General features: G+C 40.2%; 11 protein-coding genes and 1 non-coding gene across 20 annotated transcripts in view; 5 read left to right on the top strand and 7 right to left on the bottom strand.

Moving 5' to 3' along the window:
- Nucleotides 1-3,867: 3,867 nt before the first annotated feature.
- sec16a (SEC16 homolog A, endoplasmic reticulum export factor) lies at nucleotides 3,868-21,142 on the top strand. 3 transcript variants are annotated; one of them, XM_015009006.2, is made up of 32 exons: nucleotides 3,868-3,938; nucleotides 5,754-8,088; nucleotides 8,692-9,228; nucleotides 9,319-9,470; nucleotides 10,336-10,424; nucleotides 10,543-10,648; nucleotides 10,776-10,974; nucleotides 11,115-11,298; nucleotides 11,403-11,545; nucleotides 11,786-11,847; nucleotides 12,067-12,205; nucleotides 12,296-12,538; nucleotides 12,626-12,723; nucleotides 12,812-12,893; nucleotides 12,998-13,115; nucleotides 13,235-13,346; nucleotides 13,422-13,527; nucleotides 13,644-13,784; nucleotides 13,874-13,987; nucleotides 14,212-14,413; nucleotides 14,503-14,960; nucleotides 15,717-15,761; nucleotides 16,000-16,164; nucleotides 16,245-16,319; nucleotides 16,411-16,467; nucleotides 16,559-16,679; nucleotides 16,805-16,942; nucleotides 17,260-17,342; nucleotides 17,844-17,915; nucleotides 18,283-18,342; nucleotides 19,815-19,883; nucleotides 20,012-21,142. In XM_015009006.2, exons 2-32 carry the CDS (start codon nucleotides 5,824-5,826, stop codon nucleotides 20,081-20,083), a joined length of 6,507 nt encoding a protein of 2,168 aa, XP_014864492.2. In that variant the 5' UTR covers nucleotides 3,868-3,938; nucleotides 5,754-5,823; the 3' UTR covers nucleotides 20,084-21,142. The 3 variants fall into 3 exon arrangements, with proteins under 3 accessions (XP_014864492.2, XP_014864489.2, XP_014864491.2); XM_015009003.2 differs by having other exon boundaries at nucleotides 5,754-9,228; XM_015009005.2 differs by lacking the exon at nucleotides 18,283-18,342 and having other exon boundaries at nucleotides 5,754-9,228.
- Nucleotides 21,143-21,462: 320 nt separating this feature from the next.
- Nucleotides 21,463-24,625, bottom strand: LOC106931069 (uncharacterized). The gene is made up of 6 exons (XM_015009011.2): nucleotides 24,190-24,625; nucleotides 23,754-23,868; nucleotides 23,528-23,640; nucleotides 22,937-23,036; nucleotides 22,701-22,822; nucleotides 21,463-22,595 (listed from the first exon to the last, which is right to left on the bottom strand). Exons 1-6 carry the CDS (start codon nucleotides 24,278-24,280, stop codon nucleotides 22,486-22,488), a joined length of 651 nt encoding a protein of 216 aa, XP_014864497.1. The 5' UTR covers nucleotides 24,281-24,625; the 3' UTR covers nucleotides 21,463-22,485.
- Nucleotides 24,626-24,840: 215 nt separating this feature from the next.
- Nucleotides 24,841-26,942, top strand: rpl28 (ribosomal protein L28). 2 transcript variants are annotated; one of them, XM_015009013.2, is made up of 5 exons: nucleotides 24,841-24,888; nucleotides 25,371-25,458; nucleotides 26,296-26,419; nucleotides 26,568-26,686; nucleotides 26,808-26,942. In XM_015009013.2, the coding sequence occupies exons 2-5, from the start codon at nucleotides 25,378-25,380 to the stop codon at nucleotides 26,895-26,897; spliced, it is 414 nt and encodes a 137-aa protein (XP_014864499.1). In that variant the 5' UTR covers nucleotides 24,841-24,888; nucleotides 25,371-25,377; the 3' UTR covers nucleotides 26,898-26,942. The 2 variants fall into 2 exon arrangements, with proteins under 2 accessions (XP_014864499.1, XP_014864498.1); XM_015009012.2 differs by having other exon boundaries at nucleotides 24,862-24,919.
- Nucleotides 26,943-27,092: 150 nt separating this feature from the next.
- Nucleotides 27,093-29,949, top strand: LOC148155980 (uncharacterized). The gene is made up of 2 exons (XM_088010872.1): nucleotides 27,093-28,167; nucleotides 28,906-29,949. Exons 1-2 carry the CDS (start codon nucleotides 27,981-27,983, stop codon nucleotides 29,022-29,024), a joined length of 306 nt encoding a protein of 101 aa, XP_087866998.1. The 5' UTR covers nucleotides 27,093-27,980; the 3' UTR covers nucleotides 29,025-29,949.
- A 1,353-nt stretch (nucleotides 29,950-31,302) lies between these two features.
- Nucleotides 31,303-34,256, bottom strand: pdcl (phosducin-like). 3 transcript variants are annotated; one of them, XM_015009009.2, is made up of 5 exons: nucleotides 34,139-34,251; nucleotides 33,484-33,558; nucleotides 33,211-33,400; nucleotides 32,576-32,757; nucleotides 31,303-32,293 (listed from the first exon to the last, which is right to left on the bottom strand). In XM_015009009.2, the coding sequence occupies exons 3-5, from the start codon at nucleotides 33,383-33,385 to the stop codon at nucleotides 31,730-31,732; spliced, it is 921 nt and encodes a 306-aa protein (XP_014864495.2). In that variant the 5' UTR covers nucleotides 33,386-33,400; nucleotides 33,484-33,558; nucleotides 34,139-34,251; the 3' UTR covers nucleotides 31,303-31,729. The 3 variants fall into 3 exon arrangements, with proteins under 3 accessions (XP_014864495.2, XP_087866999.1, XP_014864493.2); XM_088010873.1 differs by having other exon boundaries at nucleotides 33,484-33,619; nucleotides 34,139-34,237; XM_015009007.2 differs by lacking the exon at nucleotides 33,484-33,558 and having other exon boundaries at nucleotides 34,139-34,256.
- A 2,141-nt stretch (nucleotides 34,257-36,397) lies between these two features.
- On the bottom strand, nucleotides 36,398-49,329 carry LOC106931073 (prostaglandin G/H synthase 1). The gene is made up of 11 exons (XM_015009016.2): nucleotides 49,160-49,329; nucleotides 48,902-48,985; nucleotides 44,974-45,090; nucleotides 43,219-43,359; nucleotides 42,993-43,136; nucleotides 41,454-41,635; nucleotides 41,257-41,340; nucleotides 40,720-40,966; nucleotides 39,674-39,960; nucleotides 38,334-38,481; nucleotides 36,398-37,137 (listed from the first exon to the last, which is right to left on the bottom strand). The coding sequence occupies exons 1-11, from the start codon at nucleotides 49,164-49,166 to the stop codon at nucleotides 36,791-36,793; spliced, it is 1,788 nt and encodes a 595-aa protein (XP_014864502.2). The 5' UTR covers nucleotides 49,167-49,329; the 3' UTR covers nucleotides 36,398-36,790.
- A 2,241-nt stretch (nucleotides 49,330-51,570) lies between these two features.
- rpl37 (ribosomal protein L37) lies at nucleotides 51,571-54,379 on the bottom strand. Its single transcript, XM_015009017.2, has 4 exons — nucleotides 54,270-54,379; nucleotides 53,490-53,625; nucleotides 53,269-53,353; nucleotides 51,571-51,681 (listed from the first exon to the last, which is right to left on the bottom strand). The coding sequence occupies exons 1-4, from the start codon at nucleotides 54,270-54,272 to the stop codon at nucleotides 51,612-51,614; spliced, it is 294 nt and encodes a 97-aa protein (XP_014864503.1). The 5' UTR covers nucleotides 54,273-54,379; the 3' UTR covers nucleotides 51,571-51,611.
- Nucleotides 53,703-53,780, bottom strand: LOC148155981 (small nucleolar RNA SNORD72). Its single transcript, XR_015764966.1, has one exon. It is a non-coding gene; the product is annotated as a small nucleolar RNA SNORD72 (small nucleolar RNA).
- A 2,799-nt stretch (nucleotides 54,380-57,178) lies between the features above and the next one.
- Nucleotides 57,179-71,787, top strand: st8sia5 (ST8 alpha-N-acetyl-neuraminide alpha-2,8-sialyltransferase 5). The gene is made up of 9 exons (XM_015008999.2): nucleotides 57,179-57,664; nucleotides 62,059-62,166; nucleotides 62,479-62,574; nucleotides 66,165-66,257; nucleotides 67,576-67,662; nucleotides 68,130-68,274; nucleotides 68,381-68,493; nucleotides 69,012-69,104; nucleotides 69,743-71,787. The coding sequence occupies exons 1-9, from the start codon at nucleotides 57,519-57,521 to the stop codon at nucleotides 70,203-70,205; spliced, it is 1,344 nt and encodes a 447-aa protein (XP_014864485.1). The 5' UTR covers nucleotides 57,179-57,518; the 3' UTR covers nucleotides 70,206-71,787.
- Nucleotides 71,788-74,280: 2,493 nt separating this feature from the next.
- On the top strand, nucleotides 74,281-102,321 carry loxhd1a (lipoxygenase homology PLAT domains 1a). Its single transcript, XM_015009002.2, has 42 exons — nucleotides 74,281-75,378; nucleotides 78,448-78,562; nucleotides 78,726-78,737; nucleotides 80,054-80,134; nucleotides 80,806-80,990; nucleotides 81,562-81,660; nucleotides 82,505-82,653; nucleotides 82,743-82,866; nucleotides 83,005-83,255; nucleotides 83,333-83,468; nucleotides 83,580-83,740; nucleotides 83,864-83,950; nucleotides 84,045-84,180; nucleotides 84,300-84,454; nucleotides 84,552-84,712; nucleotides 86,197-86,273; nucleotides 86,413-86,609; nucleotides 86,702-86,894; nucleotides 86,988-87,148; nucleotides 87,918-88,251; nucleotides 88,364-88,515; nucleotides 89,860-89,993; nucleotides 90,290-90,438; nucleotides 90,815-90,919; nucleotides 90,997-91,125; nucleotides 91,210-91,377; nucleotides 91,474-91,655; nucleotides 91,794-91,910; nucleotides 92,918-93,080; nucleotides 93,237-93,391; nucleotides 93,909-94,118; nucleotides 94,246-94,378; nucleotides 94,457-94,665; nucleotides 94,799-94,984; nucleotides 96,377-96,504; nucleotides 96,606-96,723; nucleotides 97,498-97,675; nucleotides 99,372-99,557; nucleotides 100,168-100,338; nucleotides 100,989-101,121; nucleotides 101,327-101,482; nucleotides 101,592-102,321. Exons 1-42 carry the CDS (start codon nucleotides 74,655-74,657, stop codon nucleotides 102,070-102,072), a joined length of 7,281 nt encoding a protein of 2,426 aa, XP_014864488.2. The 5' UTR covers nucleotides 74,281-74,654; the 3' UTR covers nucleotides 102,073-102,321.
- Nucleotides 102,322-103,377: 1,056 nt separating this feature from the next.
- ark2ca (arkadia (RNF111) C-terminal like ring finger ubiquitin ligase 2Ca) lies at nucleotides 103,378-119,830 on the bottom strand. Of its 2 annotated transcripts, XM_014979449.2 has the most exons (8): nucleotides 119,191-119,830; nucleotides 110,659-110,962; nucleotides 110,456-110,581; nucleotides 110,143-110,269; nucleotides 109,602-109,706; nucleotides 109,357-109,452; nucleotides 109,153-109,256; nucleotides 103,378-107,965 (listed from the first exon to the last, which is right to left on the bottom strand). In XM_014979449.2, exons 1-8 carry the CDS (start codon nucleotides 119,249-119,251, stop codon nucleotides 107,848-107,850), a joined length of 1,041 nt encoding a protein of 346 aa, XP_014834935.1. In that variant the 5' UTR covers nucleotides 119,252-119,830; the 3' UTR covers nucleotides 103,378-107,847. The 2 variants fall into 2 exon arrangements, 1 of the variants encoding a protein (XP_014834935.1); XR_015764849.1 differs by lacking the exons at nucleotides 103,378-107,965; nucleotides 109,153-109,256; nucleotides 109,357-109,452; ... (2 more) ...; nucleotides 110,456-110,581; nucleotides 110,659-110,962 and adding an exon at nucleotides 116,538-117,853.
- Nucleotides 119,831-128,119: 8,289 nt separating this feature from the next.
- ark2n (arkadia (rnf111) N-terminal like PKA signaling regulator 2n) overlaps nucleotides 128,120-139,647 on the bottom strand; it is a 13,241-nt gene continuing 1,713 nt past the window's right edge. The window contains exons 2-5 of one of the 3 annotated variants that reach the window (XM_014979425.2): nucleotides 139,287-139,647; nucleotides 133,156-133,326; nucleotides 132,578-132,689; nucleotides 128,120-132,486 (exon numbers count right to left, since the gene is read on the bottom strand). The exon at nucleotides 139,287-139,647 is cut by the window's right edge and continues 531 nt beyond it. In XM_014979425.2, the coding sequence (XP_014834911.2) occupies nucleotides 132,297-132,486; nucleotides 132,578-132,689; nucleotides 133,156-133,326; nucleotides 139,287-139,647 (834 nt within the window). In that variant the 3' untranslated portion in view covers nucleotides 128,120-132,296. Of the gene's footprint in view, nucleotides 132,487-132,577; nucleotides 132,690-133,155; nucleotides 133,327-133,543; nucleotides 136,993-139,286 lie in introns of those variants that run through there. The other 2 variants (XM_014979440.2, XM_014979437.2) reach the window with 2 other exon arrangements.

Raw genomic sequence — 139,647 nt, forward strand, 5'->3', positions numbered from 1 at the left:
TCGAAGCATCAATACATCACAAAAAAAATTTTTTTCTCCATGCAATATTTTTCACCACATAAGTGGAAATAAGCCACCATGACATCAAGGCTCTAAACCAGTGGTTCATAACCTGGGTTCGATGGAAAATCTGCTCCTTAGTCGTGTTGTACTGGTACTGCCTCTAGTGGTGTGGGGGTGGTAACACAACTAATATAATTACATTACTAAATCAGAATACCGCAAAGTCTTTATTATTTATTATTACTTTTTCATTCTCTTAAGAATGTAGAGCTAATTAAATGATCTAAACAAGACTTTAAAGTGGTTCCAGTTTCTCTCGATGGCCAACTTGTTGAAACTGTGGCAAATTTTAAATACCTTGGGTTGTTCCTGGACAGTCAACTCAACTTTGCTGAAAACACCTACTATATTTTGAAGAACTGTTCTCAGAGACTCTAAGACTTAGTGATCTTGGGGTGACCCAACTAGACTCTAGTTGGGTCAACCCTATGTCTTGAATTTGGGGGGGGGGGGAGAATCATATTAACTTATCACTACAGAAGGGTTCAGTGAATGCGCATATGAAACTGGTGGGTTCGGTACCTCAAAAAAGGTTAAGAACCACTGCTCTAAACCTGTGTTTTTTCAACCACTGTGCCGCGGCACACTAGTGTGCCGTGAGTGATCGACAGGTGTGCCGTGGAAATGATCCAATTTCACCTTCGGTAGTATTTGCCAGACTACAAGCTGCTACTTTTTTCCTAAGCTTTGAACCATGCGGCTTAGCCCTGGGCGGCTTTTCTGTGGATTTTTCTTCAACCACCAGGGGGCTCTTTAGCATGAAGTGAATCATTCGAAGTCAAAATTGTAAATCAAAGAAGAACGCGCTAATTTTCATTTAGAACAAGCACATGCTAGCAACAGGCACGAATGAGAAATGTTTTCAAACTCATATGATGCAGCTTTTAAGTTGAGGAGTATTGATCTGGCATTACAGGATGGAAATAGAGCCGCTGCACGTAAACTCGGGGTGAACGAAATCATGGTTCGGCTTTGGAGAGGAGGACTGCGTCCTTACTACGTCCAGCAGATTTATTAGGACGCAGCCCTCTGCTGCCCTCTGCTGGGTCATTATGGAAAACCGAGAGCAGCAGAGATACCAGCTGCTTATAGCCCGGAGCGGTTTCCAGTTTTTTTTTTGTTTTTTTTTTTTTTGAAGGTGCGGCTCATAGTATGGTGCGATCTATAGTCTGAAAAATACAGTAATTGGTCTTTAAAGATTTTTTGAAAATCGATTAATTATCTGCAAATAATGCAATCTTCGAGTGTCTCTGCTGTAGCAGTGACTAGCGGCGTAATCATGTAATTTTCTTACCAGTAGATGGCAGTAGGTACAGAGCATTTTACATTAAAACAAGAGAATTAGTGATGCATGAACGTTACAGGTAGCGGTGAGAGCATTGTATCTAGCAAGACTGTGACAACAGTGATGGAAAAGACAGTGAAGCTCAGCAGTAGTTGGAAAGAACATGGGTCCATTTCCCACAACATGTCTCTGTGAAGTGAGCTTCTCAAGCCTGGCTACTATAAAAACTAAAAACCGAGAAAGACTGAGAGCTGTTAAGGAAGAGCTTTGTCTTTCTTCAATTTCTGCCAGGAAATCAGCTCTGTTTTCATCCAAACATGCAGAGGTTTCACAGTAAGTGGGTAAAATATACAGATATTGACATTTTGTACATGCAACTCTTCATATTGTAACAGTGAATATGAAGTAAAATCTTTAACAAATATTATTGCTTCTTTCAGAATAAGAATGATTTTCTGTATTCCAGCTTAAAGAATGCTTGTGGATTAGTTTGTAAAACACTTTGATGTTTTCTACAACTTCTGTAAATTTAAGACTACATTGTTAAGGGTAATTTGAAATAAGAAATGTTTACATTTTTGGTTGATGGTGTGCCTCGAGATTTTTTCAATTAAAATAATGTACCTTCACTCAAAAAAAGATGAAAAACACTGCTCTAACCAAACTAAAACGGAAAGTAAACGCTACCAAAAGTTCAGGATTGTTCAGGTTCTAAATGTCATAAGTGGGCATTTTACTCCCCCTAGTGGTTAAATGTGGTTTTCAGAATGCATCACAGAACATGGATACTTGCATTTTAGGTGCGTCATAATAAATTAGAAAGTGATTTAAAGTTTACTTTACTTCAGTAATTCAACTCAAAACATGGAAAGTTAAATTTCATTAATTTATTACACACACTGAAATATTTCAGTCATTTATTATATTAAATTTGACAATTGACTTATAACTAATAGAAACTCAAACTTCACTTTCTCAGAAAACTGAAACATTTCTTAATCAATCAATAAATCAAATTTTATTTGCATAGCACATTTTAGCAACAATGTAAAATGTGCTAATGTGAATGTTTCAAAGTGCTTTCCGTCATAGCTAACACAAAAACACAAAGTCATGCAACATAGAATCAACAATCAAAACATTACAGTAAGTCAAGTGCCATCGTTAAATTCGTAATTGATTACATTTCAAAAGCAACTCTAAACAGGTGGGTTTTTAGTCGAGATTTTAAGGAAGTCAGTGTTTCAGCTGTTTTACAGTTTTCTGGAAGTTTGTTCCAGATTCGTGGTGCATAGAAGCTGAATGCTGCTTCTCCTCGTTTGGTTCTGGTTCTGGGGATGCAGAGCAGACCAGAACCAGAAGACCTGAGGGGTCTGGAAGGTTAGCATCAATATAAAAGATATGTTAATTGCACAAATGCATCATTTGAAAATGTGCCCATGTACTGTATATAGTACTCAACAACTGAAATGGTATCAGTACAATTTTGCATGGAGATTATCAGCCTGTTGAAATGCTGAAACCCCGGTTTTTAATGGTGGCCTTTGGCCATTCACAGAAAGGTCTAGTATCCCTCATATTCACCTTTAAAACCTGTATAGATTCTCTCTTGGGTTCAGGTCAGGTGAGTTTGTTTAAATTATATAAATTATATCACACATTGACCCATGTATTAGCACTTTTGACTATAAAGCCCCAGCAAGTGTAAAGGGAAGTGTAAAGTGCTCTAAAGCTTTCATGTATATAACAATAGCCAGTTTTGGACCTGATGAAACACGATCTGATGACATGGCTTCCCAAATCATCAATGTCATTGAAAACTTTCGGGAATATCAAGCTGTACCGCCTCATTTGTCCTCAAGACTATGGAACTTTGATTTCCAAATAAAATGCAAAACTTACTTTAACCTTAGATGAGGAGTTTGCACCACTGATGAGCAGTTTACTTAATTTTCTCCTCAGCCCAAGCAAGACACTTCTCACATTGCTGCTGGTTCAGGATTGACTTAAGATAAGGAACCTGACAGCTAGCCCATGTCATGGATATGTGTGTGGTAGCCCTTAACGTCCTGACTTTAGCTGCAAATCAAGTCTTGTCTCCCCAATAGTTTTTGCTTCATAATCCTCCTCCCCCTCCCCCGCCAAGGCTGTGCATCCTTTTCTACCATACTTTTTCCTTCCACCTAACTTTCTATTACTATGTTTGGAGACAACACTCATAGTTTCTTTCATAATGAACTTGCTTGTGAGGGGGGTTACTGACTGGATAACTGCCGTGTTAGCAGTTTCTTCCTCATTATTGATAACATATTGATAATCACGACGGTATGAAAAATAAATACATTAATAAATACGTCTCTGAAAGACTTAATTTGTAGTAAATCATTTAAACACACTGGCATGTATAACTCAGTATAATTCATTTATAAATGAGTATTCCTTTTTGCTCATTCACGCAGGAGTCTAACAAGCTCCGCCCCGTTTGGACGTAATTGTTGTTTGGGCCGTGACGGAGCTTGTACACGTAGCCTAGTAGGATGTGTTCATTGAAGATGGTGGCGTTGTGTGAGACTTACAGTCCTGCATATTTGTAAGAACGTACTTTTATATATGAATGTTTTTGACATTGTGTAATATTAGTCATTTAGCGCAGTTAACAAAGTTGTACTACAAGGGTTTTAATGTCGTGTCCCTAAGTGGAATTACACTGTTACCCTTTAGTTAGCATAGGCTAGTTAGCTGGCGGTGCTAACTAAGCAGCGATGCTAAGGCTAGCTGTCCAGGCAGTGAACCTGTTAAATCACCCTAGGATTGTCTAGGGACTCGTAACTTAGCCGTGTGTTATCCTGTCACGGAAGAGTTGGTACGACAACAACACGATGTCCGTCTTCTTGCTCGACGTTGCCCCATATAAGCTAATGTATAATGTTGGTATTTTTGCTGTGTGCCGCTGTGGACATGTAGCGTTTCTGTTAGCTGTTGAGCCAGAGCACTCTCTGGACCCTTCCTCTAAGGCAGCTTTATGTGTAACGGTAACTTAATGTCGAGCCTGACCAAAGAGAGCTAGCCTCGGTTATGTAATAGCTAATTCCAGCTATCGGTGACAAGTTGCAAGTTTGCAGCTAACTTTTGGACTTTTTGGAACTTCGAGTTTTAACATAGCTATCGCTAGCCTACCTGGTTGTTCTTTATAAATTTGTAACCTGATCATCTGAAAAATCTAGGATCGCTCTTCCGACTGACTGAACCTACTTACCTTCCTTGTGAGATGTGGCTGTTATTGATCCTCCTCTCTAGCTTAGCATATTCACGTAGATCTTCTTAGCTTCCATGTGACAGATGCACAATAACAAATGATAGGATTTAAACGAAGTCAAAGTTCATTGCATGTATTATTGTAAGATCACATAGATTTATTAATCTAAGGGCACTTTGTTGTCTAATTGTCAGTGCTTTTTGAGTCAGTGATTGCTTTCGCTTTGTTTATCTGGTGATATGCAGAGCTAATTCCAATTTAATGGATTCATATTAAAAACAATATTGCTGTTCATCCCTATGCAGTACTTAAAATCATTGTACTTTTCTTTTAGATGAATCAGTCTTGGTTAAGATGCAGATTTTACCTAACAATGTGACGTGGTCAGTGTTTATGTGTTTTGCTATGGTGGTGTAATTCATTTACTGAAGCTAAAATTCACCCTCCCAAAAAACACACATACCTCTGATGACATCACATAAGGCATTTGTCATATTGTTTTACTGAAATCTCATAGATTTCTTATTCCCCATTGTTCTTGATCATGCCTGTCAGTCAACTCTATTCTTGTTTAATTAAAAATACAGAAAGCAGAAGTAAGGCTTTTTTCAGCTCACTTTTTAAAACTTTTTTTGTGAAATTCTGTAGGAGGAAATCAGTACTTCATTAACCAGTTTTGTTTTGATTGCAGTTGATAGTATTTTTAAAATGTTGGGGCCATTACAACTACATGATGAGCAACATCAATTGCAAATGTGTCTACTCTACAAGCATATAGTTGCAACTAACTAACAAAATAGTTAGCTGCCATTGTCTTCTTAGCCTCTGAATAGGGATGTGATTTTTCATATTTCTACAAGATTTCTTTGAAGTATGTTTAAATTTTAATATATCAAGGAAAAGTGAAAACTTCCTTCTCTTAAAATCACTGTTTTTGTGCATAGCAGGTTATTTAAGTATGCTTTTCCTTAACATGCATGAGATAAGTTAAAGGGGCGATGCAGAGAGGACGTGTACGTAGCTGAAACACTTTCTGATGTAGAAGCTGCCACGTTGTACTTTTTACACAAATAAAGGTGTGGTAATGTCCCTTCAAAGGAACATGTGCTGCTTTTATTAACCCTGAACTCTTTCCTTTACTTCTTACAGCTACGCCTGACTTCAGTCTCTTCAGTGACATCTTTCAGAGTGACCTGGTCATTGGACTTGCTGTGCAGACATGCAACCAATCCCCCGGGCTGGACCTCCTCGGGCTGGACCACCGCGAGCCTCTATGCCTAATATGACAGGCAGGATAAGGCCTCAGAAGCATGCGACAGCAGTGACAGCTACTATGCCGCCTCCTACACAGCCCATAACGGACCCTTTTGCTTTTGGCAGAGCTCAACCCCCAATGGCTGCAGGTGGTCTTCCTATAATACCTAACAGCAGCCCACCACAAATGCAAACTCCACCTAATGCCATGTATTCTCAGCTTGGTTCTGGACTCCCTCCACAACCGCAGTTGCTTGAAAATGTTCCAGCTGCAGTGGCTGGTCCCCTAGCACAACCTCTGTCAGGGGTAACTTTATTCACCCCTCAGGGTACTCCATCTGCTGGTGTTTTCCCATCTCCAAGTCCCACAGGATATGCATCAGCTAATAGTGAACAGGACTATTTTAATTCAAGAGATCCAACTGCAACTATGTCCACAGATTCATCACATATGTCACCAGCACCTAGTAATACACTTTTTAACCAGGATTTTCAGGCACAACATCTTGGCCATCCTTTGCCTTTTCAACCCCTTCCACTGTCATCTTCATCTACTCAGTGGGCTCCTGATCACTCAAGCCGGCCTCCCTCAGTTCAAAACTATTTCCAACCAACTGTTGATCCACCAGCACGGCCCTCAAATATACCACCACAGACCCAGATGTACCCCTCCCACAGCCAGTCACCCCACCACAATGCCCCCACCCCTCCAGCTTACTCTGGACATCCCCAAATTCACCCCCCTGCTCCTCTCCAGAACCCTGTAGCAGCTGCCAGCTCTTTGTTGCCTGACCCAAATGGACCCCAGCACCTCAACTCACATTTCCAAACCCAGAGTTATTTCAGTCAGAGCTCTGCGCCCCATGACTTGTGGTTCAACCAACCAGTGCAGGACTCCGGCTACCACCAAATGGGTACCGGCTCGAGCCATCCTCAGCCACCTACAGAGTCTGCTGGATCTCCTCATGTTTCCAGTACGGGGCATGGTCCTGTCAGTCAACCTGTTCCAAGTTCTGTTCCTGCCACAGATGCATACGGTCAAGAGTCTGGTACAATCTCGATGTTCTTCAAAGGGAGTGATGTGGAAAACGAGGAAACGCTTGCTGATGAGAGGAATAAAACATTAAATGGTGTTGCTGCATCTTTTCAGCATAACAGCAACCCACCATCTCATAGTAGTCATTCAGATCTGACCGTAGATTACCAAGGAGTGTCTGTTCCCGATCATTCACGCCTTCCCTATATGAATGAAAGCAGTCATCCTTTACAGGGGCACATCCAGAAGCTCCCGGATAATGACTTTGACCACGTGGAAAATTTGGAGTGTGTTCCAAACCAGGAAGTTTTACCCAACGAATCCAGCAGCAGTGCTGCTGCTGCTATTGCTGCATGTAACCCAGTTGACCAGTTTGAAACAGGACCCAACCTGGAAACTCCAGATTCAATCCCAAGACCAATGAGATCTGCGAGTGTGTCATCCAACTACAGCAATTTGAGCCATGGAAGTGGAACCGGCTCCCGACGGCACCAGGGAGTCGAAGGTACCTTTATTCAGCAGGAAAGCCCTCGTCTTGCCGATAATCTTAATGCCTCTTCTGCTGCTGCCGCCGCCGCCGCTGCTGCCGGAGGCTACTTTGAGCAGATAGATACATCTCCAAGTGGCGATGTAGGTGTGCAAGGTACAGTAGAGCATATGTGGCACCCCACGCCTAGCCCACCAAAACCAACTGGGATTTTCCAAGCAAGCGCTAACAGCTCGTTTGAACCCGTACGTTCACATAGTGTTGGAGTGCGTCCTGCTGAAGTCGACAGGGCTAAAATGGTCGCTGAAGGAGGTTCTGATTCCACATCTGGTAACTTGGAGCAGCCGCCAGACAATATGGAGAACATTTTTGGGCCTGGACAAGCTCCATCTTCTGCTCCCGGCGATGGATTATCCAGTCAAACACACTCAGTGGTACATCCTCATTCTCGACCTTCATCTCGTGCTTTTGGGGCCAATCGGCCCTGCGAGAGTCCGGCCACTACTCTGTGGGCTCAGAGCGACCCTACGAGCTTGGGTACCAACATCCTCCTTGCCCCTGCGGCCCTCACAGTTTTGGCCCCATTAAGAGAACCCAGTGCTGACGTCATTCAGCCACCAGAGGATTGTCCGCTGGACCTGCAGGCCTCGCAGAGAGCTCAGACAGCTTCTCAACAGCATTCAGAGAACCTAGAAAACCCTCCAAAGGTGAGTGATGCGGAGCCAGTTGACTCTCAAAGCGGCCTGGGTTACGCATCTCTGCTCGTGTCTAGCTCACTTCATCAGCCCGTTTTAATTGCCCCGCCTGTATCCAATTACAGCGTGATTCCCCCCAGCATTCCTACTCCGTCATCCACTCAGACTAATCATGGAGAAGTTGTGTCCCCCGAAAGACCTCCCACACAAGGGCTTGGTGCCAGTATCTCTCAACCATCAGCCCTACCTTCTAAGCAAAATCCGCTCTTTTCCTCTGGGTCCGCGGCTTTCTGTTCCTCCGCTCCTAATCAGGGTCCGCTCAATCTGACTCGCGACAAAACAGTTGGAGCAACTTCAGAAATCACAACTCCACCACTCTCTCAACCTGTCCACCCTCCTCTTTCAAGGGGCCAATCATTGGGGGCAGAAAGCCATTCTACTGTTAATTCACAGCCCGTTTCTCTCGTGACTGCTTCTGTCTCTAACCATAATCAGACATTAAACTACGAACTGCTTGATTTTTCTATGCACCAATCACACAGCCAGAGCCAGGCATACGGCCAGCCGTTGTCTTTGCATGAGTCGTCACAGTCTAGTAATGGATTTTACCTGCAGGTCACCAAGGATGCTCAGCAGGGAGTAAGAGATGGAGGGACTCTCTCTATCCAGACAGCAGTTTCTACATCCACCTCACAAGCTCCACCAGGACCACCTCCAGCTGCTCCAAACACTCAGCAGACTCAAAGTGAACCTCCTAAGACATCCAATTCTCAAGTTGCATTGCAGGGACAGAGGGATGCTCCTGCTGTTCCTGTCAGTGGAGCCCAGCCTTCTCATGGTCAATATTCAACTCCGGCACAAGGACCTGCTGGAGGGAATGCTCCTCCTCCTGCCGCTCCTGGGGTGTGCCCCCCAGGCACACAGGGGGCCGTACCTCCAGGGGATCCCCAAGCAGTTCCAGCTGAAGCTCCCCGACCACCCTCCTCTGCAGGCAGCCATCAAGACTATGTGCATCCTCCTCCTCCTGGATCTGGACAGATGTACAGCAGCTACTATGGAAACTATGGAGAATACCCAGATAGCAGAGGACAGTATCCTCCAGGCCAGTATCCACCTCCACCTGGAGATCCAAGAGTGCAGCAGTATTATCAAGTAAGTGTTGAGACGATTTTGGACCATCATTAATGAGCAACTGTTGTATGTCCCTCTTTATTAATCAGTATTTTAATGCTTTCCTGTTAGGATGCAAACTACCGAGGCAGAGGAGATCCTTGGTATGGCAGATATGATGGGCAGAACCCAGGTTACCATGATCCAAACTATCAATACAGAGAACCGCAGTCGGAGCGACCCAACTCAAGGGCTAGTCAGTACTCAGACCGGCCTTCATCCAGGTTAGTGAAGCAGTCAGTCTTGCTTCAGCATCTAACATTCACAATCTTCTTCAATTCAATAATTAAAAGTCAGAATTGTTGGAAAAAAATGTCACTACTTTGTTTTTCTGAGGTAGAATGGTGTACCATCATTAAGCCTGTCGCAATGCATTTAATCAATTAATCACATAAGTTGCACAGTAATATCAATTATTCTTAAATGATATTTTCGATAATACAATGCTTATGATTTTTGTTTTCCTGCAACTGAACAACTGGCAAATTAATGTAAATGTTGATATAAAAAATCTTTTAGAAAAACAAATGAATGACTATAATTTATAAAAATAATTTAAAAAGTAAGAAATGTGCAAATATTTCTATATTTACAGTCTATTCAGTCAGATCATATTTGAAGCTGTAATCCATGTAAGCAACAGTCTGCTCTCCACTTTACCTTTGACTCCAATGAATAAATACTTAATAAGGTCTGCACATTTTTAGGAAATTGAAGTTAGAAATTAATGCACACTGTTACCGCTGTGTCAAGTGTGTGAATTTGCTGAAGTGAGACTCCATCCAACAGCCTCAATATCTTATTGCCATCCAAAGTGTGTATTTTAATAACCGCAAATATGAAACGACAAACATTCCATTTCCGGGTGGTCTTTTATGCATTTTTAATGCAAAAACAGAAATTGCATTGATTATTTGTTTTGCATCCTTTCTTTGAAATCATTTATTGTCGGTGTTTAGTCAGCACACACACAAGGCTGCTAATTGCAGCATCACGTTTGGTTTTCCATGTTGAAATAACACTCTGTGCATGTTTCAATTTCATGTGTTGTATTGGTCCTGTGAAATATCACCTTGTGTTGTCCTTCAGGCAAGGTTATTCCGAAGATTACCAACGGCAAAACCGAAGTGCCTACGGTGAATATTATGCAGATTACCCCAAGCGCTATGACTATAGAGGTATGAGCTACACATATTTGCTAATACAATGTCAATTTGACAATGATTTATTAAAGAAAAAATGCCATGTATTTGTCAATTATCTTCTTTTTTTTCCTCCCGTTTTTTGTTTTAAAAGGATACAACTACGGACAATACGACCGACGATACAGAGGATACTATGATCAGTCCTATTGGTCTTATTACAATGAGACGTACAGAAACGGCTACTATAATCAGCCCGGGTATGCGTTATTAAAACTGTGCATTTTAGTAAAAAGTACAATGAAGACAAAAAGATGTAAAGCAGCGTAGCTATGCATGAGTCCTATCAGTTTACTCCTGCTGAGTGTTTTATGGGTTCTCTCACAGGAAAGATGTCTACGACGCCCAATGGATGTACTATCCTGGATATGATCGCAGTTTTGATGACGACAACGTGCGCGGGAGAGATGCTTACGGCGACGACTTTGACAGGCACAGCGTGCACAGCGAGCGGTCGGCACACAGCGTGCACAGCTCCACCAGTCATCACAGCAGACAAAGCAGCTTCAGCTCACGGTCGCAGCAGGTGAACTGTCATGGCTGCTTTTTATTTCATAGGCAATAAAAAAAAAGCTGCTTAGTTTTTTGTTTGTTTCAATTTATGGGACCTGGATCTTCTGCCACCTTGTTCTCAACTCTTTTTTTATTTGTCCACTTCAATTGCAGAGCCAGGTGTACAGGAGCCAGCCTGACTTGGTGTCTGCAGTTTATGACACAACACAATCCACTCTCCCTGTGGACTACTCTTATGGCCAGTATCCAAATCAAACGGACGCTACTCAGAACTACAGCCAGTACATGTATCCCTCAGAGTACACTGCAGACAGTACCTGGATTGCACCAGAGCAACGTAATCTTACAAAACTCAGTTTTTGGAGAATATATATTTTTTAAAGCGTTTTTGTCTTTATTATATCTCACTTAATTACACGGTAGCCATTGTTTCCCTTTCAGCTCCCCCTCGTCCTGCAACCCCAGAAAAGTTTACCATGCCCCATCGTTGTGCTCGCTTTGGACCTGGAGGTCATCTGATCCAAGTCTTGCCCAATCTCCCCTCAGCTGGGCAGCCTGCTCTGGTTGAGATCCACAACATGGAGGTACATTTACTGTAAAAAATTGTAAAAAGCTTTTACTTATTGTTTTGTACAGAGCTTTTAAGGTTTAAATTTCAGCACACATTAAGTTACGTTATATCATTATGCATTAATCATAAAGTAGGCATTCCTAAATTAGTTTCTATCTCCTTTTTGGAGATACAAACATTTTACACTATTGTGAGCAGAAAATAATGTAAAGATTATGTTATGTATTATTTTATCTTCTGCTTCTCCTTTTAGACGATGCTGCAGGACACCGCAGATCAGGCTGAGCTGCGAGGTTTCCCTGGACCTCTGATTAAGTAAGTGTATTTTTCTAGTTTTCTCCATCTCAAATACTTCACAGAATCTTGGTGAAAGTAAACTCCTTAAAGAACCAGACTTCAGTTTTTCAGTGCAAAGTAGTGTAACAAAAAAAGCAGAATGTTGCGTTCAAACAACATTGAAAATTCAACTTTTTTGCTGCAGGTTAGGTTTTTGTAATGAAACATATATCCTAACGTTTTCTGTCCTGCCTACAGGGAGGAGACCCACAAGGTTGATGTGATAAAATTCTCTCAAAACAAAGCAATGGAGTGTTCCCGTGACAACAACTTGCTGGACAGAGACTCTGCCCGCCTGCTCTGGGACTTCATTGTGCTGCTTTGCAGACAGAATGGGGTGAGTCTGTGTTGTCTGCAGCTGTAAATCTACCAGAACAATTATTATTTGATTAAAATTTGGTCTTATTGTTGTTTTCCATTTCCTCAGACTGTGGTCGGCACAGACATCGCTGACCTCCTGCTGAAGGAGCATCGCTCTGTCTGGTTGCCTGGCAAGAGTCCCAACGAAGCCAACTTGATTGATTTCAACAATGAACCTCTTGCACGAGCGGAAGAGGAGCCTGGAGCTGGACCGCTGTCCCTCCTGTCCGACACTTTCATGATCGTCCCGGAGAACGTTGGCAAGGAAACGGAGCGCTTCAGAGAGCTGCTTCTGTTTGGGCGCAAAAAGGTAGGAGATACAGTGATTAGCAAAATGACGTAAGTATTTTAAGCCGAACAGATCTGACACATTTTATTCTTTGTATTGTGAAAAAAGGATGCACTTGAAGCAGCCATGAAAGGAGGTCTCTGGGGTCACGCCCTGCTGTTGGCTAGTAAGATGGACAACAGGACACATGCACGTGTCATGACAAGGTGAAGTAGCGGAAGTTGAAGTTTCTGAACCTATAATTATGGTTTTAAAATGTCATTGAAATCATTAAAATGTTGTTTTCGTCTTCAGGTTTGCCAATAGTTTGCCCATGAATGACCCTCTCCAAACAATGTACCAGCTGATGTCAGGGAGAATGCCTGCTTCAGCTACGGTTCGTCCTTACGGCCTGTTTTTAAACTGGGGCGCTGAAGAAGCTGTTGACAATGATTTTCCAGCTATCTAAATGGAAAGTTTCTTTTTTCCCCACATATGCAGTGCTGTGGAGAGGAGAAGTGGGGTGACTGGCGCCCCCATCTGGCCATGGTCCTCTCAAACCTAACACACAACATGGACTTGGACACTCGCACTATCACCACTATGGGTGACACTCTGGGTACGATTATTTTATTAAGCCTCTATCCAGTGGGAGTTGTTTAAACTTTATTGACATTAATAGCAGCTGGTAGCTTCATTCCTAACATTTTTGACCATTTTTTTTCTGCTTTGGCAAAGCTTCTAAAGGGCTGACTGACGCTGCTCACTTCTGCTACCTGATGGCCCAAGTTGGCCTGGGGGTTTACACCAAGAAGAGCACCAAGTTGGTGTTGATTGGATCCAACCACAGGTTAGCCCAAAACAGCCAAGCCTTTTGACATAAACTGAAACAAGCCAGACATTTAACACTGTCTCTTGCCTTCAGTTTGGCCTTTAATCAGTTTGCCACCAATGAAGCAATCCAGAGGACGGAGGCCTATGAGTACGCTCAGTCCCTGGGCTCCCAGCCTTGTTCACTACCCAACTTCCAGGTGGGTGTTTATTTTTAGAAGCCTGTTCAGTGTATCTCATACGTTTTTACATTCATGATTACATTGTAAATAAAATATCTGAAGACTATATTCTCTCTCTTTCTGTCCTCCATCAGGTGTTCAAATTAATCTATGCATGCCGACTGGCTGAATCAGGCCTGTCTGCCCAAGCTTTTCATTACTGTGAAGTTATCGCAAAGACGGTCCTCATGCATGCCTCCTACTACTCCCCTGTGCTCATCAGCCAGATCATACAGGTTTGTAGTTGTTCCTTGCTTTCCATATCTTTTTATATTTTACTCTTTGCCACATGTGATTTATTTATTTACTTTCTCTTTGCTTAAAGATGTCAGAAAAGTTGCGGTTCTTTGATCCGCAACTAAAGGAAAGACCTGAGCAGGAGCTGTTCATTGAGCCTGAGTGGCTGATCCGCCTCAAACAGCTGGATGGACAGATCAGGGTGAGGAAGAGCAACGGTTCTACGTCACCTTGTGGCATAATATAATTCCAGACATTTCTTGCTAGTTCCAACAGGGAGCTATGTAATGATAAATTTCTTCAAAAAAATTTGATATAAGGTTTTATTTTTCAGAAGTTCAGCAGATTTAGATTGACTTAAACAAACCATGTGAATTTTAAACAATTAACATATTTGATGATTTCTTCTCTCTCTCCTTTTGTAAGACTGGTGTGATTACATACAACAGGGACAGAAGTACTCCTGCACAGTTTGACTGCATCAGCGAAAGTTCAGACTTGGAGCCCCAGAGTCCACATGAGCCTTACAGCTTGCCTCTGGAAGTGGACGGCCAGGCCCCCGACAACCAGCTCATGAGCTCATTGATGCCTGGGCCTCAACCGCTGGCGGTGCAGTTGATGCCTCCAGGTGTGTGTGAATGTGTTCAAACTTTTGCCCTGTATGTGATTAGCTCTTCGTGCTGGCAGATAGATTGAATCTCTTTCACTTCCTTCCAGCTCCCTCCTCCATTCTCCACGAGGGGGCGGCTCCAGCTCAGCTCCCACCCTCAAGCGATGTGCCCCAGTTCTACCCCGTGACCCCCAGTGGACCACCGGGCCAAATCCCCATGCCTGGATTCCCTCCACAGGATCCTGGTGGCGTCGCCCACCCCCCCTTCCACCCTCAACATGAGCAGGCCTATCCCGGGGCACACCAGCATTTTGTGCCCCCACCACAAGAGGGCCAAATGTCGCCTCGCATGCTTCCCTCACAGGTGCCACATTCACCTGTTCAAATGACTCACCCACCTTTTCAGATGCCCCAGCACATGCCTCCCTCTCCTGGACATATGGCCCCCATGGAGCAGCCCCTCCCACCCAACCCGGAGATGCATCCCACACATCCAATATCGTCCTCGCCACCCAGAAGCTCCTTCACACCTCAGATGGACTTGTATGACCACATGGCTATCATGGTCAGTATTTACCAGCCTGCACTTCTGAAACAACCTAAAATAAGTTTTTTTTTTTTTTTTTTGAGACAGGGTTGTCCAAGATCTAAATTAACAGCAGCCTCTGACCCCATTCACAGATGGCTCAATCTTTATACACCAGCACAGGAAAACTGGGGTTGAAACATTTACCAAACATGGCTCAGTACAGCTGGTGTTTTTTTTTTTTATTTTCCAAAAAGGAAATTTGAAACAAAAAATAATTCATTTTAGACAATTTAGGGATCTTTTTTCCATTTTAATTTTTTTTAATAAGGCAAACATGCAAAGCCCTTTTTATGTTTCAAATCTACAATAATTTATAGATCCTTTCCTTACAAAAGTCAGACTTTATTCATTTTATTGAAATACCAGCTCTCTAAATTAGTCAATGATTGGATGCAGTCTTCTGGGTTTCCTTAGTTAGAAACTTTTTAAGCTGCGTTGAATAATTAACTGAGCTTATTTTACTGTTAAGATCAGAGTGAATGTGTATATGATTGGATTGAAATTACGTTTTGCAAAGTGCCTCTAGATGTCATTTGTTGTGAATCGGTGCCGTATAAATTAATAAACTGAATTGAAAATGACAAGTTTCAGTATACAATTATCTTCTCGTTTCGATAAAAATATATATTGAATTTCTGGATCACAAACTTGATTTTGGTCTATGTGGCAAAAATGTTGGAAACCACTAATACAAGAGGAAATGCTTAACTTGTTGTCTGCTTGGTTCCACAGGGTCCGAGGAGATCACGAACAACTTCACAATCTTCAATGCATTTGGTATGTTGGTGCATCCTGGCTGAGGAAACTGAATATAGAAGTAACATTGACATTTAACACCAGAGCTTAATATCTCGAAACATATTAAATTCCACTGAGATGATTATTACTCACTAAAATTACCTGGTTTCACTATTGTGTGGTGAAGCCCTTAGATTTATCTACTAAATACTTCATTTGTTATGTAAATGCAAGAGTGTATCAAAGCGTGTTCTTATCAGAATATCTTGTTTTCCAGCCATCTGGACGCAGCTCTCGCAGGGCCTCTGAATCCTCCACTCACTCCGGTGGAAGAGAGCGGAGCAACTCTGCTGTAAAACAGGCCTCTCCACCTCCGCCCTCGATTCCCGAACAGCCACGCAAAGAGGAGGCCAGGAAAGCCAAGAAGGATTCTCCAGAAAAGGTTCACTTTCACACAATTTCAAAAGCTGCAGACTGCGCTGCTACATTGTTTAACACAGCGCTTCCTTTCCATGCAAACAGAGTAAAGGCTGGTCATTTTGGCCCTTTGGGAAGAGGAAAAATGAGGCTCACTTGCCAGATGATAAAAATCCTTCTGTAAGTTATATGTGCTTATTTTATTTCCTCCAACCTTAACTCTAGAACTGTTCTTTACCAATCTGTGGGTTCATGTGTTTATTGTTGCCAGATTGTTTGGGATGAAAAGAAAAATAGATGGGTTGACCTGAATGAGCCTGAAGAAGAGGTCAGTGGTTAACAAATGGATATTTTAAAAATACAAATCTTAAACAAGCCTTTTTTTTTTTTTTTTGATGGCTTTGTTTTTATTCTGTTAGAGTAAGCCTCCTCCTCCACCTCCAACCGGTTTTCCCAAGATGCCTCAGATGCCTGGTCCTGGGGGGCCCACTGCTCCTCCAGGTGCTGGGTCTACCGTCAACATGTTTTCCAGAAAAGCAGGTAAGATGCACAGTAGAGAGTGGAAATTTGACTCAGCCTCATACTTTTCAGGGCAGATATTTATGGATACCATGTATCTTTTAAATCCTTAGTTGCAATTTGTTTGACTGTTTGTGTCTTCTCAGGCACTAGGAGCAGATATGTGGACGTTCTGAACCCGAGCGGAACAGCTAAGCCAAGCGGAGTGGCCCCGGCTCCTGTGGACCTATTTGCTCCTTTGGCCCCCATGCCCATGCCTGCCAACCTGTTTGTGCCTAGCTCAGGTGTGTGTCATGAAAGTACAATGAGCGAACCAAGAACATTTAAAAACATCTCAGACTTTAACATAAGTAAAAACTTTTTTTTTTGCTGTTTTTTAACATTGTAGCTTAACTTTTATTTGAAGAGTTCAAAATTCTTCAAATGTAACTAGATGACAGATGAGATGTGTCGCTCCTTCAAGCTTTTTTTGTTTTGCCCAAATTCAAGACCACAGTGAAACTTAAGAATCTTTTCTTCTCAGTTTTTTGTTGATAAGCTGAAAAAAGCTAATAAAACTAATACAAAATGAAATATTTTCTGTTTCTCTCTTTATGTGAAGCTCCCAGTGACCAGCAGCCTCTAGAAGGCAGTGAAGGTGGAAATCAAGAGCAGAATTCACCAAGCAGCAGCGCTGCCCCACAGGTTCCTTTGGCTTTTAAACATTTGCACAACATCCTGCGTTCATATGCAGTCTGGGAGTGGATGAAAATTTCAATTATTTTCCATGTCTGGATCAGGATGGAGTAGGGGGAAACTTTTGTATTTCTAGACATTATTCTCATCAGTGAGTCAACCAATGTGTTTTTTTTTGTTTTGGTTTTTTTTTTGTGTCTATTTCAGTGTTTAAGGCCTAACGTACTTTGGAATATCTGCTGTGTATCAGAAAGTGAACTATTGTATTTGTACTTTAAAAGTAGATGAAAAAATGGAATAAGTTTTCTGGAAAAGTATGGAGTTGTAACATTAAAATGTGCATAGCCACCTGGAATTATACTTTAATAATGTAGATATTTCACTATCTTATCTCAATAGTTATTTAGACTGCAGTAAAACTTGAAATCCTTCTAAATATCACGATGGAAATCCAAGTTTTAAGGTTCAGAGTTGCAGTTTTACTCATCCTGAATCTTTTGACCGGCTCAGGTGTTCAACCCCACGCTGTTACCACCAGCCCCAGAAGGTCCTCCTGTTCCAGATGGGTCACAGTCAGGAGAGGTAAGATCCATCTGTCCATGTAATGGACTTTATGCTTTATGGCACAATGACATAAGGCCTGTCTGCATAGTTTGCTTTTTTTAAGTTCTTGTAAGAGAAGACTCGAGGATGCATGCACACCAACCTTAACTCTCATCTTTCTCATGCTCTGAATGCCTGGTTAATTACTATAATTTCTATTCCATGTGTCTCTGTAATATAATTCCATCAATGTGGTGTTTTCTAAGAACTACAGTTGTTTAATGCTCGTTTACTTAGTTTTAACTTGATTGTGGAAATTGATCTAATCAAGTGCATGAAAGATGATTAATACGGGGTGATGGGATTTTTTTTCTCTTTTTGTTCCCTTCCTACTTGTTTTCTTTAGCTGTCACGTTCTAGCTCAATGAGTTCTTTATCACGCGAAGTGAGTCAGCATTTAAACCAGGTACTTCTAGTCTGTACTTAAACAATGCCCTGCCAGCATCTTCCTGTTTCTGTTCTGTAGCATCTCATCGTTAAAACTTCACCATTTACATCCAACGCTTTGCTGAGCATCAGCCCCAGAACGTCTGCCTGTTTGTTACCGCCTGCTGTCTCCAGCATTACCACCTCCGCTCTGTCTATTTAAGAAAGCATGCTAAAGGAAGAAAGTTATTGCAATAGTAGCTGGCAGCTGCTATGAAATTTGATTCACAGCACATTCTTATGGGGTCAAAAAAATGTTCTGACAGCTGTAGTGGGGCTGAAACACGTATATATTTTCGTATTCCCACATTACAACGTCAAACCTGTCCAATTGAATCTTATGGGTTACGTGTAATAGGAAAAAATAGTAAATGAGATGCGGAAGAATAGTAAAATGTATCAGAATAAGCTATAAATAACAAATCTGAAAAGCGCTGTGTGCATCTCCATTCATCTCTCCTCAGGAAAAACTTTGTAGAAACATCCTTCACTGCAGTTGCAGCTAGAAGTTGTTTGCTTTTAGGATGTTTTCCAGTTTTGCACATATAGAGTGATTTTATTTATTTATTTTTTTATTCTTCTTAGCGACATAGCTCCAGCTTAGTCAGATTGACAGAGAGCATCTGTGAGCAGTAACTTTCAAGTCTCACGTCTTTGTCTCTTCGATGTAGATTGTCATGTGTGCATATACTTTCTCTTTGACTGGATGTTTCGGATTGCTGTTCTGTTCAGACTCAAGACTTTTGTAGCCCAAAACAGCTTCACTTGCAGCATCTTCCTTTATTTACCTCTGTCCATCCTCGTTAAACTCTGCCATACAGCTATAAGATAAATGAAACTGTGCTGTATTGTCTTATACATTGATGAAACTTTAAACTTCCTGACCTGTTTGAGCTTCTCGGTGCTGTTTCTTCACACGTTGTCTGTGATTCCTTCATAGAACAACTGAATTCATACCAAGATTCAGTAAATGTTGAAGAACTTCCTCAGAATTCCCTCTGTTTCACTGATATTCACTACTTTTTTAATTTATCACACAAAAACCCCTACTAAAATACATAAAAGTTTGACGTTGTAATGCGAAAAATAAAATGCAAACGGTGGGAATACTTTTTAAGCCAACGTGCTCACTACACAATGTTAGCGGGACCCTATTCAATATCCTCAGTTTGCTTGAAAGAAAAAAAAAAAGTCCATTAAATGATCAGAGTCAGTGATGCTGGAGATTGATGCAGTGGTTTAAATGTAACGTTTAAAGTTGTCCTAGGAGAGTTGCTCTAACCCTAGCATCTAGTTTGCATGGCTACTGAAATACGCATTAACAGTGGTTTGTGAAGGTGCCTCACCGTGGATCCAGTCTGCATCGTCTTTCCACTTTCCCCCCTGGCAATTTGTTGTGAATCAATGTGTCAACATCGAAGTACCAAAGTACCTCTGCTTTTTCCTGGACAGAGTCATCCCAACCAGGGGACTGCACCCGCAGGAGGCGTCACTTTTTATAACCCTACGCAGTTTTCACAGGTGTGGTTTTTAACAGCATCTTTTATTTGGTCTGTCTGCCATGTTGTTGTTTGTTTTTTTTTTTTTGTTTTTTTTTCCCCGTTTGTTCACATGATGTCCCATCTGAATGTCTTCTCTCTCTTTCCCAGACAAGTGCACCATCGGGAGGGGGACAGCGACCTAGCCGGTTGGGCCAGCGCCAGTACCCAGTGTACAAGTAAACATCCCCCTCAACGGAGAAATGAAATTAATAGACTAAATGGACAAAAATGAGATTCTACCTGGAAGTAAACGAAGCACATGGACATACTGCTCTATGTCTTAAGAACTCCTCCTTTGGCCTTCATTTGAAAAGCTTGATCCCATCATGTGGGTTTTCATCCAAACAGCTTAACCACTGTTTTTTTTTTTTTTTTTTTTTTTTTTCCCCCTTATACCTTCATCAGCCCAGTAGGTGTCGCTGGTGTGTGTTTGTAACAAGCACAGCGTTTCCTTGAAGGGCTTATTCCTGAAACCAAACAGGGGGTCGAAAAACGATTTGCATCATGGGTACATTCACTCACACACACACACACACAAACAAACAAACTGTGTGTTCATGTCGGCATAATTTGTGTCCACGTCTTGCTCCACTAAAGCTGCCAGATAAAAACACTGATCACCCAGCGTCCCGTTGTGCTCTAGATGTCTGGGCGGATGTGTGAAGGATACATGAAGGCATCTTTTTAATTTCATACTGGAGATTTCTATAAGCAGCCTTCATGCTAGAGGTGGCAACTTATGTGATGATTTGCTTGTTTGGTCTTGATGTGCGAAGCATGTTGGATGATTTAAGAAAGAGAAGTATGCAGGGATTGATCGCTGCTTCCTTCAGGTATTTATTTAACCCTTCGCCCCCCAAGCCCCCAACTTACTTGTTCGCCTTCAAAGATCTCAGAGGGTGTTTTTTTTTTTTGTCCACGGTTATCTCAAAGTTCTGAGCTGACGGCTTCAAACGGAGGGAAGTTTGTTGAACTAACAGGAACCAGAATTCAAGAGGAATTTTAAATATTGCAGAAAATGAATCTATCCAAATATTTGTATATCAGATTGATTGTATTTATGACATGTAGACATAAAAGGTGTGCGTGCGCGTGTGAGAAGATTTAACAAATTTTTTTTGTTTGTTTTTTTCCAAATAGGCTTTGACCAGATGCATTATTGATTGAAAAAATTACAATCACAATCTAATCGTTTGTATCACCTGCTTCTGCATACCAATAAATCTTTAAAATTGTGAACCGTGAGCTAGCCGTACTCTTAAATACGTTGTCATTTTAGTTTGCGCATGTTCCTCTGTCGTTCATTCTGCAGACGTCAGTCGGATTGTTAACCAGCAGAGGCTGCTGTTCTCTGTTGTTTCAGAATTTCTGTTGTGAAATCATTGACAGAGAATCATCAGTACAAATAATGGAGACAAATGGCAATAATAATAGTTATTTTTGCGCTCTGTAGCACTTTGATAGAGATGTCTAGCGGTTTTATTTACTGCATAAAAAGAGGCATTTTGAAATGACTTGGCTGTCCTTTATTTCCGCGAAAAGAAAGTTGAGGTCAGCTCTGTGAGGTGAATGAAATGTGGCAGAGTTTTATTTGAATTTAGAAGAAAATGACAATCAATACCAACATGTAGATACTGTACTGATAACATTGATTGGGTTTTAAACTATTTATTTTGAAAATATGGAAATCAGTACAGCAATAATTTCATCACAAACTCACGTGATATATATATAATATTTTAACATCTGTTTTCAGTCAGGAATAAAGACAGATCTTTCTTTAGTACTATTGTATTTTTAAAAACTCCTTTTCCATTTAAAGCTCTCTATTCTGAATGAATCACTTGGTGCGCTCCTTTCCCAAAGAATCTGTTTTTGGAGGATGAAGAAATGTGATTGGTCCAACATAATTGGCTACTTTAAGAAAATGGCTGCAGATCACTATTTTGTGTCACTAATGGCCATTTTGAGCTCAAAACAGCCGTCGTCACTCCTTCCTTGATAGTGAGTCATATTCTACATTATTAAAATGTAAACTTAAAAATAAATCGGCACATCAAACCTTACATATTTACATAAATCCAGCCACACTAGCTCAGTCATTCATTTTCCTCCTCCCTTTGTATGCTACAGCTGCACACAGGACTTAGAAACAGTCAAGATAAATATCTTTATAATCAGTATTTGGAGACAGTTATGTCACTATTACATAAGCAACCTTAATGTATTTGAAAATCGGCTATATTTCCTAGCAGCTGAACATTTTTTTTTTTTACAATAATGCAAAATGAAAAGCAGCATCTTGATCCAAATTTCTGAGTTCTCTACAGAAGAAAATTCATTCTTATGCATTCATGTAAACAATTTTATCAAGAAAAACCGTAAAGATTCGGCACTAAAGTGAAGCAGAACGGATTTGTCTTCCATTAGATGCCGACACTGCAAACAGAGGACTCAGAAACGAGCCTTCATTTCAGCAGAATGACGTCTTTCAGACTCCTCAGTCATCTTGCGTTCATACCCAGCTCACATTTTAGGCTAAAATTACAAAGTTTTCATTATCTGGGTTTATCAAACCCATCTTAGCTCTCAGTATCCAGCACTGCCTGTGCTTTCTGAACTGCAACCTGCAGCTTTGTGTGGTCACTGAGCAGCTGTTGGAGAGAAGCGGCGTCCATCTCCAGGAGCATACCTAGAAAAACACGATGCGGATGTCTTTATGAGAACACATCAGGGCCTGGGAAGACTCTCGCAGCCAAGAGATGGTCCACGTTGAATGGTAAATAAATCAGTTCACCTGTGATGTCATTCGCGTGCAGTGAATCCATCTGCTCAACCAATGAGAAGAGCTTCTCTCCCAGCCTGTCTGTCTCGTCAGCTTCTGAAGTGTCGCTGAGGTCCGTCTCCTCTATGTTCTGCCTGAAAAAGAAAGGCAGAAACTTTATTAAACTGTGCAGTTAAAAAAAAAATTTCAAATGTAAAGTGCGTCTCTTGATTATGAAATAAATTGAATGTGAGTAAAAGGCTACAAACTCTTTCAGCGTCTTCAGGGCAAGATTCACGTGTTCCTCCAGCAGTTTGGGATCTGACAAGAGCTGTAAAACCGCATCTCTCTGCTGCTCCAAAAGCATTCCTGTGCACAAGGCAAAACACTTTCATTGCATAAGAAAAGTACATCTTGAGCAATGATGCTAAAAGTTAGCATAGGAATGTCCTGATATTCACACTGTCATTGGATTGTTTAACTTTTACAATTTCTGTTTAGCAAAAGGGCATTGGACTTTAAATTTTGGAAAAGAAAAAAACAGCCCTTACAAGTAATGTATCAATATACTGGCTATGAATGCCGTCTGTGCTATCACTGTAACGCTGTATAAATGACTTGTAGATGTTTGTATGCTCAACTGATAAGTGTAGATAAACTGAATGTGGGTTTGATTACGTATGACGTGCAGCCCTTTGACTATTTAATTTACCACTACAAAGACAATAACGCTAAGGAGAGCTATTAACATATCAAAAATTGCAGGCCAAATGGATCAACAAATAAATGAGATTAATTAGAAAATGTATAATGAATGGTAATCTCTCTGTGTTTATGAAGAGCGAGGATATTTTACTCACCTGTGATTTTCTGTGAGTGACCAGTGTTGTAAACATCCACTAACTCAAACAGCTGCTCCCCGAGAGAGTCGGAAGACTGGGACACGTCATCCTCATCTTTCTGTGCCACCTCACTGTAAGGAATCACAAAAACAATGGGAGGTTTATTTTTCAGAAGCTTATTCATTAGTCTTCACCAGCGTTACAAACCAACATCGCTGCTGCAGTCTCCGCTTGATGATTATACCTGGCCTTCGGTGATAACTGCAGAGCTCTGAGAGCTTTCTCCACAGCTGCAGTCAGCATGGCCTCATCCTGCAGCATCTGGCTCAAAACGGCAGCTGGAAGCTCCAGTAACATACCTGGAACACACAACCGGGATCAAATAAGATTTTACTTGAGCATTTATGCATTTTATTTCCACCTTCAAACCCTCATCTCTAAAGTCCTCAGCCCTTTAATCTAATATATATATATATATACACACACACACACACACACACACACACACACACACACACACACACACACACACACACACAAAACTTAAAAACTATTAAATTGCATTTAGAGGACAAGGTAGGTAAAATGGATGGATGGATTTATACAACGGGACAGAGAATATTAAAGCTGTTTTTGTTACGGGAAATTAAAAATAAAATGCATCATACAGGTGAGCTCACCTGTGAGTTTTGCAGCATCCTCCCTGTGTTTGGGGTAGATCAGAGAGTACAGCTCTTCACCAAGTATCTCCAAATCTTCTTCTTTATCCATGCTCGTCCTTTCTCATTCAGATACAGCTTTTACCTACTACATCAAACCAGAGTGAAACCTTGAGATAAATGGTTCCCCAAGTAACTTTTTAACTTCAACAACTTAGTTTCACATCCTCGAATAAGGCTTATTCGACATATCTGCCAAGAAATGATCAGAAACAAAGTCAAACAATGCGATATCTCCGATAATCAGCGTCCTCTCTTTAGTCCGTATTTACCACTTTTACCAGCGCGCTTTAATATAAAATGACACACTATCATAACGCTTTAAAATAAATTGTAATCAGGAGTTCATTTATAACTGTATACATGCGACGCACATTAATGACGTCATGCCAGATGGACCATTCATTAAACGTGTCCCTCCGCTGTTGTCATTGAGAACTAGTTTTTCATAAAATACCAATAATTGGTTCGTGTAGGGGCAAAGTGCTAAATATTCACTTATGAGTGTAATATATAAGCCAGATTTATTATTTCAATGTTCACATCCCTGGATCATCTCACAAAATATTTACAGAACAGCGTTTTTCAATGCGTAAGGATTTCTGAAAAGGTTCCGTGAAGCGGTTTCCGGTCTCTCTGGTCCTTTTCCTCCGCTAAAAGGTAACGTGGTCGCTTTGGCTGCTAATAGCCGGTAAATAAAATAGATTAGTTTTCTGTTCGCGATTGTATTTACACAAATAAAACTTGACAGCTTTGCATAGTGTATTATTACACACTTTTTGTCACAGTAAACGATCTTGTTCTATTTATGAAGTTAAGGATAAACGTGTCAGTATGTTGGCTAACTTAGGCCTCACCGTGTACTGATGAGTGGTGAAGCTAACGTTAGCTGGTTGAGCTGAACTTTAATGAAATAAACTGAAGGTTAATGCAAATATAGCACATGGACTGTAAGCTTTAACTTTATCTAACTAGAGCCTAACATCCGAGTTTAACTAGTCCGCGTCTTGTAACAAGGCTTTTTGCTTTATTACCGTAGTAAATAATAATAGCACAGTGCCTCCTCTCATTTCAGAGCATTTGTAGTTAAAAACGATCAATTGGCGTTTAATGTTTCTTAAACAGCTCCGCTTATTTTTCAGGTTCATCATGTCGTCCCATTTGCAGTGGATGGTCATCAGGAACTGCTCCAGCTTCCTCATCAAGAGGAATGGACAGACCTACAGCACTGTAAGTACTTACAAGAATCGACTCCAAAGTGTTTGCCAGTACGATTGTTGTGGTGAAGTTGAAAACAAAATGACCTTGAGTTGTTGTAGATATTGTAAGTTAACAGAAAAATTATATATACTGCTTAGATGACCTGGGGGGAAGTGCCTTTATATGATCTTTTCTCAAAATAATTTAAATTTATCTGGCAATCCCTGAGTTTGTAAAGGTTCGACTTGCCATTTTACTTCTATTTTAAAGAATCCTAAGCTAAGTTAAATGTATTTTTTCTAACCTTTTTGCAATGAGTGTGGTCATAATTTTGCGATAGAAACAGAGGCACAGTGTGAGGCAGTCACTTTAAGATGTGGTTTTACTATTATTATGGAAATACTAGGTTAATCATCAAGCATAACATAAATAATCAGTGTAGCTATTGCTATAAATAGCCTCTATCCACATGTTTTACCTTACTTATCTGCCTAAACATGTTTTTTTTTTCTCACTTTATCTCAAAGGGGACTCTATTTGAGTTTTCTCACATCAGCACAACCTTTTAGTTCTTAAAGCATTGACTGATCACTAAAAGACGGTATTTTTGAGGTTCTGGTCTCCAGTGAAGATAGATCAATCTCAAAATCTACCAATTCCAGTTTTTTATTGCATCTTTATTCAATTTGAATGTCTTGGGGTTTTTTTTTTTTCTTTTTAATTCTGTGTTTCATAAAATCTACAGAGACACATGCACAGGTTCAAAAACAGATTTTGTCATTTAGAAGTTGTAGTTAACATCATTTGAGCGTAAATAGTTCATCGTAAGACAGAGAAATAGATTTCTGAGTCATTTTTCCGTCGCAGGAGCCCAACAACCTGAAGTCCAGGAACTCTTTCCGCTTCAACGGCTTGGTGCACAAGAAGACCGTCGGTGTGCAGCCTGCAGCTGATGGCAAGGGTGTCGTGGTGGTGCTGAAGAGACGTGCAGGTAAAAAAAAAAAAAAAACGCTACGCATCTTACTGACTTAAAGAAACTCGCTTTCTAATGACGGCTCGTTTGTCGCAGATTTATTGTATTATGATTTGTTAGAGCTCTGTGGTGACCGTGATGTGAAACAACTTTTGTCGTTGCTCAGGCCAGCACAAGCCTGCCACGTCCTACGTTAAGGTCACCATCAACAAGAACTCCCGTGCCACCCTCAACAGCCTGAGGCACATCATTCGCAAGAACAACTACAGGAAGGACCTGCGCATGGTGAGATCACTAACTAACTGTGTTTTTCAAGGAAAAAACTAAGTTTAATACTGGTTTGATTCGTAAGTTGTCATAATGTTTTTAAGATTGTAACGGTGGTTTTATTTGTTCCCCCTTCCAGGCGGCCCTGCGTCGTGCCAGTGCTATTCTGAAGAGCCAGAAGCCTGTTGTGGTGAAAAAGAAGCGCACCAGGGCTGTCAAGACGGCATAAACTAATACACATGAAAAATAAATAAAGGCTTTTTGTTTGAAGAAACGCTCTATGTTGTCTTGAGTCTTCAGTAGTTTTAGATCTTACATGGAAGACTTCACTGAAGCTTGAATGTCATTTCAGAGATAATTCCTTTGTAGAAATGTACACGCATAGATTCTTGTCACAATCTGTTGCTTTGAAATGACCAGGTTTGTTATACGCTGCAGAAAATCTGACCCACCCTTTCCATCGACCTTAATTATGTTAACTACATATCATATGAACCTGTATGAAATTCTCATACTAATTATTCTTCAGTAAAGCTGTCATTTATGTGAAAACACAAGCTCTACAATCTGATTCCTTTTATTGAAAAATAAGACACTTGGAGGAAACGTAAGGACTAAATCATAGGAACAGAATGGCAGATATTTTCTGTTATTTTGTCATTTCCTTCTGTACACCTCACAGTAATGTGACTGGTTTTGCAGCGCGACTACAAATGGGTCAGCGAGAACACGATTGGTTTTACTGACCTACTTCCAGCCAGAGTTTTAAAGGCAGAAAGTTCCTTACATCACTGTTTGCGACTCATTAAACCACCTCCAGCTTGCATTGTGCCCGTCTGATCACTTAGAGACTTTAAGATGGCAGGTTTTATTTTAGCTAACCTGCCATGTGGCAGATGAGGCAAATGTGAGCAGCAGCTGATCAAATAATGCCGGCTGTATTGATCTGCGCAGTCAAAACAACACATTGGGAGAATATTGCCAATAATTTCCATCATTGAAAGTCCTGAAAGTGCTGAGTTTACTTACAGTATTTAATCATATACATTTCATGTAAATGAGATCGTGCTGCAAACAGGCTTTGTGCTGCTGTGTTCACTGATGGAGAATGATTCGATAGATTTTAAAGCGGCCCCGCTGGCAGCTTTCCACTCACGGCTTTGGAATTAAAGATCCCCCCCTCCACCCCACCCACCTTTTGTAAGCTCATAAAACCTCCCTCACCAATCACCAGGGGACACAGATGCACAAAATGAAGGCAATGAGCAGCTGTTGGTGAAGAAATGACAAAGCCTCTGTGTGCTCGGTCATTATGAGTGGACTGAGACTGGCGCTTTTCTTCCTGCCCCTGACCCTGCTAATGCTGGAAGGTCAAGGCTTCGAGCTCCAGGACACGATCCACGCCCTGATAGAGGAGAACATTCACCTCCACGACCAGCTGGAAAACCTCACCCAGGCCCTCAGGGAGCTGAAGCGGATGCTGTGGCATCACACGAATGGTACGCTGCTGTTTTCCCCCTCTAAACTGCAAATATGACGAAGTAAACACAAGGATGACTAAATCAGAACTTAATTTGCTTTACATTTTAATTTTAGTGGTCAAAAATGTGCCTCATATTTGGGTTTCTTTCATACGACAGATTTTTCTTTTTTTTTTGACAGAACTGTCTGAAAGCATGAAACTATTGTTTGTTATACTAACAATATCTGTTTTCCATATGAACTTGATTCTCTCATTCCTTTTCTTCCTCTTTACTCATTCACAATCACAGCATGTGTGTATGCAACAATGCAACTTTAGCTTAAAGTAAAAGTATTCAGACTCCTTCAACAATTTGTTCCTTCACCAATGTGTTTTATGTAGCAGATAAACACAAAGTAGTGCATAATTGTGAAGCAGTAGAAAAACTGCACGTTTTTAACATTTTCTACCAATAAAAACCCAAACGGTGTGGTGTGCTTTTGTATTCAGCCAGTTTTTGAGTTATTCCACTTTTTCTGAGCTAGTTTTAAGTCTAGACTTTGACTAGGTCATTCTGACATACGAACATGATTTAATCTCTGTTTGTATGTTTATTACGCTGCAGTCTCCAGTCTTAAATTTCTTTTTTTCCCCTATGGATCGTTTTTGCTCTGGATCTCTGCAGCTCCTCCAGAGTTAGCCTGACTGCTTCCATTCTTTCTTTATTCATTCATTTATTTATTTTTAACTGCAGCTTGCTGTGTTTCTCATGCAGACCCGGATCATTACGACCACCACGGGCATCACAACGAGGATGTCCAGCACCTGTGGGAGGAATGGTCCCAACACGGTGCGCATGTCTCCAAGGTCTACCGAAATTTTACCGTGAATTGAGAGAGTTGTGTAGCAGTTCTGCTCGCTGCTCTGAGTGTGTCAGCTGCAGCCTTCATTGGCATTGATTTCACGACCACGCAGGCAGCAGAGAGACAATGAAACGTGTTTAGAATCAACTCGACGCACAAAACGAGCATCGCATTATCATATCATATCCCCACTTAGATCCGGTTCCCGGATAATGACAGTGTGCTTCTCCTCCCCTGCACCAGGCATCAGCGCAGAGACCCATCTGCTGCTGGAGCACGCCTTCTGCGGACACGACGTGAACAGCTCAGCTGCTCCGTTCTACGAGGAAGCGGCCCCCCTGCTGCTGGTGCTGCCCTGCCTCACAGTGCTGTACAGCTGCTTGTAGTCATCAGTTGGCCTTTCTTTTTTTTTTTCCCCCTTCCCACTCATTTTTTTTTTTTTTTTTTTTACTTTTAATGTCAACTCAGCATCTCCTGGCATTGTGGGATTAATCTGGAAACCATACAGTGATTTAATTTGCTGCCTCTGGGGATAATCGTTCCCCAGATCCACCCCGATCAGAGCGATTATTCAAAGTACGGATGAGTCGACCTTCAGGATGCATCACCTTCGGATAGCTTTTGTCGACTGCGAAGCTCATTCAGATGTATCATAGCTGCAAGCCTAATTATGCTATTTGAAAAGGGGCGTAACAGTGTCTTGCACAATTACGACGTTGTGTGATAAATTGACTTATGCATAAACAGTCCAACAAACATTGAAAATTGCAGTTGTAATATGAAAAAAAAGTTTAGCAAAGCACTTTAGCTATTAATTAAATGGACAGTGTTATGTATTTTTCAGGTGCATTGTGCTATTTTACAGCACAATCAAGTAGCTGTTACCTTCAGTTGTAAAAATGCTGCATATGTCAAATATAACTAAAAAAATCTGACTTCACAATTTAAGGCCTTGAAATTGGGCCTTTGTCTCTTTAAGGAGCTCCCACTCTTTCTGCCACTCCTCCATTATGCCTTTTACATCATTCTTAGGAGCTTTACCCTGACAACTAGTTCACATGATGAAGTCAGCAGATGAAGTCAGTGTTTACTGATTGCTGCTGCCGCTAGTCTTAAGGAGCTGAGTTGTATGCGTTGCAGGGGACGGGGTGCTCTGTGAGGCAGAAGCTTGCCATGGAGACTGCAACTCTGAGGTGGTTGGAAAGATGGCAGTTGGTGAGAGTAAAGCTCGAAAAAGTCGACTTTACGTCATTCGTAAAAGCTTTTTACGAATTACGAATTTTACGTAAAAGCTTATAGATAACCCCTCCATCCATTTTCTGTACACCTTTGTCCCTTTGTGGGGTCGTGAGGGGTGCTGGTGTCCATCTCCAGCAAACATTTTGGGCGAGAGGCAGGTTACACCCTGGACGGGTCGCCAGTCTATTGCATAGACCAATTGACCTGACGGTCATGTTTTTAGACTGTGGGAGGAAGCTGGAGTATCTGGAGAGAACCCACGCATGCACGGGGAGAACATGCAAACTCCATGCAAAAAGACCCCGGGCCAGGAATTGAACCCTAAACTATAAATTGTATTTTAAAAATATTTTTGGTTAACTGCATTTAAAAAAACCCCATTAAAGCTACGTTGTCTAATTTGTGTGTTGCTTTATGATTATTTCAGCCTGGGAAAATGCTTTGTATTGTTAGATTTTATTTTTTTAATCTAACATGATTATATTTGCTGGTGTAAGAATAAGACAACAAATAAGTTACACTTTTTTCAATCAAAACACCACTCTGTAGGCATACATTTATTTTAAGCCAAAATTGCTAGAGCAACAAAAATGTTAATCAGATTCAGATGCTGTGATGCTCCAGGAGCGACTCCTGGAGCATCACAGCAAGAAAATAATTTGCCAATGGAGCTGAAAGACACAGAGGATCCACAGAATCCACAGACAGCGCAGAGGAATTTTTGACGGGATTTTACCCGTATTTTACGGCATCCCACTCCCAACTGGTTCTTTTTTGCTTGACTTTGTAGCCAGACGAGGGCCATTTCGGCCTTCCACAGTCCAGCCATTAGCAGAGCTTATTCCTGTTACTTATAACAGGAAACGGCAACAATGCTACTTTTCTAATGTTCCCCTTCTCTAGTAGGATGGTTTCTATAGAGCTGCAAGCACATCTGGGTTTCTGTTTCAGGCTGTCACCACACATCAGTTTACTAATTAATGCAACTTTCAACTTGCACTTTCCTTCAACAACTTTGTGGTCTTAGCCACTTGTAAAAAAATAAAAATAAAAAAAAAAGGAGGGGGAGGTGGTTTGAAACACGCTGCAGTTTATTTGAGGGTACAGCACATATAAAAGTTACAAAACTAATAAGGTCAGTCCAGAGGCGAAGGTTTGATATTCACAACAGTGAAACATGGATGATAAAACAATGGAATGTGTTGAACACAAGTAGTGGACAGAGCTTGAAGAAAGAAACGAACCGTATGTACAGCAACAGCAGAACTCCTGCTGTGTTTTAAACAGTGATCATAAGTGACATTTACCCTCATCCAAATATTCAGAATGGAATGACGTGAAGTGAATGACTTCTCCTGCCTTTTTTTTTTTTTCTAGCTTTGGTGCTGTGAGGTCAGGGCAGAATCTCTAAACAAGGGCTTCACATAAATAAATATACATGGTCCATGCAGACTGGGTGTGCAGCTTTACCAAGCGGAGCATCAGATATTTACAGGCCTAGTCTATGTCGAGGTCCGAGTCCTCGTCGCTCGCGTTGCTCTGAATGATGGCTCCGTTGCGCAGCGTCTTCGAGACCATGGCGGGCTTGTCCGGCAGCAGGCCGTACTCCTGCAGGAGCGCCTCCAGGTCCACGGCGAAGAAGTCCTCCCCGAGCTGATCGGTGAGCCGCACGAAGTTACCGATCAGGTCCCCTCCTTTGTAGACGAGCAGCGCGGGCAGAGCGCTCTCCCGGAACAGCGCGCTGATGCTGATGGCCGAGCTGCGCACGCAGCAGAACTTCACCAGCGGGTACTCGTGCGCCAGGCACAGCAGGCTGCCCCTCATGGCGTCGCAGCCCGGGATCTCCGGCTCGTAGATGTGGATCATGATGAGCGTGCTCTTGTCCTCCTTGTCCAGCGCCTCCAGGAACTCCTCGCCGCCGCCGAGCTCCTGCACCCGCTCGAAGCGCTTCCCGCGGCAGAGCTGGCGGCGCATCTCTTCGATGCGCTGCATGCGGTACTGCCGGAGGAAGTCTTCGTCGTCCTCGTCCTCCTGCAGCATGTTGTACTCCTGCATGGTCATCTGCGGAGCGAGACAAAGCCGAGAAGAGGACAGTTCATCATTTTTCGTCGAATAAAAGTAAATAAAAGATCCGTAGCGGTGTGTGTTTTGTTTGGTTAATTGTGTCAACCACAGAGACGTAAGGAAAAAAATAAATAAAAATACGATCAAATCCAAACTTTATTAAGCAGGTTAGCTTACCTTAATGATTTCCTTGCACTTTAACTATTCCAGCTACATTCAGGAGTCACATTTACGTCAATGATTTGAGAAATAAACCAAATCCAGCTCTTTCCTGCTTACTTTGCTTTTAATTTTGTCCTGCAGCTTCTTCTCCTCCTCTTTGTCTTTTTTTAGGTCCAGATCGGAGCGGCACGTCATCGACAGCTTCTTTATCAGTCTCTCCATCTCTTTCTTCTGCTCCTGTTTCTGTTCCACCTCCAGCTGCTTGTACTTCCTCCAGTCGTTGATGACTCCCTTCGGCCCTGAAACAGAACGTTAGAAAATATAAAATAAAATCAATAAATCCATGTTGTCATTTATTTATTTTTTTTAATGTTCAAAAGGCACAGAGCTTACAAAAGTATCCGGAACCTCTTGAACTGTTTTCACATTTTGTCGAGGTACAACCACACACTGCAATGCATTTTATTGGGATTTTAAAATCTTTTTTTTTTTTACACATAAAAATCTGAAAAGTGTGGCAGTATTGCATCCTCCAACATACAATAGACTGAGTGCTTTCAAAAGCCTTTTTATTCTTGGTTTGCAGAGAAAATTAAAAGTGATATTTTGAGGTGGGTTGAGTAAAAGTGAAAAAGTTCAGACGTATGTACGAACACTTTTGCAATGCTTATCCAAATGAGACTCTCACACATGTTAAAGTCTACTGATAAAGCAGGACAACGAATAAGACAACAATCCCATCAATCTGTTACCTGTGTTGACAGCACTTCCGTCTGCACTGTAGTCTATGTCGGGCTCAGTGGCGCCCGCGTCCCGGATGGTCTTCCCCTCCCCATCTTCATCGTCGTTGTCACTGCCCTCATCCTCGCTGCTGCTGTAGTAGTACTGCAGCTTCTCACCCAGCAACTTGTCATCCAGAGTAGTCATGGCAGCGGCTCAGCTCTGAAAACACGCCACATATGAAGATCAGGCCCTGGTGGACCTATTCCTGTCCTAATTGACAACACGTTTCATAAAAAGTTTACCTAAACGCGTCGTTTATACTCTACTGCAATCCAGACCAACAGACACACAAGCGTTCCGACGACAACAAAAGGTGCCTATTTGGAAAATAGGACATCAGCAGCTCATTAAACTTAAGCTGAAAGGTCTGTTGTGGTGCTGTGATCCGTGTAAAATCCAGTCGGGGAAACAGATGGAGAGAAAATAAGGAAGTCATTGTTGACAAATCCCTCTCACCTATCAATTTTTTTAACGCTTACTACATTTAGCCAAACCAAGAACAATACATAATTTGTTTTATTTACTATAGTGATAGTACATCTCCAGATTTCTATGGACTATGTGCGATACATATAAATAGTAGCTTGGCGGCCTTAAACAAACCTGCCGATGTCGAGATAATAGCCAACCAATAGTTCAGTCCACTTCTCTTTAATATAATAGTATAACCCTCTATAAAGAATATATATTAAATTGTTTTATTTCTACTATTCTACATTGGAAACAGGCCGAACACACTGTTCTTCGGAGAAAAGTGAACTTAGCTTTATTAGCACTGGAAGCTAGCTAGCTTTCATTTGTTGGGCTCAAACGAAACAACCAGCTGAATTTCTTTCATGTAACTGAAATTGTATATGTTTACAAAACTGGTGAAACTGCTTACTTACAACAACTTACCTGAAAATACCACCAGAAACCGCTTTAAAATAGCGCCGCTTATTCTGTTCACTCTTTAATCTGTTTAGTTTAGCTCCCACAGGCCACGCCCCTTCCGATGATGCATTTAGGGAGACTTGGTGAATAAGGAATATTGAGTTCAAACACAAAACAGACATACTTTTTTTGTAATTGTGTAATCATGGCCAATAGTTTGAGACTGGACGAGTATTAGTTTTCCCAAACTTTGCTATTTCCTCGATGTGGGTTATTTTTTTTGTCCGTTATTTCTTCTGCAGTTCAATATTATTTATTTCAAAAGCTTTTAATATGAAATCATAACTAAGAAACACACACTTGCTTGAAGTAATTCCTGCCCAAGCTCTGCACTGACGGCAAGCAAAGCTGTAGTGGAAACCTACGTAGGCAATGCGTCTGGTCCTACCTGTAATAGATTGTTTCTTTGCAACATCATTAGAAAAAAAATATATGCTCATTAATTTTACAAACAAATAAAGGACGCAAATACACAATGAAATTATGGAGTCTGAAAAGAGACAGATTTCAAGTTTGCGTGATTAGAAGCTCAGAGAATATTTCACTGCCAGTCAGAAAGCTGCTTACTTTTCTCCACATTAGGATTAGGGCTGCAACAAAACATCAGTCAAAATTTATTACTTCCAGAAATACACGTCATTTTTATGAAGAGTCATATTCAACTTTTTAGCAAACAGATTTATGTCAATGGAAGTAGATTTAATATTTATCAGAACTGAGCTAACAGACAATAACACCCAAAATGTTCCACTTTCATTTGGTTTTCAAAAATGTTGGATCCTGCTTTGGGTTGGATTGGGAGGATGGGGGGTGATGTCTACAATTTTTATGTCTATCTTTGTTTTGGTTGAACTAGCAATGTATTGTTGTCTTGTTCCAAAGGTCATTAATCGTGAAAGACAATGCTGCCAATGTCAGGCGTTTCTTCAAGAAAGAATTAGATTCATAGACATAAATCGGGTCACATGGGACGATTCTAACAGCTTTTTTTCCTGACATGTTTTATTCAAAGTTCATTTTACTCTCAAATGTCCTCAAAAGTTTACTCCTGAACAGTTTTCAGTAACTTTCCACAGAACATTTGAGATAGTCTCTAATAGATGCCCCACTATAGTAAAGCAAAACTGCAAAAACTGTTTAATTGCATGTAATTTAGACTTTACTGGAAGCACTTGAAGGCAACACGGTTGACGTTGTGGGATGAGAATTTGCTGCAACCTTTACATGTAGTTAGAGCTTTCACCCCTAGAGGGCAATGTGACCATAAACCCCTCTACGTGGATATTTTCTTACTACTCTTATGCTAAAAGTAAAAATACAAAGGATAGAATGAATTTATGACACATATTTCTAAAGTGTCCCGGCTATAAAAGAAAAATACATGGGAAAATAGAAATGAAAAATAAAAACAGATGGACAGAAGAAAGGAATAAATGAATAAAGGAAGAGGGTGAGGAAAGGCAGAAAGAAAAAGGAAACAGGGCAGAACAAAGGAAGAAAGGGATAAAAAATAAAAAAGGAATGAAGAAGATAAGCAGACGATAAAGAAAGAAAGTAAGTAAAAAGGAAGGAGTGAATGAAGGATAGAAAAATAAAGAGGAGAAAAAAGAATGAACAAAGGAAAAAGGGAAACAAGAAAGGAAGTAAGGAGACAAGACAGAAAAGAAGGAAGATGGATGGGAGAATACGTTGAAAGACGAATTTTTGACAATGTCTTGAATACAAATATTTTTCTTCTCCCTCTCTCTATTTATATATTTTTCTTTATCTTCACTTCTCCAGACTTGGAAACGCTTAAATCAAACTCCAGACTTCAATCGTCTGCGTAGGAGCTACTTGCAACCAAGTCACACATCCAGATCTTTCCTTTATATGTTCTTACAAAAGGCGCATGGTGCCAGTAACAAGATTTGTGTTGACTCAGCTCCGCTCTAAGACAAAACAAAACAGTTTCAGCCATGGTAGAGAAACATCCTATAAAAATGAGCATGTGTTGTCTTAAGATTTCAATAGATCACTTTGTCTCTAAAGACCTTTATCTATCGCAAATGGTTTCCTAAAGTGTTTTCCATCCTTTAATGTAACGTTGGTGTTTAATGTGACCAATCATTAAACCCACACCCACGGTTATTGTGAGAGGCTTCCGTTCCCATCACGACTCCAGGCCAGAATAAATACTGATTCAGTGCTTTCAGTAAATGGAAGTTGAGGGAACAATAGATGTCACCTTCCAATCTTTATTCATGGATAACAGCACATCAAGTGGCTATAGTTTTTATTCCAAAATAAACCATGTACCAACAAATACATATCTATTTTATTGGACGGTCCAAACTTCAACAACTTTTCAGTCTGTAGGCAGAAAGCATTTAATAAAAAACACATGTTCGGCTCCTCATTGATGTGATCGTTCAAGTGTGGGACGCGCTGCAAGCGAGTTTAGTAACAGGAGAGTTGGATTTCACACAGAGCACTGGGCTCTGTAAAGATCTGTAGTGCTGCTAAAACAAGCACTGCTGTTTTCTCCAAACTGATATCTTTGCTTGCTTTGTGCAGCCAACTGGTGTAAAAAAAACAAACAAAAAAAACTCCCCCTCCCCGGGGATCTGCACATGGTCATAGCTCAGTGCTTGGTTCTTTCCTGACTGGTTTCTCCTCTGCTGGAACACTGAACGCCACGTAGGGACACGTCCGGGAGTTCAGGCACACCAGTTTCTTCAGAGTGGCCGAGTTCACGATGTCGAAGCCGACCTTGCCTCCGAATGTGCTGGGCTTCCAGTATTCTGGGGAGCATATGGGGTTACCCAGGAGGCCTTTGAGGGAAAAGGGAGCGCCCATTTCCACCATGCTTTCTCCGAATATCGTCCCTGGTCGAGTCTTCTCCAGCAGTAACCCGGGGTAAAATTCAAGAGCGTCGATATCCCCATAGAACTCCTCGAGGGCGCTGGCTATCTCCTCGTTATCTGCAAAAAAGGGAAAAAAAAGGACCAGAAGTAACACTTAAAATGTACACTGATAGTACGGTAGGAGGAAGATGAGTAAATATGTCAATCTGACAGATGTGTGAATGTTAAGGTGCCAGATCAGTATAATATGTAACGCTTCAGAAGGCTACAGAAGAAGATGCTCTAAAATAGTTTAGCTTAAAAGACAATCATGTGCTAGAATGCCCTAGTCAAAGTCCAGACCCAAATCGAATTGAAAAGCTATCAAGAAAAAAAAACAGAGTTGCTCTTCATTCAATTTGACTGAACTTGAGCAACTATGAAAAGAAGAAAGAGCAAAGATTGAGGTGTGGAAAGCTGATGCTTACATAAAAAAAAAAAGTCAGCTTTCCTTTATTTGCATAAGATTTTAAAAATAAAGCATAATTTTCCTTCTACTTTACAAGTTAGCATCACTTTGAACTGCTGGTTTTAGTTCCATTAAAACAAGCTGGGACTTGTAATGTGACAGAAAGTGTTTGAGGAGTACAATAAAAAGCTGTCAGAGCAACACAATCATAGAAAAACTCCTTTGCACAGGTCAAATCCCAAACCCGGCCATTGACATTAAATGAAGACTGATTTTCTTCAATCCTTCCCCAAATATGACGCATGAAAGAAACTCAAACCTGGTTTTTTATTTGTTGCCAGGCTATAATATTACCGGAGCATTTAGCAGCAAGGCAGATGCTCCATTGCACTTGTTTTATGTGCTTTTCCTGGCTTTTCCCCATGAACAAAGTTTCAAAGCTGCATGTGTGGCGTTGGTGCTCTGAGCATTGCAGCACCACACACACACTCTTTCAGACATGAAATCAAGGGAGCTGCTGCTCTGAGTCTGACCTTTTCTGGCCTCTCAAAGAGAGCACTGTCATATTATGCACCCTCAAATATTTTGGACCCTGACTATGGTGGCCAGAGTTTTTTTTTTTTTTTATTCAGCCATAAATCTTCCTCGTTTCTGGAACTATTTGAAACAAAGACAAAATGTCTCCAAATGATTTTTTCATCAAATCTTAACATAAAATCCTAACGGTTCATCTCTCCTATTGCTACGGTTTGTAGGTCAACAGCCTTTTGCGCGTGTTTTCACAGACTCGCAGAAAGCTGCAAGGCTAGTTCCAGGTAGTTTGCACTTGGAGTTGCATGGGTTTCACAACAGCCGTCTGTCTTACCGGTGAAGTCTCTGAATGATGTGTATGGCTCGAGGTTAAAACGCTTCCTGTACTCGTTGAAAGGCTGGATCCGGAGCTCGCGGGACTCCTTTATCGTTCTCACGGCGACTTTGGAGACAATAGCGTTCATGTTGTGGCCTCCACCAATCTGCAGATTAAAAATATTAGAAATGTGTACAATTGTAAATGAATTGCTTAGTTACTTCTTGCAAGTCTTTTATTCCGCATTATTTTTCCCTAAAAAAACAAGCAAACAAAAAAGTATAAGAACAAAATCTGAACTATTTGTCAGTGAAATTTTAGTTTTATCCTGTTCTATTGTTTATTATGCAAGTCAAGTATTTGGTTTACATTAAAACCAAAATACTTTTAAATGTATAGCTTATATTTACATACTAACCATTGGTAGAACGGTATCAGTGCCTTTAACATTCAAATCATATTTGGATACCATGAGATTTTATTGATAGCGTCAGAGGGGTGGTGCAATAAACTGTGGGGTATTTTTCTTGGCACACCGGAGTATCAGCATTGTTTATAGCCTGCAGCCAACACTGTGTCTATGGATCTGCCGATTGCTGCTTCCAGTTGGATAATTCATCATGCCACAAGATAAAAACGACCTCCAACTGATTTCCTTATGAGTTTCCACAGTTGCCAGATCTCCATCCAACAGAGCATATTTACGGTGTGATGGAATGGAAGATGTCTGTGCAGATGACAAATCTGCTGCAGCCACTCCAAAAATCTCCAAAGGGATTTTTTAATTTTAGACACCTTGTTGAACAAAGGCTTAAGACAGTCCTGAAGACTGGCCCAACTTGTCATTATCTGTGCCTAATAAATTATTCAGTGAGATGCAGAGATGCATATCATACAAAAACCGTCGTTCTAGTTTTGTTGTTCTTGAGCAGAGGAAAACATTCCAGGATCCACTCGTATGAGATCTGGCATCCTCTTGAGGCTTACTTTGGGAAATGTCCAACAAAGTAAAACAACTTTTTCAACACCCATTTTTTTTTTTTTACACATCATGTCAACATATTATTAGTAATAATGCAGCAAAACAGGAAACAATGAATTAACGTCCAACAGCATCTCAGTTGCTTGCAAGACTTGCTGTCACACAAAAGCAGACAAACTAAAATGTTACACGTTGTGTACAACCACTACAAACAACCTAAGAATGTTTTACAGTCTGCAGAAAAAAAGGAGCTTAGAAACATGATGCAAACAAGAAAAAAAAACATTTTTAAAAATTTTTATTCTTATGCAATGTGGTCAAGAGTTAAGGAAACCAGTCGGAAGTCGTTTCGACGTTTCCTTCAGATCGCCGTTACCTGGCCGGCAACCTGCCGAGAGAAGGCATCCACCAGTTTCTCCACGCCGTAGTGTGTCAGGACAGACGTGTTGAAGAGGAACTGCGCGTACGTCAGCTCGTCTCCGTCGATGTGGAAGGTGTCGGGCATCAGCGGGTGCCAGTGGTAGAGCTGGCTGAATTCCAGCGCGATGCGGTTCCCGTACTGGAAGTGGGAGTGGAAGAGCAGGGTGGGATCGAACTTGAGCTGCAGCAGGTAGCCGCTCAGGTGCTGCACGTACTCCTCTATCACGATCCGTATGGTCTCGCCTGGAAATCAGACGGACGGTGATGGGCACCGCAAGTTCTGCACTCTGGATTTAATATAGTAGCTTTATGTGTTTGAAATCTTCTGCTTAATTTTGTACATTCACTGTGAAAACTGACAACAAAAGCACATAAAATGAAAAAACAAAAACAAAAAAAACAATACTCTAAAGTAGTGCTTCCCCACCCTGGTCCTCAGGGCACGCTGCCCCACATGTTTTAAATATTTCCTGCTTTAACACACCCGATTCAGATGACTGGAGTTCAGGGAAAACATGTTAATCAGACTTAAATTGAAATTAGGTGTGCTGGAGGAGGAAAACGCATAAAACATGCAGGCCTTGACAACCAGGGTTGGAGAAAAAAAACAAACTGCTGAACAAGCACATCCTGCTCGCTGCTTGGTTCTCACCCAGGAGCAGGAAAGGTGGTTCAGTCTCTGCTAACTGCACAGAAAGCTGCCTCCAGGCAAGAACTGATGCATTTAAAGGCTGTGAATGAAAGGTGGGCAAGTCTCTTCCCAGCAACAGAGTCTGAAAATGAATGTTTTACACCTAACACCGGCGTGCACATGGTGAAATCCTGCAAACAAAATCCACAGTCTGTGTTTCTTACTGACCATTCTGAGCTAATCACACCAACAATAAATAATTATCAAAAGAGTTCACGTCCGTGCCATTCGAGGAATAAGGAGCAATTTCTATACGTGAATAATTCATGTAGACTCTAGAATAAACATGTCTTCAAAAGTGTCGAGCTCACCGATGACGATAAGGCGGGTCGTTTGGAAGAGCTGCTCATCGTCCCAGGTCGGATGCTCTGCTTTCAGGACGTCACAGACTCTGTTGTGCTCCCTGAGCCACAGTGTGGCGTACAAACCCAAACCAGGAAGGAGCCCGAACACCTCCTGACCAATGGCCATCTGTCTCTCCGCCGGCACCCCGGGAGGGTAGCTCATCCTGATGGGAGCATCAACTACAGACGGAGGGTACATTTCTCCATCGACCAACTGATGGAGAAAAACAGGAATTAATTATGACACGGTCCATGTCTGGTAATTAGCTTCCCTGTTTCTGGCGACATGACCGTTGTTCGGCTTTTTTTTTTAGATCAATTGTACTTGGCTAAGAATCAGGAAAAAATAATTTTGACAAATAGAAAGTGAAAACACTGCCCTGAATGTGTTAAAAGACACGACATTATCTTATTGGTTCGATGCAAAAGCAACTGGAGAACTGAAACTATTATTTTCTGTTCTGATCTTGTTCCATGTGTTAAAGCCAACGCCGCACGTCTCACCTGATATTTCAGTTTTCCGTCTTTGAAAAGCCGGAGGTTGTGCTGACGTTCCAGGTTGTCTCCATAAATGTGGCCCGCATCCACCTGCACAAGTAACAAGATGAAACACGGATTAAGAGGAGGGAAATTTAACACACAGCTGACCAAGATCGGATTAAAATACTTTCTAAAAGGTTTGTTATTTTTCGCGGACTGACCCCGTGTGACAGAGCCTTGGTGAAGCCCAGACCCATGCGGTTGTAGGTCTTGAAGAACTGGTGGGTGAAGTGCTGAGCAAAGAAAGCAAACATCATATTGGAGCCCTGAGGGTCGGGCCTGAATGTCCTTCTTTTCAGCAGCTTCTCAACCAAAACCTCCGGGTCCGGGAGGCCTTTTTTGCCTGAATGAATTGAGAGAGAAAAAAAAAAAACACAAAACGTCACACACAAACATACATTTATTGGTAACATTTAAAGTTCTTCAAATAGGTGAGATTGTGAAAACATCTTTCATTCAGAGACTTCTATACACGAGCCTTTAATTTTTCTCTTGTCAGCTATGTTTTTGTTCTAGATTTGGATGTATGCTTGGTTTTTCAGGCACACATCCGAACGGAAACTTGTGAAATCTGCTTCCTGTAGGTTTAGGATCAATCTGACTGACATTTGGAGAAATTCATAACTTCATCCACCTTAAAAAAATCTCTCAATTTCACCTGAAGAGAAGTAACCCCGGTTTCACCTTGGATGTGATGTTTTTAAGGTGATGTTCACTGTAGTTTTTGGAATTGTGTCCCATAACTTCAAGGTGAGCCAACACATTTTCTCACAAGGTGCTGGGAGATTTTAGTCAGGCCTGGATTTATTTTTTTTTCTTTCTTTTTTTGAGCAATATGTTTCGTTCTCATAACCCCTGGCAAGTCCATAGAAAATATGGACATTTTTTTTTTTTTATCACATGTCCAACACAAATAGTCCTTTATGTAAAATCCTGCAGCTCTTTCCTTGTTGATGTTGGCATCTTGAAAGCCTCCCTGACCAGTTTCCTGCTTTCCTTTTCAAAAAAATCTCGGAAAAGTATCCAGTTTCTGTTACGTCACCGTTGGCCCACTTTTTCTCCAAATCTCGATGTCCAACTTTGCTGAAAACAATTGTTCAGATTTGTTAAATTTCTGCAAAAGGCTGCAAACAGGGTAATATATATATATATATATATATATATTTAAAATCCAACGAGAACAGCTGAGTTTTATTTCGAATTAGTCAGATTTAAAATAATAAAAACTCAAGGTGACTGAATGCTGAAAACGAACTGAATGATTATTCAGCAAAGTGTTAGTTCAATAGTGAGCATATCAAGACACCCTGGCCTTTCCCCTCACACATTTATCTGTTTTCCAGTTGAATTGTTACAACCCCTCACTTTGTGTGATGTCAAGTTTAAAACCAGTTGTTTTAAACTTCTTAAATATCGCTCCAATTCTTGATATGTACAAGTTTAGACCAGCAGAAACTTTTATATGGCAATTTCCTGATCACAAATCTGCTGTACTCGAATGCCTTGTCCTCTTTTCTTCACCACCTGAAGAAAGAAAGGTGAGAAATTTTCCAACATGTCATATCACACAATTACTAATTAAAAGTTGCTCGACAGTCCGATCAACTCAAACTCAGAGAGCATGTGTAACAACTTAACAGCGTGCATGAACAATTAAAAATAAAACTCCTGCTGACAGTCCTCAGCGCCTCAGACCTCACCTTTGACCCCTAGGGGCGTGGGGCAGTCCTCAGGCACAGGCGGCAGGATCCTAGTGTAGTAGCTGAGGTTGTAGTAGGACTCCCAGCTGATGTAGTTATATTTTGAATTGAACGTGGGAGGACTGGGGATCAGGTTGGACCTCACTGTTGACAAAAGGAAGAGAGCTAGCATAAATAAATGCTGTGCTCCGTGACCCCAGCGAATCTGTCTAAACGATCATCTGACCCGTCAGAACCAGCCGCATCAGGACGTTCCGTAAGAACGTGTTGTTGATGATGTCCCACAGCCAGTGGAAATGGGTGAGAATGTAGTGCACCACTTCTGGACTGGGCCTGAGGAACCGACGCACCCGCGTCCAAAGTTCAGCTATGATGAGGGGGCAAAAAAGGGAGGCGGGGGGGGGAAAGAGGAAGTAAACCCACTTTTTATTATTTTTTTATTTCAGTGTAAATGAGAACAACTGGGAATGTGGAGAGGAAATGTGCTTTACGTAGCTGAGTCATTATGTCATAGTCCATCAGGGGCCTTTGTAAGCCTTAACAGCTGAGGCCACCCACATCTCTGCATTCACCGACTTCATAAACTGGGTCTAACAACATGGTAACTCATTCTCATTATTGAGCTACAAATCCTGAATCCAGGATTTCCCTGTCAAAAAGATAAAACGCCTTCAAACCACAAGATCAACATTGGGCATGTTTTCCCAAGGGCTCTTAAGCACCAAAATGTAACTTATGGGAATCCTGCCCTTCATGAGGAGATTACTTTGTTACAAGAATTAAACTTATCTACCATCTTGGACCCCAGGGAACATGAATCAAAGGATTTTATTTTAGCATTGTGCGTCGGGCGGCACAGAGCGTCTGCTGAGGTGCTCTCCTTATTAAAAAGCATCAGTGTGGAGTCTGTCTCTGCTCTACAAATAATAATGAAATAATGACCTAAGTCAGACACTTACAAAATGTGACATACGAAAAAAAACAACAAAAAACCAAAACGTTATTTCCTACATGTCTGCTGCGGTCCCTTTGATCATGTGCCGAGATTTGTAACATACTGCAGCTGAAATGAGGTATTTCCATTCACTGTATGAAATGCCACATCATAGTTTCTCCTTTTTGAAGTCAGACTGAAGTCTTCCTGTCTGACATCAGTTAGCATTGCGTGCTCCGCCATAATGACAGCCGCTACATCTGGAGGAAAAAGAGGGAAGCTCCTAGCCCTCCCTTGTCAAATACAAAGTGAGGGGTGTGACGGCATCCGTTCTCCATTGTGTGTGTGTGTGTGTGTGTGTGTGTGTGATGCTCTTCATAAAAGAAATCACATCATAAAGGATGTGATTTCTTTTATGATAAAGGATACTGTATGAAAATATGGCTGTAAAAATGGTATATGCAACCAGTGACTCCTGCAAACACGACTCCACCGGTTTTCTGAGGGAGAATGGGCCAGGATTCCCGGAAACATTAAGGGAAAGTCATCCGAAAAGTCAGATCATAAAAAAACTATGTAGACGTTCACACCCAGCCCCTCTCCTCCGGCTCCTTTAACTCTGCTGGTCTTTTCCTTCCTCACTTTCCTCTCATTCCCCCCCCCCGCATCACCATTAAAAGTAATTGTTGCACTTTAAATGTCTGTCAGACTCAGAGTTTGCATAACCCCTGACTGCAAACCACAGCAGGGTGACTGTTTCGTGGAAATGAGAAGCAGACCAGTTCAGGCCTCTGCAGAAGAAATCAACAGATTAACTTCTGATCCAGCTGCTCTCCTGCTGGCACTTTCACCAGATTTTCCCCAAATATTTGGTCTAGACAAGGACGGCTTCGACTCCGTGAGCCAGGGAGCTTTGTTGCAATATAACAAGAATCCATCTTGATCCGTAAGCGACTCTTTGGAGAAAACACGGGTCTTGAATTCCTGAGCAGTGTAATAACGACGGAGGAAATGAGAGGAGGCCCTTTTGAAGATGAGTCGACTCACGGACGGTGCAGTTTTCTCCGTAGTATCCGGTGTGAGTGCAGTCACACTCATACTTGTCCTCGCCGTAGCGCACGCAGACGCTCCAGTGCTGACACGGGAGGTAACAGCATGGGTTCACTGTGGAAAACAGGAGGAAAACCTGAGTTACAAACTCTCCCATCTGGTCATAAAAAAGAAGGTGACTCATTCAGTGGTTATAAGCAGTCCCTGGCACACACTGCTGCCAAAAAGGCCAAGTTTTTGTAACATAATTAACCAAAATAAATTATTTCAAAAATCTTTCCGTTCTGAGACAAACACGCTGCATTAATGAACAAAAAAACACATTTTTAAAAGCTGCAGTAAACTGATTACATAAGTAAAACTTTGTTGGACCACCCTTTGAGTCCTTTCCAGGATTCATTCTTGCGTGCATGCCGTCAACTTTACATAGTGTAATTAAGGGTAAATAAAGTCCAGCTGTTCTAGTGGGATTTTCCTGATATTTGCTCATTTGCAGCTTTAGGTAAAGTCCAGTTTGTAGACAGGTTTGTTTGTACAGCTATATTCCCTCAAAAGACAAGATCATCTTTTGAAAACTACATTTTGCATTTGCTCAAGTTATAGAAATAACCTACTTAACAACACACCACATCACTAAAAAACCCACTAAATCCATGGTAAAGCAAGGTGGCGGTACCATCATGCTCTGGGATCACTTTTCTTCACTAACTAAACTTTTTGTCATGTTTAGTGAAGTGGAAGTGATATGCAAGTTAAAGAACAACACACAGAAAAAAAGGTTACACCAGAATTAAAGGAAATGTCAGTCTATCAACACCAATCGCTGGAAAATCTGTAGCGTCACCTGAAGAGGGCAGTGGTAGAGAGAAATCAACCCTGGAAAAAAAAAAAAAAGTGGGAAGCCTAATGTTGCCAAGTCAAGCTGTGGAATGCTGATACTCCAAACCAAATAACACAGAATGCCGAGGTTGGAGCGCACTTGACACAATACAGGTGGGAATTATTTTTGAAAAGATTCATCATGGTCAATTTCTTTTTTCCGTCACAAAAATAAGGCAACATGATAAACACACAAACCTTTTCGAACCATCACATAAAGCCAAAGGGTGGGGAACAGAAATCAGGCACTGTTGTTGCTGCCTCTCTCCATGTGAGCAGTTCTCGTTACTTGACACTAACTTACTTCCTACAGCACCATCTGTTCGGGTCAAGCCTGCCATAACGCTCCCAACTTCACACACAGCAGATATGTTTCGGAGACAGATGTGAAGTCTTATGAGCTTCAGGGATTTGTCTTTTAACCCTCAACAGGATCGCACTCTGACTTTCCTTTTGTCCCCTAGTTTAATTAAATTACATTTTTGTTCGTAATCTAGTAAGACAATCTCGACCGTGCGGGAAAACAGAACAATAACTGTGTGCAAAATCAGATAAAAGTACGGTTAAAATCGGTGTTTAAAAGGAATTGGATGGCTTCTTTAACATACTTGTGCAAACATGAACGCCTTCATTTAAAGCCAAGACTATTTCAAGGGAAAACTTCATTAATTTCTAATGAATAAACGATATCAAAGAAGAGTACAAGATGAAAACTGGACACAGCGATGTCAGAAGTTAGTTTGATTTAAAACGTATTTATTTGGTTTTGGGGTTTGTAGACCATTTCTTACACATCATGTCTGACAACTGCAAACAGAGAAGAAAATGATAAACTGTGACAAACCAACTACAGTACGTCTGCTAAACAATGTTATAAAACGATGTGATTTATTCTCCTGTTGTTTATTTAAGCCAAACTGTAAACTCGCCAAGTTAATCATGACTGGGTCTCATGTAACATTAACTCAGATTCAAATCGGTTGTAATTTATAGACCTCTAAACCAAAGTTCTGCCATTCAGACGGCGAGAAAACGTTTTTACCGTGAGAAATGTGCAGAGGTTCATGGCTGAAAATCTTCCCTCAGCCTGCAGGTAGACGACAGCCTTACGACTATTACTTTACAACCACAAACCTCTGGGGGTTGAGAGTATGCGTGAAACTGAATGAAAATGGTTTACTGGTTTTCAAGTTTTTTTATGTAAAAATCTGAAACATGTGGCATACATTTGTAATCTAGTAAAAAAAAAAAAGTTTAAGGGGTATAAACACTTCATCCCACCGTAAGTTTCAATGTTTCTTTCTGTTTTTTACTTGGTTTATGTGAAGCACAAACTCAACAGCTATGCCGCAGCCAAACATTTGCCCACTCACGCTCATCTTTGCACAACTGCCTTGGAACAGTACACAACATTCCCACACATGAAACAAAATTTATTTATTTTTTCCCCCCACTTTAGTTTTCTTTCGAATCAAACAATATCAACACAATGAGTTGATTAGTTCGCTGCAGTGGCGCCGGCACCCAGACTGCGTTACCTAACAGCTTCCTACTGTTACCAGTCGGTGCATTCAGACAAGCTGCAGATTGATGGAGGATTTAATGTAGCGGAAGATAACACACACTTAGAAATAATCATTAACTTTCCTTTTTACAAGTCAAGTGAAGCAGGCGGCGCATAACACAACCCACATGAAAAGCGCATTGTTTGTCCGTGGAGAGAAGAAAGGCGAGAAACAAAGAGGAGGGGATCGAGTTTCTGTGGCATAAATTAACTGGTTCACACAGGCTTTTTGTGGGATGACGGAGACTTTTGTAAATCATTGCCTAAGGCTCTGCATCACACTGCATGACTCTGTAGGTACGCTCACAGTGAGAGATGGGTGGTGAACCATGAAATATCCAAACACTTCCTACGTTCTGTGAAGGTGGTTTTATGCAGTTCACTGTTCATGCAAAGATACGCCGCCACCATAACCCCTCTCTCTGAGCCTTATCAGAACCAGGAATCACACCTGACAGCTATATAAACTCGACCGAAGACCATCTGATTTCTCGGGTCAAAACGGATTCGAATCTTGTTTTAGCTTGACCTGAAATGAACCACAAACACGAATGAACCACAAACTTCTGAGATGAGTTGTTCCAGGTAAAACGATCCAGAGCGAGATGGCACAGGAGGCGTGAGAGGGGGATGTGTCCGTGCAAGACGGACTGGAAAAGTCTGACTAAGATGAACAAATACTTGGAATTTCCCCCCAATACCGAGTATTTGCTAAAAGCTGAAATTGTGCTTGTATTGTGATTGGATGAATGACATTCAGATTTATGACTATTTGGCCTGAGGTATTTTATTGATTTATTTGTTTATTTAGAAGATTTTAAGAGAATGCGCTGTCAGAGTTTTGCATGTGATTGATTTGCTTGGCAGTAACTTTCATTTAAACATTCCATAATTCCTAATGCAGTGATTCTGTTTACAGATTGGATCACATCAGATTAAGTCAGGGCAAAACAAATGACGATAAGTAGATGATGAAAAAGATTTTCCTTTTGTTTTTGATTTCAACTTTCAAAAGAAAATTAAACTATTCATGAAACCAACATTTTCTCAGCGACAATCTCAGTGATGTTTTTAAATAGCACCAGAATCATGTTTGCTTTAATTTCAGAATTATCCACTTAGTTGGTTTTTGAACAGATATCCTTCTGTGACGACAATCATAACATCAGAACCTTCCCCCCTTTGGTTTTCATCTTTCTTAAAAGCTTAAAAAGAAAATTGCGTCAAACTTCCACATGCAACTGCATCTGATGCTCGCTAAAACAGCAGGACTCTCTACCTGCCAAGACATGCCTTTGTTTTCTTGGCTCCAGGAATGTCTGATACCCCCACACCAACCTAACCTGCCATGTTCAGATTAAGAACTGACAAAACCAAGAGGGATCACGAAAACAAGAGCTCCGCTTTAAACTCCACGTGTGTTTTCCGAAGCTCCTCTGAGACTAACATCGTGGGTTTATAACCCACTAACCTCCTACCCACCTGTGCTGGTCGTAACCTCATCTCCCCGGCATCCGGGCTCCCGCAGGAGCAAGAGAAGAGCACAAACTGATCCAAGGATAGAGGCTTTGGAGAGAGAGAGAGGGAGGTAGAGAGAGAGAAAAGAAAGGATTAAATCAGTTTTAACAACTCAACACATGGCGAAAATAGAGGTAATAACTACACTGACCATAGCTTGAGATCCTAATGCATGCTGATACAAGAGGGGCACAAACGGGGGCTGCAGCTGCATACGCTTACCTCTCATTACAGCAGCCTCAGTTCAGGAGGATGTCATTCCAATTTATAAAAACAGCAGGAGAGGTGCAATAATACAGCAGGCAGGATGAGAGTCAGAGGAAGGAGACTCAGCAGCTGAAGGACAGAGTGAGAGCAACTGGACTAGCTGTCCAACAGGTCGCCTCCCATTTCTGAGAACTGCTGTCCCACCACCTCCCATCAGATGGGAAGAGACAGAAAGGTGGCCGCTCTTTATTGCCTCCTGCTGGTGGAATGTAATGAGTCTCACCCCTTCTTCCTGGAAAATTATTTATTGCCCAATAAACCAATAAAGTTTTGGGGTTTTTTTTAGATTCCCATTTACTGCACTTTTACAAACATTTTCTCAATTATTCACTAACCTTACATCAACTAAGTGCATGTGAAAACCAAAAACATAAGGCAATCTGACATGTCCTTCAGGAAACCAAACTCCTACCTTAAAGTCTGGCAACTGCAATCATTGCAGCAATCTATCACCACCCAGCAAGACAGTAAAATAGATTGTAGTCTAAGTAATGGGAACAACTCGAAACTAGAGGCTGGCCAGCAGCACCGCTTTGCCAGAGGTGGAGGAGTGTGCTGGTTGTGTAAAACAGAGAAACCAGGCACCAGTTTGCAGAAGAATGTTGGGAAATGCTGCTGGGCTTATCTGTGACCGAAACCAGACCAACGTTATGGGTTAGAGGTCAGCGTGCCAGATCTCAATAGATAAAATATTTACATTTGTTGGAAAACCATTAGCATCTTTATGTGTAATCTGTTGGTTCCTCGTTTGAAGTAACACATCTGGGTTTTTTTTTTTACTTGACTTAACGTTAGGTCACTTTGGAGGTAATTTGCTTTTCTTTATATGGATGCCTCCGCTGACATTTTCCAGCCTTACTCATAAAATTTAATCATTTGACTCACTTGTAAACAGACGGTCATCTTCGGAGAAGTTTCAGCATTGTTTGGTGCTTTATAAATATTTACTTGTTTCATAGACTCCCACCCCGCCCCCAAAAAATTCATCTCCCAGCTGGATTTTTCCAGATTGCATAAACATGGCTGCTGCCTCAACCTGAAGGAAATTCATCCCTGGCAGATATGCAAGAGCAAAATGCAGACTCAAAGTCCTCAGCTCAGCAGAGCAGGGATGTTTTCTCTGCCTGTTGAAGCAATTTCTGCCCAAAAGCTGCTGCTGGCTGCATGAACTGTTAGTGTTGCGCAAAACAAATTCTGTGTCCAGCATCCAAATGGAAACGGCTCAAATCATAAATGGATGACTTTACTCAAGAGATCCAAAGTCAAAAACTCAATTACAGAAACCTTTCAAGGATCAGTAAACTGTTAACATGCTTTATTTTTGCCAGATGAGATTTAAATTCAGGTTTAGAGCTTTACTATAATTGTACATCACCAACTATTTCAATTTGACAGTTTCTCAAACTCAAAAGATGTAAATAATTATGCTGCATGTCAAACTTTAATTGTACATCTACAATTATAGTAAAGATGGAGTACAAAGGCCTCATTACAAATGCTATTTTGCTCAACTTTAAAGTATTAACAGATAAGCCTTTATTTGTACTTTTAGCAGACATTTTAGATTTTTACTGAGACCACTTATATTTTCAATTTAAAAAAAGATACATTTCATTAGCTAATGATAATTAGATGTGACCCATATAAAGATGGGACCAATGAAAGTGTGTTCTGCACTTTCATTGAGATTCTCAGGAGTGAATCTGTCTTAAATGGATAATCAGATTCCCCTTTCCACAAACAGTATGTGGCACTTCTAAGACAGAAGGAACACATTAAGAATTCAGACCTTAAAATTTAATTTATCTCTTAATTAAAGACAATAATTTATATTTACTTTGAAAAACATACTAAATGCAGCAGTCTAACATCAGACCTCAGATTCATCCCCTATGGCAGTGTTTCCCAACCCTGGTCCTCAAGGCACACTGACCTGCATGTTTTAGATGTTCCCCTGCTTCAACACACCTCATTCAGATGATTGCAGTTCAGCAAACACCTCCTAATTGAAATCACCTGTGCTGAAGCAAGGAAGCACCTAAAACATGCAGGGTAGTGTGCCTTGAGGACCAGGGTTGGGAAACACTGCCCTATGGAAAGCATTTGGGCTCAATCTCCCTCTACAACATGTAATCCATGGAATGATAACTGGACAGCACTGAAAAAGCAAGTTATCTTCAAACCACCAGCAGTCTCCTGGAGACATACTTTGTAAACAAATCCAAATAAAGTTAGACTAAATCATAATCTGAAAATCAGATACAACTTGGCCACCCAGAAGCGAACACAAAGTTCTGGCCTCAAACTGGTCCACCCCATGCTCATCGGCCCCCAGATAAAAGTGGAAAAAGACACGACGCCGAAACTCCAATTTATCATCACATTTATTAAACCAAAAATGTGTCATTTAGGATGAGCTGGAGGCAGCCACTGCAGCACGTCTGGGCTTGGGGGTAGTGCCTTCCCGGAAACCATTCCTGCAAAAAAATAATAAAAAAAAGTTAAAGCCATTTAACATTAACTTAAACTCATGATACTGGTTAAATGTATCAGTTTGTAACAGTTGATAATTAAGGACATTAAGGATATTTGTTATTCCTATTTCAAAAAAATAATAAAAACACCAGGCACCCTTTCCTATAAAAAAGGAGTGATCTTGCTGCAAAACAGCCAACAAGACTGATAAAACATGCTTAAGGTAAATTAACATCTATTTAAAGATGGAACAGAGATCACCAGGATCTAATGTCACAAACTGTCAGGTTAGCCCCGCCCCCATCAGGACAATTAGGTAATGAACAATGAAAATTCAAATAGCTTCATTTCCTTGCAAAAAACAATAATCCTCAATTTTTTGTCAAAAGTATAAAACCATGAATAACTAGTGACATGATTTACACTTAGAAATGTTCCCTCCTAATTTCCTGTTTTGCCAGACAGCTGAAATATGTAGTCAATCTTCTAAAGTTCAAATAGCAGCAAATAAGATTTTTAACTAAATTCATAAATTACCAACATTTTAAATGAACCAATATACATTTTTAAAAACCTGCAAGATATTTAAAGCAACTAACAATTGTGCATATGAAAATAAAATCTTCTCTAAAGGGAATCCAAAGAAAATAAATGTTCCTGATCTAAATATTGTTTATTTCTCCATCAAAGGTCATGAAGTTCAGCATCAGGTTTTCCCAGTAGTGAATCTTTTTGTCTTAAATGGATAATCAGATTCCCCTTTCCACAAACATTTCTAAGAGTGGAGAGAAAAAACTAAATTATGCTGCTTGTCAAACTATAAATGGAAGTGGGGCTTCTAGATGAAAGGCTGATGTTTTCCATTTATGACTAAAGTAAATAAAATAGATAAATCCTCCTTACAGTCTACCTGTATGATCATTTCCCCTTGGATATTTAGTTTAGAGCCATCTCCAGGTAAACTAAGAAAAACTCGTACATCCACTTAAGGAAACAAATTTGTTTGGTCAAAACCACTTATATCAAAGTTTTTGCTTAGAACGTTTTCACTAAAACCAAACTCGAAAGACGTAAACAATGTGGTTAGAAATTCTGCCTAATTTCCCAAAATTCTGGTTTAACATTTATAACGAATAAAACCATGCAAACAGTGTCTATTTGTATACAAGTCTTAACCGTTCTGTGGATTAAAAGTTAGCGGGAGGAATCTTGCTTATATTTCCTGCAGGGAATATCAACAACCCCCAGTGTTTGCAATTGGTTACGATTTGACAGTGTTTCTCTAACCCAACAATTTGTGATGTTAACACAGTCAGTGAAGCTTTTCCTAATATCCAAGTCTCATTGGGCCAACTTTTTTTTTTAATCATCATTCATCTTTTTTGTGCATTTCCACACATTCATTAAGATACTTTAACTCCAACTTAAGTGAGGAACACAGAGGAAACTACAGGCACAATGTGTTTAAACACAGGAAACTATGTTTTAACCTGACATTTGTTACTTTTTTTTTCAATAACAAAATCACTTTTGTTTTTTACTGTGATCTAAACTGAACAAGCATTTTTCCTCCCACGTGCACTCCTCACCTGAATCTGCGGTAGACAACCTTCAGGTGCCTCAGACGGCCGGTTCCAGTGGTGTTCCTCCTCTTAGCCTTAGCGCTCCAGTTGTCTAGAATCAAAATAAGATCCTACTTTGTTAAAAAAATAAAATAAAATCCTCGAGATATACAGGAAATACCTATCAAGTGAAGTTTAAGCTAAAACATCCCCAACACGGGACATACAATATATCCTACACAACTTACATTTTCTCTTGCGCTTCTCGGGGTAGCCACACTTGCCGCAGGAAGACTTCTGCAGATGATAGGCCTTGGCTCCACAACGACGGCACAGGGTGTGCGTCTTGTTTCGGCGCTTACCGAATGACGATGTTCCCTTGGTCTGAGGAGGGAGAAGAGATCAGGGAGGTCAGAGTCGTACTCTTTAAAAACTTTAAAGTCACGTTAAAATCGAGTAATGTCTTGTCTCAGTACAAATAAATGAATCACAGAAAGTCATTGGTTCAGACATTTGTTTGGTAGCATCATTGACAAGACTTTACCACGCACACATAGTTGGTTGTGATTCAACACCAACCTCAAATGGCTTATTTATAATAATAGCAAGCGTCAGTCTCAGTATCCAATTTTCACAAACTTGTACGGGCAATGAATTAAGGGCTTACTAAAGTAAACACTCGACACAAATGAATAGCCACGCCATAGGTTAGTTTAACACATGCTTAGTATTTATACAAAACTCTTTAAACTGAATTAAGATCCGCAAAGTAAGTTATTCCACGTCATTCTTCTTAACTTAATCTCATTTCAGGTACTGCAGACTTGACGCTAACGCTAGCGAACAATGCTACTAAGATGCTGCGGAAACGTATTATAATTTCATAAAACGATTAGATTTTTCTTATAAATACTTTAACTAAAAGGTGCCGCTACTTATAAGCCATCAGAAAAGTGTCAGTTTGTCTCAAATAAACGTTTGATTAAGCAGATGTTAAAAGATTTCTCTTTGTCAGCGTTGCTTCTCACCATTTTCGCCCAGTGGCTGTGGGAAAAGAGACCGGAAGAGAACCCGGTACGGCATCAAATCACATCCGTGCTACGTCCGGGGGTAGCAGAGAAATGAGTCCGTCTTGCTACTTGGAGGGAGAAAAAAAATCCTCCATAAGTAATCAAAAATAGGGTTTTAACCCTTGTGTTTAGAAATGGGGTCCAACCGACCCTACACACGTAAAACATGTATCATTTGCCACAGTCCTCTTCGTTTGCCTCAGTCCTCGCACGCACAAGGGTTAATTAAACAACAACGTTGTTTATGTGTTGTAAAGCCTTTTGCAGGAGCCAATGAAGATCTACATGTATTTATTTGCATAATCCATGTGTGTGCTATAAAACACGTACAATAAATACAGAAAATTGGCTAATTCACGTTTTACACCACAGAAAATGCAATATCAAATCCTATTTGTGGATCTACAATAAAGTTTTGTTTAAAAAATAAAATAAAGAAAAAACCACACACTACATAGACGTCGTAGCAACTTCTTTTATTAAACAAATGTCTTAAACTCAAGTAACTTCTATGACATTATATAATGTTAACAGTAACAGTAAAGATAAATATAGAGAAATAAATACATAAAATACATTTTTGAAAATTTGAGTAAATGAAATATGTTTCTAAGTGGCTCAAATTAGATATCGACCAGATCTTTGTAACTTAACCCCACAAAATATACATACATACATACATACATACATACATACATACATACATACATACATACATACATACATACATACATACATACATACATCAGATATGGAACATAGCCTGGATATATACTTTTGTTGTACATTTTAGTTTTTTGAGTGTGTATGAATGTTTAACATATACTTACTTTAAAAACATGAGTAAGCTTTTGCCCCTCAATACTAAGGCCAAATATAGCGACATTGTAGGTTTCATTTATGCTTTTCAAAAAATCTCTGTTCCTATCATATTGTTGGTTGTTTATTTTGTGATATTTGTGTGTTTGTTTCAAGGTGTGTGTGTGTGTAGGTGTGTGTAGGTGTGTGTGTGTGTGTGTGTGTGTGTGTGTGTGTGTGTGTGTGTGTGTGTGTGTGTGTGTGTGTGTGTGTGGAGGGGTATAGGGTCGGGAAGTGAGCTCAAGATATTGAAAAACAATTGTTTGGAGAATTTTTCAAAAATTCTGTGATATACTGACTTTCACTTAACTAACAGTTTATCTTTTTTATAAATCAGCAACCTCACAGTCTACTTCATGAATGCCCTTTGCTACTTCATGCTTATATTATAAATCACTGGCAACATTTTCAAAGAACTTTTGAGTGAATAAAATAAGATATGACAGACAAGATTTGAAATAGTTTGCATTGCTGTGGGGATTGCTTATTTATTGATCAGATCAGATAATTTCTTGATCACGGTAAGGTTGAACTTTGTTTTGGTCTGGATTTTAAAGGTGTTTGACTCACTAACCATAATGCTTTTAGTCAAAACTGATCAAGCATAATTTTTTTAGAGCAAAGTTTAGAGTGATGTAAATTCTATCTTTTGAAATGTGAACAATATGTTGTCATAAGTGGCAATAAATCATTGTAAATAAAAAAATTACAGGTGTACTTGTAAGGTTCAAGTCTTAGTCCACTTATTTTTAACTTATATGAAAATTAATTATAATTTTTAATATCTTAATCCAGGTTTTTGAATGTATTTTGAGAACAGGAGGGACATTGCACCAGTTTTAACACAACTGAATTTGCTGGGGCACGGTTTGAAAGACATGCCTCTCAGTAACTGCAAGTAAAAATGTTAATTTATTTCCCTTCCATGGTCACACCTTGTAAAACAATAAAATGCAAATAAAATCCAAAGGACAATGAGGAATTATCACACAAATCTAAAAATATTGAGCCAGTCAGTCAATCAATTAATCCGGCTTTACTTACAAAGCAATTCTATAACACGGGAAAAAGGCAACTCACAATGATTTACAGACGAGGTATGTCTTACAATCATGTTGGATTCTCATTTAAATTTGACAAACATATCAGGATGTTAAGCAGTCGCAAAAGTGAACGTGCATACTTTTAGACTAATTAAAGAGTCTAGCATTTCATGCCTTCACTGTTTTCTTATTTAATTTACGTTGTTAATGTCCGTAGAAAATGCTCCTGATTGTGATTTCAAAAGCAGAATGAAGGTTTGATGTACATCCACAGTCTTTTAAAGAACATGGGATCAGTGTAGAACCGTTGAAATCACTGAATATTGTTCTACACTACATTGTTTAGATTCTGAACAGCAGCTGACCTGACACCATTCAGTCCACAGGAGTGTAGCATGGCTTGTAATTGGGGCAGCACAAATTGATTTTTATGCTGCCCCCTGTCACAATGGCATCCTGGGCAGTGAGCCATTGCCGGTGGAGGAAGGAGGCTGTAAAATCTTTATATTTAGCATCATCCCTGGTGCCCTTTATAGCTTGCAATCAAGCTCACATCGTACCAGGACAGTTTGGGAGCAGCCTCTCCACAATTCCCTGCACCCGTGTGACCTAGATAGTCGAAGATGTTGTGAGTGCGCCGGTGCATCCTTGAATAGCAGTCCATGACCTTGGGCTTTCGCTGAGTAAGGACCATGTGAGAGGAGCGCGGCGCGCTCCCGTCAGCCTGGCTGAGAAAAGGCGCATCCTCCCTTTTTTCATTGCAGTCACGTCTCCTTGCACAGATTTGAGATGAGGCACAAAGGGATGTGAATTTATCCTGTCAATATTATGTCAGCAGATTAGTGTTGGCCAACAGGAGGGTGAAGCCTCACATCGTATTTTGCGTATCCCTCCAAATTTAACCCTTCGGGGGGGTTTCTCCGCTATTCTCCACAACCTGCGATGCCTACATCGGACCGAGCGACTGCACCTCGTTGAGATCAAGAACCAGGCGCACCTTCAGAACCCTTTGATGATTCTTCATCTGACCACCTTTGCGTAACGAGTGAAACCACAGATTTTTTGGGGGGTGGAGGGGAAAGGAGTGGGGAAATCGGATGTGTTTGCAGAAACCATCAGATCTGTTAGTGAATTAGATGATGCTTTCCATCCATCAACAATGATGCTCTGGATTGAGAGCGGACAAACGGCGTAGAAAGGTGGCGGACAATGTCCAGCTCAGCTCAGCGGGTATTGAGGCACCTGTGATCCTGGTTCTGGATGCGGCGCAGAGAGACACCTACCCGGGTGTCACCGTCAGCTCTGGATGCTGCGCCGAAGGATGGCATACACCGACCCGTCGTCGGGCAAAGATATACTCGGCAGTAGATCCCTGTGTTTCATATTTATTTGCGCATTTGGACTCGTCACGCTTTTACAACAGATTCTTTATGGGAAAAACTACATCAAGAGGTAAGTATTGATCTCCTCCTCCAATTAGTATCTCGCTTGTAATACAAGGATAAAATAATCAGCTCTAAAAAAAAAGCATGCTTTCATAGTCATTTTCATACTGGTGAATAGTTTAGTAATGATAGACATAATATGCATGATAAAATAAAGAAAATTACTCATTCTAAATGCAAGTGTTTTGAACTGAACTACACATTGAGAAGCAGGGGTAAACAAGCATTAGATGGCCTATTAGAACAATAGCAACTAACCATCCATCTTTTTTTTCCCAGCAGCATAGAATTTATTTTTTGGTGTTTTCTGAATATTAAGCATCATGAATCATACCATAAACAGCGCTTCAGCTGTATATGGTAATGTTTTCCCTTTGTTTTTGTTACTTTTTGTTTCTTTTTTTTCCCCCAAAAGCCTTTATTTTTCTGTTTCAGCCTTCTTGACTGGTCATAGCCTACATCTTTTAGAGGCATCCGATTCCGACAGTGTAAAAATGAAAGCTACTACGACGGCTGCAGATAGCAGCATGTTAAAAAGATGATGTGTATTTCTGATTGGTCCACACACAGTCACTGCAGAGCTGTGTCTTTTGCAGCTTTGCAAGATAATGTGAGGAGTCCTCTTTCACGCCCCTTTTATTTATTTATTTTTTCTTTTAAAACCCATTCAACGAGCCATCTTTCCCAAACTCTCAGGAGGTTTCACGCTTTCTGAAAGAATCAGCGTGAGATGAGCAGATGCAGAGAAGCTGGGATGTTAGATCTCTATGCCATTTGCAAAAAAAACAACTCACGAGGAACACCCATTTTTCAGTTCAAGAACAGGACATCTAAATACTTTTCTTCTTGCAGAGAGAGCACATATATGCTTCCTTCAACGCAAACATACATGTGCTGCAGGATGAGCTAAGCCCACCCCTCTCTGTCACCCTGCTGGGCCCAGTCTGATAAAACTCAGTTTGGATTCATGCATCCTGACTCCTCCCAAGAGAGATCCATGAATTCAGAGCCGATGCTCACGCACCTCTCTCCGTCTGTGCCCCCCTCCCCACCAACCACCTAGCCCACCCCCGACTTTACTCCTTGCTTTTTCCACCAAGCCCATATGGGAAAGAGGTGGGAACGAGCTTCACAACGGATTCCAGTGGGATCAGCGGCAGCCATTTTGCTACAGTCTGTCAGCACAAATGGGGAGACGGTGGGGGAGAGACTGCGAAAGGGTGTGATGAAATGAATGTGATTGCATGAGTGTGCGAAATGCGGAGCGAGGGAGACAAAAGAGAAGCTGCCATCTTAACAGTGTAAACAACAAGGAGGTCTTCCACATGGGTCTGACCACACCCAGCTTCCTCGCTTCACAAAGAGGATGTCAAATAATCCTGCAAACTGGGCATGTATGCATGCGACACAGAAAGCAATTGGGTGCCTGCAATGCATATCTCAGATGTGTTGTTGCTCTTTGTGCACATCAATCCCAGAGATTTCAAAAGGGCTACTCGGTAACTATACGAGGTCAACCATTAAAGTCAGAGATGAGGCGTGAACATTGTTACACTCAATAAATCTGGCCCTGTAGTTTCTGCAGCGCTGTGTCCCCATGAATCAGCTCTCCGCCCGCATTCCCCAACATCAGGTTATGAGGAAAGACGGACTGTGAAAACAGCAGAGCTACAGGTAGCTTGTTCTGATCCCTGCGAGTGACATACTTCTGCAAAGGAAGACAGTGGTGACATCTAAAAATACTCTGTCAGGGGGATTAGAGCAAACGCCACAGGTTGGGAAGAGGCCGGTGTGAAACCGTCCAAACACGACGAGTGGGTGTAAGCAGATTTGACTGCTTCTAGAGATGATCCATTTTAAAGAGTTTATTGTGTCAGAATTCATTCAGTCTATTCTGTCTGAAAGAAGAGTTTGTGGTTAGAAATGTGAGTCGGACTATCGGCTAAAAACTTTCAGCTTCAGTGAATATAAAACAACAAGCATTGGGGTGGATAAGTTTGAATTTATTGTAGGTTGTCTTAAATTAACTGAAAGTCATTCGTAATAGCTTAAATATATAAATACATCTATTTGGATTAATGTCAAAGTGCAGCTCTTTTTAGGAATGAACGCAGCTTATCGATTCATATGCAGATGTTTTATCATCATTGGAGATGCTGCAATTTTGTTCTCATTTGACCAAATCTTTCTCCGAGACTTTTGGGTTGTTTTTACATTCAGCTCCAAATTTTAGTCACCCTTGAAGAGCTTTGGAGTAGGATATGTTTGGTTTAAAAAATGTGTGTGGTTGGGGTCCATGCAACAAATATCAGTGAGGGCGTATGTCTACGGTGGAGCTTGTTAATATAATTAGAGACAATCTAAAATAAATTCAAAGTTGTGCACCCATTTCTTGTTTTTAAAAATCCTTAAAGTTGTTCGCTGGATAAGCAGTCCATCCTGAAAAGGAAGGATCCAAATCTAGTTCAACACCCCAAATGTTTTTGGAATCTAATTTTACTATGCCACAATGGCTACAAAACTAACAAAAACATTGAATCTTTATATTTCAAGAAAGGGATCTACTGAATTTGTGGCCCTGTTTCTTGCGAAACAAAACATTTAATGATACAGCCAATAAATAATTAAGATTTTGTCTGACTCTGTTTTGATGTATTGCCCAGGCAGAATGTGTGCTGTGGTAAGACATTCTGTCTTGACTCGTTTGTAAGGTGATATAGACCAGCTGCAGCAAAGAAAGAGACTATGTGCAAACAGAGGGTACATGCATGACTGTTTGGGATTTGAAACATTTGGGACCACTTGAACAGTTTTGCTGTTTCTCTTGTTGACCTCAGTCCCCACTGCATGAAACTGGAGTTATCCTTAATCTTTTGGTTGCGATTCTCTTGAAAGTTACTGCACCTCGACGCTCTCCCAAGGTTTATTCTGGATGATCACAATGCCAGAATTGTGCCTTTTGGGGCTTTACAATAAGAAATTAAAACTCAAGCTAGGAAGGAATTGAATCAATGTTAGCAGATGTTTATTTATAGGGAACATTCATCAAGCAGGTTTAAAGTCCTTCAGAATCTCAGTTTCTTTGCCTGCAGGCTCCTCGGGGTGGAATCAGAGGATGACAAGTGGACAGATCTGTGCTTGTTTGTCTCTTGACACTTGGATTACTGTCTGAACTGAGCACATAATTAAGTGAGCGGCAGCAGATAAATGGTCTAGTCGCCACTTAGATGGGATCTGGTCCAGCTCCCACTGTGGTAAACAGGGTAAATAAAGTTCTCCTCATCGTTGGATTCAAGATATTAGACTAAGAGATTTATGTAATCAGCTTTCAGTAGGCAGGCTTTAGGGGCCTTAATCGTTCTGCTTTGATTAGCTTATGCTCCATTTTATGCACGTTCCTGGCCCCCCCATCAAAAACTCCTCTGATTTGAGGATCTTCACTCCTACCGCTGCTTCACAGAGTGGGACGGAGATGCTGGAGAGGCACTCAGCGAGGCTAAAAGCGCCTGCAGAATGGCATTGACACAAGTCCCCCATGATGAACGCTCACTCACATAATGCATCCAGAGAGGCTCTTAGGGTTCACTCTCCCCCTCTGAAATTAGCTCAGCGCCCACGGGGCACTCACAGAAATGACTCACATGTACACTTGCATGACTGTCAGTCGCATATTAAAAGTTTTACACCCCGTCGTGCTTGGACAGGTGGAATGTGTTTGTTCAAAAATGCTGGGTTTCAACTAGAATCTCTCCCTAAAATCTAATACTTTTAAACTAGAAACCAAATTTTTAGTCACAAAAAAATATATAAAAAATTAGCACCAATAGTTAAACTGATGTTCTCTTTACATCCTCTTTACAAGTAACAGGCTGTGAATGTGGTCTAAATTGGCATCTTTATGTTGTTGGCTTTAAATTGGCAAGGGACTTGGCAAATCTGTTGGCATCAGTCCCTCAGATGCAATTTGACATTAGCAGTAACTTGACGCTGATTATTGTTTCTCGCTTTAAAGCACATTGCCTTTTAGTACATCCGCCTACGAGTCTAACCCTCCTGCAAGTCCACGTTGAACAGCAAAATTTCTAAGTCTCTCTCAGATTTAGGGAAACAGCCCAGCAGAGCATGAACTAATCGTGGTGTCGTCAGCAAAAAGTATCATTTTAAGCCATGTTTGGTGTCATACTCTGTTTTCTTAAACCTGTGCATGACTGAGGGTGTGAATGTTCGATTTTGAGATTCATGAGTGGATACGTGGAGTTGGTTGTCTGTGTGTGTGTGTGTGTGTGTGTGTGTGTGTGTGTGTGTGTGTGTGTGTGTTTGTCTGTATGTATGTACGTATGTATGTATGCACAGAACAAGGACTAAATAAATACCAAATAAACTGACTGATTTTTTTACTAGTGCACAACAGTTTAGCCGAGTCAAAGGGGACGAGACCGGAAATTGGACCGGCCCCGTTAATTTCTTCGATGACGGATCTCTGAAGCCTGCCAGAAATGGAAGGAAAAGGTACCTTTCCATCCCGACTAACTACACAACATCTCTATAAAAAATAAATAAATAAAAAGAATGAGTATGTGTGTGTGAGAAAGAGAAAGATAGAACTGATTATAGAGACGACCCAGGCCAGCATGTGTGGACTGGGAGATGCCCGTGAGTCTCCTCAGAGACTGTAGAAAGAGCACAAGCATCAGCAGCAGCAGCAGCACTTTTTTTTTTTCTTACTTTTGTTGAAAATCTGCAGGTTGAGGAAGTTGGCAGGGGGTGGTGATGGTACAGGACAACATTTAACTCTAACTTGACCTGTCTGCATGTTGACAGATGTTTCCGTCAGAATATTCAGCCAGATTCACAGATCTCCGTAATAGTCACACCCTGCCTAGCTGATATTAAGAAGAAAAAAAAACGCTCTCAAAGGTAGGCCTGTCTGAAGGCATTTTCTAGTCTTTTTTTCACAGAAACCCAAGAATGCTTCTTTCTTTGTCATTAGTTTGAAAGGTATAAACTCTCATATTTTTCAGTGGTGGTTGCACTTAAGATTTGCTCTTGCATGCCGTCTAACCCCGTCGACCACCCACCTCCCTCTCTCTCCCCCAAACCTCCTTCCACCCTCCGACGCTGGCTGAGCCACCGTCTCCTGTTGATGTTCTGGCTTCTCCTTGTCCCTTTGTGTCCCCATCAAGCACCCATCTCCAAATGCCTCCTCCTTCCCCCAAACCTGTGTGTCATGTGTTTCTGCACAGCTTTCTGTGTGTATGCCATGTAACGTATAGCGTGGACACTCTGCTCCTTCTATCTCCCCTTCTCACATCTGCATTGTCTCTCTCTGCGACCTGGACTTACTCCTTCCTATTATACTTTCCTGCTGTTACAAGAAGACAGGAAGTCCCTCCCACCCCCCTCCACCCTTTCAAATATCCAAGTCTTCATAACCGTTGTCAATATCTGAGGTAAAATGCTGGATTGGTCAATCCTAGACGCCTTACGAGATGAAGTTCATCTCGTCAAATTAATTACTTGATGTCTTGCTTTTAGACATGAACGGAGCACACTTGCAAAGGTTTCCATCATCTTAGCTAAAACAAAACAACCAAAAGAAATTGATAGCTGGGTTTACTACGTCAAGTCTGTTACACATACCCGGAATAACCTCAGAAATACACTGCATCATCAGGTGGATGTAGACAACCAGTTTTATCACTCCTTTTTTGTTCAGCTCCATCCCAGCATCTTGTTCCTTTTATGCATCACTTTCGTTGTATTGCTTGTTGTATTTTGTTTGTTTCATATCCTTTAAATCGCTCAACTCAATTACTTCCAAAGGCACAGGTAATATGTTTACTTTTCCATCTTTCAAAATCCATTGTCCCATTTAGTATTTAACAAATGCCATCACTTATTTGAACAAACTGACGTTGTTGCTGCTAAATCCCGCCTATCCCCAACTGCTTTGCATGTAGTAACAGCATATAGTAATTGATCATTGTAAAATGCATTCTGTGCATTGACTTATGAAGGGAACATTTCCTATGAAATGATTCAAATCTTATACTAACCTTTTATCTTTGGTTCATGATTAATAACCATTAGCAAGACAGTTATGCAAGCCTTGGCTTATTTTTTCTTCTGCCTTTAGATTATATTTATGTCTCTGTCTAATATCAGTGCAGCTTTTTAATTTATTGGAACTGTTTTGAATATGCATGCAAGTTGAAAGAAACCAATCAAATTTTATTCTTAGCCTTGTTTTTATGAATAAGCAGGTCAGTCTCGTAATTATTTTGGATACTAAAGGCTTAGCAATTCTCCAAGGAATAAAATTGTCTGCAGGCATTTTGTATATTGACAATTTGGTTGTGGAAACAAGTTTTCTTATTGAAGATAAAGGACATTAAAATAATTTATTTTAACCCTGCGACTACCAACCAACCCACGCTGCCTCCAAAACATGCACAACACTCAAAATAACAATATATTTCAACACATTTGAGAAATTAATACATGCAATACCGCTTAACATTGCAAAGTGAAATAATAATGACACAGCCAATATCAAACATAATGATTATAGATTAAGTGGGACACCCACAGGAATTGGCATGATGGAAGAAATTTTATTTATTGATTTATTTGGTAGGAGAAAACCCTCCTCCAAATCAAATCAAATCAAATTTTATTTGTATAGCACATTTCACCAGCAAGGCATTTCAAAGTGCTTTACATCATTAAACACAAAAACACAGAGTCATGCAACATTGTCTACTATGACTTGACTGAAGTCTTCCTGGAGAGCTTTCTATCACAGAGTGCGTTTTGCACTGCGCCCGTAATCTAAAGCCACAACCACAAATTTTGACATCACTGGCTTTCCATATAGTACCATTCATGAAAGCACTGGATCTCTGTCTCCAGGCTTGCAATAAAAAATGCAGACACTTACTTCTGCATGCACATTAACACCCTTGGAAAGTTCCATCATGTTATTATGCAAAAACTTTTTTGGGTGTTAGAAGTTAGGAACTTTCAGCACCTTTTTCATATCTCTGGAAGACAGCGCCTCTTCTCCACTGGTGGCTTTATTGCAGGTGTTGCAGATTACTGAGAAAAAAAAACAACTAAACAACAAAAACGGTAAAAGACAACACGTGCATGTAGTTTCACCATATAGGGCCTATATTGGTGAGTCCAAGCCAGTATGCAATTTGTATGCAGTGGAAATGTTTGTACAGGGCATGCATGCTTTCATTTGTATTTAGAAAAAAAAATTTAGATGTGTTCTTATTTTTAGTGTATTTTAGACAAAATATGTGGAATTGTAGAGGTGGCAAAAATAGGCACAAAATTTCAAAATTTCCTTCAAAATTGTAGGATAAAAGAAATCTGTAACACTGCCAGACTTTAAAGATAATGAATAATCAAGCTGATTTAAGAGTACAGAATAGACATGTAGGAAAACAATTACAAATTGAAATAATTGCTTGACATGCAACACACTTTAGAGACTTTAGCAAGATGCAGTTTAGAAATTTTTATTTATTTTTTCAGGACAAATTTCTATTAGCTGAATAAAAATGCCAAAAGCACTCTAAACACAGTAGAGACGGTTCATACCTCCTCCTGTTTTCCCTCTCTGACTCCAGACACAGTCATATAATTTCAGGCTGACTTATACTTATCACATATTCAAAAATACTCAGCCTGTTGATTTTTAATTAAATCAGTTTGAAGTCCACAACTAAGCTAAATTATTCAGATTTTTAATGCATAAAAAGGATGACAATTTTTTTGTTGCAAATGTTCTGGTTATTGTAAGCATCTCAGTGCAGTGATTTATGTATTTCTGAAGTAATTTGCCAGCTTATAGTGTGTCATATTATGATCCCTTGTTTGCATGACCAGTTGTTTCTGTGTATATGTCTCCAGTGGTATATAATCATGAATTATAGTTAAAATTCCCTCTTATTTTCAGTGTTAGTTACTGTGTATTGTGATAAAAAAACAAAACAAAAAAAAACACACAAACACTCATGCTCATATTCACCAGACATTACAGTGTAACCATTCCCAACACCTTTTTCTTTTCAAATGCTCTTTTATATGAGGAAAAAAACACATTAGAACCCCAAAATACCAGTTTAACGCCGTGCTAGTGTCATTATACCTAGTTTGACAAGTGAAAATATAAGAGGTTTTTCGTATCGCATTGGTTTAGTCTAAGATGTTACAGAATCTGGTGCAAGTGTCCATTAACCAGAATACTCCTGTCCTGTTTGTGATGCCAGAAAAATCAGTTGCATCACTTCTCTCATTATTTCATCCCAAAGTGCTACCTGTACTCTTATATTTCATAAGCTCAAACCATAGACATGCTGTGGCAAGTAATAGAGTGTTTATTTTACTGCTCATTTGTGCACATTGTAGCTAACTAAAACAGTTTGCTATCAATCTGTTGATTCTCTTGTGTGCCAGCTGCTGCGGGCAGAGGATGACTGTGTTTATCCCTCCAGGTATCTGGAAAATTATGACGGCTCTTTTGAATTCAACTCCACGGCTTGCAGGGAGCTCAGACAGGAGATTATGGATGTCAAAGTCCTGACGATGTGAGTGATTGTTCATGACGCCGCCGATGTTCACACTGGACTATTATCACTCATCTGCCAGGAAGGTTTACAGTGACTGGCCTTGATTGTAAAGATGTTGATTTGACTGTAGAATTGTGCATGGCTACTTCCTAACTATTTAAGATCAATACAGCTCTGCCTTATTGTATGTTTGCCTGTTTTCACCTTCTGAAGAGAAGCAAAACGCAATAAAACTCACTGTTATGTTAGGCTTTTATACAAGTATTACCAGGAGTTTCAGTAAGTGGGGATTGTACTTTGAATGTGCTTGGTGTGAGAAATTAAATGCAACAAAGGTCTTAGTTTGATCCCTGAGCTGAGGAAAGGAATGGATTAAAAGATATATGCTGAGACAGTGAATGAAAAACATAACTGTGTCCCAACTTTTGGATTATTGATAGCAATGACCCCAAGCATAGTGTGCTGAGCCTTCAGAATTACTTCTGTGAAATTGTGAAGTTGTCGCTAAATTAATTTTTTCTAGGCCATGCCAATCAGATTTGGTGTGTCTTGTGTTCACTTTTATTGTTATGTTTTTATATACTATCATTTGGTAATGAGACAAAAATACTGCAACAACTCAGAAGGAGCTCTTTCTTGCAAGTATTTCCCTATAATAAATGGAAATAGTTGGAGATGAAAAATAAACCCAGAAGGGTTTGAGTTTACACTTCCAAACATTTTGAGCTTTCTAGCTTTAAAGTAAGCGGATGAATTGCCCTTTTAATTTGTGACTCACCACCAGTCACTCAGCTCTGCAGAGGCCTTGTAACGAGTCATTCATTTGATTCTGGTGTATTGGAAAAAAGGATGCATCTAAAAGTTGTCGGATGGTAGCTCTCGAGGACCAAACTAGCTCACCCCTGCTCTCCAGGATGCTATAAATAACATTTACATAATGCATTTGCTTATTGCTCATTCAGCTTCAATGCACGTCTTAATGAGCCCGAAGTGCCAGTTGCAATCTCAGCAGTTTCTTCTCTCTAAAATGAATAGGATTATTATCCACTGACATTTGATGCCAGGCTGTCAAAAGTGTTATCATAGTTATTCTGACTAAAGGCCTTTTCAGCTTCCCTGCTTTCATTCTTATAACGACATGAGTCAGATTCTTCAATAATCACAACAAAGAGGGTGCCTGGAAAAAAAAAATTGTCTGAAATAGTTTTATCAGTGGCAAATTACCAAGGCAGATTTTTTTTTTCCTCTTTGTTTGGGTATTGTCATTTTTAGACTCCCATGCTTAATTGTTGAATATAAACAACCTGCTCCTAAATCTGTGATTTTTGTCCACCAGGGTTAAAACCTCAGAGCTGTTTGAAAGATGGCGAAACCTACAAATCTGCAAGTGGGAGCAAAACAAAGAGGAGGCCAGCAACTTTAAGTAAGCGCCATTCATTTCACTGCAAGAACTGCATTATGAAAATTAATCTTTTCCTTTTCTAATGACATTTGAGTATTTTGGGATTTTGTTCAGCACAAGATGGGTTGTTTTGATAATGTTTTTAAATATTTTCTACTGTTACTTCGAAATAAGATCAGAAAAAAGTATTCAGCTATTTGTGAGCTCTGAACGAGGAAATTATAGACAAAAAAAATGCTAATAAAGCACACAGGCTATTCTGCTTTTATACCTCCATTCCATCATTGCATATGTGGTTTTATTTTGAAAGATGCATGAAGATACATGGTTAAAGAAAACAATGTGCCAAAATTGGAAAAATAGTGAAAACACTTTTCATTTCTTCACTTGGAGTCCTGCATAAAGCATTTTTAAATGTGCATGGAAAGATGAAGCACAGTCATCATAGCTGATGTATGTTTACTGATTTCATGTTTTTCCATCCTTAGGATGTCTCTGTCCCGCTGCTGTAACGCTCCATCCTTTTTGTTCACCACCAAGAGAAACACTCCTTCAGGCTCTAAGCTAAGGTACGAGGTGGACACCAGCGGCATCCTTCCCATTACCACAGAGATTTTCAAGATGTTCCCAGATGTGAGTTCACGTTCTCTTCAAGTAGTTTTTGTACCATATGAGATCTTTATTATTATTATTATTACTATTTATGAAGCTCTTCTATTGTGATTTTTCTGAAATCTAGGATATGCCATTTTCCAAATCCCAGTTCAAAAAATGTGCTGTCATTGGGAATGGTGGCATCATCAAGAACAGCAAATGCGGAAAGGAAATCGATTCAGCCGATTTTGTTTTCAGGTACGCCGGAAATTATGTTTTGGTCTTTTGTTATTTCCGACAGATTAAGATGAATAGCTAGAAACATTTCTGGAGAGACTGAAATAAATTGTTTTACAGGCTAGTATCCTTTTAATCAATCCTTGTTTTCATATGAAAAAAAAAAAAAAAAAGTATCCTGAACCATATGCTCTAACTCAAGCTATTTAGTTATCCTGTCATTTTTACCCTGGGTATGTTTTAAAAAAACATAAATATAATGCACAATTTTCATGATTTTAAACCTGCTTACCTTCTATATTAGTTTATTACACCATTTGAACTCGACTGGACATCAGAACAAGACGCCATCAGAGTGAAAATTATATATTTTGATTAGAATTTCTCTTGGTATTTCACATCCTAAAATTTCAGTTCCAGAGAAAGGAAAACATCAGGAAACATCAGTACTGTACAGCTCTTATGAATTCAAAGTAATAATAATAAAAAAAGATAGAAAGCTAAAAGGAAATTCTTTATTTCCCGTCTGTCTCTTACAGATGCAATGTCCCCCCCATCAATGAGAAATACTCAGCAGATGTGGGCACCAAGACAGACCTGGTGACCATAAATCCAAGTATTATTACAGAGAGGTACTGTGAATATTTATGCTAGAAAGACATTAGAGATTTTTTTTTTTTACAACCACCAATGTCAATGTATTTCTATTGGGATTTTATAGAATATATTTTTAATTGCATGTAATTATAAGTCTGAAGTCAAACATTGCATTGATTTAAACTTTACTTATCAATATCTTTACTTATTAACTTTACTTATCAATGAAAAGGGAAACATACCAGTATGTTTGTTTTTTTTAGTATTACAAGGAGAATATTGATCATAGAAGCAGCTAAGAGCCTCGTGGTTTCTTTAGATCAGTGATGTTAAACTGCAGTCTTGCAGCTTTTAGATGCGACCCTTTCCCTACACGCTTGGATTATATGACTTCCTCACTAGCATGCACAGAACTCTGCTAATGAGCTAATATTGGAGCCAGCTGTGCTGAAAAGTTGCCGACCCTTGATTCGTATTCGAGACCTCTACTGAGCACATTTTTGCCTCAAAATTAGTTTCTACTCTGTGTTGGTTGTTCGCATAAAAACCTAATAAAAGACATCAGAACTTTGTTCACAAAATGTGAAAAAGTTCAAATTGCCTGAAAGCACCTTTGCAGTGCATTGTTTATCTTCTTAGCATCCTTTTTTTTTCTGTTGGATTTCCTGTCCAGATTTCAGAAGCTGGAGAAATGGCGGCGGCCATTTTACGAAGTCCTCCAGAACTACGAGAACTCATCGGTGGTGCTACCTGCCTTTTACAACACCCGCAACACTGACGTGTCTTTCCGAGTCAAGTACATGCTGGACGATTTCGACTCCCAGAGAGGCGTGTTCTTCTTCCACCCGCAGTATCTCCTGAGCGTGCAGCGTTTCTGGGCGGTGCAGGGCGTCCGGGCCAAGCGCCTGAGCAGCGGCCTGATGCTCGTGACGGCCGCCATGGAGCTCTGCGAGGAGGTGCACCTCTACGGTTTCTGGGCGTTCCCCATGAATCCAGCCGGCATCTTTATTACTCACCACTACTACGACAACGTGAAGCCACGGCCAGGCTTCCACGCTATGCCTCATGAAATTTTTAACTTCATCCACATGCACACGCGAGGGATCATCCATGTACATACGGGTCGCTGCACATGATCTTTTGTTTTTTTTTCTTTCTGGTTTTTAAATTAATGTGTTTTGTTTTTGTTAGGATTATGCACTTGGCAATTGGAGTGCACACTTATTCGCTCCGATTAGTTCAACGGTGTGGTGAAGATTTGCTCGCTAGAACACGTTTCTCTTTTTAAAGAGCCTCTGCAGCTGTCATGTCACTGTGGCGATCTCCGAGTCTCTGTCCATAGGATGCTCATGTTCAATATAAAAAGTGATCTTCATAATAGTGTTGTTTCTGTGAAGTTTTTGAAGTGGCCCCGCTGTACAGAGATGTTGTTTTCTACCGGGTTGCACAGGTGTTTGAGCTGAAACGGGGCTCCAGTGGGAGTGGCTTCATGCCCCGTCTTTTAACTTTCTCTTGGACAGTCCGTGGGTGTGGCAGCTTAACGTTTGTGTCAAACAAGCCTATATTAGACTATACAGCAGTAACATCTTCTTGTCTACTTTTGTAACCTCTTTCCTATTCAGCTGTGTGAGTACTTTCAGACTCAGCTAAAAAGGCCTGTTTTCACTGGCCTAGTTGCTCTCTAAGAAAAGAAAAACACCCCCTTACCCCCAATATTTAAGATGAGACACCAATGTGTTTAATTATTTTTGGTTTGGGGCAAGAACTTTTACAAAACGAAGCAGCGTGCTGCTACAAAACAACCCAGCTGTCAATCTTGTCTTAAGCCATTTTTGCCTTATAGAATATCAAATCCCTCTGGACAATGTGCAACACACCCGCGTGTCCGGCTTATGTACAAATACCTTACAGTGGAATGAAATGTTGGTTTGGCTCTTGAATGAAAGGAAATGTAAGGCTTGATGTAAAAAAAAAAAAAAAAACAAACAAAAAAAAAACAACGTATGTGCCCTTTCTGGCTCATGTTCTGCTGGAATCGTTCTCTGTAAGTTGCATTCATTGCCATGAAATGCTCTGCATGAATTTACTCTATACTTGGCTTTGTGTGTGCCTGCTTTAACGATCACTGGAATATGTTTACACTTAAGCCTCTTCACAGTGCATTGGGAGCTGAAGACAGGAAACACAGAAAGACCAAGTCGGCTGTAGAATATAGTAATAACTGATTAGTCGTGCAAGAATGATGACGGTTGCTGCCCCTGTTTGTTGTAGCACAAAACAATTTCATTTAATGTTATTTTATCTTACTTTGAACTGCATAGATTTGATTGCATTTGTAAAAAAAAAAAAAAAATCACACATTTCACTACTGGAAAGCTGTGCTGATTCACACTGGATCTGTTTTGTACTTTTTAAAGATTAGACAAACGTAAATTATTATTTTTGCTTCTCTATTTATGCTCAGCAACTTGTTAGTTTATTTTGAGTTTCAACATGTTTATAATTTTCATAGGTTCTTTATGTGCTTAATTCTCACAGATAGCATCAAATATAGACGCCAAAACAAGTCTGACAACAATAAGTGATTGACTCAAGACTGGGGGGAAAAAAAGGTTACGTTTTGGAAGGAGGTGTATGTTGGTCTATGCGGTACTTCTTAACTCTTGATCATTCTTTATATTGAGTGTTTGTAAATAAACCTGTTTCGAATTTCTCAAATGGCTATTAGTGAATGTGTGTATGAGTTGCCATTCAAAATGACTTAACTATTTCTAGTTTATAGTGTGCCGAGGGTTCACATGTTCTCTAGCACTTAATATTTCTACATGTAAAATTTGTTGTCTTGGTCAAAGAATGAAGCCCATAGATTCAAGGATGTTCAGGATGTTTATGAAATTATTTTTCTATATTTCTATTCTATTCTTTTCCCTTCGAAGTTATGCTTGTGTTAGTTTGTCATAAAATCCCAATGAAATGGATGTCATTTTGGGGGTTTTAAAATGAAAAAAAGGAAATGTGATAAAGAAGATAGATCATTTGTTGAAGGGACAAAAAAAATAAATTTAACTCAAGGTTATTGAGAAATTATAGATATAATTATTTACTAGATATAAGAGAATTACACCTTAAGGTAGGACTCTGCAACTCCAGTCCTCGAGTGCCACTGTCCTGCAACTTTTGGATGCATCCCTGCTCCAACACACCTCAATCAATGGGCTGAATTACCTAGTTGGCATGTCGACAAGTTTTACAAAGGCCTGGTTATTAACCATTCATTTGATTCAGGAGTGCTGGACCTGGAGGGCATCCAAAGAACAGTGGAACATGAGGGCTGGAGTTGCAAAGCCCTTTTTAAGATCGTCCTAACAAAAAAAAAAGTAAATAGCCTTTTTTCAGAAATATATACAAGTCAGTAGAATACAGATACATGCAAGATCTTCTATCAAAAATATAGAAAGATACAATAAGTGTGGATCAATCAACGTAATGGAACAATAAAAAAAAAACAGATGAAAAATAAGAATGTGTAAAAGTTTAAATGACTCTAGAGTCTAAGATGTTTTGGTTTAAGACCAACTCTGGGAAGTTATAGGTACGTTTTTACACATAGTAGTTTAATACAGTAATGCAATCTGACCAATCACCCACTTGCTTTGTCCATCCATCTTCTTTACACCCTTGTCCCTTAGTGGGGTCGGGAGGGTTGCTGGTGCCCATCTCCAGCTATCGTTCCAGGTGAGAGGCGGGGGTCACCCTGGACAGGTCACCAGTCTGTCGCAGGGCAACACAGAGACACACTCACACCTAGGGGCAATTTGGAGAGGCCAATTAACCTGATAGTCATATTTTTGGACTGTGGGAGGAAACCGGAGTACCCAGAGAAAACCCACCATGCACAGGGAGAACATGCAAACTCCATGCAGAAAGACTGGGGCCGGGAATCGAACCCAGAACCTTCTTGCTGCAAGGCAACAGCTCTACCAACTGCGCCACTGTGCAGCCCTTCCACTTGCTTTGTGTTTCAGGAATAACATGTTTGCTATGGGTTTTTCAGTGTAACTCATCTAAATGTTCTCATCTATTTATATAGTGAAATATAAGACGACAGTAAACAAAATCAAAGTTAAAAATTTCCTGTCTGAGTTTTAATAGTTTCTGCACTAACAAAAAATAAAAATGTTTTAACAGTTTCACTGAACTGCACTGTTTGGCGAAGGTTTTTAAAAGCTTCAAAATACATCTCCGAAGGAACATCTTGGGTCCAAACTGTTTGTCAGCATGAAACTAAAAATAGACATCATACTTGCTAAGCCGTGCTTTAAATTTTTGATAGGATGAAAGAGCATTCTGTCTCGGAGCGTAGGGGAGTGATGCTTCCCCGAGGTAAACGAGGTCTGCTGTCTTCCACTTGGTAGGGTAATTTGATGTTGACAGATCAATATGACCATGCTCTGCCCTTCCCCTTGATGCTATAGTCCATCAGGTGTCAGATGGCAGCAATAAGACTAATGGGATGATATGGCTCATAGTCAGGGGCACATGTGGGTGCCAGCAGGATAGGAGTGCAATGAAGATATGTAGTTGTTTTTTTTTGTTGTTGTTTTTTTACCATCATGAAACATTAAATAGGACGTTGTTTTTTTTCTGTTTGTAGAAAATACGACCTTACATTTTCAGTGTTGGATTTATTAACACTTTTTCTTGCCCAAAATAGATAAAAACACTGATGACTATTGTCTTAGATTTTCTTTATTTTCCATAATTTTGCTACATTTTTTTACTATCAATATTAGAACAGTTCAAGGTTTAGCAAGCACACTGATTAATAAACAGTCCACTGAACCCAGGCTGCATGTTATTTAACTAAAGACAATCCAGTCCAGTTGAGATTAAGCTCCATATAACTAAAATATTAGATTTAATTTGTGAGCTCAGTCAGATTGATTTTTTTTTCAAGACAATCAGTTTCTTTCTCTAAAGTTACACATGCAACTCTTAGAAGAGAAATAAAACTAATTGCTTCTGAATATAAACCGAGATAGTAATTTTCAGCCTGTTGTAACGATCATTCACTCAGATTTTGCTTCTCTATGCAAGAACAGAGAGGCAGTTACAAAGAAGTGTGTATACGTGTGTGTGTGTGTGTGTGTGTGTGTGTGTGTGTGTGTGTGTGTGTGTTTGTCCGCAGGTAAAAGCGAGACGCCCCCGGCTCGTAAAGCGATCCTGACACCATAAATAATGGAGGATGCTGTGGCAGAGAAGATAAGTTCTCTGGGCAAGGCTCCTTTTTCACAGGGCTTTCTCCCTGTGGCTCACGTGATCGCTGAGGTGCCAGTAATTTTTCATGAGAGGTGTTTGTGTGGTTTATGTTCATATACCACCCAAGTAGCACACCATCAAGGGGGAGATTCCCCCGTTTCAGTGCCTGGAGACCAAACATCTTCAGCTTTACATCCCCGGCGTCCTGCAGATTTCACAGTTCCAGAATCTAACCGTAGCCAAGGGTCAAATGAATTGTCTTACACCATTAGAAACTCAAGGCAGCACTTACGAAACTAAAGGCCAGGGAAGTGGATGAATAAAAGATGCCGTCGAAACAGAAAAAATCCGCAGCTTCGGAAGAAACCGAAGAGGTTGATGACGAAGTGGAGGAAACGGAGCCAAATTTAAAGGAGAGTGGCCAGGGTTTGACCCATGGAGACGCCACGAAAAGAGGAAAGAGTCGGAGGAAACACAAGAGCACAGAACGCTCTGAGACCCAGGAGCCGCCAGAGAAAGAGAAGAGGGAGAAAAAAGGAGATAAGGTGAAAAAGAAGAAAAAGAAACCAAACGATGATGCCGAGGCTGAAGCTGATGCTGCGGTTTCAAGTAAGGATGCTGAGGGTGAGCAGAACAACAACGAGGCCACAATCAAACCCAGAAAGGACAAATCTGAGCGGCTTAAAGAGGAAGTGACTGAGGGGAAGAAGAGGCAGAAAAAGAAGTCGTCCGTAGAGAATCCAGAGGGAGAGGAGGAGATGGGGTCCAAGGACAAAAAGTCCAAAACTGGCAAGAAGAAGAAGAAGTCTCACGATGATGACGGTGAGGAGCCCTTGATCGAGGAAGACGAAGAGGAAGAGGAAGACACGAAGAAAAAGAAAAAGAAGAAGGCCAAGAAGAGCTCCGGAGACAGCGATGATGATAAAAAGAAAAAAGGGAAGAAATCCAAAAGCAAACAGGTGGACTACGCCTTGATCTACCAGAACGAGCTGCTCAACTACCACACAGACTCTTCAGATGGATATGAAGACGAGTACTACAAAAAGAAAGGTAAGGGTCACACAATGCCAAAAAAAAAAGAGAAATCCCTGATATTCTTCTTTGGAAGTGAATAAATCTGGCCTTGTTGAAGGTTCTTGCCAGCCACATTCAGTTCCAACCATTGTCCAGAAGGGGAATCCCCTCTGTGATTGTTCTGGATGAAAGCTCAGTTATGTTCCACATGAATGGAGCCAAACAGAGGAGCTGGGTGCTGTCCCAGTCTGAGGGACTGGGACTGGGGCCACTGAGGGTCAGAACAATATTCAGGAGGGAGCGTTGTATTCTGAACATATACGTTTGGTCGTAAATAGATTTTATTTCCAACACAGTCTAAGTATGTATTTCTTGAATCCGTGAGGTTATTTTAGAGTTTCAAAACTGAAAGTGATAAATGAGAAAATGGGAAGACGGTTCCCTCCACATTAATTGGCACCTCTGGTGAAGATGCCTTCAGGACTTGTGATGCGTAAACATTTAGATGACACATCTGTCTGGGAGTTTTTAATTAGTAATTCACAACTTCTTCCTCAGTTTTCACTATAATGTGGTCCATTTGCTCACTCTTCAGAAATGAGAGACAGAATAAAATGTACAGTGTGCAGTCACAACACAAATTAAAGCAATTTATTGGTACGATCAAATTTCGTTAACTTTGACTTGCTTTAAAGTTTTTGAACACATTTTTACCTTAATGTGGAGCGTGCTCAAGCTATGTATATATCTTTGCTATCTGACTGGCTCGCCCAGGTGGCTTACACCCTGAGAAGTTTAACAAAGCTCAGTTTTACCAGGCCACTGTTCATCTGATTTTATCAGGTGTCTCCCTTTCTCTTTAATTGGATCTTAATAGCTCCGATTGCTGTTAATTAGGAATCCCTGTTCTTGTTGGATCAATCTCATCCTTCTGTTCGTCTGTTGCCAGCAGGTGATTTTTTGTTGTTGCTTTTTTTTCCTTCTCTATTTCTTTTTTAACGTCCTTCCTTACATCTATCTTGGCTTTGTTGTATTATTCATTAATCTACAGCATCCACGGATAAGTATTTTAGAGGAACCTGATCCCTCTGAGTGAAATAACTTCACCCTTACATAATGCAGGGTGAAGAAAATCCTACTTTTGAAGTTTCAGGTTTAGGATTCCTATAAAGAACACGAAGGATTATTGCAACAACCAATTCTGACAAATTTTCTTGGTATTGTTGCACCTGAACTCTTTCCTTGTGAAACCTTGTTGATTAGTCTTGAAAGAGCTATTTACATCTTAACCATGTGGCGTACACGCTGACTGGCAGAGAAAGCTGGTGCCTATGCAGGATCACAGGGCATATGTGGAGCAGAGGGTATCTTGTCATAATGTGTGTGTGTGTGTTTTTTTTTTTATTTTATTTTTATGCCATGATCTTTGGGATACAGTGGTTCCCAAATTTTTTCTCCTGCCCCCCCCCAGCGGTTTCCAAACATTTTCTGGGCCGCCCCTATGGATTACAAATAGCTGTCTGGTTGAACGACAAGTGTGTGTGTGTACGTGTGTGTGTGCGTGTGTGTGTGTGTGTGTGTGGTGGGGGGCAGGGGGGAGAGAAGAGGATTCTTAGAGACTCCCTGTCTCTAACTTTTTTTGGGGGGGGAAATGAATGTACGTAGCTGGACATAGACAACAACATCGGTAGCCTACAAGGTACTTGTTAAGCTAAAGGTTCTGTATTGATATTAGCTAGCTAGTCATCTTTTAGCTAACATTACCTGCATCCAACAGCTTTGCTCAACTCAGTCGGTTAGTTTGGGGGAAAAACTGAAAAGTTATTTGCGTTTTGCTGGTTTGCTGCCATGATTCTAACACAAACCTGCGTAGCTCTGCACAGTGGCGCAACTACACATTATTCAGGTGTATGCGAAAACATAAATCGGCGGGAAGGAACGTCAGGGTGAAGGAGCGACGCTGACCAACCTCCCCCGCCGAGGCGATGATACGTGAAGTGTAAAAATCGCTACATTTACCTCGTTATGTGCGAGAGGTGAAGGAGCGTGAGGCGCGCTGAAGTGTATGGGAAAACATAATCGGAGAGTCGCCCCCTCCAGACGGGGTTTTGGCGCCCCCTCTGGTGCTGCGCCCCTATGCGTTGCATACGCTGCATACCCACTTTTTGCGCCTCTGGCTCTGCACAGCAGCAGCAGGTCTCCTTCACTGCGAACAGCGCGAGCTTCGTAGCGCTCATGTTGCGTTTAAAAGCGGCTCGGAAAAATAGGTTACCACATGTTAACAACAGATTAAACAGTTTTAACTGCTGATAAAAGTGACAGAGGACACAGATATGGGAAGTGTAGCCCCTACTGTATCAAACCGACATAGAAATAACAGAGAGTTGGGCATTCTAAGGTAAAAACCCAGCGCACACAGCGTTCATGTTTTTTGTTTGTTTTTTTCCATCCAGACGGCTTCCCGCGCCCCCCCTGCAATTACACGGCGCCCCGCCTCGGGGGCGCCCCCCACAGTTTGGGAATCTGCACTAGAGTGTGGGGCTAGATATGGTACTTAACTAGAAAAGTGATTGTTGCCCCCTCCAGGCTGGTGTACATTTTCTTCCTCAAGTGGAAACATTAAAGTTTTATGGTGCCTTTATTTGTAAAAATGGATTGGAACATCGTTGGAAACAATACAAGATCTAGCCCAGTTTGTTATGGTGAAGTCAAACACCAAATATTTACTGGTTCTACATTTGAACTCGAATCTATGGAGTAAAGGATGATGAACATAAGAGCAAAATCTCAAACAAAGCTGCTGAATGAACTTCCTCTGCATAGTGCCTCCATCATCAGGAGAGAGACGATCACATATTTCTATAAATTTATCCTATACAGTGCTTTGGGATAACATTTTTGTCGTGAATTGGTGCTGTAAAACTAAACTAACTTAAATTCAGTTTTAACTAAAGTAAAACTACTGCTCCAGCTAAGTAACTTGGGGTGATTGAGACCTTCAGTCAGGGATTCTCATAAATACAAGAGGGAGTGTTTTTTTTTTTTTTTTTTTTTTTTTTTTTTTTTTGTCATTATATTTAATGTCCTGTCTCCTCTTTCTTACAGTATATGAGGTGGTTACAGTCACAGGGGATGTAAAGGGAGCTGGGACTGATGCCAATGTTTTTGTTACCCTCTTTGGAGACTTTGGCGTCTCACCCAAGGTTCACTTGGCAAGCAAGTAAGTATAATTATGGTGCTAAATAAAAATGTTTCCCCAACAATTCCACCTTCTGATTTAAGACCATGCTTAATGTACATAACTACTGATGTTTACAGGTCTCACATATTTTCACAGTGAATCATTAACTTTTAATGTTTTCTGTTTTTCCCTAATTCCTCAGCACAGAAAAGAGGTACTTGCTAACTGGTCTACAAAAGGAGATGGTTAACATTCTGTACCTTTGTTTGCTTGTATTGTGAATATGAGACTGTATGGGAGAGAATTCCTATTCAACTTTCCACTGGTCACTCTAAAAACTTTGACATTTGAAAATAGACTAAATGGTTTCCTCGTGAAGCAGGAATCTCTCCTTCATACAGATGTAAAAAGAAAAACAACAACAACAACCAAAAACAACTATTGGACTCAGAATATCTGGAGTAAGGAGGAACTATGTGACATGGCTAGTCTTCGTTTCCATTCTCAAAGGAATGAAAGAAGACCACGATGTCATTTATGCAGATGATCAAATGACTTCCAGGGGATCTTATCAGCAGCAGGCTGCTTTTATCTCCACTCACGCTGACTGACAGACAGAGTTACCTTGGCAGCGTACAGGACACACACAGCTTATTGTCAACCACTCTGGATCATGTCATCCACACCTTGTGGTGGTCCCATTCATTCATTTCAGTATGCATCAACGTGTCTTGTATTCAGTATGTCCACACTGTGTGACAGCTAATTTGATAAAATACTGGACAAAGATGCCTTTGATTCCTCTGGTATTTACACAATAAACTTCTGACTTAGTTAGCAGTTTCACCTTACTCCGATATGCGTCTGGTCCTGCCTGTATTGTGTCGTGACAGGTTTACACTTTGCAGCACAATACAGGTAAGGGAGATGCTTATCTCTTCAAGCCTCCAAGGCACATTAAGAATGTACTTCTTTGGAAATTCAGTGTGATTACAGCAGATTTAAAATTGCATGAATTCCAAAGTTTGCAGTGTCTCCTTTTCATCTCCGCGGGCAACTTGAAATGGAGTATGAGGGCACAAGTTCACCTGTTGACAGTTTATGACCTTAATCCTTGGCCTTACCGGGGTAACATTAAAAGCAAAAAAATAAAAGACAGATGTGGGTCTGTCAGGGAATCTGTCAACAGATATAAGAGGCCATCTGATGCGCAGTCTTGGGTAAGAGGGGGATTTCATGTGCTCACACACTCTGTTTCCTCTCTGCGAGGGGCAAAAGTACAACACATGAACAAGGAGAGAGGGGTGAAGCGTGAGAGCCTGAGGAAGGTTTCAGATCATACCACCATCAGTCCACAGGCGTCCCTTAAGCCAGATCAGCCGGGGTGATGCCCTTTACAGATTCTGAGATTAGTTCCTTTATCTGTCTGTTATAATCTCACTGGATTAAATAATGGAAGTTGCTCATGCCAGATTTCTCACAAATTTTAATACTTTCTCACTTTTTTTTATTTTTTATTTTTATTTACAGAAGCCGGAATGCATTTGAGAAGAATAAGACGGATGTTTTCCGCATCAAAACACAAAACATTGGCCCAATTAAAAAGCTAAGGTACTGTATCATATGAAAATGCAAGTCACTGTAAAACCTCTCTTCATTGCTACACTAGAGTTGTTTCCATCATTGGATCAAATGTTTAAAATTTCCAAGTTATAGGCAGCTCAATGAACGTAAGCTTCGTGGTTAAATAAACCATGCAGAATGTAAGCATGTGTTTATCTGTTGGACATGAAGAGATTTTGTCCAGTGACAAAAGGTTAAATCCCATCTGTTGTTATGAGTGGATGAAGAGGAAGCAGAGCTACGTCACAGCCAGCCCACACGAGTTACTGAATCAGGCAAGGATTTATGAAACCCAAATTTCTAAACATGCAAAATCACCACCTCTACAAGTTCAAGAGCAATCACATCGAACACTTTTCATCTCATCTCACCGAGCAGAGCTATCACTGTTGCCGTGGAGACCACTCGGCTAACAATTGGATGCATTTTATATGAAGGAATTGTGACCAGCTGCAACTGGTACTTCTTAGAGGTCTCTCTCAACAACAGTATTTTTCCTCCCAATTTTCCAGAAAGACCAGATTTGTAGCTTAGCAACTGGGTTTGTATGAAATTAATAGCCTTGTTTAGTATTAAACTGTAAAATTTTATCTCATGTGATGAGACGATTAGAGTGTGCAAATCAAATAATGTGAAACTCGGACTTTTGTTTTCTCTAGAATTGAACATGACAACACGGGAATGAGCGCCAGCTGGTTCTTGGACAGGGTGGTGGTGACCGACATGATCCGGCCCCATCTGCGCTTCTATTTCCCCTGCAACAACTGGCTGAGCCGGGAGGAGGGTGACAACCTGTTCGTCAGGGATCTCCTGGGCAGTCTAAACCCCATGGATGTCCCAAAATGTAGGCCACAAACTCCTCTTACAAAACCACAAAACAAGCGATTACAATTGGAAAGACGTTGTTTGGAAAAGTTGTGGATCGTAGTAGTGATTTGTAAATGTAAACCGAGGCCTCACAAAGGGCACAATACATTTTTAAAGATGAGGCAACCTTCCACAAAAACTGAGTAGTAATTGGATGTGTTTGACAAGGAAGACACTACTCTGCCTGAAAGTCTGCAGGCCGTCCTATAGTTTCAGGTTGTAACTGAATGCTATCCCAGTGTAGTCCTCGGGTAAAACTGGTCCCTGTGACCCCTGCCGTAATGCGATCTAACATCTTAGCACCTAATGACAATCAAGTCCAGCATTGCAAAGAGACAGTCGTAGCAACACAGCTGTTTGTCAAATACACACCCAGAGTTATAAATATTTAATTTGGAAACCATTTCAGAGGTGATATTTGAGGAACCTTAAGAAAGGGAATAGAGCAATTTAGTATTCTCCACTGTGGATTGGAAACTGCATTTGAGGCTTTTCCAGTGATTTTCACAAGCCATTTCTGGCCTGATGTGTTATTTTTTGTCTTGCAGTAAATAAGTATCTTGTGAGTGTTTTCACTGCTGATATGAAAGGAAGTGGGACTGATGCCGATGTCTTCCTGAATATCTTTGGAGAACATGGTGACACAGGTAATGTAGAATACACAGGACGGTTGGGTCTTCAAATGCACTCACTGGTAATAAAAGGTAAACACAAAGGAATAGTGGTGGAAATTAAAAGATAGCACACATGAATCTGTATTACAGTCATTGAAATTCCAGATCCACTGGGTCATAGAGATGGCGGCATGCTCCATGTCAGAAGAGTGTGGCTCCCCTTCTGGCCTGGATACAAGCCACAGTTTGCTGTGGAATGGAGTCTTACAGCTGTTGTCTCCAGTGTTTTCCCACTGTGTTGATCCTAGAGATCAGAACTGGGATGAAATTGATGTCTCAGCTGATGCCACACAGGTTTGATTGGGGAAAGATGACAGAAGCTGGGTAGCCATGGACCTTCAGATGCCTTCATGTACACATTGGCTTCAACACTGGGCCAGCTGTGCATCTGTATACCCCGTATGCCAAGCGACACAATAGCCCCAGACTCATGTGAACCCACAATGCAACTCCACTTAATCCTGACAAGTTGGTTTAATGCTGTATAATGCTTTTGCAAGGAATGTTGGATGGTTGGATAGTTTAGCAGCTACCTTAGAGCACTTCCTCTCCAAGTGCCACCAATTCTGTTATTCTATGAACCTTGCAAATTTAAGGACATAGAACCTTCTCTCCCCAGTTGCACTAGTTAACATCTAGATTGAACTGTTGCTTCTTGGTGTTTCACCTCTTGAATCAAACTTATGTAGATTCAACATCAGTCCAATATAAGGCTCAAAATCATATCTATTCAGCAGTTCACTTTCAATAACTGCAACTTCTTGGGCGTCTTGAAGTTTCACTCTATAATTCTTAATCATATTTTGTAATGTGAAAGGGGAAAGAAGACTGGATAGTGACAAAGACAACTTTGAACGTGGTTCAGAGGACAAGTTTACAATAGAGGCTCCAAACCTGGGAAGGCTTAGAAAAATCACCATCGGCCACAACAACAGAGGTTCCTCAGCCGGATGGTTTCTAGACAAGGCATGTAGATGGATGAAGTTGTGGTTTTAAAGACGTGCACTTCAAAAAACAAAAACTGCTAATTGTGCTTGATGTTCCTTACATCGCAGGTTGTCATAGATGATATGGGGAATAAAGAAATATATGAATTTCCGGTGAATCGCTGGTTTGCCATGGATGAAGATGACGGCAAAATACAGAGAGACGTCTTGGTTGGATCAATGCAACCAATGGGTGTGATAATAAGTGCCATCAACTTGTGTTTGCTACACTTTAAGCATGAACCATCAAATAAATTCCTATTTAAATCCATTTAAAGAGTATGTTTTCAATCCAAAAAAGGTAATTTTATATTTTTATCTGCCTATTCAGGGATTATATACAATGTTCAAGTAATGACTGGTGACATCAGGGGAGCAGGAACCAACTCCAAGATCCACATGGTCATGCATGGCTCCAAGGGCTTAAAGAACAGTGGCAAAATTTTCCTAGAAGGTGGTGCCTTTGAGCGAGCTCTCATTGACATCTTCAATGTAGAGATCTGTGAACTGATCAGCCCTCTCAGCAGGGTCACCATCGGTCATGACAACGGTGCCGTTGGTGCAGGGTGGTACTGTGAAAAGGTACTACACATTTCTAATTGGTAACAGATTGATTGTAGCAGCGTGGTTTATCCATTAAGCAGCCATTTTGCTTGCAGGTGGTGATATACTGTCCGTTCACTGGCATTGAGCAAACATTTCCATGTGGGATGTGGCTGGATGAGGACGAAGGAGACGGACTTATTGAGAGGGAACTGTATGAGATGGTCTCGCTCAGACAGAAAAAACAGAAAAGTGAGTTAAAAAATAAATCATAGTGTTTACTGCGTAGAAAAAAAATTAATTTATCTTTTTTTTTTTTTTACAATTTTTGTGTTGGAATAATACTCTTTTTATTCACGCCAGAGTACCCATGGTCCTTGTGGATTTGGACCTCAGACATAAAAGGCGCCGGCACAGATGCCCAAGTATTTCTGCAGATTTATGGAGAGAAAGGAAAGTCAGATGAGATCAAACTGGAAAACAATTCAGATAGCTTTGAACAAGGACAGACTGACAAATTCATGGTAAATCTGGGATCGTCTCATTTTTTATTTGGTTTATTTGTGATGTTGATCCATAAAATGTTCCTAGGAGGCGATTTTAATGTTTTTGTTTATACCTAACTTTTTTGGGGGGGATTTCTGTAGATCGAAATGCCGGACATGGGACGATTGTTAAAATTGCGGATCTGGCATGAGAAGAGAAATCCATTTGCTGGCTGGCATTTAGCGAAGGTGAGCCACGACTATTCTTTCTGTTGTATGAAGGAAGTTCACAAACCAGAGTGCAGTAAAAGGTGAGCTTGATGACAGACGAGACTTTTTGCAGGTCACTTTGCTCAAGACTCTAACCATGGACAAGTACTCTTTTGAATGTGGCCGCTGGCTGGACATCAATGAAGATGACAATGAGATTGTCCGAGAACTTCCCGCCACAGGAGCACTCATTGATGAGCCGCTGCCCCGTAAGATATCAAGATATTCCCCAGTTATTAAAATATATAGTGTTTAAGTACGGTGTGGCAGGAACGGTGTGAATTGTTCCTAGAGCAACACCAGCTCTTTCCTGATACTTTCATTTCAGTGATAAAGTATCGGGTCACAATCTGCACTGGCAACGTCAGTGGTAGTGGCACCGATGCCAGCGTGTTCCTCAATGTTATTGGAGACTTGGGTGACACAGGAGAGCGTCTCATGTTTATGAGCAAAAACAACGTCAACAAATTTGAAAAGGGAAACGTGAGTAAACGATTAAACTAAATTTCACCTAAATTTACATTCTTGTTCTTTGTGAAACATATTTTAAGTCTCTATTTTCTCCTTGTTTTGCCCGCAGCACGACGAGTTCCTCATCGAGTCAGTCTTCCTGGGCCAGGTGCGGAGAGTCAGAGTAGGTCACGACGGCCGCGGTGGAGGCTGTGGTTGGTATCTTGATAAGGTGTTGGTCAGAGAGGAGGGACAGCCTGAGTCCTCTGCCACTGAGTTCCCATGTTTCAGGCAAGACGATACTCTCAACAAGAAGCATCTTGAGCTGTAAACTGAAAATCTTAGCATGTATGCTACATCTGTCTCAGGTCCTGTTTAAGGTCTTTGCTGGATTTACTTCAGTTTACTTAAACTCAGGTACAAGGATCAGAAAAAAGAGGGAGCAAAGGAGCCACAGTTCATGCACAGGCATTCACACTACACACTAGTTTAGAATGGATCTAACCTGATATACAGGGTTATGAAACAAAATCTTTACCCGTTATAGATTTCGTCTGCAATTTATTATCAAGTTTGATATCAGACAAAGATAGTTTTATTAAATAAAAAATAAAAGAGTGCTGAACTTTGCCAGGAGCGGCTGGCCGACCAACGTTAGAACAAGATGACTCACCCAAGAGGTCACAAAAGAGCCCAGAACTGCCTCTAAGGCCCTGCGGACCTCACTGGCCTCAGCTAGCCCTTTAATGGCTATAGTCATGTCATCTTGATGATCTCCAAGACCATTGGGAAACATTTCTGAGCACTGTTGAGATGAAAGTTACATCTGGCTTAAAACTAACGGACCCTTTTAGAAAAACAATAACATTCAAACACGGTGTGGTGATGTTACGGTCTGCGGCTGCTTGGGTTTCCTAAGACCTGGGAGATTTTTGCCTTAATGCATTTATATTTCGGACTGTTAGAAAATAAGCAGCGAATTGTTGATGTTTTTTTAATCTTTATATTCAGTAAAATGTAAAAATGATTTTACATGTAGGAAAGTGATAAAATATTTTTTTAATAATTCACATGTTTACATCCTAATTGTTCTGTGCGAAGACCACCTAAGCCAGCTGTCAGACGGCTAAAATCCTTCCGGCATTTTTAGAAGTCTTCTTACTGATGCAAATTGCCCATGTTTGGGGTCAGTAGGTTTCCAGTGGCATGTGTTTAAGTAGTTAGGTAAGAGCTGGATGGCTTTGCCATTACAAATGGACACTAAATGCATGCAGCCAGCCAGCTCTCTCGTTCTGTAACTGGAGTGCAACCGCAAAGCTGGGTGCAGTGTTACTTCCCGAGGAAAAAAGTGTTCTTCCTGCCTGTCTGTGTTGCTCATTAGAGACGGCTTGGGAGACTTAAGACGAAGTAATGAGACAGAAGAGCCATGTTCGTGATTCTTCTGGAGTTCCTTTTATGCGGCCAATTATTTTATCCAGTCAAACTCACATTATCACAATTGACTACAAACTTTGGTTGTAATAAATATTTATTTTTTTATGTTGAAATTGTGCCTTAAGTTTAAAGCTGGGTAAGTATTACTTCCATAAGACAAAGATATACATTTTGTTGCATGTATACATTTCATGTTAAGTTTTATATTACCTTGATTTTGTGTTTGTCTTGTTATATAATTTTTTTCTTTAATATTAGTGATTTATTTCAAGTCATTCTCATGACAACAATGTACTAACAAATATATTTCTCAGATAAATATAACATGGTTTTTATTCTAGGTGGCTTGATCGCAATGAAGATGACGGGCAGATTATCCGTGAGTTGGTTCCAGCTGGAGACGGGGTGCGTCTCTTTAGTAAGTCACTACAGAACTTTTTTTTTTCCAAACCCATTCATTGAAAAAAAAAAAAAAAAAAAAAAAAAAAAAAACACCAAACAAATAATTTAACATTTGTGTTAAAATTTGAATAAACAATGAAACATTTTGCGTGCAGATGTCGGCTACCACATCGCAATCAAGACAGGCAGCGTGAACGGTGCCAGTTCTGACTCCAAGGTGTTCGTGAAGCTGTACGGTGAGAAGGGCGACACTGACAAAGTGATCCTGGCCGTCTCAGACAATGACCTCAGGAATTACTTTGAGACGGCAAGAACTGACATCTTCACCCTTGATACGTATGACATTGGAAAGGCAAGTGTGTTGTATCTCGGAGAAAAATCACGTTCGGGCACTTTATTTGAGGCTAATCCCTGTATTTCATCAATTTTACTCTGTACGTGCAGATCAACCGTCTTCTGATTGGTCACACAAACGAAGGCTTACGAGCCGGATGGTTTCTGGACAGTGTGCAGATTTCCGTGCCGGTTCACGGGATGCAGTATATGTTCCCGAGCCACCGCTGGCTCTGCAAAGATGAAGCAGACGGCAAAGTGGAGGTTGAAATCTATCCCAGCGAGGTCTTGGAAATTGAAAAATGTAAATGAAAAATAAAACAAAGTATGTCCCTCTTGTTTACATGTTTTTTTTTTCTAAACTTGTCATGGTGAACTCACACCTTTTCTTTAACAGTGATCAACTATGAAATAACAGTGGTCACTGGTGACATGCGATCAGCCGGGACCAACGCCGACGTCTTCTGTCAGATATATGGAGATGAAGGGAAAACTGAAATCCTCGCCCTGAAAAGCCGCTCCAACAATTTTGAACGTGGCACCACTGAAATCTTCAAGGTCTCTGCTAAACCTCAAGATATGTTAATGTTCACTGTGTATTTTTCTTATGAATGTCCTCAAAAGGCCGGTTGTGGCAAAATGTACTGATAAAACCCATTAACAAACTTCTGAAATTTGAATAAATAGCCACCTCTGCACTCAACGAGTACTTCTTAAGATTCAGTAATACTGAACATCATTTCAGATTGATGTAATTTGGCAGCATATATATGAAAACTACAGAAAAAGATTGTGGCCACTGGAAAAAAAATAATGATTCTGGCTTTAGTTTTCTGAGATAAAGTCAAAATTCTGAGAAAAAGGTTCAAATTTTCACATTTTTTTCTCAGAATTTTGATCTTATTTTCCTCAGAATTTTGATTTTGCTTCTCAGAATTCTGACTTTTGACCTTAGAAGATTAAAGTCAGAATAATTCTGAAAAAAGTCAAAATTCCGAAAAAAAAGTCAAAATTCTAAGAAAATTATTGTTATTTTTTTCTGTGGTCTTAATCTTCTTTCGTTGAAAACTGCTGTTATTTAATTGACAAAATATTGTTTAAACAGACAACAGTTATTTTCAAGGTTTATGTGTCTCTGGGCCACATAAAACTTTATAATGGGCCAAATTGCAAAAAAAGAATGAGAAAAAAAAAACCTTCAGTCTCTAGATGCAGTTTCTTACAATCACAGCAAAAGGTGCATTTAGACTGAAAAAAACAAACAAACAAAAAACATTTCAGACACATACATGCATACTTCAAATACTGCTGTTTCCCTAAAATGCAGATTGAAGCTCTGGATGTCGGGAAAATCTATAAAATCCGAATCTTCCACGACGGTAAGGGCATCGGAGACGGATGGTTTCTGGAGATGGTGGACATCAAGAGGCTAACGATGGCCATGGTGCAGATTGAGGTGAAGAAAGAAGAGGCGACTAAAAAGGACAAGAAGAAGGACAAGAAAAAGAAAAAGAAAGAAGAGGAGGAGGTGGAGATAATTGAGGAGCTGCAGGAAGTGGTGGAGACATTTACTTTCGCTTGTGGCCGCTGGCTGGCCCGGGACGAAGAGGACGGGGAGATTGTGGTTGAACTGCTGACTGACTCCAACGAGGAATTGGAGAGTAAGTGGAGCATGACTGTAATCTGCACACTCACTAATATGTCAAGCCTGACAGGCAGTGTTTTAATTAGCCACTGCATTCCATTAAAGACTTACTTATGTTTTCCTTTCAGTGAACTCTTATGAGGTTTATGTATACACTGGGACAATGTGGGGTGCCGGGACCGATGCCAAAGTCTACATCACCATTTACGGAGAGACTGGTGACACAGGGGAGCGATGGCTCAGGAAATCCAATCACCTGAATAAATTCGAGAAAGGACAGGTATGTTTTGTTCGGTGGAACTCGATTTTAAAATGAAGTTTAATTCAACTTTTGTTGTCAAGGAAAACGGTCACCACTTCTAGTGGATTAATGTATTTCCTGTACTTATGATCCAGTTGAGATAAAAGATATCTTCTCTCAAAATTGTAGCCTGTATTTAAAATGTTTTTAAAAAATTGTACTTCTTCTATAACACTTTAAAAGCTTTAGCACACAGAGAGCAATCCTTCATTATTCTGCTCTATAGAATATTAAAAGATTTATATTTGTTTGTGTTTGTGGACAAGAAACTGTTTTTTTTTCCAAACTTGCCTTCCAACAAACTGGTTAGCATGTAGATAGAGGCCACTACACTGAAAAAGCACAAAATCTTACCAAGTATTTTTGTCTGATTTCCAGTGCAAATATCTTACTACACTTAAACTTAAAATAAGACAAAAAAAAAAAACATAAACAATGCAAGTAACTTTTCAGCAAGAAATAGGAACTTGTTTTATGTCAATAATTCTTTCATATTAATGAAAAAAAAGTTCTAGTTCCACTTAAGGACAGGTTCACTTAAAGCAACCTCCCATATATTGCAAAAAAAGTTATTTGTAAGTTGGTTTTGTGTTGTTTCAAGTGTACCCAAGTGTCTGTTTCATACCCATGTTTTGAGATATTTCCACTCAAAACCTGGACCAAAAATACTTGGTAAGGATTTGTGTTTTTACAGTGCGGCCGTTTTTGACATTTGATGACCTTAAGATGACACTTTTTGCTGCAGTCCTCCAACTGAGCTTCAAAGATTTTTACCTCCTTCACCATATTCCTCACTGGTCTGGTTTCCTCATTCCCTTTTTGAATGGAGGCCAAGAGGAATGTGCTTCTGTTTCAAGTGATGTTTATGCCTCAGGGCCACAGGAAGAAGTCATGGATTACTAATTGAAAGTTCATGTATGCTTTGAGGAGTATAAATTAAAAAAAAACTTTCAAGTACACATACTTCTATTAACTAAAGAGTACAGAATGCCAACAAAAACTTTCATACCCATGTTATATTTAGGTTTAAAGTGATCTTTTAATTTTACCAACATGCTTCGTCTAACTAGTAGTAACATTTGCCCCAGCCAGAGTGGTGACAGGGAGGCTTTCCAAACCCAAATACATCAAGTTTATCACCGAAGATGAATCATCAAAACATCAGCAGAAGCATGATCAACAATTAGGAAGGTTTTAATTCCAGTAAAGATTTATCTTTTGCTTATTGAGAAGGGTATAAATATTTGTTAACATGCCATTTTCTGATCAAATGTAAATAAAAAGTCTCTTTTTTCATATTTCTACTGCTTGTGTGTGACCCAGGAGGATGTTTTCAGCCTGACAGCAGTTGATCTCGGGGTCCTGAAGAAACTCAGGATCCGTCATGACAACAGCCAGGCCAGCGCCGGCTGGTTTTTGGACAGAGTGGAAATCGTGGACACCAAAGATGACACAACGTGAGTCACTGGGATAACAGGAAGAGGGCAGCTGACTGCTCAGCTATTCAGATCAGAGTTATCTGATCTGAGACCACAATATTGAAAAATGGTGTTGATTTAGGATATTTCACTCAGATGTGATAAAACAGTATTAATTCAGCCAACTCATAAAACATATTATGTCAGTAGAGCTCCACTGTGTGGTATGAAACGGTACTTGACTTTGAAAAAAAAAGATCACAAGTGTTATGTGGAGACTTTGAATCTGAACAAATCTAGAGAATATTTGGAGTAAATCACGTACTTGGACGCAGGTATTTTTTCCCATGTAAACGGTGGCTTGCTGTTGATGAAGACGATTGCCAGCTTGCCAGAGAGCTGGTCCCTGTGGATGAAGCCTTCATGAAGAAGGGGGATGAAGATGAAGACGACTCTGAAGCGACCCTTGGCTTGGAACAGAAGGGTGAGAACAACTATTGAGAAGCAAAAGTATGATGGTTCAACCAAAACCGTAATAAAATTTAATATCGCAGGATCTTCATCTCATATTTATTACTGTATTTTTTGTCACCTTTTGTTTTTATGTATCTTTAATACTTTACAGTTGCATAGCTTCCATCTCTATTTTTATGATTATTTATTTATTTCTAATTTGCGTCTCTATTTGCCTACCACTTTGCTGTTGACGCATATAAATCTTACCAGATTCGATTCTATTCTATTCTATTCTATTCTATTCTATTCTATTCTATTCTGAACCAATAAGACCCATTAAAAGGGAAATAACTTGCCTATTTAGTAACTTTTGTCTTGTTTTTTGGGTTTTTTTGTTTTTACAGCCATGTCAACAACATACACAGTGAGGATAAAAACCGGCGACAAGAAATATGCAGGAACAGATGCGAACGTCTTCATGACCCTTTTTGGTACCAAGGATGACACAGGTGACGCTTTAAGCTATTATATTGTGTTTGATTTGCATGCATCGTAATGTATTAAGCTCCTCTGTGCATATCTGCAGGTATAATTACTCTAAAGGCCTCAAAGACGCATAGAAACAAGTTTGAGCGAGGCATGATTGATGAATTTACAGTGGAAGCTGTTGACCTGGGACCCTTGAGGAAGCTGCGCATTGGACATGACAACTGCGGTACATTAAGATATATATATTTTTTTTCTTTTTTTAAACATTGCCAAATAACTCAAAGTTCATTCACATTGATGAATTTTTAAGGAGGAGGATCTGCAGGGTGGTTCCTCGATTGGGTAGAGATCGACGCTCAGTCTGTAGGGCAGAAGTTACGCTTTCCGTGCGGCCGCTGGTTGGACAAAGGAGAAGATGATGGGGAGATTGTCAGGGATCTCTTTCCTAACCCTCTTCAAACAGAGTTTTACACACCATGTAATACTCACTGTTTTATGTTGCACTCGTATGAAATTTGTTTCTTTTGGATGTGCCAAAAATACGTTTGATTTGTTTTATTTTTATTGTTCCTAGTTGTTCCGTACGAGATTAAAACCTTCACCAGCGACGTTTTCGGAGCCGGGACAGACGCCGACGTCTTTCTTGTTCTGTATGGAAGAGACGCAGTGTGCACTCAGCAGAAGTCCCTCTGTGTCAACAAGAGGGAAAGGAGAATGTACTTCGAAAGAGGAGCTGAAGACATGTTTATTGTTGAAGTACATTAAAATATGAGAAGCTACAAATTAATACATGCAGAATTTTTATTTTATTTTATTTTTATCTTTTGGAAAGCAGATGGTTGCCTATGGCAAATTTTTCCTTTAAAAGAGCATTTTGTATTGTTGTTCTTGCAGTTAGAAGATGTAGGGGACGTAATTGAGAAGATCCGCATCGGCCATGACAACCGGGGGGTCAACCCGGGCTGGCACCTGGACAGAGTGGAGATCAGACGCCTGCTCAGGAAGGGAAAGGTATGTCTGTAGCGTGACTGCAACAATAGAGTAAACTCTATATTGACCAGTAAACTCTTTAGCATTCAAATCATCTGGTGAAAAATACTATTTCTTTTAATTATTGTTGCGTCAAGCAGGTATGCATGATTATAAATGAATGAATGTAGCATTTTTCATTAAAAATTTTTAAAATTATGTGTTTCACCTTGTAGAATTTGACTTTTCATAGTGTATCTGTGTAATCGTCATTGTGAAGGTAACGTTGAAGGTAATCAACGTTTAAAATATCTATTTTTAAAATAATTAGATGTAAAAATTAATTATTAGATAATAACCTAAAAAATACATTATATCCACAGATTAACCTAAATTAATGATAGCAAACATAAAATAGTGCAACACTTCAAACTAAACATTTATCAGGTTATCAGCCCATTAGAAATATGTTAATGTAGAAAATATTTAAATTTATGAATATATTGGCAAAGGTTCCTCTCAATCATTTATTCCAAGACTGACTCTGGAAAACTTTCTGTTTTAGGGCTGCAAAGTCATTTCTCTTAGCAGTTCCCCTTTCACAGAAACATTTTGGACATCCTACCCCATTCGAAGCCTGAGGTCAAGGGTTAACATTAGGCTATAAAAGAGGATTCAGTCATAACCTGATGTTGTTTGTTGGACAAATAGCCAGATGGCAGTTCTTGTAAATGTACAGCACATGTACAGATCCAGGATCGATGAAGAACAACCCCAGTGTGAACACTGGCTGATCTACTGACAACACAATTCAACCCTGATGCTTATTTTCTGTTTAAAGTCGCAGTAGACTCACATTTCCCATCTATTTACCACTTACCAGCATTTTCTTCTTCTGTTTCTAGTCAGCAGGTGGTGATGTTCTTCACCTGGAAAACTGACACTGCTCCAACAGTGTGGTTTTACTATCATCACGAATACACATTTGAAAACACAGACAGAAAATACTAAGATAAATTCTTGGTGGTAATAATGTTCATTCTGTTTAGGGCTCAGAGACCGTCATCTTCCCCTGTGAACGATGGCTCGCCAAGTCAGAAGACGACGGAGAAACAGTGCGAGAGCTGCAGCCCTCTGACATCATCACCGAGAAGCTTTCCAGAGACGGCAGCCTGAAAGTGACTGAGGTCGAAGTGGAAGATGCCCTGGAGAGTATGTTGTGTCTTGTTTTTTTTTCCTTTGCCTCTTTCCCTTAATAAATCTGTCATGACAGCATTGTCAAAAGATGGTAAATTGCCTCTTTGTTCTGTACATTGTCTTGAAAATAGCCAAAACCGATGTGCTCTGTTGCTGTTATTCCCACCACAGCGCACACATACAACGTGTCAGTGATGACAGGTGATGTAAGCGGCTCTGGTACGGACGCGAACGTCTTCCTCACGATTTATGGAGACCTGGGGGACACTGGGGAGAGAAAACTGAGCAAGTCGGAAACGAACAGTAACAAGTTTGAACGGGGATCTGTAAGAAAACGTTTTCTTAGCTACAACACTTGAAGAGAAGACACACAGTGCTCGTACACCTTGAGCTTTTCCACATTTTGTCATGTTACCACCACAAGCATCAGTGCAAAAATCATACAAGACTAATAATCTGAACCCTTTTTCCTAATATCGAAGGTGCAACTCTTCTCCCTATACAGACTGATTTTCATGGCCTCAGTCAAAATGGGATGGGTGAATGTCAAAGTCTTGCCACTAATTTTCTGTTAGATTTAGTTCTGGACTCAGCCTGGGTCATTCTAAGTCATATATCTGTACATATGCTTTAAATTAAAACCATTCCATTGTGGCTATTTATATTTTTATTTGCAAATAAACTTGAAACTTGCAACTTCACACTTCATCATCGTGCATAGTGTCGCTCTGTTCCATCAAATCTTAATGATGTGGAAAAGGTCAAGTGATAGGAATGCTGTACTTTCGTGAGGCGCTGTATATGTTATACATGCTTGTAATTCATCATCATCTTTTCTCCAAGGTGGATAAGTTCACGATTGAAGCAGTGGACCTCGGGCAGGTTTTTAAGATAAAAATCCGCCATGATAACAGCATGGTGAGTCCTGACTGGTACTTGGACCAGGTGGAGGTGTTCGATCTGGACACAGAAGAAGTCTACCTGTTCTTATGCGAGCGCTGGCTCTCCAGGAAGAGGGAGGACAGACTCATCGAAAGAGTCTTTTATGTCAAGGTAACAGACGCAGCCATAGGACTCGATAGTTATAGATAAAAAATATTTCTCTCTTATCTCTGTTATTTTCTATTTCTAAGCAGCTGCATCTGTCTGTGCCTGTATTTCTTAATCTCTTGTGTTTTAGGATTATGACGGTGTCAGAGAGAGCCTAAAGAGTAAAAAGACCTCAGCCTTGACAGTGAACAGTGTTGATAGTAACATGAACAAAAAGAAGAAGAAGAAGAGGGAGGACGACGAAGAAGAAGAAGATCTACCGAGTAAGAAATATTCACACATTCATCATGATCTCATTTTGAGGTCAGTCACATCCTCAAGGTATTATACCCGCCTTGCAGTCATACCGTACCACGTCTCCATCTGCACTGGGCCGGAGAGGGATGCCAGCACCACCAGCAGGGCATATGTAATCATCGCTGGGGTCAATCACGCCCAAACGGAGAGGCTGTGGCTCGATCTCCCTGACAGGAGGAAGGGCTTTCAGGCTGGCTCCTTGGAGAGCTTCGAGGCCCACGGTTCAGATGTGGGGGAGATTAAAAAGGTGGAGGTGAGTAGCGGGGGTGAAGCTTTTAGAGTTTCACCGAGGAACGGGCACTCCCATGCACACCCACACATGAGTCAAAGTGCTGGAAAAATACAGCCTTGTTGTGTGAAGTGATTGTCCTTTCCCCTCCCCGCAGCTCGGCCATGATGGGGCCACTCCGGAGAGCTGCTGGCTAGTTGATGAGCTGGCCGTTGCTGTGCCAACCAAAGGGGTCAAATATATCTTTGCTTGCAAGTGCTGGCTGGCCAAAGATCGAGGGGACGGCTTGACTGCCAGAGTGTTCAATGTGTTAGATGCAGAGGCCATTGCCATCACCCAGAAGGTTCGTAAACGGACAAGAGAAATGACTCAATCTGTTGTACTTTCACATATCAAAAACTGTGAAATCTTTAACATGTTTGTTTATTTTCAGCATTATTTATAGCTAGGAATAACTAGTTTCTAATCAATAGGGACATCTTAAAAAACAGCTAAAAATAAACACCCATTCTAAAAAATCTAATGTACTACGTGATATTACAGTCAGACTTCCTCAAGCACATAATTTCATCCCTTGGAGATCCTTTTTGTCATGTAGCCTCTAATTATGAGGACTTTACAGAAATGCGTTTGTACAGCAGTGTGAGTAGATTATATAATGTAATAACTCAATAAATGTTCAGGTTGTCCATGTGTTATTGTATCTAAAGCACTGTTCTGATTTTTATCACCCTTAAAGACTTTATCTGTCTTAGATATATTAATATAATTAGTTTATGAATCCTATAAGAGCGATAAGACAAGTTTATTATAAATTTTTGGTACAGGGCTGTACGTTACAGTTAAATGACATATTTATGACTATTAAAGTCATTGGGCTCATAAATTAACCACTGGGTGTAAGATTTTTTTTTTTTGACAGATCATCTCTTTGGCTGACATTATCTCTTTCAAGAAAGAAATGACTGTTAGTCTTACCATATTGCCTGTGTTTATTTGTTTTCCTGTTAGACAGAAAAAAAAATCGCAAATATGTTTTCGTTTAATAGCTAAAACGCTCAAAGAATCTCTACAAAACAGTAGTCACTTAGTTTCCCTTTTAGAGCTAGATTATAAGATGTAAAAGCAACTTTTATAATCATGTTGTTTTATAAGGACTCCGTGACTACAGGGTTGCCATTTTAAGCTGTTTTTATTTGTGATTAGCACAGTTAGAGTAGGTAGCATTATTACCAAGAGTCTGAATTAGCTTCCCGTGAGAGTGTGTCTTAGCGACTAGATTTCAATATTGCCAAATCTAGCATGTTCTGCAGCAGACAGAAGATGAACTCTGAACGGGAAAACAGATAATTTTGCTGTATTACATTTAACCTTCCTGTTATCTTTTGAAAGCCTTGCGCTCTCATGATGTAAAGATGTAAAACACTTTCTTTTACATCGTCGAGCCACATTTGAGTTCTATTCTTATTTTATACTGATACTGAAGATATCTAACTAAAGAGTGTTGTTAGTACAACCTGGTAGCACATATTGTATGTTCAAAGATCTTATTTTGAAATTCCAAACCCGTGAGTCTCTGATCAGGGTCAATCAATATGAAAATCATCCGATTTCCATGCCACAGATGATTTCTTAGTTCTCTAAATGAGGAAAAACAAAATATCCTGATTCAAATGGACTACCTTGTATCGGGTTGTTTTCTTATCTGATTTGTGAAACACTACGATTCTTTCAGGTTATCTATGAGTTGACGGTAGTAACCGGAGATGTGCAGAATGCAGGAACGGACACCAAGATCTTCATGTCTGTGTTCGGTGCCAACGGCAGCACAGAAGAGATTCTGCTGCAGAAAAACGAGGACAGGTAGCCTAAATATATACATATATATTCTTTTCATATCTTTACACCCGTTTTCTACTCTGAAATATGAAAAAACACTCTGAGTTGCTTATTGTGGGGGACAGGTTTGAGCGCGGTCAGGAAGACACTTTCAACATGGAGATCGATGACATAGCCCCACTCAAGAAAATGAGGCTCCGTATTGACGGCTCCGGCAGCCGACCCGACTGGTTCCTCGACAAGGTCAGCTCACGGTGCAAAGCCCTGCATCTGGATACGCACACGTACATGTCAACAGGTTCTGTGCATTAGCACACGAGTAGAAAAAAAAAAATAAAAAGGTTTCTCACTACAATACCCTGACAAAACACCATCAGAGGTCACTTCTACCATCTACATGAAGTTTCAGCTTTAAAGGTTGGAATGTCTCTCTCCCTGCTAACACTGCCTCTGCGGGGCAGCAGAGCAGCCGGGAGAAATCCCATGCCCTGTCGATCTGCGCCAGGAACTGCAGTGTGACTGTGAGCATCTCCTTGACTCGCCCCGTTCACAGAGCCTGGTGTGTTCAGCATCACAAGCAGATGTTCTGCCTTTACGGATAGCTGGGACCGCGCATTGGAATGAACTCGACAGCTGACCGGGCGAACATCCAGAATAGCAATCAGCCCAAATAAACGTGCATACAGCTGAGCTAATAAGAGAGAGGTTGTGTGGGCAAAGCACTTCCACTAACAATAAAATATTTAGAGGACATTGCAACGATACATTTCATCATCCATGCATGGAGCACTCTAGTAATAGCTTATCCCTGATTAAACACTGATGCATTACCAATAACCAGGTGTTGGTTATTAATCTTTATTTATTATAAAGATTAATTAATTATATTTTATTTTATTTTTTTTCTAGTGCCATCACAAAATCCGGTGTCACGTCCTCTGACGTCATTAATTTTTATTGTCACCTCTCCTGCTTTGCATCGAGATTATTTTTAAAACCCAGCTGTTGTGAATCCAGGTGATCATGCGCGACCCGAGCACAGAGGAGGTGTACGTGTTTACCTACGAGGAGTGGCTGTCCAGGACACGCGGACCCAAGAGGACTGTGATCTGTGAGATGCCTGCTGTGGTGGACGATGAGGTGATGGTGGAGCTCACCACCTACATCATCCAGGTCAAGACGAGCGACGTTTCAGGTGAACTCCACAATCAGAGATTAAGAAAAGCAGGAGGAGTGGCAGGTTTCCCTGAAGTTCTCTGTCATTACTGATATTTTTTTCAAAGGAAACTTTACCAATGTAAGGAAATTGTAGGAAATTTGAGTGGCATTAAAAGCAAGCACAAGGCACCCAAGCAATTAGCCAAAAGTTGCCAAATAGTGATTACTCGCTGGTTAAAAGGTCTATGTTGACAAAGAAACTGTTTCCTGTTTTCGTGTTTGGTTCCAAATAAGACCTATGGTAATACTTTTGTTTCAAGTAGGGTGTCAGAAAAAAATTGATAAATGTACCTATTTGCTCAAAAAGGCTGTTTGTGATTGATTAACTTTTGATACTTTTGTGATTTTCATGTTTTATGACTCTTTTGTGATATGAAACTGGCCCTTTTAAATTGGACTTTTCTAATTGTGGTGACTTGAATCAAACATAATCTTTGTTGAATAAATATCGAACTATGAATAAATAATTGAGCTGTTAATTTAACAAACTTCATCCTTAAATCCACTAAGCTGCAAGTCGTAAGTCGCTGATCTGAAGGTCTCAGCATTTTAATCAAGCCACAGACGAATCTGTTTGGAGATTTCTTTATTTTAATATTTCGAGCACGCGTGAGAGAGAGGGGGTTGGAAGAAGAACTGATTTGATTCAGAGGCAGACAGCGCATGAGGCCATTTCAGGTCTACCTATCAGGCATGCAGTCATCCATCCAGCCAGCCTTTCATCTCAGGGTCAGTGCCAGGTTAAGTCCCGGGGTGTTCAAACTCAGGAGAGCGGCTCAGGCAAACTCTTTCATCACCAGCATCCCCCGAGCTCTGCCAGAAAGATCCCAAGGGACTCTGTAGTTAACACGGACGTTTCATCTGTCAAGTGTGTCAATTTGTTTTCACGCCACTTTCAAAGGGATCCATCTGTCAGCGGTTGGATTTTGAGCCCCCTTTCATCCGCAGACATAACATATTCTGATTGTAAATGAGATCACTGCTAACAAATCGCTAAATACATCTCATCCTGTCCCCTTTAGTTCCAATCAGAAGTCGGGGTTAAGTTGGGTGTTCGTGCTTCTTGTCCTCGTCCAGAAGGTTTTCCGGCAGGAAAAGGGATGTTATTCATTTGATTGGCACACGGTGATGAAATAAATCCTGTTTAGTAGTCGTGCACACTCCTGCGCCACGTTTTCTGGCTGCAGTATTTTCACAGTTGCACTGCTGATCAATGTGATAGCGTAGCGAGAGGTCTGAGCCGACTTCAAAAGACCCCGCTTTGCCTCTGGCAGTTACTAGAAACTAGGATGCAGCCCTGCACCAAATGCTGAGGCTCTGGGAAGAGAAAGCTGCCAGTGTGATGGAGACACGGCCACATGCATGCAAATGACATGACAAGAGGTGGAATGGAGCATGCATGCAGAAAATGTTTTCTGATTGCCTGTGGGACTTGGGATGTGACATTTGCACATGAACTATGAAAACAAGATCCTAACTTATTTAAAATAAGTTCATATAATCAACTTTATGGCAGTATTATGGCATTCTCAGCACGTTGCAGAAAGAGAGAGAAAATATATTGAAAGCAAGCAGCAAAGCTTAAATGCCATAAAACTTGTAACAAAATCACTCCACTCTGCAGTTTTATAACAGTTATTACAATTGTGTGATTTTCTTTTCTGTCTGCACAGGAGCGGGCACCGACGCCAACGTGTGGGTCATCGTTTTTGGAGAGAACGGTGACACGGGGACTCTGGCGCTGAAGGATTCCACCAAGTCCAACAAGTTTGAGCGCAAGCAGGTGGACATGTTTCGCTTCCCCGATATCCTCAGCCTGGGAGACCTCTCCAAAGTCAGAGTTTGGCATGACAACACAGGTCAGCTGCTTGGATAAATGGTCACTTTGCATAATGGGGAGATTAAATTAGGAATGATGACACTGATTTAGCTGAAATCTTTAGTGAACATCTGATTGTTCTGACTTTGATCTTGTTTCGTTTGAGTGATTTCTGTTGTTTCTAATTCATGTTTCTTTTCTCTCTTTTTTGCGAAACACTATAAGCTTTATTTTATGAGGCCTTACTTTATGAACAGGTTACAATTTAATAAATAGCTAAAATATACATAATTTATTAAATGTCATACATTATTAAAATTCTTGTGAATATGATATGTAATTCCACAGTTTATTTAATTGTATTGGGGGGGGAGTTTGTTCCTCCTTTAAAAAAGTGGATCTGTTGTCCAAAAATACCTTTGTAGGATAAAAATCTCAGATCAACAAAGGTTTATAAACCAGTAAGATTGTATATTTGATGTGGTTTTTATTTAAGAAATGAAGGGAAAATGGAGAAAAGAAAAGAACCCTTATTATAATTTAAGAAAAAAAAAACTTATTTCAATGTTTACCTCAGAACAGGTCAATTAATTTCCTGTTAATCAGACGAATTGCTGTCTCTCACTTATTCTTTTTCACTCGTTTTGCAGGTATTGCTCCAGGTTGGCACTTGGAGCACATTGACGTGAAGGATGAGTTCATGGACAAAACTTTCCGTTTTCCTTGTGACCGCTGGCTTTCCAAGAAAGACGATGATGGACAGATAATGAGAGAGCTGGCCTGTGCAAACAATGATTATTTAGACCTCAACGAGAAAACAAGTAAGCTATTATACACCCTTTATGCTTTATGATACCCCCGGTAAGGATGAGTAAAAAGTTACTTTTTGCATCTCTTGCTTAGGATGCACATCTAAAAAAATGTACTTTTCTGTTCTGCCATCACAAGTTTAAACAGCTCAATAAACTCTTCAACTGTGTGCTTTGCCCAAATAGTTGGAGTTTATAGCAACAGCCACTGGGTCTAATGTGATTAACATAGAAAAATAGAAATGTGATGAACATAGATTAATATAGAAAAGCATTTCCCACTGTCAAGTACTTGAAGTACCAAGATATTTGTCTTACAAAATTTGATGCTTTGATCTGAAAATGGGTCACCATCAAGTCTATCAGCAGGGTAATGTTTGAAAACATAATGTGCATCAACATAGAAATAATGCAATAATTCCCTCAGTGCCAAAACCTAAATCCTTTAGAAAACCTGAAGGAAAAACTGCACAGAAGAGAGCATAAAATAAAATCTCAGACTCTGGTTGATCTGGACCAGAGTATGATTGTGTTTCACATCTTTATCCAGGGAATAAATAAGGGTGAGGTGTGTTGTTTCTTAAAGCTAAATAATGAAGTTTCTGTTGGGAGATGCCGGAAAGATTGTACCGTGACTCTGTTCTGGACTTTGTCTCTGAAAGAGTATGAAATTTGTGTCACAACTGGAGACACAGACGAAACCAAGGAGAATGCCTGGATTGTACTGGAGGGGAAGAAGTGCAGATCAAAAGAACTTGTAATGGAGAACTCTTCAAAGAAGAAGAGGTTTTTGAGGTAAGTATTTCCCGTCTGGTTTGGACATTTTTCCTGGTAAAGTTGTTTCCATTATGCTGCTTGCACTTAGGTTAATCCTCCCTGCAAAAATGACTTGAACAACAAACCATTTACTATAATAACATCATAGTACAATGTCAAAACTGAATCATTAACATAAATGATCAGATTTCAATCAATTTCAGGCATTTTTCTTCCTTTTCAGGGGAAATGTTGACAGATTTGAGTTTTCCTCAAAGAATGTGGGTGATATTGCTGCCATCTGCCTGGGCCACACGCCCAAAGATGGGAAGAAAGTGAAAGGAGAGACTTACTGGCATGTCGAGGAGGTAGTTGTGACTGAAAAGGAGCTTGGAAACAAGTAAGAGAACTCTTACAACTCCTGTAGGAGTCATTTGATTTCTACTAACACTCGTAGGTTGGTTTGTTTGTAAGCTAAAAACTTCCCGTTTTCTTCCTTTCCTGTCCAGGTACATCTTCCGCTGCAATGCCCTTATCCCGCTCTCTTCGAAGAGGGACGATTACCTGACCTTTGAGTGCACAAAGACCGTTGAGAGCTTCGCAAGCAAAGCTCGAAGCCTGGTGCCCGTCAAGTATGAGATCATCATCATCACAAGCGTCGAGAAGGGAGCGGGAACAGATGCCAACGTTTTCATCACAATCTACGGCTCCAACGGAGACTCAGGCAGTCGCCAACTGCGGCAGAGGCTACGTAACCTCTTTGAACGGGGGCAGACTGATCGCTTTGTGGTGGAAATGCTGGACATGGGTGATCTGCAGAGAGTTCGAGTGGAGCACGATAACTCAGGACTCTGCCCTGGCTGGTTGCTCGACAGGGTGGAAATCACCAACACAGCCAATGGCGTCACCACAATTTTCCTCTGTGGGAAGTGGCTGGACACGAACAGAGCGGACGGACAGATTGCCAGGGTGCTCTATCCAAAGTACTGACTCTGAATTAATTTCTGGAAGGGCCAAAAGCAGAAGGATCTACCTTAAAAATTAAGTTACCAAAACCATTCGGGTGCATTTTATATCTCAGGAACGAATGATGTTTTCATTTGTAGATTTGACTAAACTGGGGGAATGTAAAAGCTCTGCTTTCTTTGGCCAGGGAAAATCGGAATGTGCCATTTTTATATCCTGCTGTGAATTTTGTAAATGTATGTTTTATAAAAGATTAAAATGTTTTGTATTCACCTCAAGCACATTTTCAATTTTGTTTAGATCTCTTGCTGATCCATAAACCCCAGCTGTACACATTTTATAGCCACTACAAATGAATAAAATATAACGTTAGGTTCTTGTGAGAGTATTTTAGCATCTTACAGGTAAATTTCTTTGATGGTTTTGCTCATTTTCCTAGATGTAGTGTCAAGCAGCTGTTGCAGAGTCTACAGTCACATTCTACTCAATGTTCAAAACACTTTCAGGCATTTATGTGAGATGTTTCTGCATAGGCCAGGCTTTAAATATGGAAATTAATCAGAGGATGGATGGACAGGTGGATGAATGGAGCAGTAGAACAGGGGGAAAAAAAGTTTGAAAACACTTTGTTTTTATATTTACAGTGAAGTCTGGGTTTTCACATTATTTAGGGATTCCAACATTACAAGAATAAATAAAACACTTAAGGTAAGGCAAGGTAATTTATTTAAATAGCACATTTTCAGCCACAAGGCAGTTCAAAGTGCTAATCTTAGCATTAGCGCACAAGCTAACGTCCAGACTCTACTCATATTTCTGTTCTTGGGGTTACCACCAATCAGTACCAAGGAAAATAAACAGTGCTTCAGGATTGGCTGCTTTGCAAACGCCAGCCAATAGCGTGTCAGGTAGCGTTGCATTAAGGTGTTCATGTCCCATTTTTGTTCAAATGTTTTAGATATGATGTTTTAAAAATGTTTACCAATGAACAAAACTGCAAATACTGCACCACAATTAGTTTGGGATCCACTCTATTTAGTTTTTCTCTTCTTAAAAATATTGAAACTCCGCTCTACTCCCACAGCATAAAACAGTTAGAAACAAGCAGCTGGAGCAGTAAGCCACTGAGCTAAAAGCAGAATGTCAAATCTTCCATCAACACCTTATTGAATTTAGAAGCAGATTGTATGTCAAGCTTCTCCTCCAGTCAAAAGTACATGGACGGTGTTGTGCTGAAGATTTGTATTTTCATGTCAGAGAGACGCAATAAATGACTCAGATTCTGATATTTACTTCAGCTTTGAAAGAACTTTGCACAAAACAAAAACATTTCAGTTTAATCCAGTTTATTACAAAAAGAGCACATAAAAAAGGATAATATACAAGCCATGAAATGAAATTAAACAATAATAAAAAAAAAAGAAAATAAGAGAGTTTGGGCTTAGCAATGCAAACCTTAAAATCATTATGTCATTATTAGTAGTAATAATAAATAAAGTACAAAATCCCACCACATGTGAATCTAACATTTACCTCTAATATTCTCACTCGTTTCTTCATCAGCACACTCATTACTGTTAATGCGCTATTGCTTTAATATTAATGATAAATACTTCTATTTTCAGATAAAATATTCCATACTGGAAACACTGCGCAGTCACAGCTAAACAGCAGATCTTCACACGAGGATGGCGGCAGCCCTTTCACTGGCACATTTTGGCTTATTTTCTCTTTGCGTTTGGTCTTCAGAATCAAGCAACAAAATGAAAAGAAAAGAAAAGAAAGGAGAAAAGAAAATCTAATTTTTTTTTTCTTTCTATTCTTTGTATATAGTTACACAATATACTATTAAATCATCGCGACTGTACTGGCACCTGAGAAAACATGCATTTTTAGAAAAAAGTTGTGCTTTGTAATCCATGTCTGTTCGCTTAGACTGTGAGAAGAAAGGGAGCAGATTGAGCAAAAGAGGGACGGAAAGTGAAAAGGAACAAGAGGAGTGAAAACATACAGGAAGGGAAAATTAACTAAAAAAAAAAAAAGAAAACACTGCGGCCTTTAGAAAACCCAACAGTGCCTCTTCTTAGTCCAAATAATTTTTCAAAGTAATGCTGTATTACAAATTTTGATTACAAATTTTTAAAGAGAGTTTTGATATTTCTTTTCGAAGTGGAGTTCTTTGGAGAGGTTATGATTCATCGTGGTGTGTCAAGGTTTCAGAAAGTCTTTCAAATGAGATATTAGAAAAGGTCCCTAAATGAGTAAAGATTTTCTCTCTTATTTGCAGCCAGACAGTGTTGCATCTTTTACTGGCTTACAACTAAAACAAATTTGTGCCTTTGAAGACTTTCCAAGTTGTGAAAGTCAACCATGATGTGCCAAATAAAGGAGCGCTGCCTCCTGTCACTCATCGAAAGGTAATACTGTTTAGTTGGCAAACCAGGAGTGGCATGTCTGCTAGGCAGCTGGCTGCAGGAAAGGTATTTGTGCAGCAATTAATAAATAAGTAAATAGTTACTCATCATATTTGTGTTAACCTATAGAGGTTAGCATTAGGCAAAACATTATGTGCTAGTTAAGCTAAGGTTAAGATCTGCTCTGAATCTCTCCACAGAACCCCAAAAATCAAAATCTGAACCGTCTCTTTAATTAGAATGGCTTTCACGTGTCTTTGCTCCACTCCTTCAACTATTTATACAACCAATAAGGCAGGGGGCTTCATGGGCTGATTGTTGTTGGTGGTTTCAGTGTCATGGAAATATCTCAGTACACCTAAAGCGAGGCACTTGTTATGCTTATGTCTTCAAAGTTTTTTTTTTTTTTTTTTTTTTCTTTTTTTGGAAAAAGAATCCAAGACTGCTAGAATCAAAGACAAAGACAAATACAAAAGTGGCCAAAAAGGAGCATGCTTCAATAAGACGTTAAGACAGTGCGCCGTAAGAAGCAGAGCATACAAAATAAAAGCCGGTTAATTCATCTAAGCAAAATTTATTTATTTATTTTTTGCTTGCTTGTTTTTGCCAGTGAGAGGGTTCCCATGTATATCAAACAGGTGAGTGCAAAACAGAACACAAACTGAAAGACTAGTTCACTTCACTGCAGTTTGTCCACGTCACAGCATGGGGGATCAGAGAGATTGCATTGAATGGAATGTAACTAAGATCCACAGCACCACATGGGAGACAGACAGACAGAGAGCAGGCTCAGTAGCTCAGTCTGGGACCGTAAACATCGCATAGCCAGCTTGTGGAGATCAAACAGCAGGGCTATTTTTTTCCTTTTTTTTTTTTAATATACTTTTAAGTGTTCAAAAAGTACAACTGCATGCAAAGCATTCCCATTTCCAACAATGCAAAAATGAGGTAATCGTTTTTTTTCATAGCGTTTTTTTTTCGTTATTTCTAAATAAATAAATTATGATTCATTCGCTCTCTCTTTCTCTCTCTCTCAAAAAAAACCTCTATAAAATTAAATACATCCCCACAATATCCACAATTAGTAATAAATTATGATTGTTAAATACTTAAGGCATTTCAGCTGACAACACCCTGTGTAAACTATGAAAACTTCATCACAGATGTCTCCACTATGGGAGGAGGCAGTGTCAACACTCGCAGTGCACAAGACGGGAACTGGAAGGTCTAATAATCCTTTGCTATCACAGTGCATAGGACGGTGCGGGTCCTAAAGGTGATCCTTAAAACATGGCTCTGTGGGACTGAAGTGAAACAAGGGAAAAAAAAAAAAAAAGAAGTGATATTTTTGTTTATTTCCTGCTGTGGCGTCGGCTTGTGTCTGTGTGCACTGCAAGAGCGAGGCTGCCTTCGTCGCCTCACGCCCTATGTGTTCTAGGAGTACAGCGTAGCAACCAGCAAAGCAACCACGAAGGGAGGCCTGTCACACAAACACATGGGATCAGCATATAGAAAAACAAACAAATGCTCCTCTCCCATCTAAAACACTGCATGGATCTACATCTAATGCAAGTTCAAGGAAAACAGCTTGTTGCTATAACTATTGTCATATGTGCTTGCTCTTCTTTAGGCAATAAGGTAAACATCAAGAGGGTCCCGTCATCATCGAAGGGGGACAGGACGAACACGAGCTACGAGTCAGGGGGGCAGCCGCTGACTGACTTTTTTTTAATTTTTTTTTTAATTTTTTTATTTTTGTTAGTGTTGAGAAGATAGTCAGAGCTCAGATTAACTAAGTCATGCGCAGGAATCTTTTCACCCCTTCCAGTTAAGGTGATGCTGCCCAAGCTGACAGTTAAAATCCTCAATGAAACATGCATGTCAGTAGTACACTTTGTTTTGCTGTTTGGGTCAATTCCAGGTGAAAAACAATGCAGGCAGAAGGAAAACTACATCCTCCCACCTACCTCTGCAGTGCATGAGAGGCATGGGCCAGTCTCTGGTATCAAGGTTTTTTTTATTATTTTATTTTCAGTTTTAAAACTGCTGAACATTAAATCCTTTCATTGAGATGCCCAAAAGTGTGTACAATTGAGCAAAAGGAAGCCCAGTGCTTCAAAAGGTGAAATAACTAAAATAATTGTCATACATAAAATTATGCCTAATTTTAAATGTAACGTTTTAGCAGCATTTGGAATAACTGTTTATTTTCTGTCTTAAAACAGTTAATTCTTTACATTCTTATTATAATTTTCTGGGTAAATACAATGGTACCATGACCCTCTGGTGTATTTACTCAAAGTTATCGTAACTTAAGAATCTCGTACCAGCCCATGCCTAGTGCATAAGAACTTTTAATTTCATCCCTTTTTTTTTTTTTTTTTTTTTTTTTGGCTTTGTTTCTTGTAGAGGTTCTGGCGGCAGCAGTATTTAACCTCTTAACTCTTAAAGCAAACTCAACATGCCACTGACACATATTCGTTTAGTTACACACACACACGCACACACACAAAAAACTTGTGTGCAGACTCAAGCTAACTCAATAAAACGCATTTTGGTAAAAAAAACAAACAAAAAAAAAAACAAAAAACACTTTCTGCCTATTTTTTAACAATTTAGACACAATACCACTCAGTCACCAGGGTTCTGGTTGCACAAGTGGGCAACCAGATGACACCGCCCAGAGTAAAAAGTACGACTGTATTGCAAAAAGTCAAAGCTGTATGACGGAATCAAAACACTCAGCTAGCTAGTGCTTCGACCCAAGAAGGCGAGAGTCCACCAAGTATCACTTATTGGTTACTGCTACTCTACTACGACCACAGAGATCTTTAGGTAAACATGGCATCAGAGCGGTTAGTAGCTGTTAAGCTTATGTTCATGTCAGAGTAAGAAAAAGACAGAGAAACTAGAGAAGGTAGAGAGTTCGGTGGGTTACGTGTTTACCGCTCTGCAGACATAAAGTCATGGCTTTGAGGACATGCTACACAGCCCGTGGCTACCTACAGTACAACACCACAACTGCAACAACACCCCACTCACAACCAGCAAGCTACAAGTAAACCCTGTGTACATGAGAAAGTGTGTGGTTTTGTGTTCCAGTGTCGTTTGCGTCCCAAGAGGATGTGCTTCTATATAAAGAGAGTCTTTCGTGGCCTCTCGTGCAGTCCTGGCTTGGCTCAATAAAGCATTAATTAGAGGGGGGGGGGGGGGGTTCGTGTCGCGTGAAGTCTGGAGACATTTGGCAAAGCACCCACCAAGCGGAGAAGGAGGCTTCAGGGTCGGGGCGCACGGACTGTGGCATGTGGGGGAAGGCCGCTGAGCCGAGATGGAAGAGAGAGAGGAATCTCACAAGACTGAGTGAATCACAAGGAGTCAAATCTCATCAGCTGTCGGGGTTCAGCTGTGTTTCGATGTCAACCCGGCATATTGGACACTTCCTGCTGGTAGCCAACCACTGGTCCACGCAACCCTGGTGGAAGAGGTGCATGCATGGCAATCGCCTGGAAGACAAAGAGACAACATTATAGAGTCACACAGACCCTCCTAAAAAGCACCTTTATGTGGATGTTAGAAATATTTAAAACCAACGGAGAAGCATTTGTTTATCCAGGCACATATGCAGCTTATGTTGAGTCATCTTTCCCCACTCACTTATCAGACAGCTGAGACTCCACATGCTGTAAACCAACACTCTTCCATCCCCCCCTATGGGGTTCTGCTTTCATTCCCCCATAAGACTCTGTTCCTGAACTGGTTCTTAAAGGAGTAGATACACACGCTACTTAAATGTTGCTTGTAGGACTGTAAAGTTTACAGTTTTCATTGCGTGTGTCATTTAAATTACAAAAAGTAATTTCACTTCCACTTAAACACAAAGGAGCTCCTGGTGGGCTCAATGACTGCAAGGGGAACAGTTCCTCTGGTTACAAAACAAGCCCAAGTCATGAGTCTTCCACCACCGTGCATGACGACGGCAAATAAGCACAAGTGCTTGATAACACACTTTTGCTTCTTTTTAAAATTTTGAATAGCCAAAAAATCTGTTGAAAATGAAATTGAACGAATCTACTTGTGATTAATCTTTTGCCTGCCATACCGAAAATCAACCTGATTTAAATTGTCCTTTTTACGATGAAGAGAAGCTACAACATACTTTCTAAGAAATAAATACTTATGCTTACCCTGGATGTTTCAGAGCAGCAAACCGCCAAAACAGACATCGGAAAGTTGATTTCATAGCAGCGAGCCCCTAATTTCATCAGCAGTTGGTCATCTGTGGCTGTATTTACCTCAATTTAAGGTGCAGTCAGAAAAAGCTAATATTATTCCTGATATATCCAGCCTGATATGAAATAAAGTGTAATTGATTTTTGCTGTGAGTGTAAATTGAGGGATGTGAGGTGGATCACTTCTTGGCCATCATCAGCAACATCAATATCTACTACTGTAGTTGCCTAGCAACTGCTCAGAGCAAAGCATCATCCCGTGAAAACTGAGCAAACTGACATTTTTACACTTGTACCCACTGCATGCATCATCCAGCCCAGATTCTAAGATTAATGAACCAGTTGCTAAAGGGACTACAATCCCACTGATATCTTTGTTTAATTCAAGAGGGACAAACCAAATAAATAAATAAATAAATAAAAATATTGCATCGATTTTGCAGCTATGGAGCATCACCCACCTGACATCCTCTCCATCCTCCAGCATGGACAAACAGATGGTGCACTTCTCATCCACATCTGTTTCCTCCTCCTCCTCCCCAATCTTTAGCTGCAGAGGCTTCCTCTGTTAGCATATCAGACGGCAAAAAGTAAAACCTATCTGAAAACAATAAAAATCTTAAATGCTTAAAGTGTGTCTGTGTAACTCTCGTCATCTGCGGTACCTTCTTGTATTTATGTGGAAAGGTGAATCTCTCTATGGTTGTTTGGACAGCTCCTCTGCTGACACTTCCCAGTCGATCCTCGAGCTGCAGCAGCTCCTGTTCAAACGGCAGACGTTCACGAGAATGACGGCACGCTCGGAGAAAACACTTAAAGGACACTGAGGTGAGAATTGTTTTGTCGTTGAAGTGAAGACAGCAGTTAATGATTTGTTGACTGACATATCTACGCGCTTAAGAGGATTTACCTCGTAACTTTCTCGCACAGCGGTGGCGTGCCTCGAGGGATTCAGACTTTGCAGCGCTAACAGATGCAGCTGGGGATATGGATAATTTCTGATTTCATGAACAACCTGGTCGAAGAACAATGTTTACAGAGTTAGAAAAGCTAGAATTTGCGGTTTCCTAATAACGAGACATGAAATTTCGAAAGTCATGGATACCCCTGGCAGACATGACATGCCATGGCAGAAAAAAAAAAATATATCTCCAAATAATCATTAAAAAAATCTTTATCGTGAATGGCTATCAAACCATATTCACCCTGGTTTTCACTATTTATGATAGGGTAAAAAAAAACAAACAGTATTAGCTTTTGCAGCTTCTTATCTTTCGCTTTCATTGCGTGATTTGTTTCTGTATCCCCAATTGTTCAAACAGTTCAATATTGATCATTATTCTTGGTCTTTTGCTGTTGTGTCTTGGATTGTGGGGCTACTGCTCATTCTTTACATGCATCCAGAACCTAGAACATCAAAAAAGTGATCAACAGAGAACAACACAGCATACCACTTGGGCAGACGACGTGTTCCTGGGGAAGTGGTGCATTCGAGGGGAGGCCAGGTAATGCTGATAGTGCTGCGGAAGCTGCTGGAGTTGGTACTGATGAGGGAGGCCAGCATCAACACTGAGATCCCTGCAGAGACAGACAGGCATGGGGCTAAATCAGCATTATTACTCTTGCCAGCCAATGTGACAGACAGACAGACAGACAGACAGACAGACAGACAGAGAGACAGACAGACAGATGAGTACAGGGAGGAATAGCTGGGACAATTTCTCAACTCTACAGGATTCCTGTTAATGTCAGATGGGGACTCACCAGTCGGTGCCTTCAGCCAGGTACCGTGGCTGCTGCGTTATTGGCTGAGGGACGTGGATGGGAGGCGAGTACTCATAACCCGAACGCAACCGGTGAGGATTCAGAGGAATGCGCTCCTGGGTTCTTCTGCAATGCAATTCAGAGGGTTTGGATTCAAATCTCTGAGCGTACGCATGTGCGCTTGCATGCGGCGTCTTCACTACCTGGAGGAGTGGGGAAGGATCCTGCGGTGCTGCGCTTCGATGAGCTGCTGCTGGATGAGGTATTGCTGGTGTAAGGCCTGAGGTAGGAATGAAGGCCCCGGCACGTCCTGAAACTGAGGGGGTGCGGGCAGGGCAGTGAGAGTCGGGTGGTGCGTAGGGGGCAGGTGGGCGGCCAGGCCCGCCTGCGGGAGCTGGCCGGCATGTCCGAGAGGGAATTCTGCTGAGATGGGAGCCTGGGTAGCGCCCAGGTGAAAATGTCGGCAGGAGGTAGCATGGCTGTGCTGATGCCTGCTGAAGTGCGCGCCTATGTGACATAAAGGCAAGCGATGAGAGCGTATCGGCCTGTGATCCTTTAAACAGAGAGAGAAACCTCATAATGGACATCTAGGCAAAAACGAATCTGAAACGTCAGGCCTCAGAAGACTCACTTCCACACTCCTCAGGGCCTGCATACCATTTATTCAAAGAATAATTTTAAGATGGCACTCATCTGCAGTCCGGGGCTTCTTAACCCAAAGAATCTGAGCTCTATATTGTGCTAGCTGTTTGAAGGAACATGAAACTCCTTACTTCTTGTAATGAACCTTATAACAAAAAGGCACCGCAGAAGATACAGCTAAGCACGCTGGAAAAAAAATAAAATAAAATGACGTGCCTCCATTTCCACTTAATATGAGAGACAGAAAAGCCATTAGATGGCATCAAAGACAATCAATACAAATCACTCTCTACTCAGACAAATTGGGGATGGAGAGAGCTTAGAGTGGGAACAAAAAGAAAACGCTATTTCAACTTCCTGTTACAGCTCTGAGGCTTTCTGGACCAGCAGGATTTGGAGGGTGGACTGTTCATGATGTCGTACTTCAACACCAACTGGATTTTCACTGCTTCATGCTCAACTAGCCAATTATAATCTGCTGAACAGTAATATAGAGTGACACTCTGTGTCTAAGATGGAGGATCGGCTTATGAGTTATTTTTCTAATGACTGTTTCCAAACTAATTTGAAACTAGAAGGTTGTTCAATGTTTATAGCAAAAGTTAGACATTGTTTAGGACAAGCTAATAGCCAATACAGAAGTAAGGCTGTCAATAAATAATGTGTACTCTTCTTTCCACCTAGACCATTAAATACCATGTTTTTTCTCACTTGTTAGGCATTTTTTCACGTGTTATTGGTTTTATGTCCATGACCTAACACAAGAATACATATATCTCACTTTAATTTCTAAGTTATTTATGGATTTTTTTAATTTTAGAAACTGTTTTCATTCATGGTGGTTCTGACCACCGCGTGGACCAGTTTGCTCTTCTGAATTGCAGAAGATTATGATCACTGATTAAAAACAAATAACCAGCAACCTCCTGTTGGCTGATACTATTATTGAAATCAAATTATCACATTTGATTTCATAACTCATACATTTTCACAAGGAGTGAAACTTGGCACCTTCTTTTGGCCAAATTCATATTGCACACAATGTGCGACATTTCCTTTGCAGTACAATTATTTTTAGAGAACTAGAACAAGTGACTAGAAGCTTTTTCCAGAAATTTAACTCGATCATGTATTTTTGTAGCCACAGACCATACAGCAGGTCTGAAACCTCAGCTACTGAGAAACGATTATTTGCTGGATGAGTAGACTCTATTAAAATTTTAAATGTTACCCAATGGCAAACATTTGCCCGTGATGAATATAATGCACCAGTTCAACGCTATGAAGCTTACCAGAAATTGCCTGCGCTGTAACCAACCATCCTCCACTGCAAAGAGAGAGCTGACGAGCCAAATGAGGAGGCTGTTAATGTTAATATAATATTTGGAAGCATAACCATTTGGATGTCAAATAAGGTATGAAACGTCTTAATGTGAGGACTTTCCAGTTTGGTTGCTGCTCTTTATAGTTTTCTTGTTACATTTAATCACTTTTAGTAAATTCTGTCATTTTGACCATTTTAGGCTAACACTCTAGTTTTAATAATTAGTGTGGCACTTTTCAGGATTTGTCTTTGGGAAAAAAAAAATAAAAGCCTAGAAAACATGACGTTACTTTAATCTATAGATTATAAAACCACGAGAATCGCAGGAGAAATTATTATTCAATGAATGCTTTTTGCAAAGTGCCAAACCTTTTAGCTAACATGCTCTCAAGTTATATTTAACATACTTTACCCACGGCATTTTGACAAAGCTACGCTAATTAGCTGCTGTTAATTAACATAAACCATATATAGCATTGCTGTCTTTTTTTATTTATTTATTTTACACGTTTTCACTTAGCTGAATTTAGCCCCAGGACAGGAGAAGCCAGTGAACCCAGAAAGGCACGGCTAAACATTTGGCTGAGGAAGTAGAGCAGAAATGGCACACTGATATTTCACATTTGTTTCTGGTTGCTGTACATAAGTTGTGGTGTGCAGGGGGCCTCTGACCTTGTAAAAGTGGACCCACTGTCTGAAACCTATTATAAACATCAGATTTTCACACCCTGACTTGCTGATATTTGAAACTGACGTAATGCAGAGCTGCAAGGACAAACTGCTCTGATGTGAAATTTCTGACTTTCAGACAAAAAATCCCTTTTTTTTTCTTTTTGGCAGAGAGCAAACCATCCACCCAGAAACCCAGTAAGCCTAAGAAACTCAGCTCGTAATCCCAAAACCTGAGCACCGGCGGCCCCTCCCCCACAATCTGGCTGCAGCACGGTTTTCCCTGCGTGAGTGACAGCCGATAAGCCCCGCCCACTTGAGACTGCAGCAGGCTGACATGAAACCTGCCTCATCTCCTCCAGCTTCCATCGCTTGCAGCTCACCAGATCCCGACAGAATCGTCTCCTGTGTTTCTTCCACTCATCATCATGTCACACAATAAAACAAAAACCAGCTCACCTGATGAACTCACAGGCGTAAGCTGCGTCGTCGTGCAGCTGCACTGCTTGTTAAATAAGGACACGGGATAGTTTCACGGTTGGAGCACGGCCACTGCAGAGGAGCATCATGCATTACAGCTGTTGAGTTATTTAAAACTCTTTGTCGCTGGAGTTTGGGAAGAAATGTGCCGAGCTTGCAAGGCTGCATCTCGCTGAGGCACTCCTTCTGTCTCTGCGCATGAATAATATCCGACTCCCTGAACGAGTAGGAGTGGTAAAACTCAAACAGCAATTAGCCCCAACTTCTAGCGCTCCTTACATTTATAGCAGAATATTTAAAGTATCTTAATGTTTGATAGAATGTGCATTTAAGAGGAAATACTTTTTGAGATGAAAAATCACAGCCAGACCATGACGACAGTGTAATGAAATACTACCATGGTTCAAATGAAAGGTTACTTGATATTTCACAAAGCCTTATCAACTGGTCTAATTTCAACTTCATGGGTTTTGCTTTCCTAAATTGCTGGTACACACACTGCGTGCTTCACTTATTTATCTTCCAAAACGACAAGCAGCATCTCGCTGCTTCGTGATTTTAGAGTTTATTTATAAATGTGACAAGATCTGTTCTGCTAACTTTCAAAGTCAGTTGGATGAGAAAGATTGGTTTCTTTTAATGACATTTACATCTGTGCATGTAGGTGTCATGCAAAAATATTAATGCTTATTGAACCTTTGCACATTTTGTCAGATTTCAACCATGACATTTGATGTGTTTTAATTAGGATTTTATGTTGTAGACCAACAAGTCAACAAGCTAGTCTTGTTAGGTGAAACCAAACCTGCACATCAGCCATAACAACTTTGGCTTGGTAAAATGTGGTGGTGACATCATGGTGTGGGATGCTTTTCTTCTGCAAGGACAAGGAAGTTGAGAGCTGATGGAAAAAAGATGGATGGAGCTAAATACAGGGCAATCCTGGAAACAAAAAAAACTTCACATACAGCCAAACCACTATGAAGTGCTTTAGATCAAATAGATGTGCTGGAATGGTCCAACACATCTATCAGGAATCTGTAGGACTTTACCATTTCTGTTCAGATGATCTGGTTTATCACATAATTTCCTATTAAAATAGGAGGCTTGTGGTTGGAACGTGACAAAATGTGAGAGTTCAAAGGGTGTGACTTTGACATCACCTTCATAAAACTGTAAGTGAACTGTTAAATGTTTGATTCAAGTTTCTATTTTATTCTACCATTACCTGCATTATTCACATAATGCAGACAAAACTAAAGTAGGATGATGTGATTAAGCTGACTTGTCTGACTGCTTCTTTTACTTTCGCAAATAATGGCCGAATCCCCGTATCGAAGCATCGTTGTAGACCATTTCCTTCCCATTACCTCGGATGAGCTCAGTTTGAAAGAAAAGCACCTCAGTTCATAAAAATCGGATCATTTGACTTCAGAATTAAGACATACGGTGCAGCAATAAACCCAAACTGGGTCTTTTGTCTTTATTCCTTTTACCACACATTGTGTAGAATTACACAAAGAGCACGGATTTTTGAAGGTTTAAAGGAAGAGGTTTTAAATACAAGATAACCAGTTGGTTTAAAAAATGTATGTTGTTTTAGATATTGAATTTTACATGTTGCCATGACCAGAGTGTGTGTGTGTGTGTGTGTGTACATATATATATATATATCATTTGATATATTTGGTACAGTATAATGAATTTGCTAGAGACTTTTTTTTTTTTTTTACTTCATGTTACATTTTTAACAACTTATTTGTGCAATCAGGGAAATACATTAATGTATCTGCAAACACCCAACTAGTTTAAAAGTAAATGAATGGAACAGGTACGGTTATTGGCCCCCTCGTGGTGAGGGCTAAAATAAATTTGTAAGCTAAACCCGAACTAAAAATAAAAATATCAACATTGAATGTATGTTTTTTGATCGAGGAAAAAAAACAACAATAACAAATCTGAAGGCACCTCAACTGTTGATGGTCCGTAGTATCAAATGCATTTACTGACAGATTTTTTTTTTAATTTATTTTTGTTTAATCACTTCCTGATTCCTTGGAGCATGGATATGATGTGGCAGAGATAATCTACGTTAGCTGCTTTTCAAAATGAAAATGCTACTAAAGTAGGACATGTTTTAACCTTCATAAATCGGGAAATTTCAACAAGAAAACAGCTACTCGCTCTCAGTTTTACTGCTAAGCTTTATTGCTCTCAGTTTACACTGAGAGCAATAAATAAAAAGCATAAGCCAACTGAAAAAAATATAATCAAGGATGGAAAATAAAGTTTATTTTGGCACCATGTACTGCAAGGACAGTGAGAAAAAAAAAATACTACAGCAAACAGTTGGGGTCACTAATGGACGCCATGTAAATGCCAACCAGACTTTTGGAAGGCATGTCTTTTCTGTGAAAGTCCTACCATCACAAACATAAAAGATCACAAACGTGAAAGATGTTCTAAACACCAACAAAACTTTAACTGGTATTGAGTGCTCTGGTTAGTGCAGTCTGAATTTATTTTTAGTTTTGGCAACTGGCACTTAGGGTTTGACGTAAAACCAACTTTAACACGAGAAAGAGCATTTCTTAAACCTATGACTGTGGAGGGTGATGTATGTGGTATTTTTCAATTAACAGAGATTCCTATTGTAATTCAACACCAATAAACACCAATGACTTGATGCGAAGGAGGAAGTGCTTCGTTTTATAGTGAAATGATTTAAGTTGATGACGTAAGAGAAAAGGAAATATCAGTCTATTTTTTTTTTTGTTTGTTAAATGGGTAAAAAGGTTGCCATGGCTCCAAAAATGAGCCAAGTCAGCAACTTTGAGGAGACTCTGTCAAAGACGGCTGAGGAATGAGAGCACATACATAGAGTGAGGAGGACCGTCTCAGTGACAGCACAGTGGGCGAGGGAGGAAGGAGGGAACACATGGAAATCAGCAAAAAGCACACTGAAGGTTAAGAAGAGAACTACAGTCTTTATTGGGAAATATTAGTATGAGTGGCACTGTGTGATAATAGTAATAATAATATTATATAAACCTACAAAGCTATTGTAGTACCATGCAAATAAGACCAAAGACGAGGCCTGACCATGCTCTCTGTAGGGTTAACAGAAGAGAAGCAGCATCCAATGAGTAGATGTGTATGCTTACAGCACATTTCAGTACAGCAGGGACATCTCTACACAAAGATTACATTATAATCTGCTGTTCAATGTGGAAAAAAAAAACAAAAGTATAAAATGAACATGCATTAGGTTCTAATACAAAAAAAAAAAAAAAAAACAAAAGGTAGAAAACCACAACCAAAGAATAATAAAAAAAAGAAATTAAAGACATTTTGGTTCTAAAAGGAGTTCTACAGCAGTGCAGGATATACACATCCCTGTAAAATGGATAGCATTCTGGAGGCGCTGGAGGATTTGAAAAGGAGGAAGAGGGGGGCGAGGAGGAGGGCAGGCTGTGCATGATAGTGGGTTATTTTCAAAAATGGCACAATGAGTTAGAGCCGCATCTCGCCAATTTACTGTGAAATCAATTCGGCTAGCGGGAACACAGGCTTGGACACATGGACGGGGTTATGGCCAGCTGTTTGGACAGCGGTTTTAAAACAGGTGCAGTGGACCATCGGGGGGGGGGGGGTTGGGAGGGGTAATATAGCCTCAGTTAATTCGTGACGTCGGCGTCGTAGGACGATGTCCAATCGATAATTTGGATTACACATAGCAGCATAAAAGCAGCTGCTTGGTTTGACTACAACAACAGCTGGTACAATGCACCTTTTGGCAAATACAGAATGGAGACGGTAATCAAGACAGTTCGATCAAGCCTGGCTGTAATCGAATCCGGGAGGATCAAAATGTATCCACTTTACAGAAATTTACAGCAGAATGTAGTCTATCCACACTGAATGGGAGAATCACAATGACAGCCTGCAGTAAACTCTACAATGGGTTATCCACTAAAGAGCAACATGACAGTTTAAATCAAGACAAACTGGTTTTTTTTTATCCTACAGAAAAATAAAGAGTGTTATTCTTTAGTCTGTTACACAGAAGGATACGGTATGAGTGGGAGCTCGGTTTGTTTGTCTGTTTTAATGCCAATGTCTTCTTCGGATGGAAAGAGGAAATGAGGAAGAAGGGGGTTCACAATACAGCTAGATGCAGAGAACAGGCAGAGGCTACGGCAGACAGCAGCAGATGATCGTTAGCTACACAATGGAGGGGGACAAAGGTCTGAGAAATGCGGAATGTAGAGCCAGCCTCGATACTATGGAACAGGAAAAAAGAACACAAATAAAAGCACAATGAAATCATTGGTGCTACTGCATGTAGTTTTAACAATCAAAATAACTAATACTGTTATTATTATTATTACATAATCAACACAGATAGCCTGCTGCACTTAAGAGGCATATCTCTGTTTTGAATGGCCAAATTAAGATGTTCAAATTGCAGCTACTTTTTTTTTTTAAAGACCAATTCTACAAATTCAAGAGGCACAAGCTTTTCCTTTTTTCCCACCAAGAGTAGTTTTGACATTGATAATCTATGTGTGTAGTATGTATTGATTTGGCCATAAAATGTAAAAGAAAAAGAAAAAAAAGTGTTTCCCCCCCCCAATACTTATGGCCAAATAAACACATTTGAAAAGAAGATTTAAGTTGTTTTAAAGCCAGTTCAACACATTTAATAAGAATTTCAGGTTTTAAATTTACGATTCTAGACATTTTAAAAGCAAAAATTTTTAATGTACACCATTTTCTCCCCTTTGGCCAAATCAACGCAATTTTTTAGGACTATTTCTGCTCATTTATAGAGAACTCAAGACTTTCTAGAGATATATTTCTAGGTTTTTTTTTTTATTTAATTGAACCAGTGATTCCCCCCACCCCCTTTCTTGAGGGACATTTCAGTCCGATTTTAACATTTGTTTGTTTCTTCATTTTATGCTTCATTCGTCGAAATATCAAGGATTTAAAGAAGAAGAAAAAAACAATCCTAGTACCCTTAAATACTCCATAGATATTTATGTCAGGGAGGCTGTAATTAAATTTAAAAGCGATATTAAAACAAGCTCAGAAAAAATGAACGCACGTCATCAACACAAAGGAGCAAATAGACTCCCTGTCTCAATGATTATTTGTTAGTTTTATATAGAAACACTTGGGTTGGCCTGAATCGTGTTGAACTACACTTGCTTAAGCGAAGCGGCTCCAAATGCGACAGAGACTAAATCACGCAGATAAAGAAGACAGCACCGAGGATAAAACAAAAGCGAGCCTGGAAATCTGACAGCTGCGATTTGCAGGCCTACGGGCCACCATAAAACAACACCTCTCCGATTCTTTTCGCTGCCTTCATTCGGCTCTAGGAGCGTTAAAGCGTTTCCTGCCGGGTTTTATTTGAAGCGGCGCTGCAGCTAGCAGGACGGCTAATGTTTGTCTCTCCATCGCTTCTTATTTTCAGCTAGCAGGTGTCAGCTCTGTTTACATCATTTTTATCGATACTAACGGGAAGGAAACGCCGAGAAAATGTAGCGGCGGGGGGGTTAGGATAAGAGAAAAAAATAAAAATAAAACGGCAACAACGTAAATACAGTCATACCTCTATTTCTAACTGAGCCGAAGACGGGGAGAACCAGATATCCAACATGGACTAACACCATCCTGGGTCCTTCTTTGTTGTGAGGGCAGCCAGCGAGACAGATGGTCCATGGAAATGATCCCCTTTAGCCCCCCTCCGTCCTCCAGCACAGTGAAACGGACAGGCTCAGCTGTAATCGCAGCCCGACCAATCACCGCCTCCCCGACGGCTTTGGCATCCCGATACACCAATGGGATTAGAGTCTGGGCGGGGACGTCTGAGTTTGGACAGCCCGCCCCACCATGACAGGACCATTCAATAGGGATTATGTCTCTCACAGATCAATACTCGTCAAAAAAAAAAAAAAAAAACTAAATTAAAACAATACTATAAAAAAGAAAGCCTGCCAAAATGTCTCTATAACAATTTTAAAAAAATATCTGACCATGTATTATCAGTAGTTTTTCCCAGTGTTAGCAAAATGCCTTATTAGATTTACAGGGCAACTATTTTTTAATTAAAAGGTTAAGTTGCTTTGGATCTCCATTTTTCCTTTGAGAGATAAAAAATAAAATGTGTATGTGTGTTTTAAATAAATATTTAACTGAGACACAAAAGCATAGATAGATGATATCTGCATTGTAAATTGGCAATATGCTAAAATCTGATATTTGTCTGTTAATGTGAAGCCATGATTAAAAACTGCACCTCTTGATTGAGTTCATTATTTTTTTTACCTGCTATTAGATGTTATAAGCAGTCTTCTGAATCGAATCGAATCTCAAATAAATAATTATGTAAATACCCACAAGGTATGCCGCTGGCCTCTGTAAAGAGGAAAAAGCAACAGAACAGAAAAGCAACCTTGTCCAAATCCAGGAAACTGCTTCTCTTAAGTTGATCCACAATGTCACTGTCAATTGATCCACTGTCAATGTTCAGTTATCCACCAAGTGTAAGTGAGTAGGGATTATCCCTAATACCCTGAATTTGTCCTGTCTACTGATGTAATATGCAGTTATAAAGTCTTTCTCCATCACTGCAATGTAGTAGTCAACAAAATACTGTTATTTACACCCTTTGAACTGAGCCATAGTTTGTCATGTTTCACCTGTTGGTTACTATTATAGTTTAATTGGTAGATCAAATCACTGCAGCCTGATATTTTATTAGGGAATCAAAATAATCTTATCATTTTACTTATTTATTTTTTAATTGAAAAAACTGAGGTGCTTTTGAGTACAGTCTTTATTACTCAGATACCCCAAAATAAAATCGAGTGAAATCAAGCACTTTCAGAAGTAACCTGTAATAAACAAAGTCCATCTTTGTCATAGCATAAACACCAATGTTTACACTGTTTTTCAATGCTTCTATGCAATGCATGTAAGGCACCTATTAATCTACACCTAAAAAAACCCCAGAATAATTAATTTGGTGTTAAGAGATTAGCGTTTTCTACTGGTAACGAACTGTCACGAAGTATAAATCAGATGCAAAATTCACCAGCTGCACAATTCTTGTTAAATAGTGTAAGATAAGTAGTATTTCAAAAGAGCAGAACAAATTTTATGTTTTTGAACAATAACAATTTTTGTTGCTAATCTGTTGCTAAGAAATGAGTGTGTTTACTGGTAACCAAGTGCCACAAAGTGAACATCTGATTTTTACTTTTGCAAAATTTGCCAACGGTAAATTTCTTGTATCTAATCAGGTAAGCATTATTTCGAAAGAGCTTATGTTTTATAAACTATATAACTTGTTATTAATTTGGTGTTAAGAGATAAGCGGGTTTTTTTCTGGTAACGAACTGCCACAAAGTATAAATCGAGATTTTTACTTTTGTGTTGAATGTGTTTAATATATTTACCACTAATGACAAAAAAATTAACTTTTCTGCAAAATTCACCAACTGAACAATTCTTGTTAGTGTGAAATAAGTGGTATTTCAAAAGAGCAGAAGAAATCTTATGTTTTTTGACTAAGAATTTTTGTTGCTAATCAGTTGCTAAGAGATGAGTGTGTTTACTGGTAACCAAGTGCCACAAAGTAAGCTTCAGAGTTTTATTTTTGCAAAATGTACCAACAGTAAATTTCTTGTGTCTAATCAGGTGAGCATTATTTCGAAAGGGCTTATGTTTCATAAACTATATAACTTGATATTCATTTGGTTTTAAGAGATAAGTGGGTTTTATTTCTGGTAACGAACTGTCACGAAGTATAAATCAAGATTTTTACTTTTGTGTTGAATGTGTGTTTTATAATATATTTACCACTAATTACAACAAGAATTAACTTTTCTGCAAAATTCACCAACTACACAGTTCTTAACAAGTATAAAATAAGTGGTATTTCAAAAGAGCATTAGAAATATATTTTTTGAACATTAAGAATTTTGGTTGCTAATCTGTTGCTAAGAGATAAGTGTGTTTACTGGTAACCAAGTGCCACAAAGTAAACATCTGATTTTCATTTTTGCAAAATTTACCAACTATAATTTCTTGTGTCTTAAGCAGATAAGCAGTATTTTGAAAGAGCTTATGTTTTATAAGCAATATTACTTATTATTAAGAGATAAGTGGATTTTTCTCTGGTAACGAACTGCCACGAAGTCTAAATCGAGATTTTTACTTTTGTGTTGAATGTGTGTTTTATAATATATTTACCACTAATGACAAAAAAATTAACTTTTCTGCATAATTCACCAACTGGACAATTCTTGTTAAGTCATGATAAGTAGTATTTCAAAACAGCAGAAGAAATCTTATGTTTTTTGAACAATAACAATATTTGTTGTTAATCTGTTGCTAAGAGATGAGCGCGTTTTCTGGTAACCAAGTGCCAAGAAGTAAACAATTTTTACTTTTGCAAAAGTAAAAATCAGAATGCAGTGCACAAACATTATCACAAACATTGCTAATTTAACTACTGCCCACATTAACAGTAGCCTTTTTCCTAAAATAAGCTTTTTAGCTATTTTGTTTATTTATTAACCATGTTTAGTACACTGAATGGATGGAGGAAGTCAATGTATGACAACATGCTAGTTACAGCCCACATGCTACTGGCTGCATTCAGGCTAACATTACCATTTTGGCTAATTTAAACAAGTGCACTAATTTTAACATACTAAATCCATTTTACTCAACATGCTTGTGACTCTCCACATGCTATTGACTACATTGTAGCTTACTTTAGCATTGAGGCTAATTTTTAGTATCAGAACGCTGGGTTCCAACCGACGGGCACACTTTGGCAGGCCCCGTTTAAATTTCTCCTGAAATTTTGTAGTTATAACTAACTGTTCTTTTTTTTTTGTTCGTTTTGTGATAATGAGTATAGGCTGCAGAACAAAGACAGAGATATTTACAGAAAGAGATGTAAAGCAGAATCATTGCAAAGGTAGAAATGAGGAAAAATAACACTATTTATTTTAAACTCCTAAGAATTGGCTGTAACTCTTTTGAGTTAAAGGAATTCTGTTAAAAAGCAGAAACACCCGCTTTAAAAGCAGCCTTAAAATGTTCCTTTCTGAATACCCTATGTATCTTCTGACATTGTTCGGACAGGTTCAGATCTGATATTAATTGCCTTGTTAAGTTTCCTGTTCCCAAGTTCTCTGACGGGGCCCAGGGAAGTCAGATTTCTAAGTTTTAAAATGTTATCAGAAAGGAAGAAAGTTTGCAAAGAAAAGACTTTGCGGAGATGTGGCTCACCCTTGCCACCAACAAAGACGCCATATGGACCTCCAGAAACTTGCTGGTAAGCAGGCGCAGGCAGATGCCCCCCGGTGGCTGTGATCCGAATGGCGGCAGCAAGAATAAAAACATACAGAGCTACAGGTGGCGCGCCAAGGACACAGCCACAAAGAAGAATCGCCTGCGCCTCTTTGGATGAAGGAGCCGGCGCTCCAAGCAGCGGTGGCCTGGCTCTCCGGGTGAGGCAGGCGGGAAGGAGCATCAGGACAGGGATCCCCTCTGAGCACCAGCACTGTTTGGAAGAACGGGACGGGTCTGGACAAGGAGTCACCCCAGTCCTGCTCAACTTTTAACATTAAAACAAACTCTCTGCTCAATACAGAGAGTTTGTTTTAATATCCTTGTTCTTATCTTATTTTAGTTTAATGTAATTGATGAATTGTAAGAATTTCTGTATAACTTTGTAATGCTATGTTTAAAATGTCCCAAGTATCAACAAATTATTTCGAAAGAAAAAAAAAAAAAATCAACAAGACTGGCTACGGATACCGACTCAAGAATGGGGGCACCATCAGTCACCTCCTCTATGGCATCAAGCTGTACGCCAAGAGCGACCGAGACATCGACTCACTGATCCACACCACCAGGATCTACAGCACTGACATTGGGATGTCATGTGGACTAGAGAAGTGTGGGAGATGGTTACAAAGAGAGGGAAGGTCATCCACACAGAAGGGGTCTCACTCCCAGAAGGAACAATAGCAGACATAGAGCACAGCTACAAGTACCTGGGAATACCACAAGCAAATGGCAACCTCGATGAGGTCACAAGGAAAGGAGCCACAGCCAAATACCTCCAACGAATAAGGCAAGTCCTGAGAAGCCAGCTCAATGGCAAGAACAAGATCCGTGCAATAAACAGCTATGTCTTACCAGTAATCAGATACCCTGCAGGAATAATTAGCTGGCCAAAGGAGGAGATAAATACCACGGATGTTAAGACACTCAGAAACTACTAACCATGCATGGAGGGTTCCACCCCAAATTCAGAACCCTGACTAAATATGAGCCACAAGGAAAGTAAATATGGCAGGTGATTCCTAGAGTTTTGGTTTTCTAAATTGAGGGAACCAAACCTTTAGAGAATCCTGAAGACCTTTATTGGAAATAAAAGCCCCTCTTAGAGGAGGCAGAGCGACCACAAAGCTGATTTGTTGGATTCTGTGAAGACGTTTGCAGTCTAAAGAGGAAATCCCACCCAGTTCAAGAAGAATGGGTCTAAGTGGTTCCAGCACAAAATCTCCTCCTCAGGGTGAATTGTTTGCAATAAAATGCTGAACATAAATATTTTGTTGATAAATTACAGGCCTTAATATGTTTCATTTTTCTTTTGTGTGTTTGAATAAAGAAATAAAAAAAATCATTTCTTAAAAGGATCAGTCATTTAATACATTTTATTATAAGGGACCTTTTCATACTAAAAGCAGCTCTAAGAGCTGTACTAACAATTAGCCCTCAGGTTTCTCTGACAAACTGTTCCACAAACAGGAGCCATAATATTGGATAAATAATAAATGACAAACTATATGAGCACGTAAAAGGTTAAAATAAGATTCATAAATATAAATGTATAGAAAACAAGGAAAATGACAAAACTAACCCTAATCGATTTCTATTTGCTTCTTCTCTTTCCCTCTGTCTGAGCCTCATGGTGCATCTGACCTCTGACCTCAACTCCTCAAGCCTGTCCTCCCCTGGACCAGATGATGTCCCTCCTACAAAACCAGCCAATGAAAATGATTGAGAAGATCTGGAGGATCAAGAAGACAAAAAAAGACCTCCATCACCTCCAGGGGACAACTGTCAGTCTCCTGTTGGGCATTTGGACTGAAAACTGTGTGAGAGTGAGCTTTAACAACCTCCACTGGTATGCTGTCCAGTGTAGAGGAAGACTATAAATATTAAATTCCTTAAGAAATTTAACTGGGGCCTGCCCGACACGTGCCTGTCGGTTTGGATCCAGCGTTCTGACGTCTATGCAAGCCAGCAAATTTGCGCAGCTGGACTTACCCCTGGTAAGAACCAGTACCATGCAGTACTGACATGCTCAACCTGATCCACCGTCACAGTGCAGTGGCTGAAGATCATGCCTGATCCACCGCCAAGGTGGTATGGCTGACCTGGGTCACTGGCTGAACTTCATGCCCAGTGAAATTCAGTCCGAGACTGACAACTATAAGCTTCGCGCATGTGGTTCTCACATTCTCACAAAAATCCTGAGAAATAATAAATTTATGTAATCAAAATATGAATAGTCCCAGGAAATATGTATTTTTCCCACAATGCATTGCGAGACCTCTCTCTGCCCCCGTTTGTGAGACTTCTCACTGCCTCTGTCTGGGCTCCGTTGCTATGGTAATTAACGACTGCAGCCAATGCATTGCTCAAACATTTTAAAGTAATTCTGGCGTTTAAAATGGGCTGTGTCCCTCTCAGACAGCAGTTCGGGCCGCAGCAGCAGCTGCATCTGAGTCGGTTAGCTGCGATACAGACCATAATAGCCTGCAGCTCAGAGTTGGAGCCGTGGGCTCCGTTTCTATGGTAATTAACAACTGTAGCTGTGACTGTGTGTGTGTGTGTGTGCGTGTGTGTGTGTGTCAGAGTGGAGCCTCCATTGACTTGAATGGGATTTTGTTGTTTTTCGCAATTTATGTCGCCATTTTAAGTCAGAATCCCACTAAAAATAATAGCGCACTTCCTGGGATCAAGCTGAACGTCTTGATACCACTTTTGTGGGGGTGGACGCAGCGGTTTGAGCCGCGTTAAGGGTGATAGGTGTAGAACAATAGATTCCTGCCATGCATTGCTATGGGCAGGCCCCAATTAGATGTTTTCTATGTATTTTTCTTTTTGCAGTAGATTAAGCATTAAAACAATAATCTTTAATGATTTTGTGTCAATGAAGTGTACTTTCACAGGTCAAATATCTACAATTTGGGATTGCATGGAATTTTCTAAAGCAGAGTCAGGGTCAAGGAGATGGATTTTAAAAAACAGCTTACTTGATGAAGGAGGAACACGTCAATGCATTTAATGAGATTTTATTTGATAGACAAACTTTAAGAAGTTAATAACTGTAAAGTGGAAAACTAACACTGCACCGTCCCCTACCATCTAAAGCACGGTGGTGGTAGCATCATGCTGTAGAGACGGCCTTCTTCAGGGAATGGGGAAGCTGGTATGGAAGAGGAATGGAGGTAAATATAAAGTTTTGCGAAGAGGTGCATCTTTTAGCATGGTGAAAGCTTACAACCAGAGTTGCGATGAAATTCTGTAGGTTAAAATATGATCATGTGTTACAATGGCTTAGTCAAAGTCCAGGCCCAAGTCCAGTCAGTTTCTGACAAGATTTGAAAACTGAGGGTCATAGATGATTTCTGTCTAATTTGACAGAGCTGAAACTAATTACAAAGAAAACTTTCAAAAGACTTTCTGCTGTAATTGCCGCAAAAAACCGACAAATTGCAAAGGGGCTGAAAACAAATGCAAACTTTTTATGTTTGCATGTGCACAAAGTTCTGAGAGCAACACATTTTTTTGTCTTGCATTTCACAATTGCACACTACTTTGTGTAAATTAGGCATTTAACTCAAACATTTGATTAGAAGGTTGTTTTTAAAGCAAGTCTGAATTATGTGCAACATAAAACATTTCTCAGTCCACTTTAAATGCTTTTGTTGTGATACAGCTTATTTCATGGTTCTGCACTGTTTGCTGTGGACATGTATGTGCAGTGCACCTTATGGAGGCTTAAACATTAAACACTGCAGGACTCCAACAGTTTAGTTGTTAACACAAATAATGCACAAAATGCAAAGGGTGACCTCTGAAATTAAAACATTTTCATCTATATCTCCCACCTTAACTTATGTTTTCAGAGTCTCCCCCCACCCCAAGAGAAATTTGGACTGTAATTCTGTGGAGCAGAAACACTGTCCAGAAAAAGTCCCTGCCTGGAGCTTTAACCCCGAAGGATGAGGGAACAGATGGACATGGGGAGACTGAGAGGGTCACAAAACTTTCAGCTCCATATGTCCGCCCCCCCCCCCCCCCCCCCGTCTCCCACAGTTCTCACCATAAAATGCTTCAAGCAGGAGGTGAAATACAAAGGCTCTTTCATTTTGCTTTATGTTCACTGTGAGTGAAATTTCCTGTTCTTGAACTGACAGGTGCTCTTAACACAATCGCATCATTTTCTTTTTTTTTTTTTTACAAGAGTTTCTCTGCATCATTCTTAGATTTATTCCACTCTTTAGACACATTCTCTCAAAACATTTAGATGCCGTGTAAGAAAAAACAGTGCAATTTCAAAGCAAAAAGTATTTAGCTCAACAAAGAGCACAGAAAGTAGTTTCTTTCTTTGCCCTCTGGTGGCAGCAGAGCGGTGCCAAACAAACGAGCTCTCGCTCTGAATAACCGGAGAAATCACTTGCGGAAAATATGCAGAGGAGAACTTGGAGTGGCGTCACTCAGCCATCTGCAAGGGGAAGGAAGACCGTTTCTTGCAAGAAGCCATTCATCGCGAGGCCACTGCTTGCTCGAAATAAATTAGCATACAGCTGAAGTTCTGCCCCCAGGGGTGAAAAGAAACCAGCTAAAGGGGCTTTAGTTTATGGAAAAGGGCCCCGCGGACCGCACTGCGTTGCTCCACTGCCTCATTGTACTCTTCATGTGAACTCCATATGTCCCCCTAGTGGCAGGTGTTGCAGTGTGACCCCTGACCCAGCAAGCAGTATTGCTGGGTGAAGGCTAAGGTTGAATTGTTCCCTGTTGTCTAGACTGTTAGGCAGAGAAAAAGAAAAGCGTGGGGAGATCACTTTAAGTTGGGAGGTGGAAATACTTTTGCTCATGCAGAGGCTATCGAAAGTGTTGACACCCCTGAATAACAATAAAAATTCCAGGATAAATGATTTTACTTTTTTTTTTTTAAACATTAAACATGGAATATATCCTGTACGCTCCAACAGAAAAACAAACTAAAACTAACAGTATAGTGAATCTGATTAACCTGAGATAAAGTTAATTTAAGTGAAGCAATCAATCAAATCAAAATTCCACTGTTGCATCACTTTCTACCTTAGAGCAATAGCTTTAAATCTAATTACTTTTTCAGACTCAATATTATATATATATATATACATACATACATACATACATACATACACACACACACACACACATTTCACCGCAAGTTTTAAGGCAGACATTTCAGGATTTTAATGCATCTGTAAAACACCACAGACAACAGGGAACATGACTGATGAAGTGGACAGGCAGACTGAAGGGTTGACAGAAGAATGGCTGGGATCAAACTAAGCAACACTCATTATTTCCATACTCTACTTTTTCCATACTTATTTGACCTGAAGGATAAGTTCACACTTTCCCAGAAGAAACCTCACATTTTAAACATCGCTGCCTAAATCGTTGCAGCACATGACGCGAAGGAATGAAAACAAATCCCGAATGTCACTCAGTCATCAACTCGCGGTTTTCAGGCAATGCTTCAATGGCGAAACAATGCAATTTGTTCAAATTACTAATAATAACCACATAACACCAGATTGACTTCCTATTGTTGATTGAGGTTTTTTGTTTTGTTTTTGCATTCATTCTAATCCATTGTATGAAGTCCTAAACATTTTTTTTTTAAATGGAAGAAGGGCGAGTTCTGTGAAAGCAAACAATGCAGGTACAAGAGATCATTAAATAATACTATTTATTTACTCTTAAAATAGTTTCTTTTTGATCTACATACATGATTTCAAGGAAGTCAGGGTCTTGCAGAAGCAACAAGGACAAAAAAAATTAAAATAAAAATCCAACCAAACATTTCTTGCTAGTTAAAAATACTGAGAATCAAGCTGAATAGAAACAACAGAAGATCAAAGCTGCAATAAGCAAAAGTTTTGACCTGGTTTTAAAAAGAAAAAAATGCTATTAAACATGCGATGTAAAACCAGTCGGGCATCCCTGCCACGTTGCCTACTGATACTGTTGTCACTAACGAGCAGAAATGTTTTGGTAAAGATTTAATAAATGTGGAAGCTGCAAACTGGAAATAACTGGCCAAATAAAACAAAGATATACTGACATCTTTGAGTTTTAAAACATAATCTGCATCATATTTTCAAGTTTACAAAGGCTCGAATGCATAAAGGGACTCAAGATCACACAATAGAACTGCAACGAACTGAGAACAAAAATTCCATTTAGACTTTGGTATAGATTGCTAAAATTGTAAATGTTCCCTTTCTGACATATGGTGAAGTTAATTTATAAATTATGTTATTAAGTATGGTATTTGAAAGTCAATGTTATTCAATGCTTTACAAGAAAAAAAACAACAAAAAAAAAAAACAGCAAAGCAGTTTGCAAAGTTCATCTATTGATAGAAATTCACCAGCTTGGATCCACTACAGTATGAAGACAAGGTATGACTGGAGGGAAGAAGCGAGAAGGCCCTGAGGAGACCGAACGGGGAAAAAAACCACACACATTAAATGCCTCACACATGAGCACAAACTCAACACCCCTTTTACTTTTATATATATATATATATATATATATATATATATATATATATATATATATATATATATATATATATAAGTATATGTATGTATATGTATATATATATATATAAATATATATACTTATATATGTGCTTAATTCACAACCATTATTAAAATATATTTGTGAATGAGACAGCAAAATCTGCTGCTCTGTAAAGTTAAAATAACAGGCTTTGTACATTTTTAAAAGCAAATAGTGCACATTTCAAGGCATTCAGACCATCTTCCTTTGCAGTAATGAAGGGAAGAAACATTTCTTTTTTTTTTTTTTAAAGGGTTTCCCAGAGTTTCTTTCTTTTTTTTTTTTTTTCTTTTTTAAAGGAGTATGCACCTATTCAAGAGAAGCATGCAAAACGGTAAAAACGGAGCCAGCACTGCAAGGTCATACATTCACTGACAAGAGTCTCTCAGATGAAAACATGGCTTTCGTTCTGACACGACTCAAAACTAGAACTAGAACGATGAATTATTCTCCAACTCATACATTCCACCTTGTGTTTACATGTGGAAATGAGCCAAATGCTTTAGTGTTGGAATTAAAACCAGCGCCGCACTCTTCCTTTGATGTAACGGTAAAAAACTCAACCTGTAAGCACGGTTTAAACGAAACGTTTCGGAAAAAGCTCGACTCCGTTCACTTCTGGCACCAGCCTCTGTCCTGAGCAAGCCGTTCAACAGGATAATAAAAGCTTAAGTTGCATTCTAAGTCTGTGTGTGAGATAATATTTTGAAGTAGAGTTGTGTGTGTGTGTGTGTGTGTGTGTGTGTCGGATAACAACCGTGTGCGGATCACAGATGATATTGAGAAGTTAGGCGTTTCACCCAGGCATTGTTTGAGCGGTCAGAATTAACGATGAATCAACCTATGAGTTTGACCTATTCAAAGTCATTTTTTCCTCTAAATATTACAAGACAAAAAGAGCAAAAACTTATGTGACCAAGGTAGTAGTTTTGAAAGCAGAAAAAGTAGTAAATACAGTTTTATCATTTATGTACGAAAGTATACAGCTCTGGAAAGCATTCACTGAACCCCATTGAAAACCGCATGGCTTTTCCACCGAATACTGATTTCTGAACTCTTCCTGAGTTAAAACATCAGTATTGTTGTTTCTAAATGAACATGACCTTTTTTTTTTTTTTTTGCACTATTTGAGGTCTGAAAGCACTGTGTCTTTTTTCTTATTTTGACCATTTCTCATTTTCTGCAAATAAATCCTACATTTTTGCTTGGAACTTCAGAGGCATGCTGTCAGTAGTTTATAGAATAAAACAACAATATTCATTTTACTCAAACATGTACGTATAACAAGCAATATCAGCGAAACTGATCATTTTAAGTGGTCTCTTTAATTTTTTCCAGAGCTGTGTGTCTTTAACCATTATCTGATCTTAAGCCAAACATGCTTTAAAGTACGTGTTGCTGGTTGATACGTCAAAGCTAAAAGAATTCAAGTTCTTTGATGCATTAAATGAATAGGGGGAAAATTCTTTTAATTCCCTGCATTGGACCTGCAAATCACCAGCCGATTCCGATCTCTGGCAGATTTGTAGTTACAATGTTGGCTTTTGTAGACTCAAACGTTATTTACCCTCTTCTTCTCTCGTATTTAACCTACATCCAAGTATGTAGATTTTCAGAGGCTAAATTAATCTCAATTGGATGAAATGTAGCTGAAGCGATTAACAGTATTTATCGTGAAGCGTCAACAGGCAGCCCCGCTCTGCGACATGGCGATGTGCTTGGTTTAACATTTAAAGCAGGTAACTGAGGTCTCTCAGCTGTGAATGCTCGTTAAGAAACTCGTCTACATTGATCTGGATCAGCCAGAACAGCTGTTTACACAAGGTCTGAACAGAGACTTTTGTTTTTCTATATAAATGGAAGCAGACAATCACTCCAATGTCAACCAGTCTTAGAAATTTAGATGGAAAAAAGAACAAAAAAAAAAAAAAAACTGATCAGTCATGTGTCAAATTATGACAGTAAGGTCCTGTGTGCCAGATATAAGTCTTGATTAGTGAGTTTTAAAAACGCTACCCTTGGATGTAATCTGGTGTTATTAATCCTCTTGTTTAACTCGCAGCAATTTTTGTAACATTTCCCATGAGGTGTGACTGAAACACTCCCTGAACGAACTGGAGCAGGCGGCGGTGCCTCTGCTGGACACTGTGCAAAGCGAACTGCGTGTATAGCGACTGATCTGAATGCACATCCAGTGTTGAGACCTCTAAAATTAAACTCCCTCCGCAACTTGTTTTGATCAGGTACTGTTGCCATATATGTACGCCGTAATAAAAAAAAAAATAAAAAAAAAACTAAGCATGCCAGATTCAGTTTGATTTTGAATGCTATCGGAAAAGAGAGGGGAAAAAAAAAAACAGATCGAAAACATTCCACTCAAAGTGTGCAGAGATGCAGATCAACAGCAGTGTAACAAAATCTAAAGCAGCAGTCGCAACGTTCTTTAACTTGTGAGCACGAGAAACAAAAAAAAAAAAAAACTACCCAACTCAGGTATGCAGGAGTGACCGAGGTAATGAACGAAGGGAGGATATTGCTATCGTGAACAGATAACCCACTCTTGTTTAAGTTTTACTTTGCACTCGCAGCACTGCGCCACTTCATTATAGCTAGGTCGTAGTTGCCGAGTGTGGATTTTGGGAATCACGTCAGTAGAATGGCTTTTAATAAACGAGGAAGTTAAAAATAGGAGTCCAAGATAACAAGGAGTTTAGAAGCAGGTAAGGGCTAGGCTGCAGCCTGTATCAGACCGGGCGGGGCGTGCGAACGCTTTTAAAGTAGATATTTGTGCCCGGCGTCCTCGTCCAACGTCAGGTCCACCACTTCGGGAGGGGAGACCCAGTTTGGGCGAGCGGAAACATTAGTCCAGAGCTGTGATTGATTTGTGCTGTTTAACTGCTCCACTGAATTGTCCTTCCAGGAAGACAGACTTTTTATCACCCCTCCGCACGGATGGGCGCATCTGGATATGAAAAAGAAAACAGAAAAACATCAGGACTGCTTCAAGTGCAGCTTAAACAAACACAACCCTCCTCCCCCAAACTCGTCTTTACCGTGCGTTCTCTTGTACTCCGACTATTTCCACCTCACTGTCTGAGGAAGCAATGTTAATCTGGCCTTTGTGTTGAGAGCTCTCCTTGTGCAGCAGCTCTGCCTCCACACAGCCTGAAATAAATAAGAGGGACAGTCACACATCAGGAGGAGGATCAAAGCAGTAGCGAGCTACAGGCCCTGCTGACACACGAAGACTGTAGCTGCTTTGACAGAGACAGAGACAACGAAGAGACGGTTACAGTTCAAAAACCGATTGGATTGAAGGAAGTAAATCAGCAGATCACAGGCTTAATTCTCATGGTGTTTATTAAAAAGAATCAGCTACGTTTTCCTGCTTTAAAGAAGTGCCACTTTTTTTTTTCTTTCATTTTTCTTAGCAACACCAAATGAAAACCAGGGATGTGCGTGTGTGGGATGAAGTGTACTTCAAAGGCCTCTTGCCGAGATTAAAAAGCCTCGTTCCCCCCCCCCCCCCCACCACCACCGTTACTTATGGAAGACACCCCCCCCCCTCAAAGCCACCGCACTTCAACCGAGAGGAAATGATCAGATCGGATACACCGGGTTTGTAACTGACCTGAGATCGAGCTCAGAGCTCTTATACACCCAGAGGGTGCTGCCATGTCCTGGCCTCTGTGTGTTTTTAGCTCATGCCTTATCACCGTAGGCCGGACTGTCTCCACACTCATACTCTCCTGGTTAGAATCAGTGCCTGAAATATCATAGTGACCCACTACCGGAGGCCCGTCTGCAGGAGACAAAGAAAACACTTCATTATTCAAACCATGCCTTTAGGGAGTAGATGCATTCTGCTTGGAAACGGACTGGACGCTGCATCTACACAAGACCTCAAGTGGCATCGAAAATAATAAAAAATAAATAAATAAATAAAATCATCCTCATATACTTGAAAGGAGTCGGCACGCTGTAAAACATGCATAAATAAAATGGGTCTGCAACAGCTGTTTGGTTTTTTTTTTTATTATTTGTTTATTGGTTTTTAAAATAACAGCCATCCACATAAAAACTACACTACAGTTTTTACAAAACACTTAAAAATAACCTTGCTCTGTGAGTGAAACACAGTTAAGATGATAAATAGCCAAACAACAGAAGAATAATCGTGGAAGAGCGGGAGCGCGCGGCTAATCTACCCTGTAAAGAGAGTCCCTCAGAGCGATGCGCACACTCTGTCATCCAGACGTCTGTGTAGGTGTTACAGCAGGTTCGTCTGCACAGCATGTACAATGAGAGAACTTATGAATAGCTGACAGAGCTAAGATATACTTCAACCATGGTAACCAGGGAAACAGAGCTCCTCCAAATATAAAGGTCACGTTTCGATGATAGAAAAAGGACTAATGTAAACCAGGAGAGTCTCTTTGGTAAACAATGGACTGTCCCTTAGTGTTTTCAATGCACGTTTTGATTGTATGCACCCAAGTTTACGTCATAGTGTTGGCAATACTTCTCCCCCCACCCCCCCATTTAAAAAGGTAACTTCCGTTTTAATAAATCCATAAAGGAATATGCTGGATCCATTTAAATCTGAGCAGCAAAAAAAAAAATCAAACCCTTAAAATGTTTCACCTTAAAAACAACATTCAGAAAAACCTGAAACAAAACTACAGGGACGAGGGGAAAAACGATCGGTAAAACGTCCCGTCAGTCGCCATTCATATCAGCATCAAGCACAGATATACCTTGAACACATGCTGCTGATGATGAGAACTAGTTTGGCCTTGCACTACGTAGTTATATAATCACATGCAAACAGGTGGTGGGAAACGATGTGTTCGGCTTTGAGATCCGGGAAAACAGACAGTCATTTACATACGGAGCGATTCTCCGAATCCCGGCTGTGAACGTTTATGAGCAAAGGACTCCATTCACAGCTAACTGATGCGTTTGGATGTCAGAAGCGTTGTGTGTTACAGATGTTACCCCCTCACATACAGCAGCTTGCAAATGGATTCGCATTCCTTCAAACTTTATCAAAGTTTTAACTCAACGCAAATAGAAATTCTAAGGTAAAATATTGGAATTTTATGCGATCGACCAACACACAAAGCAGAGCGTACTTGTGAAATAAAGGGGGAAAATAAATAGTGGATGGAAAAGGATAAATTGACATAAAAAGTAGGAAAATACATGGCAGGGGCAGCATTGTGATGTGGGGTCACTTCTTCTTCAGCAGGACATGAAAAGTTGTCTGACTTGATGCATGTGGAATGAAAAGTAACAACCTGAACACACCATTCCCACCTCAAGACAAGGTAGTGGCAGTGTCATGCTGTGGGGATTCTTTTCATACAGCTTGCCAACATACAGCCAGAGTTAGACTGGGAAGGATTTAAAGAATGCATGTTAGAATGGCCTAGTCAAAGACCAAAGTTAAATTCGGTTGAAAAGAGTCAGTTGAAAGACTTAGAAAATGTTCGTAGCATTATAAATCTACCTCAACTTGAGATGTTGTGCAAAAGACAACAGGCAGATTTTTTATTTTTTTTTTTGTTCTAGATGTGCAAATCTGTTGGAAACACACTGCAAAAGATATAGGCGAGCTTGATATTGATGTGCAGAATACATTTAAAAAATAAAATCACATATTTCCCTGCCACTTCCCAATGTATGCACCGCTTTGTGACGGTCCGTCATAAAATCAGTCCAAATAAAATACGATAAGGTCTACAGTCGTGGGAAAATGTAAAGTCAATGAGTTCTGAACACTTTTGCAAGGCACAGTATGTCATTTAGTGTGCAGAGATGTTTGAGGATGAGTGTTTTCGAACCAGAGAAGACACTGATACAAGTCAGACCAGTCTGTTCTTCCTTCCTTTTCTCTCTTTTTTTTAGGAATAATTTGTAAACATCATCATGCTCCATGTTGCAGCTCAATCAATTCAGTTCATCCTTACATTTAAGCTAATAAGACACTGTGTCATGGAGCTCAAGGCCAAGCTGGGAGGCAAAGCCAGTGCAAACAAAAACACAACAAGACAAATATATCAGTGATGATTTGACACACTTGCCCTTTCAAGCCAACTTCCACATCTAGCACTTTTCCTGAAGTCCACAGTCTGACAAGGCTGAAAACAAACAACAACCTTTTTTCCCCCCTCAGTAGCTTCACATTGCTACAAAAAATAAAAGCAACAATTGAAACAAATCTAACAGAAAGGTAACATTAGACATGTGTAATAGTTTAAAAGCAGAGAAAAAAAAATTATGGTAAGAATATTGCATTTTATATGTATAAGCAAATTTATGATAAATGTTCTGCTGTTAGTAAAGCTATGCCACCAAGATAGATTTAAAAAAACAAACAAACAAAAAAAAGAGTTGATGCAAGAGCTTCCTGAACCATTTGCAAGCTTGGTGCAAACAGGTCAAGAAATCACGAACGACGTGGAGCGTTAAACCTGATTGCTACAGAACCAGCACTAAAAAATGCTTTAGAACGACAAGGCACATGCTATTACTCAGCAGCACCCCACCTAGCGCTGTAATCATTTTTCTGCCCACGTTCCCTAATGCACATTTTAGTAGGAGTTGAGATATTTTGTATGTGTTTGAACAGCAAATAAAATGAGAACAAACAAGCCTAACAACCCATATTGGAATAACAGCCCTGATTGATTTATCAGTGTTGGAGAAGATTCAGTGTCCGTGTCACAGAAGCAGCAGCAGCAGCAAATCAAACGGCCGAGTTGGAGAACTCTGAATGTCAAATCTCACAGTGATTCAGTGCCAACAGACACACTGAGCTCAAGGTCTGCACAGGGTCCAGTTCCAGTGACCAGCTCAGGTCTGGCTGCTGTTAATAGTGTATTTGCTCAGAGTCTGTCCCATCATATTTAGCTGTAACAACTGACTGCCACGCTTTCAGCATCATCTAGTTCTAGATTTTTTTTTTTTTTTGTTTCGTTTTGTTTTTTCGTTGTTGTTGTTGTTGATTAAAACTACAGAACCTGAAGTAGCCTCTAAACATTCAAGAGCCCAGGGTCTGGAGCACCTATATTCCCATTCTGAGCGACCGCTTCAGGAAGGATGTTATTGTTGTTCATGGGAGTGGGAGCGAGGCTGTTGCTCTCTCGTGCCAGCATGTAGGCGGCCATAGTCTCCGCAGACTCTGACGAGGGCAAAAACGAGCTCGGGGGGGACAGCTGGGCAGCCTGCTGGCCCTCGGGGGCGTCGCTCGAGCGCTTGGACGAATCGTTGTCCGAGTCGAGGTGGGCCAGCTTTTCCATCCAGATGCGGAAGCGCTCCTCGGTCTGGCGCTGCATCACGGCAAAGCGCGTCATGGCCTCCTCCAGAACGCTGCCGATGCCGTTCCTGTCCCACGAACTGGTGTCCAGCAGCCCATGAATCTGGGCTCCCACTCTGGATCTCTCCGACGCACGTCTGAAGCCAGCTTTAAAGACATTGAGGCCAAGCCATAAGAAAATACAGTGGCACGTTTCATGCTTCGGAGGTGGACTTGTGTATTAAAGAGAAAATGAAGGTCTGTTTTGGGTTACGTGCAGATCGACTCTTTCATGCTGATGGACTACATCATGCAGTTGAAGCACTCAAATTGGAATCCGGGATGTAAAAGAAAAAAAAAAAAAATGGCTGAAACGGTTTCATGTACTACGAGATACCGAGAGGAGGAAAACTGGATGTGTTGGTGACCCATTCAGTGACTATGGTTTGGAAAACAACTGGTAAGTCTTTGAAGTACACTCATCCGTCTAAAAGGAGTTACTCGCAAACCTTTGGAGACAGAAATGCCTTCGGAAAGAGTTCCTGAGTCGTAGTCAGCAAGTGATTTTGGACACTTCAACTCACACATGAGCATTTTGAAGAAACAGGAAAACTGCCAGACTTAGTGTTTACTAAAGATGCACCGAGAAATCAGCTGGTGACCAGAACTGGCTGATTTGCAGCTAGGCCTATTGTAAAATCAAAAATCGGATCTTTTTTTCTGACCATAGTAACTAAGAGTTGTACAAAACTACTTTAAAAGGAAACTGGATTTTCTACGTCTGCTCTTTATCTAGTCTGTAAGAGAGTGGTAGAGATCCAGATAACAGGAAGGCTAAATGTAGATTCAACCTTTTTGAGCTTTCAACCCCTGTCTGCTATGAAATATGTGGAAATTAAAATGGTTGGCAATCTCTTGGAAACCTTAGATTTATGTTAAGGATTTACATTTTCCATCATTTCCACTGAGACTTTTTTTTGATTATGCTAGGAAAACTAATGCACCTACTCAAAAATATTACAATACTGTCACGATTTATGGAATTGTGACATTTTACAATTCCATAAACATTGTGAAATATCAACTCCAAAGTAAGTCTTCTGTCCTAAATGTTAGCAAACCTAAATTTTTTAGACACTCGCCTCTCACGGCTGTGAGACCTCCCCTCTGATCTTAATAAAAATAATTGCCTAGTCACAGAAGGAAAGCCAAAAGAAAAAAAAACACCAATGTATATGACTTTTCTTAACCTGTCATTCACAGGTTGTCATTCACAATGACAGGGGTGTCAAACTCCAGTCCTCAAGGGCCGCTGTCCTGCAGTGTTTAGATGTGCCACAGGTAAAAAACAGTGGAATGAAATGGCTTAATTACCTCCTCCCTGTGTAGATCGGTTCTCCTGAGCCTTGCTAATGACCTAATTATTCTTTTCAGGTGTGGTGCAGCAGAGGCACATCTAAAAGTTGCAGGACAGCGGCCCTTGAGGACTGGAGTTTGACACCCCTGTCACGAGAGGACCCAAATTTGGGTCCTCTCGTGAATGACAGGTTAAGAAATTGGAATAGGTCAAAAATTTCTATTGGTAGGTTAAAGCTTTACAAAAACATTGAGACTGAAAATGAGCCACAATTTTCTGACTGATGCATTTCTACTAATTACCTTCAGCCTTTGATTAGTGCAGGATTTTTACTCATTTTAGCTCAGAAAAGCTCCACCTGCATGTTTGCATAAATTATCTACTAGAAATAAAGAGTTAACCCCTTACGCCATTTTGACGGGTGTAGACATTCAGTGACTCCTAAATGTAAGTAAAAGTACTACCAGTTGAATTTTGAGGCAAAACTTAATAAAATAAGAGCCAACAACTCAAGCTAACGCAGTAAGACTTTCGGTAGAGTCGGTTTAGAACAGAGGGTGAAAGTACCTATGTCTTATTTGTTAAAAATGAAGAAAGAAAAATGAAAATAAAAAGCAACTACATTTTTAAATCAGTATCACTCAGTGAGTTGAACAATGTAGACTACACTTCCAGCATGCATTGATGAGACAGAACAGAGAAAACATGAAAAGTACATAAGACACTGGACATAAGCCCTCTAGATAAACTACGCTTTTAAAAGACAATGCAAATGACTTTAGATGATGAATGGCAAAAGATAAAACCCACTAGAAAAAGAAAACAGAGTGACTGATAAAACAAGCACAAGAAGCAAGCTCTGCATTACAGTGACAGAATGAATTATATGTAAGACTTTTCTATTCAATTTGCCTAAAACCTGATATTCATGCAGGGAACTCCTCGTTGTTAACCTGTGTAACTGATGACCACTGATTACTCTTTGTTATATGCTCTGATATTCTTTGATAATGTATTATAGTATTTTACCCATAAAGTCTGAATATCTGCTCCTATTAGCCAAGTATGCTATATGCATGTGGTAGGACAGGGTAATGGAGCTTACCTGGAATATCTGTCTTGATTGTCTTGCTTCCTCCAGAAGTGTCATCATCGTCGGAAGAACTGGTGCTGGAGTCACACGTGAGCTCACTGTCACTGGTGCTGCTGTCCTGCAGCAGGTTATACTTCTTCCGAGCCGCCGCCTCTCGCTTCTGCCTCAGCAGACGCATGCGCTCCTTGTGTTTCTGACTCCGGTGGCCTTTTACTTTCCCCAACTTGCCATTGGTTTGTTTTTCCTGCCCTGGCGCCACTGCGGTTGGCTGGCAGCGGTTCTTCTTAGCGGCCATCGCGTTTGGAAGCATTTCACTCTCCGAATGCGACCGGCGAGACTTTCTGCCCCCCGAAGCTGAGGCAGACGTCTCTCT

Source organism: Poecilia mexicana, unplaced genomic scaffold, assembly GCF_051168715.1.
Source record: "Poecilia mexicana isolate PSO_F unplaced genomic scaffold, ASM5116871v1 scaffold_12, whole genome shotgun sequence".
Lineage (NCBI taxonomy): Eukaryota > Metazoa > Chordata > Actinopteri > Cyprinodontiformes > Poeciliidae > Poecilia > Poecilia mexicana.

Excerpts from the sequence above, each read along its gene's own strand:
- LOC106931069 (XM_015009011.2), bottom strand. The coding sequence starts at position 24,280 with ATGGATAAAGAAGAAGATTTGGAGATACTTGGTGAAGAGCTGTACTCT. Across the intron at positions 23,641-23,753 it reads CAGTTATCACCGAAGGCCAG|TGAGGTGGCACAGAAAGATG; the intron begins GTATAATCATCA and ends GATTCCTTACAG. Across the intron at positions 22,596-22,700 it reads GCACGCGAATGACATCACAG|GTATGCTCCTGGAGATGGAC; the intron begins GTGAACTGATTT and ends GTGTTTTTCTAG.
- st8sia5 (XM_015008999.2), top strand. The coding sequence starts at position 57,519 with ATGCTGCGCCGAAGGATGGCATACACCGACCCGTCGTCGGGCAAAGAT. Across the intron at positions 57,665-62,058 it reads GGGAAAAACTACATCAAGAG|TGCACAACAGTTTAGCCGAG; the intron begins GTAAGTATTGAT and ends TTTTTTTACTAG. Across the intron at positions 66,258-67,575 it reads GATGTCAAAGTCCTGACGAT|GGTTAAAACCTCAGAGCTGT; the intron begins GTGAGTGATTGT and ends TTTGTCCACCAG.
- pdcl (XM_015009007.2), bottom strand. The coding sequence starts at position 33,385 with ATGACTACTCTGGATGACAAGTTGCTGGGTGAGAAGCTGCAGTACTAC. Across the intron at positions 32,758-33,210 it reads CGGAAGTGCTGTCAACACAG|GGCCGAAGGGAGTCATCAAC; the intron begins GTAACAGATTGA and ends GTTCTGTTTCAG. Across the intron at positions 32,294-32,575 it reads AGGACAAAATTAAAAGCAAA|ATGACCATGCAGGAGTACAA; the intron begins GTAAGCAGGAAA and ends CTCGCTCCGCAG.
- LOC106931073 (XM_015009016.2), bottom strand. Across the intron at positions 45,091-48,901 it reads TGAGGTTACGACCAGCACAG|TGAACCCATGCTGTTACCTC; the intron begins GTGGGTAGGAGG and ends TGTTTTCCACAG. Across the intron at positions 40,967-41,256 it reads ACGGAAAACTGAAATATCAG|TTGGTCGATGGAGAAATGTA; the intron begins GTGAGACGTGCG and ends TTTCTCCATCAG.
- LOC148155980 (XM_088010872.1), top strand. The coding sequence starts at position 27,981 with ATGAGTGGACTGAGACTGGCGCTTTTCTTCCTGCCCCTGACCCTGCTA. Across the intron at positions 28,168-28,905 it reads GCTGTGGCATCACACGAATG|ACCCGGATCATTACGACCAC; the intron begins GTACGCTGCTGT and ends TTTCTCATGCAG.
- rpl28 (XM_015009013.2), top strand. The coding sequence starts at position 25,378 with ATGTCGTCCCATTTGCAGTGGATGGTCATCAGGAACTGCTCCAGCTTC. Across the intron at positions 25,459-26,295 it reads ATGGACAGACCTACAGCACT|GAGCCCAACAACCTGAAGTC; the intron begins GTAAGTACTTAC and ends TTTCCGTCGCAG. Across the intron at positions 26,687-26,807 it reads ACAGGAAGGACCTGCGCATG|GCGGCCCTGCGTCGTGCCAG; the intron begins GTGAGATCACTA and ends TCCCCCTTCCAG.
- rpl37 (XM_015009017.2), bottom strand. Across the intron at positions 53,354-53,489 it reads CGAGAAGCGCAAGAGAAAAT|ACAACTGGAGCGCTAAGGCT; the intron begins GTAAGTTGTGTA and ends TTTTGATTCTAG. Across the intron at positions 51,682-53,268 it reads GTTGTCTACCGCAGATTCAG|GAATGGTTTCCGGGAAGGCA; the intron begins GTGAGGAGTGCA and ends ATTTTTTTGCAG.
- sec16a (XM_015009003.2), top strand. The coding sequence starts at position 5,824 with ATGCAACCAATCCCCCGGGCTGGACCTCCTCGGGCTGGACCACCGCGA. Across the intron at positions 10,975-11,114 it reads TCAGCTCACGGTCGCAGCAG|AGCCAGGTGTACAGGAGCCA; the intron begins GTGAACTGTCAT and ends CTTCAATTGCAG. Across the intron at positions 13,347-13,421 it reads TTGATTGGATCCAACCACAG|TTTGGCCTTTAATCAGTTTG; the intron begins GTTAGCCCAAAA and ends TCTTGCCTTCAG.
- ark2ca (XM_014979449.2), bottom strand. The coding sequence starts at position 119,251 with ATGGTGTTAGTCCATGTTGGATATCTGGTTCTCCCCGTCTTCGGCTCA. Across the intron at positions 110,582-110,658 it reads ATCCTTCCCCACTCCTCCAG|AAGAACCCAGGAGCGCATTC; the intron begins GTAGTGAAGACG and ends ATTGCATTGCAG. Across the intron at positions 109,257-109,356 it reads TTCCACATAAATACAAGAAG|AGGAAGCCTCTGCAGCTAAA; the intron begins GTACCGCAGATG and ends ATATGCTAACAG.
- loxhd1a (XM_015009002.2), top strand. The coding sequence starts at position 74,655 with ATGCCGTCGAAACAGAAAAAATCCGCAGCTTCGGAAGAAACCGAAGAG. Across the intron at positions 91,126-91,209 it reads CATTGGACATGACAACTGCG|GAGGAGGATCTGCAGGGTGG; the intron begins GTACATTAAGAT and ends TGAATTTTTAAG. Across the intron at positions 101,483-101,591 it reads GAAAAGGAGCTTGGAAACAA|GTACATCTTCCGCTGCAATG; the intron begins GTAAGAGAACTC and ends TTTCCTGTCCAG.